Raw genomic sequence first — 144,179 nt, 5'->3', positions numbered from 1 at the left:
GAAGCTCTTAAGATTTTGTTTTTCATTTTACTGAAGATGTATCAATATAAAATGAATTGTAGACTAACTGAAATCTCTTGTAACAGTGAAAATTAATATATCTATGTGAAACGGGCTTTAAATACATATCGATATATTGTAGAACAATCGTATTCAAATATATGTAGTGAAGATATATTTAAGAAAGTTTGTATATGAGAGGCCCGGTTTGGAGGGAGACGGCTCCTTCACAATGTGTTTGCCTGGAGACAATATGACTCTTGATGTATATGGTAGTGTGCCTCACAGGTAAACGAAGGTAGCCTTTCATGTGATAAACAATAGCTTTACATGACTTGACAATTCAATCTAACTATTGTAAACTGTATTGCATATCCTTTGAAACACATTCATAATTAAAATATAATTGATGTAAAAATATATTTCCTCCTTTAGGATAAAATTGTATTATATATTGCATTGCAAATTAATTAATGTATTATATATATTTGGATATTTAGAATGTTGTTGATGTAAAGGAATAGTGTTGATGAATGATTAATATATTTGTTGATATTATATTAAATAAAATTTAAAAAGACTAATGATACACCGAACAACTATTTAACAGTGACCCAATAGTGGAGGTCATTGGAATTTTTGGAATCGGAATATAAATGAAAATAACTATTTTTTTTATAGATAAAACGCCGTTGACATATTTAAGAGAAGCTGTCAGTAATCATGGAGAATTTTTTGGAAAGTGCAAAAAAAAAATATTGAAAAATTCTACAATTTTATGCAGCGTTATTGATAAAATCATTCAAAACACATGTGTGAGTCACTTAAACTCAATAACACAGACTTATTGATCACGTTGTTGTTACCATGGTAACAAGGACAAAGTCGTTGAAAAAACAGTGAAATATACCTCTTTAAAGTCCAAAACAAATACAATTAAGAATATAAGATGCATATTTTTTTTTTAGTTTAAGGTAAATGAAAAAGGCTTATATAAAATTTTGTTGAACAAGAAATTTAAATATCTCAGCTAAAAATGGCTTCATGGCAACCAACATACCTTGCATTGTATACAGTCAAAAATTCAATAAAATAATGAATTATTGAGCTAACTTTTTTCAGAAACGCAACACAATCATGAAAGGTTTTTCATATAGAAAGAAATAACAAATGTTAAATTTTTATTCAAAAAAAATAAAAACAGTTAAACAACTTTTCTTTTTCTTTTTTACTGACCTTACCAAAACACCAATTTTTTTCATGTTCAGCTACATTTTCGAAAATCTATCTAATTACTAGGCTAATGATCTAATTTAGGTGAAGAACATTTGCCTTTTGGGTGCATCAATTACGTTCTAATGACATGCTAAATTCTATTGAACCTTGTAAATGACATTGTCCTACAATATCAAGGTCACATACATTAACTAATGACCTTCATATTTAATCAGTTGACCTAAACTGCATTTGGATTTAAATTAAACTTTTATATATCTTTATCTACTAACGAACCTGTGTAGTTTTTTTTTAAAATCAGATATTGCTGTGGTTTATATATTCTATAGTTTATATATGATTGCGCCCATGACAAAAGGTCCTTATGGCATATTCAAGAGAACAAAGAAATAACGTCACAAAGATTTGACGACACGTAGGCCTAGTGCCATACGTAAAGATGAATATCCCTATATGTACACGCACGTGATTCAAAACCACGTGTTAGATTAGGTCTGGGTAACATATTTATAGAATTTATGACATTTACAGTCATTGGTCTAAATTTGAGACTTTCTGACACATATTTGGCCTATAATTTTACAGGGGGGGGGGGGGGGGGGCAGCTGATGAAGGGGATGTTCGGGATTAAAATAAATTAAAAAAACCCAGAGGAATTTCGAATAATTCTTGACAAGCAATCAAAATAAAAAAAAAATATTAAAAAAACACCCACCCCAAATGCATGGCTATAAGAATTGAAACCTAAATAGTGTTATCATTCCCTAACTTTGAATGCAAAATCTAGGGAAGGGGGGGTAAGTAAAAAAAAAATAACATATCAAAAATAGGACACCTCCCCCTCCCCACCGCTATCCTGGTTCTACGAGCCTGGTTTTAAGAGACATTGATTACTCACTGAAAATAGAGAAATTGATTTTTTGATACAATTGTGCTCCTTTGTTAGCTGACCTGCTTTTATATTCATATGAAGCAGAATTTATTCAAAAACTTCTACATGAGAAGAAAAAATCTCTCGCTGTGACATTAAATTGGACTTTTAGATATATCGATGACGTTTTGTCTATTAACAATGAAAGCATTCATTCATATGTCAATTTGATATATCCTTGTGAGCTCAACATAAAGGACACCACAGAGTCGTCCATTTCTGCTTCATACTTAGATATTTATTGATAGTAGACATTAACGGCAAACTAACAACTCAACTGTATGACAAACAGGATGATATCAGCTTCTCCATCGTCAACTTCCCATATTTATGTAGCAATATTCCATTATCACCTGCATATGATGTTTATATATCTCAACTGATTCGATATGCAAGAGCTTGTTCTGAGTATAGTCAGTTTTTAAATCGAGGTAAGCTACTGACAAACAAGTTAATGGTACAGGGATTTTAACAGTCTCGATTGAAGTCAGCATTTCGCAAATTCTATGGTCGTTATAACGATCTAGTTCGTCAATACAACATCGCATTGGGTCAAATGCTGTCTGACGTGTTTCATACCGATTGTTAAGCCGTTCTTGGCACATTGATTTTGACTGCGGATAAATCCGTTTACCTGATCAGGATATGGGGCTCACGACGGGTGTGACCGGTCAACAGGGGATGCTTACTCCTCCTAGGCCCCTGATCCCACATCTGGTGTGTCCAGGGGTCCGTGTTTGCCCAACTATCTATTCCGTATTGCTTGTAGGAGTTATGGGATTGATCACTGTTTGTTATCTTCATCTTGCATACATGTAAGATGTTGGAATAAGTAGGCCTCAAGTATTTCTATATCGAAATATCTATGAAGTGTTTTGTTTTATTACATTTAAAATATTGATGCGATATAAAATACATGAATTACATAATTTGTAGTTGGAAAACGTGTGTGCAATACCCATAGCGTAATGATATAGGAATGGGATATTTGTTAGAGGATCTACCAACAAAATACCCCCCTTCCCCTTCTCATCAGAACAATAATCCATATCGTTACGTGTACAATATTTTGAAATATGAATTGCATTATAATAGAAATTACATTGACCATTTGATAGAAGATGAATTATCTCAGTGAGATTGAAATACCTTGAATACACAAAAAGTGCATCACAATGCATGTTGAGTATGACGCAATATGAGGTGAATGTGTGACGTCAGTATTGATACTGATTTAGTGTAGAAAATGATTTAGATATTCTTTGATTTTTTTAAAAAGAGAAACAAGTGTTCTACAATAGACATACTTGGAATCTTATTTACTAGTGTTTACTAATAATTTACTAGATCTATCTGTCATTGGGACAGTTTGTATGAATTTGGAATGATTAAATGAATTCTAACTTCACCATTAACTAACATATCAAATTTAATTTACAGAAAAATAGGCTAATCTCTACACCACCGTTCAAGTTTCCTGTTAAATGAGTTCCTTACTGGCCATCCAGAATTTGTTATGTTGTCTGCAAAGTGATATTCATCCATGTCTTCCTTTAATTCTAGAGTTAACACCAAGGGGAGTAATAATTGTGTAAAATAGTAGGCCCTAGTGTAGAGTTTTGAGGTTTTTTTACAAAAAAGGGTAAATTTGTTAACTGTGTTTATTTACTATATTGGTAGTATAAATAAATGTCTTAAAAACGGCATGTAGAATTAATGTCAACCCTGCTGCGTTGCATAGAAAATAGTGTCTGAAAAAAGTCATAAATGCTCTTTTTTACCATAATTTATGACTTATTTTTAAGAATAAGCAAGAAAATACACATTTTTAAATGACAAGTACAATAATCCAAGTGCTTTCTTAAATTTCCATTCACTGTACATTGCTGGGAAAGTGCTTTATTAGAAATATTTGTGAAAAGATTAAAAATTCAACATCTCATGATTTAACTGTGAGTGCGGTCCGTTGCCATGGTATCACGATGCATGGTTCCTGTAATTTTCACTTTTTTAACATTGATTATCACCATACACAAAAGTGTGAGAGTTTCATTCAGATTTGTGATTTTTACACTTTACACCTTTTTAAGAAAATTCTCAATGATTACTGACAGCTTCTCTTAAATGTAAATAGTACGACCACGATAACATATATTTTCAATGTACGAATTAATCAATTGAATGTTTCTCTTCAGAATACCAACCTAATAAAAGATCACATGTTACACCGTGGGAAATACAAGAGAATGTTGAAAGACCATATTATCAAATACTACGAACATATTGTCAATGAGGGATTGCAGCTTCTTTTTCATGTCAACATCAGAGTACGCGTGCGTACAATCAAAGGGGTGTTGTACAAAGTTATTTTTGAATGACTGATCACTTAATGCATACAATTCATTTAACTATTTTTGTTGAAGAAGCAACTGTTCCTGATGATAGACAAGTATACTCATTAAGTGTGGCCGAGGCCTTGAAAAGTCATTAGCTTTGATGTTGTTGACTAGAAATTATTTTTTGAATTCCAATTTTCTAAAGGTTATTCACAATATTTTAGGATTCACAGTTGATTTCATATTTTTCTGTTGTATGTTGTAGCACAACAGGATTCAACTTATTCTATCACAGCTCCTAATAGTTTCGTGAGGAGCAAAGATAGGTGTTGGATAAAACATACACTGGATCCAGCAAGGTACTTTTGTAAGGGTTTGTGAAGTTTGCGAGCAAAGCATAGGTACGATACCTGTGTTGTTTCAATTCGTCGCATTCTCTTGCTTATGAAATACATTTAAAATCGAATCATGGTTTTAGAAACTCGTCTTTTGAAAGGTAAGGGGTGTAAATAGGATTATCAGATGTGAAATCAATGGCAAGTTAGTTTAAATTTCAGTTGTAATAAAGAGCCCTATCAACATTTTTTTAGCTGGAACTAAAACATTTTTCTCATTTAATCTATATGATTTTTTTCACTTCTAATTTAGTAAACACAGACGAATAGATGGCAACAACTTTTGATTCCTTTCGTCTAAAATCTTATTTAGATATTCCTTTGATATGTTTTATCAACCTATTTCATTTCGATGAAAGTTCTTCCCTTTCATAGTTAACCCATAGCCTGAGCATAATGTTTAACCGAATTCATAATATGCATGCAATTATTTTCCAGTTGAAAGAACGATGTTTTCTTAATTGATGGGCTATCATAGTACGTGATTTTAGGTCTTTATTCGAAATAATATCAACATCACCAGTTATGACAAGCCCTATAGTTTAAAGAACACGAATATAAAAGTATTTAGGTTGTTTATGTATATATATGTCTATATCTAGACTTCATAAAGTTGGTTTGTAATTAAAATGTCTGAGTACAATAACGGGAATATATTTGGAAATGCAGGGAAATATCAAACTCTGTTGAAATACAATGCTGGGAATTCCGATGACGAGGGATGTTATTAATGTATAAGGATGTTATATAATTATGGTGTATATTTGGTTTATGCGCCACCAAATCCCCGTAAGTCAAAATATGCGCAAAATGCGTTCATTTCGATTAGAGGTTTGTGCGATGAAAAGAAAAGTTAAAAAACTGATAGAAATATAGGTAACTTATATCTAATATTAATTTTCCTATCTTCATTGCTCAAGGTTTTTATCTTTATTGCAAAGTCAAAATAGGATGTCACACTATTTTATTGTTTATATATTTACATAGATAGGGGATCATTACTCCTCCTACACACCAGATCTCATCTCTGGTATACCCAGGGTCCCGTGTATGCCGAACTCTCCATTTTGTATTGCTTAAGGGGGTATGGGATATATCACTTATTCGTTATAGGAGACCAGATGCCTACGAGGAGTAAGCATTCCCTGCCAACCGGTCACCCTCACCGTGAGCCCTATATCTTGATCATATACATGACATCAGCTGTAGTCAAAATCAGTGTGATATTATTTATGTACATGAGGGACATTTTAAACACATCAGTCATTCAGATTGGGGGCGATTTCAAGGTCACAATATAATATGAATATCACCTTCGTGCATACTATATATTAAAAGTGGAAAATGATTTTATATCATAAAGGAATAATACATATAATCATTTGACAAGAAATGTTTTCACATATACAGCTTATCACTTGATAACAATAGTAAATAACGACAAAATATTATGACACTTTCCCCGCGATACAGCTATCAGAAAAAATACGCTGTGACGTACTTTTACATTGTGACGTCATATGGTGCGAAGTGCACAGAGGTACATTTATAACAGCACTGTGGTTTTTCTCGAATAGCCTTTACTGAGCTGCGTACTAATCTGACTGGCCGTGTTTAAAAATAAATGAATTCAAATTCAGATTGTTTCAGTGTGTATTTTATTCTTAACCAGAGAATAAGTGGAAGGTATTTGCGAACAGATGTAAAACGCGTGATGACACAGTATGTATTCTTAGATGTAATCAATAAGTCGCAGTCGGAAGTGATGTTTACGACATATACTCGTTGTTAATTAATGTCAAAAAGTGTGTAAACTTTTGTCTGGTTTAGATATATGAGAGGTAAATTTGAACTCATTTTAATTGAACACGGTTTATTTCTATTTATTACAAGAGAGTTTGATGAAATTTAGAAACTACGTCTTACAGCTGTTTTTTTTTTTCTATTTAAATACGGATTTGTGTCCGCATAGAAATATGTCCCAAGATAAGAGAAGAAAACGTATGGAAGAAACAAAACAAATTGATGAAATAGAAAGAAATGAAATGGTCGAGGTCGTCGTATTCTTAATGGACTGGAGATTGTCCGTGTCGGGTATAATCTAAAGATTCCGAAAAAATCATGTTTTGAAATTAAAACATCAATTATGAGACTTTGTCTATGATGAAATACGTTTTAGTTCAAACGTAAAGTTTGTCAATATGTTTTTTGATAGTTTTTCAGGGTTAGTGAATGTAAGGTCAGGTCTAGTAAACATAGTTTAATTCGATTGGTTTAGTACTGAAAGAGTAAATGTCAAACCCTGTAAGAATGTCTTTATTTTAAATTCCTACAAGTCAATAACATGAACGTTAAGTTGTTGAGACAACTGTTACATATATCGCGGGATCTGAAATGTATAATGATAGGATAACATACAGAGAAATAAAATAGTCAGTTTGTGATTGATACATCACTAGCTTCTGGGATTATACAAATTACTTGAATCTTTCATTCCACGTATATTCATGTTGAACTAATTTACACGTTTCTTTTGTGAACGTTAACATTGATATTGTATTTTGTTTTCAGATTTTATATATTTTAACACTGAGGAACATACTTTGGGTAGAATGCTGCCTGATGTGTTCCATACAAATTGTTTAACCGTTTTTACATACTAATTTTGACAAGGAAGTAGCCCGTTTGCCTATTTGAGATATCTATTTCAAGGGGACGAATTAATGTTACTGGTCTCCATAAAAAAGTGCTAAAAACAGTACGCCGAAAGACGTTTTTATTTGAAAAAGAAGAGTTTCTGACCCCAAAAAGTCTTTGACATTTTTTTTTTTCATCTTCAGAATAGTATTTAACTTTAATATTAAATACGATCAGTAACCAATGCTACATGATTTATCAAAATATCACCCGTTGTAAATTCCGCACGCTCAGATTCTGCGCAAAGTGAATACGTACGACTTTCACAATTCAGCATGTGTTCAATGTAAACAAGTATGCCAACGGAATTTAAAACAGTGTAATTAATTGTTTGATACAAGTTTGTCTTATTCTGAATCTTCTTGGCTGTATTTGCACGGCTAGTCATGTCCTAAATCATAGTGTATTGGTTATGCAAGAAAATTCGTTTGCAGTGTTTCCGGTTATGGAAGAGAAGGAGGTTGAATTTTGAATAGTCCTTACGATTTTCGATTGTCAAGGTCAATAACAACTTTCCACTTAATTATAACCAATCTATTAAATCACAACGTATCCCGTAGAGCGTTCCCTGACCCGTTTGGATGCAAGGTGAAGATAAAGAACAGTGATCAATTTCATAACTCATATACACAATACAAAATAGATAGTTCGGCAAACACGGACCCCTGGACAAACCAGAGAATGAATCAGGTGCCTGTGGGGAGGGTGGTAAGCATTCCCTGTTGACCGGTCACACCCGCCGTGAACACTATATCCTGTTCAGATAAACGGAGCAATCCGCAGTCAAAATCAGTGTGCCAAGAACGGCTTAACAATCGGTATGAAACACGTCAGACAGCATTTGACCCAATGATAGGTTGTATTGACGAGCTAGATCGTCATAACGACCATATAATTTGTGAAATGCTGACTTCAATCGAGACTGTTGAAACCCCTGTATCATTAACGTGTTTGTCAGTAGCTTACCTCGATTTAAAAACTGACTACACGCAGAACAAACTCTTGCATATCGAATCAGTTGAGATATATAAACACCATATGCTGGTGATGATGTGTGTGTGGACAACAGCATAATATCCACCCGTGTTTTGATGGCGTTTGAAAACTGCATGGAGTAGTGACATCGATGTATAATCCATTACAAGAGTGTTGCTCATTATGTATGCAGAATAAAGGTACTTACAGCACTGTTGTATTCTTTGGGATGTCCGTCGGAATGTCTTTTAATCCCCTCCCAGAGCAGAATACCACGGTACCTGTACAGCTACATACATCACATGCTCTGTCTGACGTCACAGCAATCACAGTGCCATAAAACACTAATAATTGTATCATTAACATCGTGTAGAATGTCAAAACGATGGTAAATTAAAACCTCAGAAAAAAAAATATCACTTTGAATGGCAAATACAGCAGCTATAGTGAACAAAAACTAATGTGTCGCTATTCTTCTTCCGTCTTGTCTTCTTATCACATACAATTCTCAATGTCATTATAGCATCGGAAAGCAAACTATTAATGTTTAATTCAGATGAGTTTTTAAATTGATTTTGAAATTAGATAGCAATGATTAGTTCTAGTTCGTCCCATCAAAGGGACAGGATAAGGACAGATATGGTCCTCCGTAATTATAGAAAGTTGGCAAAATTAGGAATATCATTACAAGAAAATGTGAATGTGAAAGAAAAATGATGCGGGTATATTAATTCGAAATAATTGCGGTACAAAAGAGTTATTTGATAATTCGTACCATTGTGGAATGGAAATGATGATCAATGCCGACAGCTACAATTAATAGTGATGTTACAGTAAGAGCAAGATTTAACTACAAGATAAATGCAACCAATTAACAAACAAATTAATATGTCACTAAAATCACCTACCACAATATTAATATGTGAAAATAATAGAAAGTTGTACTAGTTTTCAAGGTCAAAACATTTTTTCTATTTTTTTTTTTCCATTTCGAAGAAAAAATAATTAAAGCCTAATTGTAAGACTAAGCTATGAAAACAGGGAGCTACATGAATCCACACTTATAGCTATTTCAATTATGATTTAAATCAAATTAAAAGTATACACAGGCAAATGTGCCTCACGTGAATTTCACGTGAAATTCACATGAATTTCACGTGAAAATTTCTACGTGAAATTCACGTTAAAAGAGCATCAAATGTGAATTCACACGAAAAAAAATCACGTGAAATTCACATGAATTTCACGTGAAATTCACATAAAATTCACGTGAATTTCACGTGAAATCTTTAACATGAATTTCACATAAAATTCACGTGAATTTCACATAAACTTTATAACGTTAAATCATACATGGATATTTTGATAATCTGAATCTCGGGTTCAGATGAACACAAAAAGGAGTACAAATCTGCTTTCAATCTGCTGATAATTTAACTGATTGAATTTGTTTTTACATGGTTGTCTTCATTGTCTTTTTTTCTTTCTTTTAATCTCTGAAAAAGAAATATTTATGTATTAGAAGGACTGTTCAATATACAAAAGGAGTCATATTAAGCCTTATGTACACATACTGTACTATGAATGTAATTGCATGTAGATGTAGCAGAAACGAAGAAGAAAAAGTTGCAAAATTATCAATAATTTGTGTTTGAAAGAAACATAACCTTTTATATATCATCATACATAATATAATATAATTATTATATAAGATACAGAAGGAAGTCATGGAATATGTTTTCAAATTGTCATGTTCTAACCCAGAGGCGATTTGAAAATGATTTTGCATTCCTCATTATCTAGATTAAATCTATATAAATGCATTGCTCAAAATGAAACGATTGATATTGATAGAGCTTTCAAGCTTACATTCTTCTCATTTAAAACTATAGTTAAATGGGGGAGCAACCAATATACATTTAATTGGCATTACGATATATATAACAATCGATGAACATTGTTACACATCACCCCCCCCCCCCTTTCAACGTGCCTGATTTCGATGATGCCTCTATGAAGGTAATATAGAACGTTACTTAGCACCCCTAATCAATATCTAAATCGATTAAATTATAAAAAAATATGTTCTGAATTACGATTACCATGTTCTCTGATGAATAAGGAAAGATTAACAAACCGTGTAGAGTTATGCGATTCTGCGACACGTCCCCGAAGTGACTTCCGTATTTTCGCTGTCGTGCCTATTCGTTGACGTACCCCGTCTAAAGTAATTCTCATCAGTCTGAAATAAGCGGTTGCATTAGGAACTTTAGATCACATACATGTAATAAGCCTAATGGCTTGAATTTACACTGAACATTTATAAATTACAATGCTCAATCTCATCTTACCTGTAGAGTTTCTATGTACTTTCACATTCGCTGTCTTGCATACGTCAGACGCGTCAGACGGCTTACTCGAGTGTGACGTCACAGTCTTGTAACTATTACCGGAATCTGACTGTTACAGTGTAAAGCTTTATAGATATTTTTTAAAAGTTATCTAAATATACATGGACAGTAGTGTTAAGGATTGTTTATGTTATTCGCTTTCTTCCGAGTGCTAGAAATCTGTGTTTTCCTTTTGATTGACGATCTACAAATTCGGGATAGTGAATACGGCTGATAGAAAATGTTTCATTTCTACATGCGTGTATCAGCAATTTCCAGTAGGTCTAACTTTATGCATACACCAGCTTCCAAGGTATCACACCGGTAATTATTCTCGATGTATCTAATAAGGAGGGGGGGGGGTAATTAAAATTGATGCCAAACTACCGACAGCGGAAAACAATATCATGGCATTTTTTCCCACCTGCACAATACTACCCTCAAATCACATGTATGTAAACAGCCCAAGTGCACCCCGACAAGTAGCCTGTTACTAACATCATAAAGCAGCGAGATAAAAAAATTAACTCATCTTCAGTAGTTTTACAAAACTGACAAAAACAACAATCTTTTGGAATGCATTGTTTTGAGTATTCACCAGTTTCAATTTCTAAAGGATGGGCAAATATTCTTAGCTATTTAAAACGTACTACTCTCACAAATGGAAATTTCAAATGGTTTTGTTAGTTTTAATTCATAGTTCTTTCTGATTTTACTGTAAAATAGTAATTTTCCATGTTTAGAAAATTTCGTGGTTTTGAAGTTGCATATGCTAACTCTATCAATATAGTGATTCTTCAAGTAGTTGGAAAATATGCTTTCATTAATATCTATGATGAAGGGAGATTTAATTTATATTTTAATTCTTAAGAGAAAAAATAATGGGAAATGACAGAAATCAGGTGTGGAAAGTACATGTAATCATACTGCGTACAGAACTACAATGCAAGTTAATAATTTCGCAAATAAACGAGGAGAGGGAGGCGTGAGCAGGATCTACTTTATTGGTCGTTTGCCTACATTTTATAAATGTACTCTAACTTTTGAATTGCCTAATCTCCATATCGTTTTATATTTTACCTTAATTGTATTTATTTTTTCGCTTGAATATATTACGAAGTGTGAATATTTCACTTTAATCGCTTTTCTTGTGAAATGTGTAACGTGAATAGCTTTTCACGTGAAAATCGTGTGAAATTGTTCGTGTGAATTTCACATGAAGAAATTTCACGTGAAATTCGTGTGAATCTTTTCACGTGAAATTCACGTGAATCAACGTTCACACTATTTCCTTGCGAAAATCAAATCACATTAAAATTTTCGCAAGGAACTAATGTGAAAAGTGATATAATGCTTTTCACGTGAAATTCATGTGAAAAATTTAACGTGAATTTCATGTGAATTGCTGTTCACGTGAAATTCATGTGAATAGTTTAACGTGAATTTCACGTGAAAAGCGATTCACATGAAATTCATGTGGACATATTAACGTGAATTTCACGTGAATCACTTTTCACGTGAAATTCACATGAAATTTACGTGAATTTCACGTGAAAGGTTCATGTGAATTTCACGTGAACAGCATTTCACGTGAAATTCACGTGAGGCACATTTGCCTGTGTAAAAAATATATGATACACGAGTTTTCGTGGTTAGTACATCATTTTCTTTATTTTCCTTTTCAAGGTAAAACAAAATAGACTCGGAACATTGATATCAAAACATTAAAGAGTAAGAGTTCAGTTAACCGTACTAATAATTATTCTAGGAATGTTTGAATAGTATTTAGAAATTTGCAAAATTATGATTATTGTTTGACTTTCCAAATCTTTAAATTAAGCTTAGATTTGAAGTTTAGTTAGTTTCTGGCATAATGTTATGGGTTATCAGTAAGTTACTTAATGTAATTCTGCTTTAACGAGAAAGGAAATCTAAAGAGATATGTCTTTGTGTTGCTTTCATTAATGCTATTTCATTGACGAGTCACGCGTTTAGCTGAGGAACACACGTTCTGCAGTTCATTTTTTAACAGTGTGCTGTGATTTATTTTAACTTCACTGCAATAATCAGCACCGCCGAACACAAAATTCGCTTCATTGTACTTCCACTTGATTTTCAAGTAGGTCAAGTGTGGTCTCGATGAATTTACAAACGTAATCCATATGTCAATCATGCTGAAAGAATTCATCAATACAAACACCTAACAATTATTTTTATTTTCAACTAAAACATATTGTATTTTTTTCGCCAAAGGAATATGTGTTAAATATTGGTTTGTCTAACGTAGGCTTCTTTTGTTCTGTATTAATGGTTGTATAGTTTGATTTGTCGGTGCTCAGAATCGTTTTCTTCTGTAGATAATGTCGGAATTCAAAGTTATTTCGATGTTACGTACATTAATGTAAGATAAGTGCAGAGTTTTCTTCGTTTGTAGACATATCGATATTAGAACAATTAACACATAAAAGGGGTGTATACAGGTTAAGAGCGACCTAAAAATAGGTCTTTGTGGTATCTTTGTTGTGATTGGTGTGGCGTTAGAAGAACACGTGGAAGCTTAACACTTCGGGATCTGTCATTTAGATACGACTGAAACAACTGTATTCTGTGTGAATCAAAACCCTAGTATTCTTCTTAGTAGGATATTATGAGTAAATCAAGTATAATACTGAACCCAGAACATTATGGCAATGATACCTCATTGGTTATATACATGTAACCTGCTGCCAGTAACTTTGGTTAATCATGTTTGACAAGAGTGGAATTCTCTAAACCCAGATTCTGAGCTTGTAATAAACCAAACGCACCAATTAATTCAATTGCTTGATTACCTTAATAAAATTGATACTAGTCGTAGTTACTTCGGTCATTTTATCTTTCTATCTGTGTATAGGGATGACTTCAGCTTGTATCAGATATGAAGGAAAATGCCATTAGTGATGTTAGCATTACTAAAATAGGTTAAGGGTTTAGAAAAAAATTTCGCACTAGAATATAATAGTCATGATATAATATCATATACATCAGTTTATTTATGCATGTCAAGTGCGCACACTATTGTTGAGTCTTCGTTTTGGCAAATAGCACATATTCTAACACTTTTTTCCTCACCTAAATTAGGCTTGCTTAATTGGTCTAACCAATGAGAATTAAAGCCAACGGAAGGTTAATATTATGAACTGTGATCAATCCCATAACTCCTATAAGCAATAGAAAATAGAGAATTGATCAAACACGGACCCCATGATATATAAGACGCCAAGTTTGTAGGAGGAGTAAGTATACCCTGTCAATCGGTAATTTGTGACATGAGACGGATTCATTGTTCTGCGTATGACCAGTTTTAAAAGATCCAGACACACTACTGGAAAACAAATTAATGGCGCAGTGGTCTCAACAATCTAATTTAAAGTTAGTATTTCGCTAATTCTATGGTCGTCATAACCATCTAATTTGCCAGTACAACCTAGCAATGAGTCAAATGCTGCCTGGCGCGTTTCATACCAATCATTTTGATGTTCTTTGAACACTGATTTTCACTACGTTTAACTCTGCTTAGTTGACAAACATATAGAGCTCATGACGGGTGTGAAGGATGGACAGGGGATGCTTACTCCTAGGCATGTCATCCTATATATGATAAATCCAGGGTTCTCGGCTCAAATTTTTCTTCTATTACTGTTAGGAGTTATGAGACTGATCACTGTTCGTTATCTTTACCTTTCATGACTTAAATTAAAATGTTCGGTATACAAGCTCTTTTGATACCCCAAATCCATAGTACAATGGTAAGCATCCAACTGTTGTGTCAGTGTTTTTGTTTATTTTGCATATCCTATGTTGAACGCTTCGCAAGTGGGACATTTGTCGATCTTAATTTTAAGAACTAAATATATGTGTTGCTATTTAGAACATGCACAATGTTTGTTAATGTTTCATTTGACATTTTGTCGATCTGATGTGGCCAGGGGTCCGCGTTTGCCCAACTATCTATTTCGCATTGCTTGTAGAAGTTATGATATTGATCGATGTTCGTTATTTTCACCTTTCGTACACAATGATCACATTAAATTATGTACACATCTCTTGGAGATAAATATTGTTTTGCATACTAAGGGAGATGCTTTTGGTATGTTTGGCATATCTTTCCATCTCAACATTTTAATATGGATAAAACTTGTCCTTGTGATCAGGTACCCCACATTATCAACATTCTACTTTGATAACATATCTACAATTCCGAGATAAATTACCTTGTTCTCCAGAATAGTAACGACATGTAGACATCTTGGACGCGGGGGAATCGTGAATATGGCGTTGTTGGAGAATGTAAATCAATTGACTTGTTTACGTTCTTGTTTTGAACTATTTACCTTTGCCTTTATGTCTTTCGTCATTCTACAGTGACGTCACACAGTATACACGTCCTAAGAAATCACTATCTCACAATGCCTAACTGGAATAATTTGGTTTGTGATCAAACGAATTGTGGTGGAAGTTTGTAGTAAGATAGAAAATGCTGCAGCTAAAGTGTCATTAATTTAATATATCATTGGCGCTAATCACCATGCCATTGGGAACATTTCAACGTACAACACCTACATCCAGAGCGATACAGAATATCCGTTTTAAGATCTCAACTGCAAGACCCATGACTCTCAATTGTGAATGTCGAACACGTGATGAAGGGTTAAAACTGTATGTATACGTCTGAGGTTTGAAACAACGAGCTCATTCTAGTCAAGAAGCCACCGGCCCGCGACCTGTGGAAATCATGAAGTGTAGTGTAGTGATGGACTTCTGCCTGAGATAAATCAGCTACAGTCTGGGGAAGGATGTTTTATGTAAATAAGTTTGAAAATCAAGTATCATTCATATTTTCTTAATTCGAATTGGCAAGCAATGTTGACGCGACGACATAGGAGTAGTGAAGACTGAGGACATATTGGAAAATCAGCTATACCTTCACCATTTCATTTAAACGTTGAATTGTTCTTTACATAATGTAATGGAATATTGAATACACAAGGTTGTTTCATTAAAGGATGTAAAACGTATACGATACCAATTTTGATGCACCAGATGCGCATTTCGACAATTAATGTATATTCAATGATGCTCAACCGAAATGTTTGAAATCCAAAATAACTGTGAGGTTTTGGAGCTAAATATAGCCAAAAACAGGGTGCCAAAAAAGTGGAGCCAAATTCGTCCAAGGATAAGAGCTATGCATGAGGGAGATAATCCTTAATTTTGAAATGAAATTCTAAATTTTATAACAGCAATTAAATATACATCCGTATTTTCAAGCTAGTAACGAAGTACTTAGCTACTGGGCTGTAGAGACCCCCGGGGACTAACAGTCCACCAGCAGAGGCCTCAACCCAGGGGTCATAATGTTATATATTAGTCGCAAATAGAGTGAACGATGGACAAAAACTCAAATGTGTATATCATTTGATTGTTGGCTGTGATGAACAGAACCTTTAATGTATATACCATTCCATTGTGATGTAACAGTTATCCATGTCATCCTATTATTTTCTGTATTTGATCAGACTTAACCTTATCCCCTTTATAGTACACCGGTTTTAGACTCTGACTTCTGAAGTAGTAATTCCACGTACACAAATGCTATATTTTTTTTTTACTAACTACTGGCATTCGACAATCATGTGGAAGCGCAAACACGAGTGACGTTTTTCTTCTTCTTTTCTTGTTAAATATTCTGCTTACATGTTCCGAGTATTTTTACAAAGAAACTACTGTTTCGCCCAGATCCGTTCATCAGTCACCCCATGTTTGTTTACATTATAGGAAGTGTGTATGGCGCTGTGAAAAGAGATAGCAGAGACAGAATTGGGATACACAGAAGATATTGTTTTGATCGTCACGTCGGACTGTTTATAACAAAACAATTTTGTCAAGCTGTCAGAAAATCTAATTTCCAGATATTTTAATGATTGGTCGAATCATATAACATCAACCACAATTGATTGGCATTAACCCACACATCGATAAGCTTTTACTAAATGCATATGTATGTCTTCTTTCAACTGTATTATCTGAAGCCATTAAAGATTTGCATCTATAAATTGTAAATTCCGAGGTTCACATTTTAAATGCATAATTGTGTATGCTCAGAGTCAATGTTGTAATATAACAAAAGGCATGTTTGTAACCCGTGTATACACTTTCTTACCAGAAATCATGACAATGGATGATATATATTACCGTTACATTGCTTACAGTAACACAGTCATTTATTTCTTTAAATGTTTTAAGTTCCACGCGACTGTCAAGAATAACAGCTCATATCCTCTATCATGAGAAATGATATATGAATAAATATAAATTCGATAGATTAAATGTCGATGCGGTGCAAAAGAATTGCCGTTCATTTAAGAATAAAAAAAAAACTTCAGTTGCATCAGTTTACATCGAAATTCCTCAGTGCACTGAGGGAAACAATAAAAATTGGTCTATATTACAATGTAAATATTGTAGGAATAGATTAACATAGCTCTTAATTAACTCTCTGTATATTAAATATCCTTAATCACCATTCTTATAGTTGTATAAGTATAACATTTAAGAAATATTCCCTGACTTATGATTACCAACTGATAATTGAAGAAAGTTTTGCAAATTAATAAATACACCCTGTCTTTTCTGTATGCATTCTGTGTGCATTTTCGTCACTTCATATATGTTTCAAATATCGCAGGGAGATTTTGATTTAGCAGAAGGAAACAGATAAAACTAACTCGGGCAGAAAAAAAATGCACGACATTATGAAATGGACAGTATTCCTTTAAACACCAATCAGCCTATCCAGCGACAAAGACTCACCATGCTATGAAGTTCACACAGCATGGAGTGGTCAGACAGAGGACACTGATCGGTGGTACTTAATTGTACAGCATGAAGTGGTCAGACAGAGGAAACTGATCGGTGGTACTTAATTGTACAGCATGAAGTGGTCAGACAGATCAAACTGATCAGTGGTGCACAATTCACGTAGACCACTAGGAACAAAATAACACATAACGCTTAAACTGGCTGTGTAAGCGCCGGCGTGCAGTCTGTTTTTATACCTTCACCCAAATAGCAAACCACAACCGGAGCCATATGTAGAATTCTGAAGAGTAAATTCTCACTCAATGGTAACGACACGGGTAGTGTGATGACTTCCGTATGAAGGATTTGAGTATCTACGTCAATGTGAATTATACAGTACTGCTTCTGAAGATATGAGTAAATGAACAGAAAGAAAATCAATATATTCGATGCGTTAAATCCAATCACTATACGATGTCATTCATTAGTTATATAAATTATTTACATGCAGATTCACACTTTTATATAGTGTGTATGGTAAAGTTTAAGAACTGAATAGAAAATATATTACCTATTTGGATGTACACATGCGATTCATGCTTTTTATATGATAAAACTGCCAAACGAGAGAAGGGTTTAGATTTCCAAACACGTTATTGCAATTGATAAATGCTATTTGATTCTTAGAATTTTGTTATTACCATAATGAATGGGAAAGGGCGAGCGCCACAAACAAGATATAGTGTAAGGAAATGAGAGTACAGTCTCACTCTTACTACCCCCCCCCCCCCCCAAAAAAAACCCAATATACCCGGTACTGTATTTGGTATTGCACCCTTCATAAAAAATAGACATTCTACTCTGAACAAGCCAATGCAAATATATATAATTTGTATGACTACACGAACCATCACTCTCCAAGTTTTGCTAAGACAGTAAACGCTTTGTAAAGCTACTGGTGTGTCCAGGGGTCCTTGTTTGCCCAACTATCTATTTTGTATTGCTTATAAGAGTTATGAGATTGATCACTGTTCGTTGTCTTCACCTTGCATGTTTCAATTTTTTTAAGGATCGGTGCATATTATTTAGTAGAAGGAAGCAGATAAAAGGAGTCAGGCGGAAAACTTTGCAGGATATCATGAACTGGACAGCATTCCTTTAAACACCTATCAAATGAGTCAAACACCTATCAAATATTGTCTGCACTCTGTAGTCCGTACAGCATGAAGTAGTGAGGCAGATGAAACTGATCAGTGCTACTTAATTAAAGTAGACACCTAGGAACGCTAAAATACAACATAAACCGCTTAAACTGGCTGTGTAAGCTCCAGAGTACTGTCTATTTATATCCCTTCACCGCAATAACAAAGAACAACATACACCACATGTAGAACTCTGAACATTGAATTATCACTCCGTGATAACGACAAGTGTAGTGTGACGACTTCTACATGAAGTTTTGAGCATCTACATCAATGTGAATTATACAGTACTGCTTCTGAAGAGATGAGAAATTGAACGGAAAGAAAACCAGTCTATTCGATTCGTTAAATTTAATCACTGTAAGATACCATGCATTAGGTATATAAATTATTGATGTTCCGATTCATATTCTTATATAATATGTATGGTAATATTTAAAAACTGAACAGAAAAAGATGATGTCTATCTGGATGTACACTAGTGATTTATGATCATTATACGATAAACAACAATACTATTTAACAAGCGGGGGGTTTATATTTTCAAACATGCTATTGTTATAGATAAATGCTACTTGATTCTTTGTATTTTGTATTTTGTTATTACCTTATGATAGGGAGAGGTCGAGCACAACAAGATATAGTGTACGGAAATGGAAGTACAGTCTCGCGTTTCTGGGTTTACTACCCTAAAACAATATATCCAGTATTGTATCTGGTATCGTGCCCTTCAGAAAAACAAACATTTTACTCAGGACAAACCAATGCAAATATATATAATCTGTATAACTACACGAACCATAACTCTCCAAGTTTTGCTGAGACAGTAAACGTTTTGTAAATATATGTTACGTTCTCTGGTATAGCTACCATCTATATAGCATAGTTTCAAGTTACACATTTTCCAAAATATTTAAAAAAAATTTCTATGCATTTCTTAGAGAGCGTATGCTATCTATATGAGATCAAACCAATGAACGGTGATCAATCCCATCAATTACATAAGGAATGCAAAATCGAGAGAAGGATAATCACGGGTTCTAGGAAAGATCAGGGTGGAGTCCGGGGGTATATATTTCTCTGTGTAAACCTGTCATGCTTACCAATAGAGTGTCTTAATATCATCCAACAGGTGATAATATGCTGTACACCGGCATGCGTGTGGGGTTACAGAGGAACGTACAGGAAACGTTAAGACAATTTTACATTCATTTCATTGTATTGACGATTTCAATGAATGTTTATGTAACGTATGTAAAAGTCAGATGTGTGTTAGTTGATGATAAGTGTAGGTATGACGCATTTGGTTGATTATAGCATTTTCACTACTCACTGTGATGGACAGAGACTTGATTGTGTGTACTATTTTATCATCCTCTGTTTTAGACAGAGACTTCTTTTTCTATGTCATTTGATTATTCGCTGTCATTGACACAAACTTAATTATCTATATGATTTATTTTCATTCTCGTATGTGATGAATAATGACTTTATTTGTCATACTTTATTTTTGTACACCGGACCGGGTGTAGGTTCTGAGGGATGGAGTAGTATTTCCACAAACAGAAGTTCTAAATAGTATCATCACACCTGACATCTGACAAATAAGTTGGAATACAAAAAAACATACTTGATGTGCTTTTTTTTCTTAAAAATGGTGTCTTACTTGCCCAATATACCTTCACAAAGAAACACTTGTGTCGCCCATACTCACTGTTTACATGATAGTAAGTGCGTGCAAAACTGCGAACAAAGAGATAACAGTTGGAATTTTTTTTCTAGTAACATTAAATTGGTTTAAAAGTTTTTCTCAAACTTTAGGAAAATAAAGTCCCATATTCAAAATAACTGACCAAATCACATAACTTCAACCGCAATAGCTTATCATTAACCCACATATTCATAACGTGTGATAGAATTGTAAATTATGTTAGTACACACACCCTGGATTATGTTTACAGTTACTGTTGTGATATAACAAATGATACCTATGTAATTATACCAGTCACTCCACCGTGAGCCCTACAGTTCAAATGTTGAGGCAAGTTACAACTAGGGGTAGCAATTATTTCCATTTGCACGCTTACACTAACACACGACGTTCAGGTTATTAAATTTTAAATTACACGCGGCAGTCACGGACATTATAACATGAAATATATTGGTTTATGTCTGCAATTGTGAGGGGGGGGGGGGGTAAAGACATCAAAATATAAATTCCATCGTTTAGAAATAAATGATGTAGATCATGCACACAGTTGTCCTGAGTTTTCTTGGTACACTGAAAAAGACAATGAACAATTATTTACATGGTGCTGTAGTATTATATCACAAACAATTCCTGATACGCACAGAGTCCCTAATTTACTTCCTGTATATCAAGTGATACAAATATCACTTCTTAATTATTATTCTTGCATAGTTACATAGGGGTGCACAATAAATCAAGAATTAAAATTAACACCTGGTGATTGAAAAAGAGGGTTTTGTAAATTAATCAAGGTATCACCCCATTTTATATGTGGTAGTCTGTGTACGGTTTCATCACTTCCTATGCGTTTAATATCTTTTTGTGAATGAGTGAATATAAATTATCACAAGTATGCAGGAGAAGGAGACATATCAGAAGATTGTGTCAATATTCCTCTAAATACCAATAACTAGATTATTTCATGTATATATCATAGAAACGTTTAAGGAAAAAACGTCTTACAAATTCAACTTGTGTTTTTATTTTATGATAACATGAAACAATCTTAAGAACATACTGGAATGAAAAAAAAACAAAAACAAAATAAAAATAACTGAAAATAAAATAAAAGTAAGTGAAAAAGGAATGCAAATCGTGACATATTTTATATGTTTTTAGCTTGTAAATCAATTGTATATGCTATTATAAAATATGATAGTGTATTTTGTTTTGAAACGGTGTGTTTAAAGACACCGACCCTTTGCGAGTATGGATCAAAATACAAAAACACACACAAATACGTAGACATAAGTAGCCATTCCCCACCGTTAAGTGCCCCAATGAAGCCACTGATATTTGTAATATGAAAACAATGAACAGTCATTTGTAAAACTCAGAATACTTTACACCTCTATATATGTCTTGAACTATAACTGCTGAAATGTCAATAGGAACGAAGGAATCCCTAAAATGAAAAGAACGGATGCTATAGCATTTTCTATTAAGTATGACATCGTGAAACTTAAACTTTAGAATTCAATAAACAACTATGTCAGCTAACTACAATCATGTTTTTATGACAGATGTATAACATTCATTGAAGTGCAATGTTTCCTTTTACTAATCTGATTAAAATCCCAAGAAATGATTATCCAAATTATGAAGATTGTACAACATCAGGTGGTCAAGAAGCCAAAAACAATACGGGTGTTGTTTTATTATAATGACCAGCGCAACAGAACTAGAAAACAAACATCCCTTAGTATACAACACTTACAGTGGCTGTGTAAGCATATTGCTCTAGAGTGCACCCTACTTATGCCCATTCATGAAAATAAGAAAGAACAACCGGAACTAGATGTAGTAATATGAGGAGTATAGTATCACTCCATTGTAGCTGTACGTGTAGTGTGATCACTCCCGTGTAAAGTGTTTTGAAGTATCTAGGTCATTGTTAATTTTTCACCGCTGCTTCTGAAGAAATGAATTAATGGAGGGAATCATCATTCGATGCCTGAAATTAAGCTCTGCATGATCCTAATGACAGATCATTAATGTGCAGATTCAATTTATTTTGAATTGATGTCTTTTTTTTTCTTTTTACATTTTTGCTAAAATTTAAGGAACACATTGCATTAATTCAAATATATTGATGTGCACATTTCCTTTTTATAAGTATATATGATAACCGAGAAGACTATCTAACGAGCTGACGGATTAAATTAGTAAACAATATATTGCTATTGAATAATGGTATATATATAAAGCATCGATATTTTACTTGAGTTAATCAATGTAAACATGTATAATCCCAATAGCTGAAAGAACAACAACTCTTAATTTTTTGCTGAAGGCAAGACCGTACTTTTTGTAAAGTTACCTTATCTTGTCCGGTATAGTGACGGTTTATACAAACTAGTTTCCTGGTAAAGATTGCTTTTACATATATAAATTTGAACTTTTTTCTGAATGTGTTTGATAGGGAGTGTATTAGATAATAGGTAAATGAAACGAAATAGGAAATATGTCGCATTCCATCAGGAAAATAAAAGTACGGATAGAGCAGTCGCTGGTTCCTGGAAACATCAGGGATGAAAATAGATACCTAAGAGGAGTAAGCATTTCCGGCTAGTCGGTCACAACATTGAAGTTCCAGGGTTAGAAATGTTTGTGTGGACCTGACATTTTTACCATTATAGTGTTTTAATGTCATATATCACATAAAATCCGCTATGCACAGTATGTTTTTATTGTGAGATCACAAAGGTACTTACAGGAAGCTTGATAGTTAAATGAAAAGATGAATACATGTTAACTGTATCAGATGAACTTTAGGGATATTGAGGTGTTCTTGTTTGTGATGTAATAGGTATGTGCACAATTGCATAGAACATTAGTAAAAATAATAACAACATTCTGAAATTCAATCTACATTTAAGTCAGTCTTTAAAAAAAGCATATTAATTTACCTGATCACAACACATACAACTCAATGCGGATATAACCTGTCAACGCGGGGTGCTTATTCCGACTAAGCACTTCATCCCACCTCTGGTGTATCCAGGTTTTGCCTATCTTTCTATTTTGAATTATTTGCAGGAGGTATGAGACTGATCATTGTTCGCTATTTTCAACATTCTGATCAATGTGGTAATATAAGCAATTCTATGCGATATGGGCTTTCTAATCAATGGAATGTTAATCACAAGGAGGCAAATGAACATGGATGTTAAACACCAAACCATAAATAATGGCAGGTTCCAGTACAGAATACTGCAATAATTTATAATAAGTTAACACAGGTTTTAAGACGAGCTATTGAATGGTCTTGTGCATGGAATGAAGTCATTCAAATTGTTGAAAATTTATTGAAATAGTAGATGTAACACAATGATGATTAACATGTGACAGCATGGGTATAGAACAGAAACTGAATGGTCACTGAACGAAACTGGTTGATGCCTGAAAGGTAACTGGATATTCACTAAAATGCAACGAAATGGTTACTGAAAGGCGACTGAATGGTGTCCGAAATTCGACTGAATATTTATTTTAAGGTGATTGAAAGGTAGTTCAATGACAATTAAAATCTGACTGAATGGATATTTCAAATTAATAAAAGATTACTTTTTCTATTCATCTAAATACCTATCACTAAAGCCAGTTTATGTATATATCATATCAATGTTGAACACAAGCACTTCTTACCAATATACCGTGTGTTTTATGTGACACCAACAAAGCAATGTGATTTTTTCAATAATTCAGTGTATCAATAACAATAACAACGAAAATAGAAAATAAATACACGAAAGAAGAAAGCAAATTGTGTAACGCTTTACTGGTGTTTGACTTTTAAAAGATTTGTTTCTGCTTTTATATGATATTTTATTTTCATAAAAAAGATTGTATGTATATTTTGCGATCATGAAGTAAAATTTAAAAAAAACACGTATTCATAGGTAGTCATTTTACCACGATATGATTCAGGTAAAGTTATTGTTATTTGCAATATGAAAACAAAGGGATATTAAACTCCCCAATTTGATAAGTAGATATATCAGCTAATTGAACTAAAACAAAATCAAGTTATTCGTTGTGTTAAAACTAATCCCTGGATATTACCATTCATTGTTTATATAAATGATTACTGTGCAGATTCACATTATATTGAATTGTATTTAACATTGATGCTAGTGTCTAAGGGATGCATTGCATTTTAGATACATCGATTGCTACATGTGTTTTTATACCTATATATATGATAACCAGGAATATTCACTAAGGGGAGAGGGTTTGAATTTGCAAACAGTGTATTGCTATTTGATGCTTAAAACAAATATGGGGATTAGACGAGGGATGGAGTGAGGAAATGGGAATACAGAATCCCGTGTCTTGGTTTCTTATTCTACAACAGTATCTACAGTAATGTATTTGATGCTTACCCTTCACAAAAAACCTAAATAGTTTACTTGAGGTAAATCAATATAAACATGGGTAACATCAGTAGCTTAAATAAGAATAACCCTAGATTACCTTATACTCCCCTTATATCTGTTTTGTTTTATTTACATTGTCATATGTGACTTAGGATTTGTATCAATAACATTGTAAATTCTGTAAGTACACGCTTTATTCCACCCTAGAGTATACCAGCGGTTATTGTTGTACTGTGGTGCGTTTGTTTACCATATACCATTTCCATATGCGAGTTAGGGTTTATATCAATAGCATTGTTAATTCTATAGGAACAGGTATAGTTTCTGTTGTAACATGGCGTACATGTGTAGTTATATCGGTCACTCGTGAGCACTACATTTCACATATTAATACAAGTCATAGCTATGGGTGATACACAGTTCCATCCCAACACTTACAGTAAAACACGACTTGCAGGTACAATTAACTGGGTTATGTCCACCATTGTTGGGGGTATAGATATCTAAATATAGATTCCATCGCTTGGATATAAATGGTGTAAAAAATACATTGTCGTCAATTTAAAAGCATAAATGTTAATTGTGTAATGTGCACAGAGGTTATGAATTTTCTTGGCGCTCTGGAAACGACAATAAACAATTATTTTACATGAAATGTAGTATTTATATATTATAAAAAAAATCTTAGCATGCACATAGTCCTTAATTTACTTCATATATATTAAGTGATACAAGTATCATGTGTTCTCAATTATTGTTCTTACATAGCTACATAATGGTGCGAAATAAATCAGCAATTGAATTTACACCTGCTGTTTGAAAAAAAAAAAAGGTTTTGTAAATTAATCAAGGTACCCCCCCCCCTTTATATGTGATTGTCTTTGTGCAGTTTCATCTCTTCCTAGACGTGTCATATTCTATGGTGAATGAGTGAATGTTAATTATTACAAGTATACACGGGAAGAAGAAATAATAGGATATTGACAATATTCCTATCAATACCTATCTCTACAGTGTTTATGTATATGTTGTCTGAATGTTCTAGGCAAAACACCTTCCAAATTTAACTTGTGTTTATATGTAATAATAATGTGAAATATTCTCATCGACATACTACAATAATAACAACAAAATACAAATCGAAAATAAGTGAAAGATAAATGCAAAGAGTGAAATGTTATATAGGTTTTTAGCTTTTAAATCAATTGTATACGTCATTATATAATATAATATTGTATTCTGTTTTGAAACAGTGTGTTCGAAGACACCCACCCTTTTACGATTATGGATTAAAATGCGAAAACAGAACAAGAAAAAAAAAAACCACACACGTATAAATAGGTAACCATTCCCCCATCGTTAAGTACTCCGGTAAAGCCACTGATATTTGCAATATGAAAACAATGAACAGTCATTTGTAAAACGCAGAATGCTTTACACCGCTATATATGTCGTGAACTATAACTCCTGAAATATCAATAAGAATGAAAAATTCCCTAAAATGAAACGAACATATGCGTTAGCATTTTCTATTAAATATGACATCGTGAAACTTAAACATTTGAATTCAATAAACATCTATGTCTGCTAACTACAATCTTATTTTTATGATATACACGTGACCTTCATTGAAGTACAATGTTCATTTTTACTAATCTGATTTTAATCGAAAGAAATGATTATCCAAATTGTTAAGATTGTACAACATAAGGCGGTCAACAGCCAAAAAACATAATGAGTGTTGTTTTATTATAATGACCAGCGTTACAGAACTAGAAAACTAACATCCCTTATTATACAACACGCAAAGTGACTGTATAAGCATATTACTCTAGAGTACATCCTACCATTCATGAAAATAAGAAACAACAACCGGATCTAGATGTAGTAATCTGATAAGTATAGTACCCCCATTGTAGCTGTCCGTGTAGTATGATCACTTCCGTGTAAAGTGATTTGGAGTATCTAGATCATTGTAAATTTCTCACAACTCCTTCTGAAGAAATGAATGAATGGAGGGAAACATAATGAAGTAACTCGATGCCTGAAATTAAGCTCTGCAGGATCCCAATAGCAGATTATTAATGTGCCAATTCAAATTATATTGAATTGATGTTGTTTTTTTCTTTTTACATTTTTGCTAATATTTAAGGAACATATTGCATTATTTCAAATATATTGATGTGTACATTTTCTTTTTATAAGTACATATGATATCCAAGAAGACTATCTAACGAGGGGATGGATTAAATTAGTAAACGAAATTCTGCTATTGAATAAGGTATAAATATAAAATCATCGATATTTTACTTGTGTCAGTCAATGTAAACATGTATAATCTCAATAGCTGAAAGAACAACAACTCTTAAAGTTTTGCTAAAGGCAAGACCGTACTTTTTGTAAAGTTACCTTATCTTGTCCGGTGTAGTGACGTTTTATACAAACTGGTTTCCTGGTAAAGACTGATTTTACAGATATATATTTAAACTTTTCTGTGAATGTGTTTGATAGGGAGTGTATTCAATGATAGGTAAATATAACGAAATAGGAAATATCTCGCATTCCATTAGGAAAATAAAAGTGCAGATAGAGCAGTCGCTGGTTCCTGGAAACATCAGGGATGAAAATAGATACGTAAGAGGTTTAAGTATTCCCGACTAGCCGGTCACAACGGTGAAGTTCCAGGGTTAGAAATGTTTGTGTGGACCTGACATGTTTAGCATTATATTATTTTAGTGGCATACACCATATCAAACATTCTGTACACAGTGTGCTTTTATAGTGGGATTACCAAGGTACTTACAGGAAGCTTGCTAATTAAATGAGAAGGTGAATACATGTTAAGTGTATCATATGGACTTTATGGCTATTGAGGTGTTCTTGGTTGTGATGCAATAGGTATGTGGACAGTTACATAGGACATTAGTAAAAATAATAATAAAATTCTGAAATACAATCTAACTGTCAGTCTTTGCAAAGGGCATATTAATTCACCTGATCACAACATATATGGCTCACAGCGGGTATGACCTGTCAACATGGGATGCTTATTCCGGCTAAGCAATTCATCCCACCTCGAGTGTATCCAGGTTTGTCTATCATTCTATTTTGAATTCTGTATAGGATTGATGAGATTGATCATTGTTCGTTATTTTTACCATTCTTATCACAAATGGTAACATAAGCAATTCTAGGCGGTATGGGCTTTCTTAATGATCGATGAAATGTTAATCACAAGGAGGCAAATGAACATGGATATTAAACACCAAACCATGAATAACGGCGGGGTGTTGTACAAATTAATGTAATAATTTATAAAATGTAAAAAGTGTCAAGATAAGCTACCGAATGATCTTGTACATGGAATGAGGTCATTCAAATTGTTGAATATTTATTGAAATAGTAGAGATAACAAAATGATCATTAAGGCGTGACGGTATGAGTATAGAGCAGAAACTGAATTTCCATTAAACGAAACTGGTGGAAGCCTAAACGGTTACTGAATATTCACTAAAATGCAGTGAAATTGTTATTGAAAGGCGACTGAATGGTGTCTGAAATTAGACCGAGATGTTACTTTACAGTGATTGCAAGGCATTTCGATGGTAAATGAATCGGGGCTGAATGGATATTTAAAATTAATTGAAAGATTACTCATTATTCATCTAATCACTTTTCACTAAAGCCTTTTTGTAGATATGTTATCTAAATGTTGAACAGAAGAACTTTGAACAATTAACCGTGTGTTTTATTCCACATTAACACAGCAATATGTTTTTTTTCTTCAGAAACTCATTGTAACAACAACAACAACAATAGAAATAAATAAATGAAAGAAGAAAGCAAATTATGTAAAGCTTTATTGGTGTTTGACTTTTATATCACTTGTTTGTGCTTTTATATGATATCTCATTCTTTTTATGAAATATTGTGTGCAGAGATACCCATATCTTGCGATTATGGAGTGAAATAAAGAAAATGCGTAGAAATGGGTAGTCATTTTACCAATATATGACTCAAGTAAAGTCAATGTTATTTGCAATATGAAAACAAAGGGCAATTAAACTTTCCCCAATTTAATAAGAAGATATATCAACTATCTATAGTCATACTTTAATGAAAGTCACACGGTCTTTATTGGAATATATTGTGTTTTTATTGATCTGATTAAAAATCAAATAATGTACTGTCCGCACTGTGAAAATTGCAGAACACGATGCGGTCAAGCAGTCAAGAATGTGTTGAGTGTTGCTTTATTATGATGAGCTGGGCAACACTTATATATTTGAATCTACGCCAATAGAATATCAATATCACTAAACATGCTATACTTAAACTGGCTGTAAACGTATAATGGTTTAGAATGCATTTTACGTATGTTCATTCGTACAAATAAGAAAGAACAACCGGAACAAGGTGTAGTAGTCTGAAGAGATTGTTTAACTCAATTGTAGTTACACACGCAGTGTGATGACTTCCGTATGAAGTGCTTTTAAGTGTCTACCTCATTGGGAATTCCCATTACTGCTTCAGAGTATATGGCTAATTGAACTAAAACAAAATCAAGTTACTCGATGTGTTAAAATTAATTACAATATAATCACATTGATTGGTTATATAATGATTAATGCGCATATTCACAAATGTTTGAATTGATTTTATTTAATATTTATGCTAATATCTAGGAAATTAATTGCTTTTTTTTTTACATATACATCGATATACATATTTGTGTTTTATATACACGATAAACATGAAGACTGTGAAACAAGGAAAAGGTTTGAATTTACAAACACTCTATTACTATGGAGAAATGTTATGTATTTTGGTATTACTTTAATAATTAAAAGAAATGTAGATTAGATAAGGGCTGGAGTAAGGATATGATAATACAGTCTCACCTTTCTGGGTTTCTTATCCTACAATATATCCGGTAATGTATTAAATGCTTATCCTTCACAAAAAGCACAAATAGTTTACTCGAGGTAAATCAATGTAAACATGGATTATCTCAGTAGCTCAACGAACAACAACTCGTCACGTTTTGCTGAAGATAAGACCGTATTGATTGTAAAGTTACGTTACCTTGTCTGATATAGCTAAGATCTACAGGACTAAGCTCTTTATAGATATTTCAACTTTTCTGTGTATGTGTTTGATGTAAAACTTATACGGTTCCAATGTTGATGCACCAGATGCGCATTTAGACAAATACTGTCTCTTCAGTGATGCTCAAGCCGAAATGTTTGAAATTCGAAATAATAATAAATTTGTAAGAGCTAAAAAGAAAACGAGGCAAATTACTACAAAAATCAAAAACAAAACCATAAAAAATCCGTAGGTATATCGTACAAACATCAACAATATATTCTAAAATATCAAACGTTTACGAAAAAGGAAATATTCATATCTAATGATCATTCAGCTCCGCATGGGGACGGTCAGGGTTTAAATCCTGGTTGCGACAGACCTAAGTCGTTAAAGCAGGTAGTGACAGTTCCATCGTCAAACCGTCGGAATCAAGAGTGAATACCATGTCTCCTCGGAGATGACATTTAAAATGGATGTCCCGTGTTACGGTAGGTGTGGCATGCTAAAAACCCTCACTGCTCAATGGCTGTAAGCGCCGAACATAGGCCTACATTCGAAGTCCTTTGCCGGTGTTGGTGACGTCTCTATATGGTTAAAAAAATCGAAATTCACGTCAAACAATACGCAATCAATCAATCAATCCAATAGTATTACTTTTTTATAAACACCACTCTGATTCTACGCACACGTACCCTGGCGCTTTAATAAAAACATGCTGTAATAGTTCCTGAGCGACAATATCTTCGTAGTCTTTCGTGATTATATCTTCCAACAGCATGTAGGAATTACCACAGGCACGAATTGTACTCCTTTCTTACATATGGAGCTGATTTTTTTATATTCTTATCGTATAAGGTTTGCTCAAATGTTTTTACATTAGAAGAAAATATCTTTCCTTGTATTGTTCAACTCTAATCAAAGACTCACAATATGGAGTATATTATTACAAGAGTATGATATTGATATCAAACATATCAAAGACAGAGATAATGTTGTAGCAGATGTTCTATCAAGTGTGTCATGAGTATGTTTTCTTGTATTTTTCTTTTTTGCTTTCATTGATATACATTACATATTTGAGTTTTCATTGTCTTTCAAACATTTTAAGTGTTGTGTATATCACTAATTGCACTGAGTTAACATAGAGTGTTCTAGAGAAGTTATGTTTACATGTAAAACGTATACGGTACCAATTTTTATGCACCAGATGCGCATGTTATGGTTACATGCGACTGATATTGTTAGACTCATATTATTTTTAGTAGAACGATTACGTAATGGTTGCTTCATCGTCTTTCGAGGTTGTACTAGAAAATTAATTCCTATTATGAACGGTGAAGATGACGAAGAGTGGTCAATCTCATAACTCCTACAATCAATACAAAATAGATAGCTGGGCAAACACAGACTTATGTGCAAAGATGTGCTCAATGCTCAGTGTGTGGTTACACGGGTAATCATTTTTTTTGCTAGGTTAGGATCCAGGTTAGAATAGGTCCTCAGTATATCTTGGTTGTCCTAGAAGACGACTAGATGGGGCGGTCCTTCGGATGAGACCGCAAAAAAACGAGGCGCCGTGTCACAGCAGGTGTGGCATGATACAAATTCCTCCCTGCGCAAAGGCCATAGGCGCCGACTATACGCCAAAATGTTGCTGCCCTTCACCTGCAGTTGAAGTTATGAGTAAAATATTCTCGAGAGGGACGTTAAATAATATCCAATCAATCAATATTAACAAGTGTGTGGCCTTGTATCTGTTGACTGTCTAGAGTAATAAACTTGCATAATCTGCATATTTGGCCCTATTTGGGGTAAGTTTATAGTATTTGCAATAATGTGACACACGTGTGTTATAATGTAAAACGTATAGGGTACCAATTTTGATGCAACAGATGCGCATTTCGACAAGTAATGTCTCTTCAGTGATGTTCAACCGAAATGTTTGAAATCCAAAATAGCTATGAAGTTTTGGAGCTAAATATAGCCAAAAACAGCGTGCCAAAAAGTGGAGCCAAATTCGTCCAAGGATAAGAGCTATGCACGAGAGAGATATTCCTTAATTTTGAAATTAATTTCTAAATTTTATAACAGCAATTAAATATACATCCATATTTTCAAGCTAGTAACCAAGTACTAAGCTACTGTGCTGTAGAGACCCTCGGGGACTAACAGTCCACCAGCAGAGGCCTCGACCCAGGGGTCATAATGTAAACGTATATATAAATGTTAATTACATTGGTACATAGAGTGGTGATAATATTTAGTTTATAAGCAAATATTTATCAAGGTCAGTCATTTGTATATCTTGACTTTGTGTAATGATCTGTGCAATTATTTCCATGATTATCCATATGTTATTTGAATCTCATTTTTGTACATGTAACTTAAACTAATTTTCTTTCCTCGTGGTTTAGTGTACAGCACACTGCTATTTTTGTCATAGTATACTCACACCTATTTGAAACTACATTTGAAACTTGACTTTAATAAATTGATAACTTGGTCATCACATATATATATGTCATGCAGAAATGTCGTGTATATTTGTGGTTAACGGTGGGAGGGGGGCTATCAATCCGGCACTCACACATCAACAGACTCTATACTACAATAGTAATGACTCTCAATTGCAAAAAGCACTTGTTATATGTAGCTAAAGTTTGCGACATACATCCAATTTGTTCTCATCATTATCCATTAATACCGTGCATATTTGAGATTACGTAACGTCATCCACTTCATGTTAACACTTTAAAGAGTCAGCGTCACCGATCTCCATGTCGAATATTTTATCAACCCCCGATTTATGACGTCACATTACGTGCAACTTTTGTAATTATGTTATGAATATGCATCATGACAAAAGACATTTACAGTGGGTTTTTGTTGTTGTTATTTTTTTTTTTTTTTTTTTTTGATTTGTATGAAATTTACCTGATCAGGATATGGGGCTCACGGCGGGTGTGACCGGTCAACAGGGGATGCTTACTCCTCCTATTCACATGATCCCACCTCTGGTGTGTCCAGGGGTCCGTGTTTGCCCAACTATCTCTTTTATATTGCTTATAGGAGTTATGAGATTGATCACTGTTCGTTATCTTCAACTTACACTGTACAGAGACGGCATTTACTGTGGGTTTTTTTTTGGGGAGGGGGGGGGCGGTCTGTATGAAATTTATTGTACAGAAGGACGGTGGAGTCGTTGTACGACTCGATTGGCATGCCCCTCTGTACACTAAATTTCATACAAACGATAAAAAAGTTCTGTAAATATGAAATACGTCTTAAGGCGTGACCGTGTTTGAAGGCGAAGCAAAAGGTATTGCAATTTCATTATAGAATAAAAATATTCCAAACTTAGCGCCTAAAGTATGAGGACAGAGATCCACCAAAGTACCCTAGCTTGTTACGCGACTTTAGATATTTGATCCGCCTATTCATTGAACGCGGGAAATATAACGCAATTGATCCAAACAGTGTATCGTGACGTCATATTCATCGTCGACGTTCAGCAAATTTACAATCATAGGATACATGGTACAATACTTCGTATCCATGCCGCAGCCATTTTGAAACGAATTCGAGGCTCTCAGTCGGTGTCTAGGGACGCTCAATCATCATAGAAACCAATCAGAAATTGGATATGAAAGCAGCTATAAATCAATGGAGTCAAAGTCTTAGACTTTTGCCACTAATTTCACAAAACATGATCGATAGTTGAGCAAATAGAGTTGTTAGAATTCCTAGAGCAACGCAAACAAAGAGTTATGCAACTTTTGTTTAGGGATACATACTCGAGTAGAAGGTATATGAAAACATAGCCGTTACAATGTATTATCTGTATTGCGCTAATTGAGAATAGCGATATCATTCATGCTAATAAAACTGTTTGTTAAAAATCATTTTGAATTATAAACAAAAGTATTTGAATGACAATATCGCGTCATGTATACAGGTAAACGTGATTCATGACAATTGTATGATTTTGATATGAACATTTGGGTCAGAAATGTCGATAGTATTAATTCTCTAGCTGATTTTTTCACCGTTTTCATGTTATGATGTTTGTGGGAATCAGACCCCAAGAGAAAAATATCGAATTTGAAATATAGTCCAGGATGTTGGAAAGATGATGTTGATAAGATGCAAAGCATATCCCTCAAGGATAAAAAAATGATCCACCCTATGTTGAAATGGTTTGATGTTGAAGTTGTGATTATGATTTTTATTTCATGGTTTGTTGAATTTGCTTATTGTTATAGTAAAGTTTATATACATACATGAAGTTTATAAATGGATACAGCAAACTGTAAAAAGAATTAATTAGTATTAAAACCTGATTGAATTCTAAACTAATTTAAGTTGAATTAAAGAGGTTCACACCTGACATTTGGAGTTATGTCAATTTTTAGGGAAGTGTATTTTTGAGTTCTACATTGAAGGGAAATTGGAAAATTAAAAAGAAAAACTGGGGTCGTAACGCTTGTTATTGAGCTATAATGTTCTAAATATAACCTTTCTGCACTTAAAATTTATGTAATCAAACTTGATTTTTATGTTAGTGTCAACACCACATGTGCAACACAAATCAAGCATTGCATAAAATAGATGCATACCCATGTCCTCTAACACTACAGATGAAAAAAGAAATTAATACTAGAAAAGGAAATAAATAATGACTTTTTTGCACTTGATATACAAACAACTTCATGATATCAAAATTTAGAATTTAAAAGGACATATTAGGAGTAATGTCAATTTCTAAAATTTTACATAATTCCCAAGGTCTGGTCTTCCAATTAAAAATGCAACTATAAAACGTTAGTGTTGGAGATCATTTTTTTAATTATTGGCGAAAATACTGAATTTTTATACAAAATTTTGTGTAAATTCATTATAGCTTTTTTAAGAATCGGTGTTCTGTTTGGATAACATATATCAACCAAGTTAATAAATTATAACATTTGAACTAGTTCTAAGTCTCAACTACCTGTATCATGAATTATAAAACTGAAATGCACGTATAGGAGTATACAAATTGACGATACATTGGATGAAATAGAAACTGTAATATCATGCAGAACTAGAACTTTTTGGTTAGTGAATCCTTCCACCACAAAATATACTTCCTGTCGAACCCTTTCAAAATTTGAATTGACACAAAAATGTTCAACTGGATAGGGTTCAGCAATAGATGTGTAATATGTTTGCACCAATGAGATTAATATTGACCCAGTGAATACTTAGTTGTAGCATCCTGCGCAGTTTTACTCAAAAGCTCAGGTGCTAACTTCCTTAAGCAACATTTGTTTGATCAAATCAGTGGTGTTAAATATGATTTTGTTATCAAAGATAAGCTTTGGAAGTTAAGTGCATGATGGTTATAAACATTGAAACACATTTCAGCAGACAACATTATATTGCTGGGAATTTAACGCAATAATTTCAAAAATGTAATTCACAACTGAATTGTCGATTTGAAGGTCCCACAGAGAATGTTGAATCGAATTTATTTGAAATATGGCCATCACTGAAGAGACATTATTTGTTGAAATGCGCATCTGGTGCATCAATATTGGTACCGTATAAGTTTTACAATAGAAACGGAAAAGAATGTTCTGTGAAAATAACATATATATTAAGGGGTGACCGTGTTTGAAGGCGAAGGAAAGGGTATTGCAATTTGATTGTTGGGTACACATATCACATACTAAGCGCCAAACCTATGAAGACCGAGCTTTACCAAAGTACCCTAGCTTGTTACACAAATTTAGATTATATTTGTCCGCCTATTGATTGAATGCGGGAATTATAACGCAATTGATACCCACAGTGTATTGTTACTTCATATTAACTCTCGATGTTTAACAAATCTACAAATATAGTAGACATGGTACAATACGCGTTATTCACGCCGAGGCCATTTGGAAACGAAATCGAGGCTCTCAGCCGGTGTCCAGGGACCCTCAATCATCAAGGAAGCCATTAAGGAATTTGATGTGAAAACAGATATATAGTAATGGAGTCAAAGTCTTAGACTTTTGCCACCAATTTCACAAAACATGAGCGATAGTTGGACAAATAGCGTTGCTAGAATTCTTAAAGCAAAGCAGATAAAGTGTTATTCAAGTTTTGTTTAGGGGCACATGCTCGACGTAGAAGGTACATGAAACATAACAGTTAGTATGTCTATTAGGCTAATTGAGATTATCAGTATTATCCATGTTGATAAATCCCTTTCTTAGAAATAATTATGAATTATAAACAAAGGTATTTTAATGAAACTCGCATCATATATACGACTATACATTATTCAAGACAATGTATGACTTTGATATGAATATTTAGGTCAGAAATATTGATATACACATGGGCTTTTTATACCTATATAGACTTGATAGGCAGGGCAATTATCTAAGAAGGAAAGGGTTACATTTATGAACACTCAATTGCTATTAATATATGCTACGTACCTTTAGTATTTTGATATTATTTTAATGCTTAAAACAAATGATATGAGAATAAGATAAGATTGATTAAGGAAATGGGAATACAGTTTACGTTTTCTGGGTTAAAATAACATTTCCAGTAATTTATCTGATGCTTACCCTTCACAACAAGCATAAATACATTACTCGAGGTAAACCAACATAAACATGGATAATCTCAGCTGCTCAAAGAACAACAACCCTTCACGTTTTGCAGAGAATAAGACCGCACTGATTTTACAGTTATGTTCCTTGTCTGATGTAGCTCCGATTTACTCAAACTAGTTTGCATGAATACGCTGTTGATATATTTTTTAAAAACTTTTCTGTGTATATATATGATAGTGATGTAATGGCTAAAAGGTTACCACAACGAAAAATGCTTAATATCACACATTCCGTTATGAAATATAATACTAAGGTTAGAGCAGTCGCATGCCCTGGAAACATCAGGAATAAAAACAGATACCTAGGGGAAGTAAAAATTCCCAGTTACACCGTCATAATCTAGATTGAAGTAATTATATAAAAATGTATATCCATTTACTCATTAAGCATACAGGACTCACGGCAGGTGCGAACTGTCAAAAAGGGATGCGTATCCGTCTTAAGCACTTGATCCCGCCTCTGGTATATCCGGTGTTGACTTAATATATATTTTATATTTCTGATAGGAGATACGGTATTGATCACACTTCGTTATACCCACTGTTTGTATCAAAGTGGAAGTATAAGCGATTCCATACGACGACATACGATTACATGGATTGATGGTAATACTCGAGGAAATGTTAATCACAGGGTGACAAATGGTTACATAAACTAAAAAAAACAACATATAAATTTGTTTGGTGTCGTACAGACCTCTACAATTATTTCTAAAATGTAAAACGTTGACAAGACAGGGTACTGAATGATCATATGCACGGAAATAAAGTCATCGAAATTGTTAAATATATATTCAAACAAGAGATATAGCGAATTGGTCGTTAAGATATGACAACATGAATATAGAACTGAATGTTCCATAGATTAAACTCATCGATGTCTAAAAGGTAACTAGATATTCACTCAAATGTGACAAAATTGTTACTGATGATATCCGAAATGAGACTGATTTATTGCTAATTAAATTGTGACTGAATAACTACTGAAAGATGATTGAAAAGTAGTTCAATAGTGAATTTGACTGAATGGACATTTAAAAGTACCTGTAATTAGAAGATGACTCACTTTATTCATCTATCCACCCATCACAATAGCGTTCTATGCCTATATTATCTTAATGTTTAACGTAATAACTTCTTACTTTGTGTGTTCTGTGCGACAGTAGTAAAACAACATGTTTTTATAAACTCACTGCAACAATAGGTAAAAAAAAATAATAAAAAAAGGAATGAATGAAGGAAAAATAAAAATAGCGAGGCGCTTTATTGGTGTTTGAGTGTTAAGTCAAATGTTTGCTTTGTTTAGGATATTGCATTGCATTCTTTCTTTAAAAATGCGTGTGCAGATATACTCATTATTCGCAATTAGGGAGTGAAATAGAAAAAAAAAATACGTGAGAAATGGGTATTCATTCTACCACCAATAAGTATTCAGGTAAAGTCACTGATATTTGCAACTTAAGTACCATAATATTTCTATGACAGACACACGATCTTCATTTGAGAACGTTTATTTTTATTAATAAGATTTAAAAAAAACAACAAAGAACCAATGTCCACATTGTGAAATTTTACAGCATAAGGCGGTCAATCAGCCACAGTACGCATCAGTGTTGGATTAGTGTGCTGAATATCACAACACCCAAACATAACGCAATATCCCTAACCATTCAACAATGAAAGTGGCTGTATAAGGTTTTTCCTTTAAAATACATCCTACTTATACCCATTCATCAAAATAAGAACGAACAACCGGAACCACGTGTAGTAATCTGAATGGATTATTTAAACACTTATAAACAAGCGTGTAGTGTGATGACTTCCGAATAAAGTGCGTTTGAGTATGTACGTCAATTTGGATTCCCTGTAGTGCTATTGGAGACATGGTTAATTGAAAAGGAGCACAATATAGTTACTCGATGTGTTAGAATTAATCACTGCATGATCCCTTTAATTAGTTATATATACCTAGATAATTAATGTAACGATTCACATTATTTTGAATTGATGCTAATAAGCATTTATGTTAATGTCTAAGGGATTGATTGTATATTATAGATATATAGATACGCACATGCACTCGTTATAGATCTTTATGATGGGCTGGAGAGTATCTAAAAAGTGAATGTTTAAATTTGTTAACACTTTATTCCGATTGAAAAAAAATATTATGAATTGTTGAATTTCGGTCTTACTATATTGATTGAAACAAATGCTAATAAACGCAGATAGCGGATGGAATAAGGAAATTAAAATACAGCCTCGTCTTTCTGGATTTGCTATTCTAAACGAATATATTTGATAATGCATTTAATACTGTACCCTTCATAAAAAACATATCATGTTTACTCGAGGCAAATCAATGTAAACATGTACAATCGCTATAACTCAAAGAACAACAACTCTTCAAGTGTTGATTAAGATAAGATCGCACTAAAGTTACATTACCTTGTCTGATGTAGCTACGATTTATACACACTGGTTTCTAGATACTGTAGCAGCTGCTTTTAAATATTTAAACTGTTATATGTGTGTTTGAATGGGGATGTTATCGATAGAAGGTACACTCATCTAAAAACAATTATAAGTCTCAACATTCAAACTTAAAGAAGATTCACTTGCAATATTCCTTTAGACAAATATCACCAATGCACGTGTGTATATACAATATATATGTTGAACGCAACAAGTCTTCATCAAACTAACTTGTATTTTAATATATCTATGTATTTGTGGATGTATCTTGGTTTAACGTTCCTCTCGACAATGTCACTCATACGGAGATGTCAACAAGACCGGTGAAGGGTTTCAGATTTAAGCCTTTGCTCAGCACTTAGAGCCAATGAGCAGTGCGGGTCATCTGGTGTGTCATGCCTACTGTAACACGTGACATCCGTTTTACGATTCTAGCTGAGGATCCGATACTGCACATCTGATGCGAAACGTTTGGTGATGAATTTGTGAATACGTGTCTGAACAATTTAAGTATTCATGTGTCATAAACCAACTACAGCAAACTAGCAACCCTAATTATACCCGAAAACTTAGAACTTTCCACCCTTCACAGTTTAAAAACAGGTAATAGTGTTTAAGTTAAATGTGTAGCCCCATTGGCCTGGAATATAAAGTTGTAATCCACTATCCTTAATATCATAAACTAAGAATTTATTTCTTAAAATCTAATCAACTTTAACGACTTTAATACTCTTAATGCCCTTGACCTGCAACCTTGAACGAAATTCGGAGATCAATAACTTATAAGTAAAAACTGAAAATCTCGCCGATTCTCTTTGATAATATGAAAAACAATAATGCTGAAACATTATAAAGGATCACCAATGAGGGTAAATGTGTCAGAACGATATACAAGGTTCGTATCAAGTTAAATATGATCAATGGTACCAGGGATATTATATCAGACATTTGAAATGAATAAAATGTTTCCATGATGACATATACTTTTGACCTTACCCCCAATTTGAAAATCAAGGATTATGCAGGTTAATTCGAGTGGTTTCATGCCCTATCTAACTCTAACTCTGACGTCACAATCAATTAAAGGGTATTCCGCCGTCTGCGGTTTTAATAAAACAAAATAATGCTTAATGGATGTTAGAAAGTCTAAAAAATGATGCAAAATAGCAGGTAAAGAAATCGTGGCTTTCTTTTAACCTCGCAAGCTTGGAATTTCTATTTCAAAACTCAGAAATAACATTGAAATGATTCATGTTCTTGACTTCGAATGATGTACTTACTCCTCCTACTCCTCCCACCTCTGGTATATTCAGGGATCCGTGTTTGTCCTACTTTATATTTTGTATTGCTTATAGGAGTTATGAGATTGGTCACTGCTCGTTAACTTCACCTCTCCTCTTACCCACACTTAAACGCTCCAACGGTCGCTTTCTCACAACCGTTGTCGACGTCATAAAGGAATACTAGGGTGAAAGAAATAACGCCTCCTTACGATATCTGTATTGGGCTCATGTAATGTCGCCAAGGAAAATATGTTCAAGATCAAAACTACGGATAATGTATGTTTATCATCGTCAAAACTGGTTCCATTTCATTATCTGCGCTTTTAGACTCCGGTACTGCAATATATTTACTATACTTTTCCCTTTATGGCAGTTTTGGTACCAAATCAAAATCAGTTATTCATTCTTCTATCAGTCCAAAAATTCAGTCAACACATGATAAACACATTCGTATTATAGGTATCGCCAGGATCAAAGTGCAAATCTTAGAGACGGAACTATCTGTGTATATTTATGTATACCTGCTTAAGGAATCATCTCATCCGTTTATTCTTGGCTCGCATTTGTTTGTGTTGATAGGTATTGTGTCGAATTCTAAATATATGTCCCTGTCTATGGATTTCGGTTCTATGTGTAATGAAAGAAGTACATATTGTTTTACCTTACCACCAATGTATAATGTAATTAATAAGGCAAAGACGCCTGAAAAAAAAACTGTTCATCCCTAGGGTATCTGTTTACCTAATAATGAGAGACAGATATATTGTTGCAGCGAAATGACTTGTTTGTGTACACAATGGTCACTACGTTCCTTTGTAGCTTTTTAATTTGTCGGACAAATGGGTCAATATTGGTATGGATAACATAGAGGCAGATTTTGAAGTAATGTTTGCCCACGTAATATTCAATGTTGATGACAAATAATGTCTAAATTGAGATATTGTATGTAGTAAACACATGTTTACTTCGAGTAGTTACCACACATAAGGGAATGATTTACTCTACAGCTTTCCTGTCGAAGATTATGCCAGACGATGGGCTGAATATGAAAAAGAAGAACTCCATACATTGTCAGAATGGGTTAAAAGCATCAGAGGGATATTAAAATCTCGCATTAGACAAATGAAAACAAAAGTACGTACCATTTATAATTCTGTGTTTTGTAAACCAGAAGTGATAAAAGAATTAGATAGGTTGCATGAGGAATATGTTTTGGTTCCAGCTGACAAAGCTAGTAACAATATCGTCTTTCTTTGTAAGGCTCAATATTACAACTGTATTTTAAACAAACTTGGCATTAATTCCACTTTTGGTAATCATACTTATACTCCGACTGCCCTTTCAAAAGACGAAATTCTTCAAAACCATGCTTCAGTTTTAGACACATTTAATATTCCAGTCAATGGGTCGAATGAATATGAGTTACCGTACCTATACTAGTAAACTTAAAATCACAGAATTTTTTCCAAATCAATAGCATTAAAACCTATGACTTTTCAACACTATACACGACCATTCCTCACGATAAATTAAAGACTAGACTTATTGGCATCATAGACAGTTGCTTCTTCAACAAAAACGGAAAACGGAAATACTCATATCTAGTGATCAGTCATTCAAAAACTTACTTTGTTAAACACCACTCTGATTCCACGCACAAATACTCTGCAGTTGAAATAAAAAAAATATGCTAGAGTTCCTCATTGACAACATCTTCGTGGTCTTTGGTGATCAGGTCTTCCAACAGTCTGTTGGAATCTCCATGGGCACGAATTGTGCTGCTTTGTTAACTGACCTGTTTTTATATTCATATGAAGCAGAATTTATTCAAAAACTTCTACGTGAGAAGAAAAAATATCTCGCTGTGACCTTCAATTCGACTTTTATATATATCGATGACGTTTTGTCTATTAACAATGATAGCTTTCATTCATATGTCGATTTGATATATCCCTGTGAGATCGAAATAAAGGACACCACAGAGTCGTCCACTTCTGCTTCATACTTAGATAATTTATTGAAAGTAGACATTAACAGCAAACTGACAACTCAACTGTATGACAAACGGGATGCTTTCAGCTTCTACATCGTCAACTTCCCACATTTATGTAGCAATATTCCATTCTCACCTGCATATGGTGTTTATATATCTCAACTAAATCGATATGCAAGAGCTTGTTCTGGATATAGTCGGTTTTTAAATCGAGGTAAGCTACTGACAAACAAGTTGATGGTACAGGGATTTCAACAGTCTCGATTGTACTCAGCATTTCGCAAATTCTATGGTCGTTATAACGATCTAGTTCGTCAATACCACCTCGCATTGGGTCTAATGCTGTCTGACGTGTTTCATACCGATTGTTAAGCCGTTGTTGGCACACTGATTTTGACTGCAGATAACTCCGTTGACCTGATCAGGATATGGGGCTCACGGCGGGTGTGGTCGGTCAACAGGGGATGCTTGCTCATCCTAGGCACCTGATCCCACCTTTGGTGTGTCCAGAGGTCCGTGTTTGCCCAACTATCTATTTTGTATTACTTGTAGGAGTTATGAGATTGATCACTGTTCGTTATCTTCACCTTGCTGTAGCCTGGAATTGAAATATGGTGGCCTTAAAACCGTTCAAAATATTTTGAAAAGTAACAAAGATGTGTTTGTTACTAACGACAATCCTGATACTGGTGTAACCAAGGTGACGCAATACACAAATCACGTGAAACTAAACGTATCATCAAATCATCATAAACCACGTCATCTCCCACCTCAAAAACGTGACATATTGCGCCATTAGTTTGATTGATTATTTTGACAAGACATTGCTGTACCGGTAGATGAAAATAAAAGTTTATATATTACAAGCCCGATAGTTGCAATTCCGTGAAACAAACTGTTAGAAATCAAAAGGTAAATATTTCCGGAACGATGAAAAAGAACATGTATTCAGAGAATCAAAGCGTCTGCTATTGGGAATATCTCTTTTGACATTTTCTCGTCATGACATTGAGTTCGTCTTCTCGTAGATACTTCCAGTAAAGGAATCGCGTAACTGTTTTACCGATAACACTCTGCTGGAGCATCTCATGTCGTACGGTTTGGATCCGAGGGATTGCCAAAATGGCATATATCTTATGGTCCGACAAAATTACAACTTCTTGGCATGTTTACTGGTATTATTGATTGCTCTTACTATTTAGATGGAAAACATTCTAGCTTTGAGTGTGATCAACAAGCATTAAACCGTTATTTTAAAAGCAATTGCGAATTGCAAGTTATGAGGAATGGCTTGCACTTTTACAACGATACGACTTTTCAATTGAATACAAGTCAGCCGCTCAATTGATTGTTGCAGATGTTGTGTCGCGGGACCCAGAAGTTCTGAAAATGTTATTGGATAATCCAGATGAAGAGGACCGATTCTTCCCCTATGTCGATGAATCTCTAAGTTCTATTACATGATCAAATGGGCAACACTTCCGTATGTTTTAAATGACAAAAGACTTTGTACAAATTTCATAGATGTTCGTGATATATATGATGAGGAAACAGCGGCTAACATTGACTTCCCTGTCGTTGCTAATGAAGCACCTCATACACAATGAACCCCGAACAACAAGAATATCTGAGTTCCATATAGCACACCGCCGATTAAACAAACACTAATATACTGTCATTTCGATCAATCACGAACCAATGATGAAATAACCGTGCGAACAGATTATACTGATAATGAGCTTTTACATCCTTCATTGTTGAGTACCCAGGGTCATTAAGACGAAATTCTCTCTTCTGAGCTTGTATATAACAACGAGTCTAATAAAGGATATATAGACGTCGTTTCTCGTCTTGTAACAATTGTCAGAAACGGAAGCTTAAACAGAAAGTAACAAAGACACAGAATACTGCACATTTCACTCCTTCTGAAACTCTTGAAGTGTTGGAAATTGATTTATACAAAAAATTACAACCACCCTATGAGTGGATTATCACATGTGTTTACCGCTGTATCTATGCTTTCAAAATAACTATGCACACTTCCAATTGGAAGAAGGACGCTTTGACAGTGGCTAATGCACTTTTTTTTCAATTGTTTACAGCATCTGGTGTTTGTAGCTCGTTGATTAGTGATTAAGTTAATTCATTGCAATGTTACACAATAATTTGCAAAACTTTACATGTGACTTAAAAATTTACGTCAAGATCCGTTCATCTTTGTTTAGGGGCATATGAGCCGACACATTTAACTTTAGCACATAAAATAACGCCTAATGTATCAGATGACCAAAACTCATAAATCTCATAAGCAATATTAAATAGATAGTTGGGCAAACACGGAGTCCTGCATATAAGACGCGATATCTCAAAAGGTATGTTCACTGGCATGGTGATGTTGGATCTGCCAAAAGTATTTAACACCATCAATCATAAAATTTAATGCGAAAAACTAGAGGTTTAAGAAATTGTATCCACTGGGTGTCAAATATATATGATAGGCAGTAGCACGTTTATTTCATTACTGTAGCATGCGATTTCAATCCAATGGAATGTCGCGTGCCTGGGTGGGAATTATGGGCCTTTTCTAATCTCAATCATGCCAATGATATGTCTACAAGAATTAACAGAGACTGCAACATGATTTTATATACCGATGGTTGTGTAACATGTCATGTAAATAAAATGACATCACACATACACTAGGAAATTTTCTAGAAATTGTTCCCCGTTTCTTAGATATAAAACACTGTCTCCTCATCTTGGCAAACCGACACAATTTTATCAGAATCATTCCGAAAACTGATACAAATGCCACGAGTTATTCAAGGTTTTGCAATGATCATGAAATCATCAGACATACACGTGCTATATATCAAATTATATAGATTGATAAGTTTCCCTCACGTAAATATATATTTTTTTAAAGAAAGTAATGATTTAAGCAGCATTTGAAAGGTACACACTAGGCTCAATTTTCCATACAGAAATGCATATTCCCTATTTTTAAGACAGGAAACACTCCATGTTGTGTTATAATACACTACTATTGTAATTCACCGTGTTAGTCAAGGGGTAAAGGTACTGGCGTGTTCAACAAAACATGTTTGTCAAATTCATTTTTAATATAGTCCCTATAGGCATAATGTCTGTTGACATTTTAGATTGTTTGAATGTGGTAAGAGTGAATGACACAGCTACTGAATAAAGATTGAACCATGTTTTAACATATTGTATGGTAACGCACCAAATTATCGCTGTGCTCAATTCGTACTAAAAATAAGAATACTAGAAGTGCTACCAATAAGTGGAATTCCCCAATATGTACGTATCTTTGTTTAGGGTAGTGGTATTTTTTTGTAGTGCTATGTAGCAGCCTACTTTGTAGTATGCTTAAGGCAATGCCATTATGATTGAAGATTGATCTGACCAGGGATTGGTCCGAATCTTGCAAACGATTTTCTATTACACGACATCAACATAATATGAGGCATTATTTATCATCTAACACCTTTGCTATTACACGATATTAACACACTATAGGGCGTTATGTAACATCTGACACCTTTTCTATTAAACGATGTTCACATAATATGGGACATTATTTATCATCTAACACCTTTGTCCAGTTGATGCAACTCTACTGAGACGTGCTACTAAACTAATAGAAACAATGCATAAGTTATAACTTAAAATTGAATGTGAGGAAAAGAAACAATATCTTTGTCTATTGACAGGGGTCGCTTACTAGTTCATGGTGTCGACGTAAATAATTGGGTTACTCTGAGTTTTGCATTTTTAATAGGGGATATGGGATCACTTCTACTTTTGGTTATCATACTTCTAGCCCATCTGCCTGTTCAAAGGGTAACATTCTTCAAAAACATGGTTCAGTTTTATAAACATTTAATATATTGGTGGCTTTGTTGATCAGATCGTCCAACAAAATGTTGAAATTCCTAGGAACATGAATTGATTTCCTTTGTTAGCTGACCTGTTTTTATATTCATGTGAAGCGGAATTTATTCAAACACTTTTACGTGAGGAGAAAAATATGCTGATGTGGCCTTCAATTCAACATTTACATATATAGTTCGTCAATGCAACCTATCATTGGGTTAAATGCTGTCTGACGTGTTTCATACCGATTGTTAAGCCATTCTTGGCACTCTGATTTTGACTGCGTATAACTCCGTTTACCTGATCAGGTCGTAGGGCTCACGGCGGGTGTGACCGGTCAACCGGGGATGCTTACTCCTCCTGGGCACCTGATCCCACCTCTGGTGTGTCCAGGGGTCCATGTCTGTCCAGCTATCTATTGTGTATTGCTTATGTGAGTTTTGAGATTGATCGCTGTTCATTATCTTCGCCTTGCATTGACGAGCCTTTATCTATTAAAATAATAACTGCCATTAATGTGTTGATTCAATATATTTCTGTAAACTCTTGATAAAATACACCACGGAGTTGTCCTTTTCTGCTTCATACTTGGATATTTTATTGAAAAACATATAAACGGCAAACTAACGACCCAAACGTGATGATTGCAATTTCCCATATTCTTGTACCACCATCTGTATTTAGTGTTTATATAGATCCAGTGATTCGATGAGCAAGAGCTTGTTCTGCTTACGGTCGTTTTGTAAATCGAAGTAGGCTACTGATAAACAAATTGATGGCGCATGAATTTCAACAATATCGTTTAAAGTCAGCAATCTGCTAATTATTTGGTTGTAATAACGATCTAGTTTGTCAAAACAGCCTATCATTGGGTTAAATCCTGTCTGGCGTGTTTCATAACAATTGTGAAATCGTGCTTGGCAGACTAATTTTGACTACGGATAGCTCTGTTACCTGATAAAAGTACACTTGTAATGCTCATGACGGGTTTGACCGATCGACATGGGATGCTTACTCCTCAGAGGCAACTGATCTCACATTTGGTATATCAAGAGGTTCATCTTTCCTCAGCTCTCTAGTTTGCATTGCTTATAGGAGTTATGGAATTGATCAGTGTTCGCTATATCCACATTTTCCAAATGTACAGCCATTTAAGATATTCCTGTAGTATCTTATCAACCTTGCATTATCAATTCACGATCATTTCAAACTGTCTTAATTTGCTGTCTCAAAACAGATATCATACATAATCATACCGATCAGTTATTTTTTTTAAAACAATTATATTGAAATCGAAGTCCCTATTACAAGGTGAAGATAACGAACGGTGATCAATCTCATAACTCCTACAAGCAATACAAAATAGATAGTTGGGCAAACACGGACCCCTGGACACACCAGATACAACGCTTTATTTGCCCCAATAGTGCACATACGATAAGTATAAGTCATTTACCTATCAACGGCTGCACATTTTAGTGAAATTATCATGGTGTCATTAAGGACGCGTGGGATATCAACGCAGGACACTTAAGGTAACGAATGAACTCGGTATGATAATGAGATCATAATGAGCTGATACGTCATGACAGTTGCTCCGCCTTAATCAATCCATATTTGGATACACATACACAAACTCTAATTTTAGGATCATATAAAAATATATCGGAATATTGCCTTTATTCTACGCTTAAAATAAGTCAAATTTCCCTGATTTTACAACACATCATAAGTCATTATGATGAGAAATACCCCTGTGAAGTTTGTCGTATGGTTGGAATCAGCGTCTAAAATGCGCTTACTAGGCACATGCCAAAGACGACGCGACGTTCAGAAGATGTCAGCTGTACAACTTTGAAATCGGAAAAATCAAGGTAAATTCTTGTAATTGAAAAAATGATGTATGAATACCTGAAACCAAAGTTGTCAACTATGAAAGTAGACAACATTTACTGTGTTTTATACATTGACTCAATACTTTAGAGGTAGTATATACATAGTTTGATGTTCTTTGTTTACATACTGAACACGTCACACGTAGTCGATGTGTAGCAAATTAGGTGCACACACGCAAAATACGCCTATATGTTAGAGAACTGATGCTCAAATGATACCAGTTGTTGTTTGTTTATATAAACATGATTTACATGAGTACAGGCGGGTATCTAGGCAGTAAAATCCACAGGCACCTAAAGTATGGATATTACAATCATGTACTTACCCCCCCCCCCCCGTCCCTCCTCTTTCTTTTGATTTTTTCCTTGCTATAATTTCTCTGAAATAAATAAATTTCCTATCTACTTCATCCTTCTTTCGATTCAAGTAATCCTTTCACGCTTTTTGTAAGCTTCTACCGGTAGGATTTAATTTATTTATTGATCCACCAAGCATGTTGGCATACAATCATTTTACACAATGATGAAATATGTATAATGATGACAAACTAAATACTAACAGTTCATATGCATATATGTAAAAACGTGTATATATATTTGGCATGTACATATGACATCTAACTGTATATATAATTTAGTATTGCATGTATAACATTAGCAACCTATAATTTATTACAAAATTTGTGCTCATTTTTTTCTTATACCCGGACAAGGCCAATCTCTAAAGCTTACAAAGTACTTTAAAAATCAAAAGAAATTAGTTAGACCGGGAATCAACACATTTCAGATTTATCGCTGCAAAAAATATTTTCAAAAATGGGGGTGGGGGTGGGGGGGGGTGGCGTTAGTATCAGTGCATCAGGTATCTGTGGTAAAATCTTGTACAAATGCATGTGTAATTACATTAATTGTGATGCTCTAGATTTACAGTCACATTTAATTTTATAGTGACATACGAGAAAAAAAATAAACTTGGGATATTTTCGTTTACATTACAGTTTGAATAAATGGAAGAAAAATAAAAGACCCTGAATGCATACTGATTGCCCACATTTTTTATGTGTATTTGAGACCCTTCTTTAATACATTGAATGTTTGCGACATATGTATTTATAATATGAGATAATGCTATTTACAGATGTGCATGATACCAACAAGAATGTGAACTTTTCAAAGAGCATGATATTTCCAATTTTCCACATCTCTAGGTAATTTTTACAAACTTTAAATAATCCAATCAGGCACTGGATATACATAAATATAGGTATTATTTACATCTAGTCAATATTAATTTCTTCAAAATGACAAATAAGAGAAAATTCATATGAAGCATGTTTTGATATTGCTGTATGGTATGAAATTTGAATGTTTTTATGTTATAATGCACATCTAAACTTGAACACTTAGACCTACATTATTGTGTTTAAATATTTGTGACTGGCAACTTTCATCTTTTTTTTTCCATTTAGTACCCACAGATGACAGCCATATTGACTCCAGTAGATAATATTCATCTCCAACAGCTGGTTACTGCTGTATGTAGTGGTCAAACCAGGATATCCACTAATTGGATTCAGTGATGTGAATTGTCATCTACATTTGTGCTTATGGACTTTAGTAAACTGTGAAGTTTTAATATGAAGAAAATGACTGCTGAAAAAGCATCTAATCTTGTGTTCTATGAATGTTTTCAATTAAACACAAAAGAAAATGAGAAATAGTTTTATTGAAACTTAATTGAAATTCACTTTGAATTACTTTGCATTGACTGAGTACTTCAAATTTTAATATTTCTACATTTTCATGGTCAAGTGATAAAAAGTATTTGAGAGTGAAGTGGGGAGGGGGTCATATGAAGTAAAAAGATTGACACTCATTTGATAAACTAGATATTTTACACACTGCAGTCACTTGTCTTTATTTTCAATAATGAATTAAGAATATTTTTAAAAACTGGGGAAATATACCCCTCCCCAATTAGTGGAGGAGTATGTGTCACTTCTGGTTTTCCAGTAGCTTGTATGATGGCTGTATTCTAGATACATATTTTGTTGAAAGCAATTTTGATTTTCAAGTTGTCACCTTAAACTATTTCTAAAAGAAATCCAACTCGAGTCATTAAGTATGCCCACGGATTTTTTTTTTTATATACATAGTGATATAATACAAATATTCATTGTAGAACAAGATACATATACCCCCCCCCCCCCACCTCATTATGTATGTTTCATTGCAAGAGCAGATGCTGCATGAGTCCAGACTCCTACCCAAACCCACTCAATTTGAAAAGTAATAACTCCATGACATTTTAATCGTTTTTTTTTAAACTATCAAATTAAGTTATCCCCTTCCCTAAACTGTGTTTCATTGCAAGAGCAGCATGGGTCCAGATATAGACAACCACCCTTCATCAGTGTTTCATGAAAACATACATGTAGTGTATCATATTTTTGTATATATTCTACATCTATTTAGTAGATACTGCATGTTTGTAACCTTGTTTAGACACCCCCACCCCCAATGCAGGGATTGACACCCGAGACTATATTGCTGTATCAGCGCATGATTTGCACCGCGAATCGTCAGTTACAAATTACGCACTGAGTTCGACCTGTTATTAAGCTCAGAAATATAAGAACTGGCTGTACTAATGGCCATCACGTATGATGTGTTCGATGTAATGCAGATAATTCAACACCGCACCGATCTCTGTGAAATTAAATGCATACTTCTTTGCATCAGATTAATTTTCAAAAAAAATATACAGATACTGGTGTGTTGTATTCATACCAAAGGGAAGAAATATTATTTGAATATATGTAGTACATATATTACACACTTGTTTGTTTAACACATTCACATTCAAGGAATTATTTCGTTTTAGGCCTAGATCGAAGGTAGATACTGCATGTATATTTATGTGTGTAGTCTGATTAAAACCAGCTCCCTTCTAATGGTCCCTAACGACGATAGGGAAAAAAAGGGGGGGGGGAATCAGACTGTCATTCATTTATGGGGTTTAAGATTGGAATTTAAATAATCTGATTGTAAACAGATATTTTATCCGCTTCGTTATCATTATGTCGTTACAAACGTACAATGTTTGAATACAAACTAGAGTTTAAAATGTCTCTGAAATTAGTTGTTAAATATAACTGTCTTGGTTAATGGGAATACAAGACCAACAGTCCGGTACAATACATTTATTACCAGACTGTTAACAGGCACTGTCTCTTGGTGTCCCCTGTAATCAAGTCAACGATTCATACTTTCTTCACTGAACACTTCATACAATTAATTGTTTTCATTTATATATCAATCATTCTATTCTAACCTCTCTGCATTAGCATAAAACATTCAGAACTGGATCCTACATGTACATGTGTTTTATACTTAAATACTGTACTTACTAAACTATAATAATACTGATTTGATTACAATTTTATATGTATTCACACAACACACTTGGACCTATCCACTGTCTCGGAAACTGATGTGTGAGGCAGTTGGGTTATTTTATTGTATATATCATGTTGTTAATTTAAATCTTGTCTGCAATCAGTATTTCATATATAGTTATAGACATGTTCAGTGCAGAAGTGTCAACTCTGATAGTATTAGTAATTCTGAATGATTGTTTTCTTATTTTCATTACTGTACACCCCCCCCCCTTCCCAAGGAACCTTGATTGGCGATAAAAAATATAGAGAGAGAGTTAAAAGATTAAAACTAAAGTAAATGTTTCTTGGTTAAAATACATTGGTTGTCCTGCGTACATGTGTCATGTATACATTTACTTAATAAATTGTAATTTTCCCCCGTGTTACTTCCCTTTCCAGTATCTAATTTTGGATCAATATTCTACATCAGTGCTGCGTTTGAATATTAATTAGATAGCGTGTTTACATGCATATTGAGGATAAAACTGGACGGCAGTAAGAGGAAAATAAATGTATTCTGATACCATGAGATTATTTGAAAGCTTTGAACAAGGCTTTATCTAGAAATCACTGTCCAAATCTTGAAATATTCTTGAACAATACACTGAACTCGAGAAAAAACACAAATAAACAAAGTGCAGGGGTAGGTTTTCATCTTGCGGGTCATTTTTAACTTATTTGCAAGCGGATGATCCAATTTGGACAGTGAATACTCGATTCTGTGAAACTTATTCTTTTCTATCATGTCATGTTTTTATTGATTTATGTACTGCTGGCTGTGCGCCGTGTCCATTTATGATCATCTATTTGCGTCTTGTATAATCTGGTCAAATGACGTCATATGACCCTTGACATCTTAAGTAAATATGCGAAGTGAAAGTACAGGAGGCGTATATATGTTGTGGTACTTGAAAAGTGTCTTTAGTTTTTTAATATTAATAAATGACCTACACCCAAAACAATAGGATATTAAGCTTCATTTTTTTTTAATAATTCTTAAACATGACCTTAAGTCACACGCGAAGAATGATATGGTCGATTGAACTTGATATGAAGCACCAAGTAAATAAAACAGGGTAGACTATTTCCCCACGGAGGTTCAGTTTCAGGATATGCATTTTAGAGAAATTAGCGCGGAAACTTGCCTTGCATACACAATGTTATTCTCCTCGCGAAAAAAAAGGAATGTTCATAACCACCACCATCATCAGAAGATTATGATTTCTACACATGTACAAGTGAGTTAAGAGACAATTGACCAACTTCAATGCATTCTTAAGAGAATATGTAGCAAATTTAGGGTAGGCTTTATACGGAAATTTAAAGCATTGGGTGACACAAATTTAGATTCCTACAATGTTTGTTGAAGGTGCTAGACTTGTGATAAATCATGGCACAGTGAAGAGGGTAGACCTTGTTTGTTGCAACACATCGTCATGTTTCAAGACTGGAGAAATATCAGTAATTCCTTACGAAGTGTTTAAAGTAAAACAAGTATGTGCCTAACAAGCAAAGGAGAGGTACCTTTTTAAGATTTAAACATATCATGTTAAATGTAACTAATTTGCAAATTTGCCAAATGATAATATCTACATGAGTGAACGCAAACTATCTTCCAATTGGTTTGATAGAGGTCGGGTGTCCGGGTATCATAGTGGTTAATACACTCGCTTCTCACCACTGGAACCCTAGCTTGATAGTCAGTATCGACAGTGGTTATATGGCATAGGGTATTGTGACCGATCATTTTTGATCCATGGGTTTCTACCGAGTACTCACGTTTCCCCCACACCAACAGCTTAGAGCTTTTACAAAAACGTTATGATATGTCTCATTAATGCAAGGTGAAGATAACGAACAATGATCAATCTCATAACCAATAACCCAACACATTAATCTTCATGGAATGAAGCTTATTGTTAATCAATTTCCCATTAACCTTTGGTATAGTGTTTCTATCTACCAGCTGATACCATATGCACCATATTCTACGTTATGATTATTGTTTTTGTAAATCGAGTCAGGCTACCGACATAAAAGGTAATGCTGCAGTCCCTGAAACGGTATGATTGCCTACTTGAACGAAGAACGCACCCAGAGCAAAACAATGAACACACAGAGATCAAATTGTGAGCGCAGTTTGGTGAGCAGTGAGCGCACGATTAACGCAATGCGATTGGTGAGCACACGGTAAATGCAAAATGGTCTATTCAGTCGGTATATTTCGGATGTTTTCCTTGGATTGTACTTACTTTATAATCAGGTAGATAATATATATACATAAATGCATCTGATTGTTAATGTTTGTGCAAGTACATATGTTTTTCATACTATAATATAAAGAATTCTTTACTTTTTCATAAATCATGAATATTGATGCGTCATCTCTGTATACTGTATACTGCATGCATTTTATATTTTGACTTAAGATACATATTATTTAATTTCTTATCACATGAGTATAAACGATGCATGTACAATAAAGATAGTCTAGTAATTAGCGCCAGGAACTTACAGGTGCACAAACACGACTTCAAAATGTATCAGTGATGTCGTTTGAATTACACGCAATTAAAACAAAAAATCATGTCAGAAAAGAGTCAATATAAATACAGTAAACAATCTACACGGTAGAACAGGTACCTCGAAGTAACATCCGAACGCTTCTAAATAGTGTGGAATGTTTCTTCCCATGTAGATTTTTCGTAATTCACTTTATTGGAACTATATGTATAAAACATCGACCTGAGGAAATAATTTTGGAATCAATGTGCGTACGATGAAAATGGTGTAACCACAAATTTACATTTAGATTGTGCAATACATATTTTAAATGCAGAAATTAAATTGTTTGTTGTAATGAACTATTCATGTACATAAATCAAATGTGGGGCAGAAATGTACGAGAACAATTGCATCTTTATATTAGAGACAAACGATACCAAGATATATAATTTGGGGAGAGGAATAACTACATTCATTGACAATACATGCCATCAATATAGGCACACAATAATCAGAAATACTTGTCAAATCAATTTGACATTCGGACACGAATGTGCACTGGGATATAGCATCGTTTTTTAAGTAAAACAGAAATGGGAGTGGAGCTTAAGGGAATCAACTGACTTACATACAATTCTTGTCAAGTGAGACCAACACATATATAGTAAATTGTTCGTTTGCCCAAACTTTAAAATGTTAAAATGATAATTTGTGGGGGGGGGGGGGTATATTAATGAATCTGTCTCATTATGTTCCTCGTACCAGTGATCGTTGCTCGTTCTTATCTACCTGTATTTGAATAAGGGTTGTATTCATTACTACAGGCTCTTACATTTTTCTATTATTTAGAAATACTCCCACTCTTTAATTAAATTATACTGGTGTTTGTTTAATGCTAATAACAATAATTTATTATATTCTTTGATATTGATGACCGATCTGTAGTCTTCCTTCACTTTTCGCAGCTGATAATCCGATATTTGTACTTTATATATTAAATTTCTGATATAATAAGAACGTTTACTTTCAATCTTACCCATGCGTTCCTTTTTCATGCTTGCTTTGCTACGAAAATAAATAATTGCACTTTTAAATCCCGAATGGCAGTAAACAGTGAATGCGTTATGAACGTTGAACGCACGGTGAGTTCAAACCTGTAAATATATAACACACGGTGAATGCACGGAGAGCGGATAGTGAACACACGGAGAACGCACCGTAAAGGTCGGGTGAGCGAATAGAACTAATGGTAAAGTAGAACGTCTCCGGGACTATACAGGGGTTTCAAGAGTTGTACATGAAATAAGCATTTCGGAAGATTTGCGGTTGTCATAATGATATAGTTTGGAAAGACAACCTATCACTGGCTAAATTGCTCTTTCGTGGTTAATACCAACTGTTACGTTGTTTTGTGTGTTGATTTGCACTAGATAACGGATAAATGCGGATAACTCTATTTACCTAGTCAATATATAGGGCTCACGGTGGGTATGATCGGTCGACAGGGGACACCTACAACTCCTAGGCCTCTGGTTCAACCTCTTGTGTATCCATGTTCTGCGTTTGTTCAGCTCTGCATTTTGCATTTAGTATAAGAGTTATGATATTGATCACTGTTCTGTATCTTCCTCTTTGTATTCAAAGTACTTCAAAACAAAACAATAAGAATCGCCTTAAACCTGAACCCCAGAACTAGTATAAATTGTGATATTTTAGATTCAATAAACACACTCTGTGTAGAAGATCGTATTAAACAATTAAGATTCAACCATGCCTTTAACATAAGCCATGGTTTTGCACCAAATCATTTACATGAGAAATTTGACAGGAATCATAATGCTACTAGGGGAGCCTCCAATTTTAATTATCGTGTCCCTAGAGTTAGCGCCTACAGTAGTTCAAATATCATCATGTCATTTTAAACTGGAATTATCTTCCTTTGAAAGTAAAACATATAGCTAATAGAGCTAGTTTTAAATCTGCTGTCAAGTTGCGTATTGCAGAAGCTTGTAGGAGGGAAGAACGCATTTTATAAATAAGTTTTTTTATGGGGTATAATGATACATTTTCAAAAACATTTTGTATCAATACATAATCAAACAATGCACATAACTTTACTTAATTTTGTCGAGGAAAATCATCTAATGCTCAATCTTATTTTTGTCTACGCTGCCTTAGTCATACATAATCTATTGTTAACTTATACCATCTTAGGACCCCATTGGAAATAAGCAATATTTTTAAATTGCTTTCATGGGTTATCCTATACAAAGATTTATTTAAAGTATATACTTTATATTGTCTCGGATAAGACCTGATACTGTAATAACCATGTATTTTTTGATAATGATGTTGTTGGTGGTTAAAGCTGTGATAATATATGGAGCCCTATTGCGTACAAATGATAACAATGTGCCAACAATTCATTTGTGATCCCTAATTGACATTATTAATGTATTTTGCAATATATATGATTAAGGTTTGTATTTTATCTTATGTTTTGCCTGAATAAACATAATAATAATATAATATACATATTTTGTAACGAAGCTTATTGTTACTCACTTCATGCATATATCTGGTTATGTTGGTAAAACTCTGTACAGAAATTATAGTATGTCGGGATATTTGTATATGTACGTTTAAATTTTCTTTTGTCTTAGATACGATTCAGCTCGGTGATTCCTCGAATGAGATGAAGAAAAGTCATTATTAAAAACACGGAAATAAAATGTAATATATAAACCCCTCATTCATCTAATTAAAAGGTTAGTGACCATAGTTATTACACGCAAGTGCTTGGGGGGACCCGGTAGGCTTGTATATACGAAAAAAAAATACTTGCAAGCCTTTTCATTTGCCTCAAACACGTTGCTCATTTATCCAAGTTAAGTTAAGAAATCAGCACTGTGATGTTATTAACAAAGGAGTATTTTTTTCCATAAACTGATTGTAACAATAAGAACGACAACAACAATAGAAATAAATAAATGAAAGAAGAAAGCAAACTATGTAAAACTTTTTTGATGTTTGAGTTTTATATCATTTGTTTGTGCTTTTATATGATATTTCATTCTTTTATGAAATATTGTGTGCAGAGATACCCACAACTTGCGATTATGGAGTGAAATAAAATAAAAACGCGTAGAAATGGGTAGTCATTTTACCAATATATGACTCAAGTAAAGTCATTGTTATTTGCAATATGAAAACAAAGGGAAATTAAACTCCCCCAAATTGATAAATATATATATATCAACTATCTATAGTCATACTTTTATGAAAGCCACACGATCTTGATTGGAATAGATTGTGTTTTTTATTGATCTGATTAAAAACCAACGAACGTACTGTCCGCACTGTGAAAATTACAGAACACGATGCGGTCAGACAGTCAAAAAGTGTTGAGGGTTACTTTATTATGATGAGCTGGGCAACACTTAAATATTTGAATCTACGCCACTAGATTATCAATATCACTAAACATGCTATACTTAAACTGGCTGTAAACGTATAATGATTTAGAATGCATTTTACGTATGTTCACTCGTCGAAATAAGAAAGAACCGGAACAAGGTGTAGTATTCTGAAGAGATTGTTTAACTCAATTATAGTTATGCGCGCAGTGTGATGACTTCCGGAAGAAGTTGTTTTAAGTATGTACATCATTGTGAATTACCATTACTGCTTCATAATATATGGCTAATTGAACTAAAACGAAATCAATTACTCTATATGTTAAAATTAATTACAATATAATCCCAATTATTGGTTATATAAATGATTAATGCGCATATTCACATGTGCTTGAATTGATTTTATTTAACATGTATGCTAATATCTAGGAAATTATTTTATTTTTTTTTTACATATGTAAGGTGAAGATAACGAACAGTGATCAATCTGATAACTCCTACAAACAATACAAAATCGATATACATATGTGTGTTTTATATACACGATCAACATGAAGACTGTCAAACAGGGAAAAGGTTTGAATTTACAAGCACGCTATTGCTATGGATAAATGTTATGCATTTTGGTATTACTTTAATAATTAAAACAAATGTAGATTAGATAAGGGGTGGAGTAAGGATATGATAATACAGTCTCACTTTTCTGGGTGTCTTATCCTACAATATATCCGGTAATGTATTCAATGCTTATCCTTCACAAAAAGCACAACTAGTTTACTCGAGGTAAATCAATGTAAACATGGATGATATCAGTAGCTCAAAGAAGAACACGTTTTGCTGAAGATAAGACCGTATTGATTGTAAAGTTACGTTACCTTGTCTGATATAGCTAAGATCTACAGGACTAAGTTCTTCATAGATATTTCAACTTTTCTGTGTATGTGTTTGATGTAAAACTTATACGGTTCCACTTTTGATGCACCAGATGCGCATTTAGACAAATACTGTTTCTTCAGTGATGCTTAAGCCGAAGTGTTTGACATTCGAAATAACAATAAACTTCTAAGAGCTAAAAAGAAAACGAGGCAAAGTACTACAAAAATCAAAAACAAAACCGTAGGTATATCGTGCAAACATTTACAATATATTCTAAAATGTCAAACGTTTACGAAAAAGGAAATATTCATATCTAATGATCATCCAGCTCCGCATGGGAACGTTCAGGGCTTAAATCCTGGTTGCGACAGACCTAAGTCGTTAAAAGAGGTAGTGACAGTTTCATCGTGAAACCCTCGGAATAAAGAGTGAATACCATGTCTCTTCGGATATGACATTTAAAATGGATGTCCCGTGTTACGGTACGTGTGGTATGCTAAAAACTCTCACTGCTTAATGACTCTAAGCGCCGAACATAGGCCTAAATTCGAAGTCCTTCGCCGGTGTTGGTGACGTCTCTATATGGTAAAAAAATCGAAATTCACGTCAAACAATATGCAATCAATCAATCAATCAATCCAATATTATTACTTTTTATAAACACCACTCTGATTCCACACACACGTACCCTGACGCTTTGATAAAAACATTCTGGAATAGTTCCTGAGCGACAGTATCTTCGTAGTCCTTCGTGATCATATCTTCAAACAGCATGTAGGAATTATCACAGGCACAAATTGTACTCCTTTGTTACATATGGAGCTGATTCTTTTATATTCTTATCGTATAAGGTTTATTCAAATGTTTTTACATTAGAAGAAAGCATCTTTCCTTGTATCGTTCAACTCTAATCAAAGACTCACAATATGAGGTATAGCATTACAAGAGTATGATATTGATATCAAACATATCAAAGTCAGAGATAATGTTGTAGCAGATGTTCTATCAAGTGTGTCATGAGTATGTTTTGTTGTATATTTTTTGTTGTTGCTTTGATTGATGTACATTGCATATTTGAGTTTTCATTGTCTTTCAAACATTTTAAGGGGGAGGTGTTGTGTATAGTACTAATTGTACTGAGTTAACCTGGGGTGTTCTAGAGAAGTTATGTTTACATGCTGTGCACACCTGTGACTGATATTGTTAGACTCATGTTATTTTTAGTAGAAATAATACGTAATAATGCGTAATGGTTGCATCATCGTCTTTCAAGGTTCTACTAGAAAATTAATTCCTATTATGAAAGGTGAAGATAACGAACAGTGATCAATCTGATAACTCTTATATGCAATACAAAATAGATAATTGGGCAAACACGGACTTATGTGCAAATATGTGCTTAATGCTCAGTGTGTGGTTACACAGGTAGTCAATTTCTTGCTAGCTTATATACAAGTGATCCCGTTAGGATCTGGGTTAAAATAGGTCCTCAGTACATTTTGCTTGTCGTAAAAGGCGACTAGATGGGGCGGTCATTCGGATGAGACCGCAAAAAAACTGAGGCCCCGTGTCACAGCAGGTGTGGCACGATAAAGATTCCTCCCTGTTCAAAGGCCATATGCGCCGAACATAAGCTGGAATTTTGCAGTCCTACATCGGCAGTGGTGACATCTCCATATGAGTTAAATATCCCCGAGAGAGACGTTAAACAATATCCAATCAATCAATATATACAAGCGTGTGGCCCTGTATCTGTTGACAGTCTAGAGTACTAGAATTGCATAGTTTGCATATTTGGTCCTATTTGGGGTAAGTTTATATTATTTGCAATAATGTGACACACATGTGCTATGAATGTTAATTACATTGGTACATAGGGTGGTGATAATCTTTAGTTTATAAGTAAAGATTGATCAAGGTCAGTCAGTTGTATACCTTGACCATGTGTAATGATATGTGCAATTATGTCCATGATTATTCACATGTTATTTGAATATAATTTTTGTACATGTATCTTAAACTTATTTTCTTTCCTCGTTTTTTAGTGTACAACACACTGCTATTTTTGTCATAGTATACTCACACCAATTTGAAACTAAATTTGAAACTATACTTTGATAAATTGATAACTTGGTTATCACATCTATATATGCCATGCAGAAATGTCGTGTATGTTTGTGGTGAACGGTGGGAGGGGGGCTCACAATCCGGCACTCACACATCAACAGACTCTATACTACAATAGCAATGGCTTTCAATTGCAAAAAGCACGTGTTATATGTAGCTAAAGTTTGCGACATACATTTACGTATTGTGTCCAATCCCTCATCCACTTTGTTTTCATCATTATCCACTAATACCGTGCATATTTGAGATTACGTAACGTCATCCAATTCATTTTGACACTTTAAGACTGATTCTATGTAACTATCAAAATTCAGTGGCAACGGTATGTCACAGATTTTGTTGAAACTTTGTGTGTAACACTATAATGATAGTTATAAAACAAAAAGGACATGTAAAAAACCGACTTAGCAACGGTTGCTATGGAAACCGATCCTCTAACAACAGCTGGACAAGATATGTACATGTATGTTATATCTTGAATAATAAAAAGTAAACGCTATTGTTTATAAAAACAACAATTGTAAAAAATTATTTTGAGGTAGGTTTTTGCTTTTAGAATTTTTTTTTGTATTTATTTAATTCTTGAAAACAATAGAAATATTTATTTTTATGATGTATAAGGGTTGGATATATGTAACTTTTAGAGAGGGATACAATATCTTTGCCCAGTCATTTGGTGTAAACTCACATGCTAGTAAAATGTATTGAATTTTACTTTTAAAAAGTACAGAAACACATTTGTGGAGAAACCAAAGATGAACACATAAACCAGTAGTTTCCTCTGGTGCGCAAATCAAAATACACCAGAAAGAGTTATTGCCCTTTGTAACACTCTCTTGTATTGGATATATAAACAGCCTTCATTTGTTTTCAGTATGGCAGGAGGTGGGACTTGAGTTTTTATTCAATTTTTTCTTCAGAAGTTTATCAATATCAGATGATCTTTGTTCACTTAATTCACTACCACGATCGTTATCTTCAATTGTGCTAAAGGATTTCGGTTTATTTCGTGGAATACAAATCCGTTTGATCTTTGCCATAGTCACCAGAATCTAGCATCCAATCGTCTACGTATTCGTAGAAAAAGTAAATGTTGTGCAATTTAACGCTTTATTGCATCACATCCGACTAAAAAAATGACCAGGGAAACAGAAAGCTGACAGACATATTCATAGAAAATATGAAAAAGCCCTGTCTGTTGCCGTGTTGGAACTGGTATTGACGTAAGTATTCTATTTGATATAGAATCCAAATTCTAAAGTAAAGGCTGAATAAAATGTATCTGAAAATTTGGCTTTTAGTAAACATATGAGAACCCCAATTTATTTTATACTGCCGGCCAGGCTAGTCAGTTATAGTGGTATACATGTAGACTGAACATTGTAAGTAGTCCTGTCATTTACTGCATGGGTGTACAATATAGAATACTCGTTAAGTATGTCCCCTACCTAACATTCACTCAGGGAGTTTCCTATCACATTTACACAGAGTTCAGGATCTGCAAAAATTGGGGAATACTTATAAAATCATGTTTCATGTGGAAACTTTCAAAAGGACTAGGCTTAATTTATGTAATCCTAAGTGATGACCTGTATCTCTCTCTCTCTCTCTCTCTCTCTCTCTCTCTCTCTCTCTCTCTCTCTCTCTCTCTCTCTCTCTCTCTCTCTGACTGCCAAGTTTTCAATAAAAACAAACATGTGAATGTCCTGTGTGCATTCTAGATACAGATTGTTAAAATCATATATATTGGTGAGCCAGGCTACCTTCAAGTTTGTTTACCAGTGGTAACCGGGTTATCCCCACTAACATGTGATGGTTCTAATCTACAGAAGAAATCACACAAATACTATAATGATTTAAAGTTTTCTTAACTCTGTAATTATGAAATTTAGGACACATGGTTTGGAAAAAATAAATGATGAAAAATTGATGATTTTGAATTGGGCCCTGTAACTGGGACCTCAAATTTTAATACATGTAGGTCCTGTCAACTGAAGTAAATAAAAATATTAAATCTAAATTGTAAATATTCAAAGACTTTTGAATTCTTACTTTTTCATCCAATAATCACATATTTTGGCAAAAGTACATGACCACTATTTTATGTAATTAATGTGTGCTTTTCTGTGTTTCAGCTGTATGACCATCATACTGTGCAAATCCCCTAAAGATGAAGTTGACCAAGTTGCTGACATTGAGGAGGTATATATTCAGCATTAATACATACACATTGGATATATAATTTGAAATTCAAATTTGAATCCCAGTTTTATACATTCTAAGACAAATTAATAGATGTGGGACATGTGGTACATTAGGTGTAGTTCTTGGTTATAGAACTTGCATGGAAACTGAATTCTCTAGAATAATCACATGAGACCAACCATGTTTTATGCGACATGATGACTTAAAACGTTTTCATCACAACTTCCTAAAAAATGTATTACTTCACTTAATCAGCATACTCCATAAAACTAGTTGTTTTGTTGCAAATGACACAAATATATATGTACACATGTGTATGAGCTCAGTATCATTTGTAAAAATGATTAATTCTAATTAGATCAATGTTGAGAATCACTCAAGTGGCCTACATGTTGCTATTTGTCTACGTCAGTCATCATAAGACGTTAATTTGAACATTAATATTCTTCTTGATAACCACCCTTCCAATTCTTTTGAAATTTCTGTTAAGCATCTTTGGGACAAGGGGCATTAACATAGATTGTAAATATTAGGACTCTGGCTTGACGGTACTTTTGAAAATGCTCTATACCAAAATTGAGAATTTTGTTTTAGAACCAGGGTTTGATTGCTTCAATTTTATGGAGAAAACTTTTTTAAGATACATGTATATATACACTTCGTCAAATTGTAGAGTTGGGGAGGGGGAGGGGGGTTATAAGTGTATTTGACATTTATTTATGTCCAAATTATGCAATTAATACTGATGATTTCAGTAGTAGTCTGTTTTTTAAAACAACAGACACCAAGAATTAAGAGCACAATGAAAGCATACATGTGATAAGAAGGGGAGGTGTGACTTCATAATATTGCCTGAAAATTCTTTAGAAATATTTTTTTTTATCCAAAGCTGAAGAAGGAAGGTGGCAATGGTTGATCTTTCATTTATATTCATCTGTTAACTTTTAACATTCATGACAATGCTTTTTTTTTTTTTTTAAAAGATGGGGGAACAGCCTATCTATAGAACTGCATGTAACCAACTTTGTAATAATATAAAAGGGGCAGCTCCATTGTTCAAATGTTGTTATGTGCCTGCTGATTGTTGTTGTGCTCATTTGAGTAATTTAAGTGCAAGAAGAGCTGTAAGTTGATGTACACAAAATTTAACTTGCAAAACAGAGATTTAAACAAATATTTTACACTAGAGGTACCAATTCCAGATAATTAACATGCTTTGTTTATTGGCATCTGGTGTACATTTAGCAACAAGTAGTGTTGTCCATTGTTAAACGATAAATTGATAATGTACATATATGCGTTGGTTGTACATGTATGTGTTTTAGGCATATTTCATTGCATGTTTTGTTGTATATGGTTGTCGAAAATATTGATAAAAATTAATAATGAAGAATTACTGATATACTAAGGACATCATGATTCTGATCTAAAGAAATTGAGGACTAGTTAATATTTACATACTTTGTTACATCATGACCATACATTGCTTGCAAGAAAAACACACAAGGGCCACATACATGAAATCAGTGACTAAGACATTTTGTTCAGTTATACTTTTTTTCAAGTCATTACACTTAATTCTTAGAAAAATTCCTTAACTGGCAATTGATTGCAATCAGAAATTGCAAATTTTCTATTTATTCCTTACTTTACACCATCGAATTAGGACAGCAATGTGTTGCGCGCTCCCTGTAATCAGGGGGAAATAACTCGTATAGCATTGTGAAAAATGTATTTCATTGATTATGCATATGCATTTGAAATACTTTATGGTTATACAAGATTTTTTACAATAACTATTGAAAAAGACTCGAACACAATTTATGTTCATGTTATGCATAAATCTTATTAAATCATTGACTCCGCAAAATCTTATGAAGTCACAGGAGGGTGGAACTACCTTAAATAAAGCTGAATGCTTATGAAGGAAAAACAGAAAGGGGTACCATAATTGCGAATTTCGAAATCACAGGGTTGTGAATGTGGGTCCAAAAGAGTCATATAGTGTATAACATGGATTTTGTAGCCCTTAGAGCTATAGTGATACTTAGCATAACCACATGTATACAAACTGTATCAAAACATAACATCCTTTAGGCCAATTCAACTTAATTAGTAAGATTATCATCCAGGGTCACCAAAACGTATGGGACAGACTGTGGGAAGATTTTATTTTTTTATTTTTATTTTCTGAGAAATATATTAATGACAAACGAGTTTTTGTCAACAGAAGTGCATAATTTAATGCCAGATATATAAATATATGCTTATTTCACAGATGATTTTTTTAGGGGCGGGCATGATAATATATGAATTAAGTAATTAAGTGGTAAAATGACTATTCTAGCATCATGAATGATCTTGTACATGTACATTTAGTTTAATCAAATTGAATTAGGTGTGTACTGTATGGAAATGTGAAAAATAAGATGAACTTTTTAATATTTGTTCAACACATTTTTTAGAACTTGAAGAGCAGAAGATGCATTCCATGACTCTTACATGATATAGAAGACAAAGAAGAGGTCTTGAGAATGGAAAAAAAAAAACCTGCGAGTTTTACAGTCAATGAACACTCCTCACAACAAAAGTCCATCCTGACTCAGTAAACTGGTAGTCTATTCCTCTAAGGAAACACCATGACTTAGTTAAGATCAAGTTTGGTGTCAGAAGACTAATGTAACTAAACCATTGCAAAATTAACCTGCAAGTGTCTTATGTGAGGCTACTGAATACGGATTCATTACTGAACAGTTGAAGGAAAATCACTATTATAATGATTTAAAAAAAAAGATCATTGTGTTGTTTGTAATAACATTGTGATCCATGTTTGTTGAATAAACAACTTTGCAAAAATGAGGTGTTCTGTGCTAATATTATAAATTTACTAATTACTGGTATGTCAACATAGATTACAGTAACACTGATCAAACTTCAATAAATTATAAAGTTTAATGCAGTTTTTGCACTACAAAATTTATTGATATCTACCCAATATCTTGAGAAGACTTTTTAGCTCACCTGAACCGAAAATTCAAGTGATCTTTTCTGATCGCTTTTTGTCCGTCCTCTGTCTGTCTGTCTGTCCGTCCGTCTGTATGTCTGTCCATCTGTCTGTTTAACCTTTCACGTTTTCGACTTCTTCTCCAGAACCACTATGCCAATTTTAACCAAACATGGCCAAAAGCATCATTGGGCGAAGGGCTTTCAAGTTTTTTTTTCTTCAAATGAAGGGCCTTGCCCCTTTCAAAGGGGAGATAATCACAATAATGCAAAAGTAGGGTGGGGTCATTTAAAAATCTTCTCAAGAACCACTTGGCCAGAAGAGCTGAAATTTACCTGGACCCAGTTGCTCAAAACCTTGGTGAAAATTATGTTGCTCAAAGTGAGTTTAGCCCTAGGACTTACTAACCAACGGTTTACTACTTTAACCAGTGGTTAGTATCCCACAATGCAACATATGTCGTCTGTATATGTAAAAAATAATGGCTACCAACACAAACAAGAAACGAAGTGAGAATTTCTCACCAGAGGAGACACTATTTCTAGTGAAACTAGTTGAAGAACATTTACGTTTGCTCAAGTCTTAAGAGACAAAACAGGTTACTAATGCTAAAAAAGCTGCTGTGTGGCGACATATTACGGACGCTGTCAATTCCAGGGGTCGGGGGTAGTGCGTTCCATAGACTAGGTAAAGGAAAAATATAGAAAGGCCTGCTCAAAGGCAACAGGGGAGAAACACCTCCAGAAGACTCACCGTGTCAAAACCGGGGGCAGTCCGCCTCCTCAGCCAATTGATCCGGTGTCGCAAAAAATCTTAGATATCCACCACGATTCCCCCAACTTTATTGGGATCGGGGGAGGACTTGAGGTCGGGGGGCTCATAATCCAAGGTAAGATCATTATATTTATATCACCATTGATCTTGTTAAAAATGTTATATGCTAAAATAAAATTGTTGTAAACATATTACATTACCTTCAAAGGTGACTGTCTCTTCATTGGTGGTTTGAAAACCTAGATTGTATGAAATTAATTAAAAAAATATTATTACCAGCATAAAGAAAATTTTACATCATCAATTCATTATATTAAATTATTAAACATAATTACAAATTAATAATATTTATATAGTAATTAGCAATATCTGAAATTCATAGGCCAAGGTAGTACAGAGACAATTCTTCAACTCCCAGAAAATGTGGAAGGTAAGTTTAACAATGATAAATATGTAAGCTCATATGACATACATAATACTTAATACATGAATGTAGTGCATAATACCAGATCTATAATTACTTTTCTGTAAGAATGGAGGTTAAAGATTTATAGCACTGGGTCAATTGGGAGAGGTCCCTAAGGGCGCTCTCAAATGTGCATCTATTGCAAAGCAAGGGTTATAACTGTCAAATAATTCAGTATTTAAAATTGAATTTTATTTTAGGGACATCTGTAACATGATGTTACATTATCAAGTTCTGGGACCTTGATCAGCTCAAAGAATAATGAAACAATATTTTATATAAAGCAATGTCTAATGTTAAAGACATCAATAGTGCGAGTCTAACACTACTTACAAAAAATGGTTCACTGTATCCCAAAATTATTTTATAGTGAAAAATTGCAAATCAACTTGTCTCACTGCAAAGAATTAAGTGAAAACTAATTTGATTTATACAATAATAAAAAACTATATAATGTAATAAGTATATTTAAGAAAAAAGAACTTTGGAAACTCAAAAACATATTTCAAATATAAACATTTAAGTATACTATTGGATTGATGTATATTGATTTTTTTAGGTAAAACAAAGAAGAGGAAAATTGATCAGGAGAGTCTGCAAGATCTTCAGAAAAGTATATTGAGAGAGGATAGGGAGAGGATCTTACTAATGAAAGAACTTATTAAAATGCAGAAAGAAAAAGTTGCATTAGAAATTAAAAAAACTACAGATGGAATTACCATCTAAGCCAACAGAAAATGAGATGTAGTATATTAACTTGCTCAATACACAGTAAAATTCACCTGTAGTAAGCTATTCTGATCATGTTGTCTGTCATCTGTTTGTCTGTAAAGTGTCCACATGTATATATATATATATATATATATATATATATATATATATATATATGTTAGTCATATTGGTGTTGCTGGATCTCTTTGTTATGTGAATTCATTTTCAGTTATGTTGTGATCCTTTGGAGCTAGGTTAAGGGCACAATATGGGGGTAAACATGTTATGGGAATAAATATTGATGAAAAGGTTTCTTGAAAATCACAACAGGTAAACAATGACAGGTTGAAGGTGAATCAGGTGAGCATTGAGGCCCATGGGATACCTCACTTGGGGGTGGAGTTAAAGATAGCAATTATACTGACTATAATTAAAAATAATTTTGAACAATGAACTGTCTGACATTGTTGTTTCTTGGTTCCACTACAATATAATCTGGAACATGTGGCTCATCTGCATGTCCACACTCCAAATCATCCATACAATCGTTCCTCTCTAAAGCAATGTTGTGCAGCACAAGCTACAATTATTTTTGCAGCACGATCCGGTTTACACTAGAAAAGAGAACACATGAAAATCTAACATGTAAAAATGCACAATTTCATAATACAATGTAAATTAATTTAAAACATTGACCTTTCAACTTTTAAATAAATTCCAAATTAAATGCAGTTCCAAATAGTTTGTGAAGCAAGCATTTGGAAAAAATAATAAATTTTATTTACAATTTGATTTATCATTGAAGAGTTGTCAAACAAATAAAGTACATAGCATGTGTATATCGAAATACCCTAATTTCTCCATGAAGGACCATAAATCGTCGTTTCAGCAACCCGAAACTTCGCTCAATCACCGTCCTTGTGTGTGTATGTGCATCATTTATTTCATCTGAGACCTACATAATACATTTGACGACAATTACAACTTTTCTGGTGAGGTAATTGTATTGAAATATGAAATCGATAATTTGAATTCAGGAATTGACTCCATAACATTTCCTCTATTGAATTAGGAGATCTCAGCATCTGGTTTTGGTTTGGTCTTAAATTAACCCCCTCCCCGGAACTTGAATCACTTACTCAGTCGTGGGTCGTAGAAAGGGAGTCACCAGATATTTGCTGCATGCATATCCACTGTCACCAATCAGTAGTCCATCCACATCGATCCCTTTATGATGCGCTTCGAAATATGTTCCAATATTTGATTCTCGAAAAATAAAAGAATCATGGTTGGACCCTGGCCACTTGGCAACAATGTTGATAAATCGGCCTGTAAGTAAGGAAAAGGAGTAAAGGTGGGGCTTGCATGAAGTTTCATTATTTTACTACCAGCAGGACAGAAAGTTGGGTTTTGTTGTTGTTGTTTTGGTGTTTTTTTTAAATATATTTATGTAATTATGATATATATTCATAAAATTAAGTCAAGTGCAAGCCAAAATTTTCAGCCAATTTGGGTGTCCAAAGGGGTAAGGGAGACTGCATGGCTCCTCTCAAAATCTGCCACCACTGATAATGACCGTATGTGTTTTTTCATATGTAAACAAAGGTATATTGGGTGGCCCACTATTTTTTTATAGTTGCTAGTAGGTATGAATGAGAACAAGAATATATGCTTGAAAGTTCTGAATTGTAATGTCAGTACTGAAGGAGCCCACCCACCCCCCAAAAAAATTTGACAGTATAAGTTTATGCAATATTCACCCCCACCCCCTAGATTTTATAAGGCTTCAAATATGTCTCCTAATTAGTCATTTGTACTATTTTCTATCATTTCTGATAAGGTGAGGTTAATAAAATGACGCAGATTTTAAGGGGTCTTTTTGGAAAAAAATTAAGTTCTCCCAATGAAGTAATTCAAGAAATCAAAAGATTTTGTCCCGCCCCCTTAAATCCGCCACTGGTTTAGACACGTTAACATTCCTCATACGATGCTACTACGTGCCGAAAATACAAGTAATGCAATTATTCAGTGATGATACTATCGCCAACTATATAGTACACGTGTGACAAATTATGTATTTACATACATAAGTAAGTGAAGAAAAGTGGGGGGGGGGATTTACAGTTGGAATGAAAGCTCATTTTTTACCGGAAGTTGGAAACACTATTCTCTCTTTCATAGGTCTACAAGTTGTCGACACGGACATACTGTGTTTCTCCACTGCTAACAGTTTATGTGAGTCATTGTGTATTTTTGAATATTATGTTGGTGAATATGAATTTTTATATCAATGTTTAGTGGTGATATACCGGTATATTAACTTCAAAAGTTATTATGAGTGACATAATTGGTATTCAAATTCAATATCATGAAGTGTATCATCTGTCTTTATTATCTCATGATCATTGAATTATTTATTTTAGGAATACTAAATACAATATATTGAAGAAAGATAAAAACTTGGATAAAGTATAATCACCTTCATGATTACATATGGCCTGTGTGTTTATTGAATGGAAGCCTTTCCGGTTCACATTCACGGGCTCGTGCTCACTGGGGCCCATGATGCGGACGTGGGTACCATCGATAGCACCAATCACACCAGGAAATTTGGCAATGGCATAAAAGCCCTTCTTGATGTTGGACTTCTCTCCTTCTGTGGATGACCACTTTATAAAACGTGAGACCAAATCGGTCAGGGCTTGGGATGCATCGTGGATACTTCGAGAAACACTTGACTTGTGGAAAGCCAGTGTATCGCCTATAGTTTTCATGTTATCACCTGTAGCGTAATATCGTAGAGCCATCTCGACCTGACTGAGAGCTGACAAGGAATATGAGCGCAATGTTGGACGGCACAACTCGGGTTCTAGTAGATCAGTGATGCAATTAACTGACTCTTTACTAAACCTATACCTTTCTTTGTATTCACTGTCATTGAAATCGTGATTAAAATGTCTGTAAACTCTTGTTTTCTTATGTCGTATGCCAAGGTCAACATCAAACAGCAAGCGGGCAGCCATGTTTAACCACTGGTTAAAAGACTTAACCCACCTCTGCAGAATGGCTAACTTTGGACAAAACTTAACCACTGGTTAGGCAATTTAACCACTGGCTAACTTTTGAGCAACATAATTTAACCATTGGCTAAAAGTTAACCGGTGGAAAAGGGATTTAACCACTGGTTAAGCTTAACCAAGGTTTTGAGCAACCCAGTCCCGAAAGCTTCATGTTTACATACAAATATATAGGGAAAAATCTTTAAAAATCTTCTTCTCAAGAACCACTAAGCCAGAAAAGCTGATTTTTACATGAAAACTTTCTGACATAGTGTAGATTCAAGTTTGTTCAAATCATGGCCCCCGGGGATAGGATGGGGCCACAAGGGGGGATCAAAGTTTTGCACAAAAATATATAAGGAAAAACTTTAAAAATCTTCTTCTCAAGAACCACTAAGTCAGAAAAGCTGAGATATACATGAAAGCTTCCTGGCATAATGCAGATTCAAGTTTGTTCAAATCATGGGCCCCGGGGTTGGATGGGGCCACAATAGGGGATCAAAGTTTTACATACAAATATATAGTTAAAATCTTTTTCTCAATAACCACTGAGCCAGAAAAGCAGATTTTTACAAGAAAACTTTCTGACATAGTGCAGATTCAAGTTTGTTCAAATCATAGCCCCCGGGGTGTAGGATGGGGCCACAAGTGGGGGTTTCAAAATTTTACATACAAATATAGGAAAAAGCTTTAAAAATCTTCTTCTCAAGAAGTTGACATTTACATGAAAGCTTTCTGACATAGTGTAGATTCAAGTTTGCAAAAGGTAGTTTGGGCCATAATAGGGACTAAGGTTTTACATGCAAATATATATGGAAAGTCTTCAGATATGGGCCAAGGTGACTCAGGTGAGCGATGTGGCCAATGGGCCTCTTGTTTTTATAGTCATTGATAATAGTTTACATGGCAATACAGTACATGTAATATAGCTCGTTTATGGAAATGATTGCAAAATATACTTGGTGTTTGGGGAGGTAGGGGGGTGTATTACTGGATTACAGTATGTTAACATGCTTTTTTTAATCACTCTAAGTAATTTTTATTAATATGTTAAACTTCTCCATGTTTATTTTTGAAATATCAATTGCTCATATTGTTTTTTTTTAAACTGAAAATGGTGTAGGTTGTATTATTTGTCATTAGTATGAATTTTTGGCAAAATGCCCAAATCTACGGTTTTCGTACTACAATATATCAATTGTACTACGTTTCACCATTAATCTTTTTACATATATTAAAAGTCTTTGATATGGACATCCTTTGATGACAGTTGATTATGCTGTATGTATTTTCCAAATTATCTAAATCCATCAATGAAATCCAACACAAAATCACTTTTTGGGAAAGTGCCAAATTATAATACATTGGTACAGCGGTCAGTAACACACTCTTTACCATAGGTGGATATATATATCATTGATAAGGAAGGAATTTTATGGGGAATCGACATTTATGGAGAAAATTAATTGTCTTTTTTTAAATTTTTTATATACCACAAGGACAAAACATGGGCAAAACGGGCTGAATTTTGCAGTTCAATTAGCCCTCATAGACTGCTGTCGGTTTCCATGGCAACGGATGGTAGAAATTTGGTGATGGGGTTGAAATTGTGTAAGATGGTGCAAGTAAAGTTAATACTGCGGAAATCAAAAACAATCTGTGACATTGAGTGGCCAGACCCTATCTGATTTCTTTGATGTTTACATAGAATTGATCTTAAAGAGTCAGTGTCGCCGATCTCCATATCGAATATTTTATTAACCCAAGATTGATGAAGTCACATTGCGTGCAATGTTTGTTATGATGTTGGAAATAATCATCATGACAAAAAACATTTACATTGTTTTTTTTTTCTTTTTCTATTGTATTTTTTTTTTTTTTTTGTGGATTTGTATGAAATTTATTGTACAGAGGGGACATTTACTGTGGGTTTTTTTTTTGGCCTGTATGGAATTTATTTTACAGAAAGGCGTGACAGTCGCTGCAGGACTCGATTGCCACGCCCCTCTGTACAATAAATTTCATACAAACGATAAAAAATTCTATAAATATAAAATACGTCTTCAGGCGTGACCGTGTTTGTAGGCGAAGCAAAAGGTATTGCAATTTGATTATATAATAAAAATATTCCAAACTTAGCGCCTAAAGTATGAGGACAGAACTCTACCAAAGTACCCTAGGTTGTTACGCGAATTTAGACATTTGATCCGCCTATTCATTGAACGCGGGAACTATAACGCAATTGATCCAAACAGTGTATTGTGACGTCATATTCAGCGTCGACAATCATAGGACACATTGTACAATACTTCTTATTCACACCGCGGCCATTTTGAAACGAAATCGAGGCTCTCAGCCGGTATCTAGGGACGCTCAGTCATCATAGAAACCAATCAGAAATTGGATGTGAAAGCAGCTATAAATCAATGTAGTCAAAGTCTTAAAACTTTTGCCACTAATTTCACAAAATATGATCGATAGTTGTGCAAAGAGCGTTGTTAGAATTCCTAGAGCAACGCAAAGAAAGTGTTATGAAACTTTTGTTTAGGGATGCGTACTCGACGAAGAAGGTATGTGAAAACATAGCAGTTACAATGTAGTATCTGTATTACGCTAATTGAGAATAACGATATCATTCATGTTAATAAAACTGTTTGAATTATAAACAAAAGTATTTCAATGACAATATCGCGTCATATATACAGGTAAACATGATCCATGAAAATTGTATGATTTTGATACGAACATGTGGGTCAGATATATCGATAGTATTAATTCTCTAGCTGATTTTTTCATCGCTTTTATTTATGATGTTAGTGGGAATCAGACCGCAAGAGAAAATATCGAATTTGAAATATGGTCCACGATCTTGCAAAGTTGATGTTGATAAGATCCAAAGCATATCCCTCAAGGATAAGAAATGATCCACCCTATGTTGAAATGGTTTGATGATGATGAAGTTGTGATTATGATTTTTATTTCATGGTTTGTTGAATTTGATTATTGCTATAGTAGAGTTTATATACATACATGAAGTTTATAAATGAATACAGCAAACTGTAAAAAAAAAAAAATAATTAGAATTAAAATCCGATTAAATTTCAAATTAATTTAAGTTGAATTAAAGAGGTTCGCACCTGACATTTGGTGTAATGTCAATTTTTTGGGAAGTGCATTTTTTATTTCTACATTGAAGGAGAATTGGTAAATTAAAAAGAAAAAATGGGGTTGCAACGCTTGTTATTGAGCTATAGTGTTCTAAATATAACCTTTCTGCACTTAACATTTATTCAATCAAACTTGATTTATCTGTTAGTGCCAACACCGCATGTGTAACACAAATCAAGCATTACATAAAATAGATACATAATCATGTCCTCTAACACTGCAGACGAAAAAAGAAATGAATACTAGAAAAGGAAATAAATAATGACCTTTTTGCACTTGGTATACGAAACACTTCATGATATCAAAATTGAAAGTTTTAAAACACATATTAGGAGTAATGCCAATTTCTAAAAGTTTACATAATTCCCAAGGTCTGGTCTTCCAATTTAAAATGCAACTAAAAAGAACATGGGGGTTGGAAATAAATTTTTTGAATTATCGGCTACAATACTGAATTTTTATACAAAATTTTGAGTAAATTAATTAGAACTTTTTTTAAGAATCGGTGTTCTGTTTGGACAAAATATATCAACCAAGTTACTAAATTACAATATTTGAACTAGTTCTAAGTCTCAACGACCTGTATCATGAATTATAAAACTGAAATACACGTATAGAGGTATAAAAATAGACGATACATTGGATGAAACAGAAACTGTAATATCATGCAGAATTAGAACTTTTTGGTTAGTGAATCCTTCCGTCACAAGATATAGTTCCTGTCAAACCCTTTCAAAATTTGAATTGACAGAAAATTTTTCAACTGGATAGGGTTCATCAATAGATGTGTAATATGTTGGCACCAATGAGATTACTATTGACCCAGTGAATACTTAGTTGTAGCATCCTGCACAGTTATACTCAAAAGCTTAGGTGCTAACTTCCTTAAGTAACATTTGTTTGATCAAATCAGTAGTGTTAAATATAACTTTGTAATCAAATATAAGCTTTGAAAGTTAAGTGCATGATGGTTATAAACGTTGAAACACATTTCAGCAGACAACATTATATTGCTGGGATTTTAACGCAATAATTTCAAAAATGTAATTCACAACTGAATTGTCGTTTTGAATGTCCCACAGAGAATGTTGAATCGAATTTATTTGAAATATGGGCATCACTGAAGAGACATTATTTGTCGAAATGCGCATCTGGTGCATCAATATTGGTACCATATAAGTTTTACAATGCAAACGGAAAAAATGTTCTGTGAAAATAACATATATGTTAAGGGGAGACCGTGTTTGAAGGCGAAGGAGAGGGTATTGCAATTTGATTATTGGGTACACATATTACATACTAAGCGCCAAACCTATGAGGACCGATCTCTACCAAAGTGCCCTAGCTTGTTACACAACTTTAGATTATATTTCATCCGCCTATTCATTGAATGCGGGAAATATAACGCAATTGATACCCACAGTGTATTGTTACTTCATATTAACTCTCGATGTTTAACAAATCTACAAATATAGTAGACATAGTACCATACGCGTTATTCACGCCGAGGCCATTTGGAAACGAAATCGAGGCTCTCAGCCGGTGTCCATGGACCCTCAATCATCAAGGAAGCCATTAAGAAATTTGATTTGAAAGCATATATATATATATATATATATATATATATTTATATATATATATATATATATATATATATATATATATATTAATGGAGTCAAAGTCTTAGACTTTTGCCACCAATTTCACAAAACATGAGCGATAGTTGGACAAATAGCGTTGCTAGAATTCTTAGAGCAAAGCAGATAAAGTGTTATTCAAGTTTTCCTTAGGGGCACATGCTCGACGTAGAAGGTGCATGAAACATAACAGTTAGTATGTCTATTAGGCTAATTGAGATTATGAGTATTATCCATGTTAATAAATTCCTTTCTTAGAAATAATTATGAATTATAAACAAAAGTATTTTTAATGAAACTCGCATCATATATACGAGTATACATTATTCAAGACAATTATATGCCTTTGATATGAACATTTAGGTCAGAAATATTGATATAAACATGGGCTTTTTCTACCTATATAGACATGATAGGCAGGGAAATTATCTATGAAGGAAAGGGTTACATTTATGAACACTCAATTGCTATTAATATATGTTACGTACCCTTAGTATTTTGATATCACTTTAATGCTTAAAACAAATGATATGAGAATAATATGAGATTGATTAAGGGAATGGGAATACAGTTTACGTTTTCTGGGTTAAAATAACATTTCCAGTAATTTATCTGATGCTTACCCTTCACAACAAGCATAAATAGATTACTCGAGGTAAATCAATATAAACATGGATAACCTCAGCTGCTCAAAGAACAACAACCTTTCACGTTTTGTAGAGGATAATACCGCACTTATTGTAAATTTATGTTACCTTGTCTGATGTAGCTTCGATTTACTCAAACTAGTAATCATGAATACGCTGTTGATAAATATTTAAACTTTTCTGTGTGTATCTTTGATAGTGATGTAATGGCTAACAGGTTACCACAACGAAAAATGCTTAATATCATACATTCCGTTAAGAATATAATACTAAGGTTAGAACAGTCGCATACCCTGGAAACATCAGGAATAAAAACAGATACCTAGGGGAAGTAAGAAGTTCCGGTTACACCGTCATAATCTAGATTGGAGTAATTATATAAAAATGTATATCCGTTTACTCATTCAGCATACATGACTCACGTCAGGTGCGAACTGTCAAAATGGGGTGCGTATCCGTCTTAAGCACTTAATCCCACTTCTGGCATATCCGGTGTTGACTTAATATACATTTTACATTACTGATAGGAGGTACGGTATTGATCACACTTCGTTATATCCACTGTTTATATCAAAATGGAAGTATAAGCGATTCCATACAGTATGGCTTGCTGGTAATACTCACAGGGAGACAAACGGTTACATAAAATAAAACCCAAACCATAAACATGTGTTTGGTGTCGCACAAACCTCTACAATAATTTCTAAAATGTGAAACATTGAGAAGACAGGGTACTGAATGATCTTTTGCACGGAAATAAAGTCATCGACATTGTTGAATAGATATTTAAAAAAAAGAAATATAGCGAATTGGTCTTTAAAATATGACAACATGAATATAGAACTGAATGTTCCATAAATTAAACTCATCGATGTCTGAAAGGTAGCTAGATATTCACTCAAATGTGACATAATTGTTACTGAATGGTGACTGAATGATATCCGGAATGAGACTGATTTATTGTTAATTAAATTGTGACTGAATAACTACGGAAAGATGATTGAAAGGTAGTTCAATAGTAAATGTGACTGAATGGACATTTTCATGTACAGTATAATTTGTCCAAACAGGTCTCTGAGTACTCCGGCGCTCTGTCAATTCCGGCCACAAAATATAGTCCCTAACATTTCTTTAACAAATCCTTTATTAATAATTCCCTGTACTCCGGATACTGCGTATTCTGTATATCGGCCGGCTTACACAGTCCCAACTGCTATCAATTAACTTTAATTATCCTGTGTAAACCGGCCCCTCGATGATACACCACCCTAATTGTTGCGGTCAATTGTATTCGCTGTACACAAGGTCCCAACTGCTCGTAATTAGCTCTAATTATCGCATTTAAACCAGCCACCCCACGATGACCAACCTGTTGGTATTCGGCCAATCACACGCGGTGTACACAAAGGGTGTCTCAAGGGAAGCCACAGGTAAGTAAAAGAGTGCAACTGGCGATGAGTCGCGATCAGTTTAAAATAAAACCTGATTTTTAGGGGTGCATTTTTCAATTATGACAGCACCACGCACGAGGTAATGGCGCCCTCCCCCTAACGACAGAGACGAGAACTGACATTAAAAGACAAAGTTCAATTAATCTATGAATTGGATACATTGGAATGAAACAAAATCGGCAACAATCCCGTTATGTTTTCCAAAAGCAGGGTCTCCCCTCGTGGACTTCTCGGAGCTCTACGGCGAATCAGACAGTGATGATATACAGTTAGGTAGCACAACTCGCCATGTCCAGTCGATCACTCAGCATTACATTAGTTTCCGTTTCACAAATTGACACAGTTGAAAGCGATACATTTACAATGAAAGCTGGGAAAGACAAATTTTAAACGAACACAACACAAACTTGACGAACGTACATAATGTAGCACTTGATAACGGCGATGATGTAGACGAAATCGAGAATTTACCAACAGAAAATTGCGCGAATAATTCCCAGATTTTACAGCATAAGGCGGTCAATCAGCCACAGTACGCATCAGTGTTGGATTAGTGTGATGAATATCACAACACCCTGATATAACGCAATATCCCTAACCATTCAACAATGAAAGTGGCTGTATAAGGTTTTTCCTCTAAAATACATCCTACTTATACCCATTCATCAAAATAAGAACGAAGAACGGGAACCACATGTAATAATCTGAATGAATTATTTAAACACTTATAAACAAGTGTGTAGTGTGATGACTTCCGAATAAAGTGCGTTTGAGTATGTACGTCAACTTGGATTCCCTGTAGTGCTATTGGAGACATGGCTAATTGAAAAGAAGCACACTATAGTTACTCGATGTGTTAGAATTAATAGCTGCATGATCCGTTTAATTAGTTATATATACACCTAGATAATTAATGTAACGATTTACATTACTTTAAATTGATGCTAATAAGCATTTATGTTAATGTCTAAGGGATTGATTGCATATTTTAGATATATAGATACGCCCATGTACTCGTTATAAATCTATATGATGGACTGGGAGATTATCTAAAATGGGAAGGTTTAAATTTGTAAACACTTTATTCCGATTGAAAAATATTATGAATTGTTGAATTTCGGTCTTAATATATTGATTGAAACAAATGATAATAACGCAGCTTGCGGATGAAATAAGGAAATTAAAATACAGCGTCGTCTTTCTGGATTTCCTATCCTAAACAAATATATCTGATAATGTATTTGATTCTGTACCCTTCATAAAAAAACATATCATGTTTACTCGAGGCAAATCGATGTAAACATGTACAATCGCTATAACTCAAAGAACAACAACTCTTCAAGTGTTGATTAAGATAAGATCGCACTAAAGTTACGTTACCTTGTCTGATGTAGCTACGATTATACACACTGGTTTCTAGATACTTTAGCAGCTGCTTTTAAATATCTAAACTGTTATATGTGTGTTTGAATGGGGATGTTATGGATAAAATGTAAAATCATCTGAAAAATTACAAGTCTCAAAATTCAAACTGAAAGAGGGTTCACTTGCAATATTACTTTAGACAACTATCACCAATGCACGTATGTATATGCAGACTATATATTGAACGCAACAAATCTTCATCAAACTAACTTGTTATTTTATATATTTATGTATTTGTGCATGTATCTTGTTTTAACGTTCCTCTCGACAATGTCACTCATACGGAGATGTCACCAAGACCGGTGAAGGGTTTCAGATTTAAGCCTTTGCTCAGCGCTTACGGTCAATGAGTAGTGAGGGTCCTCTGGCTTGTCATGCCTACTGTAACACGTGGCATCCGTTTTACGATTCTAGCTGAGGATCAGATACTGCAGATTTGATGTCAAACGTTTGGTGATGAGACTGTGACTACGTGTCTGAACAATTTAAGTCTTCATGTGTCATAAACCAACTACAGCAAACTAGTAACCCTAATTATACGCGAAAACCTCCACAGTTTAAAAAAAACAGGTAAGAATGTTTAAGTTAAATGGGTAAACCCATTGACCTGAAACATAAAGTTGTAATTCACTATCTCTAATATCATAAACTAAGGATTTATTTCTTAAAATGTAATCAACTTTAACAACTTCATGCCCTTGACCTGTAACCTTGAACGAAATTCGGAGATCAATGACTTAAAAGTAAAAACTGAGGTTCTCACCGATTCTCTTTGATAATATGAAAAACAATAATGCTGAAACATTATAAAGGATCACCAATGATGGTAAATGTGTCAGAACGATATACGCGGTTCGTATCAAGTTAGATATGATCAATGCTACCAGGAATATTTTATCAGACATTTAAAATGAATAACATGTGTCCATGGTCACTTGGACGTTTGACCTTATCCCCAATTTGAAAATCAAGGATTATGCAGGTAAATTCGAGTGGTTCCATGTCCTATCTAACTCTAACCCTGGCGTCACAATCAATTAAAGGGTATTCCGCCCTCTACGGGTTTAATAAAACAAAATAATGCTTAATTGATGTTAGAAACTCTAAAAAAAAAAATTATGCAAAATAGCAGGTAAAGAAAACGTGGCTTTCTTTCAACCTCGCACGCTTGGATTTCTATTTCAAAACTCAGAAATAGCATTAAAATGATTCATGTTCTTGACTTCGGAGGATGTTCTTACTCCTCCTAGGCACCTGATCCCACCTCTGGTGTATCCAGGGATCCGTGTTTGTCCTACTTTCTATTTTGTATTGCTTATAGGAGTTATGAGATTGGTCACTGCTCGTTATCTTCACCTGTCCTCTTACCCACACTTAAACGCTCCAACTGTCGCTTTCTCACAACCGGTGTCGACGTCATCAAGGAATAATAATGTGAAAGAAAAAACGCCTCCTTACGGTATCTGTATTGAGCCCATGTAATGTTGCCAAGGAAAATATGTTCAAGATCAAAACCACGGATAATGTATGTTTATCATCGTCAAAACTGGTTCCATTTCATTATCTGCGCTTTTAGACTGCGGTACTGCAATATATTTACTATATTTTTCCCTTTATGGTAGTTTTCGTACCAAATCAAAATCAGTTATTCATTATTCTATCAGTCCAAAAATTCAGTCAACACATGATAAACAAATTCGTATTATAGGTATCGCCAGGATCAAAGTGCAAATCTTAGAGACGGAACTATATGTGTATATTTATGTATACCTGCTTAAGGAATCATCTCATCCGTTTATTCTTGGCTCGCATTTGTTTGTGTTGATAGGTATTGTGTCGAATTCTAAATATATGTCCCTGTCTATGGATTTCGGTTCTACGTGTAATGTAAGAAATACATATTGTTTTACCTTACCACCAATGTCTAATGTAATTAATAAGGCATAAGACACCTTAAAAAAATACACCTGTTCATATCTACGGTATCTGTTTTCCTAATAACATTATGAGAAACAAATATATTGTTGCAGCGAAATGACTTATTTGTGTACACAATGGTCACTACGCTCCTTTGAAGCTTTTTAATTTGTCGGACATATGGGTCAATATTGGTATGAATAACATAGAGGCATATTTTGAAGTAATGTTTGCTCACGTAATATTCATTGTTGATGGCAAATAATGTCTAAATTGAGATATTGTATGTAGTAAACAAATGTTTACTTCGAGTAGTTACCAGACATAAGGGAATGATTTACTCGACAGCTTTCCTGTCGAAGATTATGCCAGACGATGGGCTAAATATGGAAAATAAGAACTTGATACATTGTCAGAATGCGTTAAAAACATAAGAGGGATATTAAAATCCCGCATTAGACAAATGAAAACAAAAGTACGTACCATTTATAATTCTGTGTTTATTAAACCATAAGTGATAAAAGAATTAGATAGATTACATGAGGAATACGTTTTGGTTCCAGCTGACAAAGCTAGTAACAATATTGTCTTTGTTTGTAAGGCTCATTATTACAACTGTATTTTAAACGAACTTGGCATTAATTCCATACTTATACTCCGACTGTCCTTTCAAAAGACGACATTCTTCAAAACCATGCTTCGGTTTTAGACACATTTAATATTCCAGTCAATGGGTCGAATGAATATGAGTTACCATACCTATACTGGATTCCTAAACTACATAAAAACCCTTAGAAACAAAGATACATTGTGGGATCCAGTAAGTTCTCTACCAAGCCCATATCTTTGCTTCTCACGAAAATGTTAACAACGGTGAAGGAGAAACTTCAAACTTACTGTGCAACTACATATGCCAGAAGTGGTGTTAAATCAAATGTGGATTCTAAAAAATTCTAAAGAACTTTTAGTAAACTTAAAATCAGAGAATTTTTCCCAAATCAATAGCATTAAAACCTATGACTTTTCAACACTATACACGACCATTCCTCACGATAAATTAAAGACTAGACTTGTTGACATCGTATTGTTGTCATATTTGAGAGGGAATCCAGCCAGGAAAGACAGATACACTAGGGACTTCTTCACAAATGGATAAGTTGTCCAGAAAAAGCGAGAACATTCAAATAATCAGGTTAGTGACTCGAATTTTCTCAGAGATCTCGTATCTTTGTAAAGTCAGTCAGCTGTCCGTAGTGACATAGAGAGTGATACATGTTGATAACGTTTAAGTGTACGTACATCTTCAGTGAAATACTACAGGCACAGATTGAATATTGACTATCGAATATATTTTTAAAAACCTAATTTCGTTTTTTAAAAAAATCTTGAAATTGTTTCCAAAATCAAAGTGGTTGAAGAATCGCTAATATCAATCACTAGATCTATATCGCATTACTTTGGTTATAGGTAATTCAAATGTATATCAATAAATCTGTTGATCTATGCAAACAAAGTTTTTTATGAGAAGTGTCTCCTCTCCCACCCCCTCCCCCAAATTAACATTGTGGAGATGCACTTTCAAAAATTATTTTTCAAATAAATATTGTGTCATGCTTATTCCCTGTGTCATGCTGTTGAACATGGTGAACATATATATCTGATACAGGATTTTAAAGGCATATGAGTGTATCAATGACCATGATATGGTCTAGATTAAATCATACATATATAACTTTGTACACCTTACTAGATCCACACCTTGTGTTTACACACTAATACAGACAGTTAGTGTCTCAAGAAAGAAAATACAAAGAAAACAAATTCATATGCAGTGTAACTTAATTAAAACACCTGTCTGATATGGATATCAGTTTAATACCTGCCATTTTGTTAATGAAATTAACAATCCAGTATTAAGATAAATTGTAAGAGAGATATAAGGTCTATGACTAATGTATTCATGAAATAATTTCAATGATAGATAACTGTTGGGATTTATATTATGACAGGACCCGAAGTTATCATACAGAGCAAGGGATAAATATACTCTCACCACTGAAATTGCATCACTAAACATGTGAAATTTCTATGATGAGACAGTTGGACAGGATGTACATATATCTGTACAAATTATTCACTAAGTGTTCATACATTATGCTAAATGTTTGTCACTGAACGTCCATGATGTAATAAATATGAATCATTACATATTTATGAAATTAAAGTCAACCAATGGAAATTCAGCTAAGAAATTTTTCCTCTTTCAGATGTAAACATCATATTTGTATACATCATCATGTAATTTGTTACAGATTGTTTTCGGATTAAATTTATATTAATGCAGTTTTGCAACATTGAACCACACATTTTTATTTAAATTCGATCATAAATGTCTAAAATATGAGCATATGAATAAGACATGGTTTATATATTTTTTTTTTAGAAATTATATCATCACAATTGCAAACCATGATTTTGTGTTCACACCAGCTTCCACAATCTTACAGAGGAGAGCATTTATGGGAATCATCCATGGGTAACCGACGACGAGGAATTACAATATGTGAAGGATTTCCACCAGTTTGAATGAAACGAATTGGAATGAGCTACTAGTACTCGTCTTTAATACATATAAATGTTTGATTTAAATTGAGAACAGTAAAAAATCATGATTGTTGATTTTTGAAGGTAAATATTTAATACTGAGGAATGTCTATGCATGCCAACATCTACAGCATTAATAGTGAGAGTAGTAATATATACTTAAGTTTTAGAATTTATTATTGCAGCAAGGTAACTTAAAATTTGTGTATCACAGGTCATTGCTTTTCACTGTCATCACTTCTATATACATATTTATTGAATTTTGAGTTGTCTGAATTTCTGAAACATTTGAACATAACAAATACTTTTCTTCATTTCAGTTCCTGACATATGAACAAATTGCCATTTTTTGCCTGTTTCCAAATATGTGCAAGAAGTATACAGGGATTGAAAGCTGAGAAAGAGACAAAAATCCCTTTCCATTGTTACATATTATATGACAGTGAGGCTATCAATAGTGTAATAATGATAAACATGTGAAGTGTTTGCTAATAAAACATGATAAATTTTCTGAAAGTGTCATTAGATATGTTTGACAGATACCTGTAGTTCTCATACAGTACATATTGAAAAAAATCCTCATGGGGCAAATTTAATGTTGGTATACCTGTAGCAGGGGCACATGTTCAAAGTAAGCTTTTCACATATTTTTTTATTTATAAAGGGGGATCTTGGACCCCTTCCAAGGAGAAATAAATGCAAAATAGAATGGGTCATTCTGAATTTCAAATCTGCTATAGATCAACAGGAACAGAAATGACAAAACTGTGTGAATATTGTTGTATAGGGTTTTAAAGCATGGTTCTTGATGACATGATGGGACCATATAAGGGCTCATTTTATTAAATTTTATGAATTTTACTGAAGGACACAAAATACATATGTAATATACACGAACAAATTGATTACAATATAACAAATTATACATGTACTGTAAGGGTGTTGATTTTGATTTGTTCAAACAGTGGGGTATTTTGGTGTTGGGTGATAGTTTACAGGGGACTTAAAAATAATTCGATATAAAATTCATATGAATCATAAGATACTTTTTTTTCTCATATAAACACAAGTATTTTTTTCTAATCAAATTGTCATCAACGTAGTATATGTGAGACACCGTTGATAAACTTACATTTAGAAATTTGTGCACAGCAATATAAAGAAATGTACGTATATACCCGTTGCACATTTATGAAAATGGGCATATAGGAGGAGGGGGGGGGGTATACATCTTTTCCACTTTTTATGACAAATATGCCTTCCATGTAAAATAATGCAATGTACAATATAATTTAAAAATATCATAAAATCAATACACTAAGTTGCTTCATGCCAACAAGAGTAACAATGTGGGTAGTTTTTTTCTCTTCTTCATTTTTGCTTGTTGACCCCCCCCCCTTTTTTTTTAAAGAAGCAAAGCTATATGTATGAACCTGTACTTATATAATATGTCTCAAATGCAACCTGCAAAGAAACGCTGATTTGTTTTAGAATATAGATAATGATGACTGCAATTTTTGCTTGTTTAATGATGTTGAGTAAATTCACCCCCCCCCCTCCTATATCCCCATTTTCATAAATGTGCACCGGATATATACTTAAATTTCTTTATATTGCTGTGCACACATTTCTAAATGTAAGTTTATCAACGGCACCTCACATATACTACGTCGATGACGCTCCGCTCACATAATTATTTATGGATCCATGACGTCAAAAGATGAAAATGTAAACTATGATTTCAAAAATCCACCGGGCATCGTGTACAGCTACAAGGAATAGGCCTGCAAATTATTTTAAGATGAATACGAATGGATGTTTTCTTATCTGATTCTAGCGAAATTGCATTTATCTGAATCAAATAATTTGACTCTACATTTTTACTTATTTTAGTTTAACTTACCTTCTCTTTCATTGATTTATATAGTACGTTATTAAAAACGGTCTATGAATATTTATTTGAAGAAATTTGAAAGAAAATGATAATCTAATCTATTAGATGCAAGGAAACTGATGTCGATAATATGGAACCACTACGTGCAGAATGATCGCGTAAACGTACGTTTTGCTGTGGATGTCATAATCTTTTCCCAAACATCAGCTTTATAACTTACCGCGCTTTTGCAACTGTGACGTCATGCCGTCAACGGTGCATATCTGAAAGCCTGTGGCAGCGATGATATTGGAGTTGTAGCGTAACGGGATATACTGAGCTGACCGGAGCTTGTGGTGAGCGAATAAAACTAATGGTAAAGTAGAACGTGTCCGGGACTGTACAGGGGTTTCAACAGTTTTATATGAAATAAGCATTTCGGAAGCTCTATGGTTATCATAATGATATAGTTTTCAATGAAATATCTGCATCTAAAGTTTATGAACAGTTGATTGTCCATAAACAATGGAATGACTACACACGTGTAATAGAGTGGAATTTTACAAGTATTGCATATTAAACTCTTTGAAGAGATTGGTGTATGCGTATCCCACAACCTAATTCGAAAGCGGCGGAAAGAACTTGGTTGGAAGGCCGTTGTTTCCAAGACTTGTCAGCTCATCAGACACAAAAAAGAACCTGACACTTTCTATATTTAACCCACTGTATTGTTCTTTTTAGCTTTTTTGAATTCTTTATAATGTAGAATTACTAATTTTATACATTCATCTATATCATGTGCGGATCCAGTTGTGTCTCAAAGCTCTGAAGGACGGGGATAAATTTTAGAAATGTTGTGTTTGTGAACGAGACCACCGTTGGAACATCAGAAAACGACATACTTTTTGTTCACCAGGATACATTAAAGATCCAAAAGAAGTGTGTTAGGTAGCTTAAGCATTCATACAAATGATCGATAAAATGAGACGTTTTAGCTATTTTACAATTTAATTTCAGAATTTTTATTATACATGGTAACTAAAGTACCAACAATATGAACAGATATTGGTTGGATGTATTTTTTTTTATTACTGGGAAAGAATAACACACTGTTCAAATAACAGGTGCATGTTTGGGCCGGCATTTCATATATAGGACGAACAAACATATGCATTTTTAATGGAGTGATGGACTCATTTATCTACCAACGAATCCTGGAATAAAACTGTCTATCTTTTGTTGGAAGGATATTCCTCAATGGATATCGGCTATACTAGGTATTAATATAATTCTTAGAAATGTTTTGTTTGTCAGTTACTGCATGTACATTTAAGGAGGTATTCTATATCATCATAATGGCTGATGTCCTCTTAAAACATGTATGGAAATATAAATAGCAGCTATATTTGTCTATTCATTTAAAATAATGTCGCCTGACTGAGTAGTCCAGTAGGTTAACACCTCTGCTACTGAACTATATATGCATGTTTAGATCCAGCAGGGTTTTAACATTTTTTTCAGCTTGCATTCTACTTAAACTGAGTTTCTGGACTAAATTAAGTACATGTAAATTTGAATGTTTTCAATTTCAAAATTTTGTTATACATATCATCCACTTGACGTTCATTTCAAATATTCATTTCAAATATTTCTCTGGTGTACCATAACTCCTTAAATTTAAACAGGTCGTATCTCTCACATGGATATCAGTGAAACGTATCAATAGCAGTAAGGACTAAATCATTTATGGATGTTTAGAATACCTGAACAGGTAACCTATTCCTATTAAATATCTACTTAATTTCAATAGTATTTAAGGTATTTTATTGGATTGTTTTTCATATAAACGCTATAGGTCAATTTAGGCAGTCCCCAGGAGTCAAAATATCTGCTCTAGGAATTATGAAATTAAAATTGTGGTAGAGGCCTTCCAACCGGTCAACAGGGGATGCTTACTCCTCCTAGGCACCTGATCCCACCTCTGGTGTGTCCAGAGGTCCGTGTTTGCCCAACTATCTATTTTGTATTGCTTGTAGGAGTTATGAGATTGATCACTGTTCGTTATCTTCACCTTGCATGGATATGAATTTAAAATTCCTTGCATATATGCGATTGTAGAGAGAATCGCTCAATTTCTGGTAGTTTTCACCTGTCCCTAAGGGCACTCAGTTGTAGGAGTCCTGAACGTTACAGTTACAATAGCTAGTTTGATATCCTACCTTTCTTGTAATTCATTTTATAGGATAATGACAACAAACATGCATGTAAATCTACCACATAGTTTATGGCAGACAATGGTATGACCGACATAATAACGGAAATCCTTGCCTCTAAAGTCAATTGAAAATGTGTGGGCTTCAATGACGATTTATCTACAGACTGTAACAAAACCTAGAACAAAGGATCAGCATGTCCAAGGCATCACGCGTTTCAAGGAGTCCTTCACCAAAGATAGTGTGCTCACTACATCGACCATATACACAAGGTAATACCCTACATTGTCTTAAATGACGGAAAAAACATCAGGATTCTGATTTTCATCATCATGTTTGTATTCATAACTGACAACATCCAACTTGAGAATGGCATGTACAGTATTCAAGTACAATATTGTATACTGGATATGCATATTCTGTATAGATGGTAATTAAATATGTTACCTGTTCACCATTTGTAAATACATACAAGTATGATTAGATGATCCATGTGAATATCTATCCAATTTGTGGAGTACAAAGCATATCACTCTCTCTATATATTAAATAAGTGTCTGCATTTTGATATGGTTTGCACTAAAAATAAGCGGATTCCCTTTATTTGTTAATGATGTAGTAATAAGCGAAGCAATCATGAAGTTACTCTATTTCATTTTAAGTATCATGGGTTGGTAACTTTTGGGGTTAATGCTGTGAAAACATGAGTATAGCTATTCAAAATTTCAAGTAAATAATTACAGTCTTCTATTTTCTTTTTCGCAAAATATCAGAATGGACAATCGAAGTATTCTGAAGAATACGTCACCAAAGATAGCAATTTAAAAGAGATAAATCCAGTAAGTCAGGATACTTGGTATATCAATAATACATATCAAACAGTCATACGTAATACAACATGAATTCGGGATTAGGGGGTACATATGTACTCTACAGCATCACAATGGCTGACTTCCTTTTGAACCATGGGTGGACATATAAATATCAGCAATTTGATATTTGTTTCTTTCTTCTTTTCTTTTTAGATTAGACGAGTATCTCAGCAGTTTAGCACGTCGACCGCTGATCTGTACAGTACGGTTTAGAATCTGGCAGGAGGTTTGCTTTTTTGTAGATCACGTTTTACTAAAACTGCATTTTTGACTAAATAAAAGTGAATTTAAACGTTTTCGATTTGAAAATATCGTTGCACACATCTTTTTAGTATTGCCACGTAAATAACAAAATGTTATACAACACAGTACACAGAACAAAGTTCAGCTGTTAGGTTGATATTTTCCCTGGTTCCTCACATGGACACAACTGTAATAAGCCACAACCCATTTGTATAATATAAATTCTTGAGCATGTTGAGTCTACATATGCGTGAATCCTGAAGTAGGCAAAATAAGGGTAGACTGACTATAAGACACACCACTGAACACCATGTTTTACAATTTTAAGTTAGTTTCGCCAATGATTGAAGGTTTCTATTCTACTAATATGGTGGATTTAAGCAAATTATTTGGATTAATTGTTTTAGAGCCCTAAGCTGTGAAGAACTTAAATACAATCACCATTTTAGTTATTCATATAAACCTACTTGTCTACTGTTGTACAATATTATTAATGACTTCTTTTAAACTAGAAGAAGGCTACACATAACTGCAAATACAGAGTGAAAGTCATGTTTTCCCAAATAAAGGATGTATACAATATACACCAATGCAATAAGGTCATATTTACCAAGTGCCCTGCATGTCAATTAGTCACTGTAACATTTAGCATACAAGAACTCAGGAATAATGCATATGTGTGATTTTCAAAATGGACACGTCGGCTGTTCATGGACCATGTATTTATTTCAACGTTCAAGAAATCGGATCCCATTGTTTATGCTGTTTACAGGTTTGGTGAATTCCCTGTAGTTCGTTTCATGTAAACATGATCAGGACATTTTTTCCTGTGTAGATATAGTGCATTCCCTCCTTTCATTCCAAAGAAATTCTTCCAATCACGTTATAATCTAGATAAAGTTTTCTGGTTAAAATTCACATGACATTTTTCAAATATAATTAATGAAAACCATACTGCTTTTAAAAAGAACGCTATATTGGGGGATATGCGAGACCACTAATATATATTTTTGCATATTGTGAAACTGAAAATTTGAAAGGAATATTACAATTATTAGATTTTGAAAAAGCATTCGATTCTGTGGAATGGAATTGTATTTTAAAGTGTTGAATAAATTCAATTTAGGAAATAATCTTATCAAATGAACTTAAATTTTATTTACAGAACCAATCTTTAAAATGAAAAAAAATGGATGATTTTTTAAATTATGCTCGATGACAAGGGAATTAGACAAGACTGTCCCCTATCAGCCCTCCTTTTTCTTTTAGTAGCAGAAATCTTAGCGATTAGAAAAAAAAAACCCACCAAATAACAGCATTAACGGTGTTGTGATAAATAATTCTGAAATAAAGAGTATACAGCACGCAGACGATTTAACAGTTGCGGTAAATAATGAAAGAACAAGGGGTGTTATTGGCTATATACCGCCGATTTTTTTTTTCTTCATTTTTTTCAACTTCCATACTATGCTTAATTATTCTTTTTATTTACCCACCTAGAATGTTCTTCTAATCCCAATTAAATGAAAATGGCATAATATGTAATTATAACGTCTGGAATATACGCTAAAGATGAGTTGCTTAGCGGAAGATGTTGATTTGAAATAAATTATGAATAAACTTGAGCGAAAACAAATACTTTTGCATGCAACATCCAGATTTATATTTTGCATGTTCAATTATCCATTGATAATATTCTTTCATTATCAATATGGTGTTGGGTGTTAGCTGCAAACAATATGGATTTTTGAAAAGAATGAGTGCGGAAATCGGATGTTTTCGATACGCAAAGTCAATATGTTGCATGCATAGAACTGAAACAAACTGTTCCACCATTTAACCTTATAAACCTGTACTTACTTTGCGATTTAATAAGTATGTCCAGTCAAACAATCAATTCTTTACCTATTTTGCCATAAAAATATGCACATAATAAATGCAGTTGGTGTCTGCCTTTCGAGTCATGGAGGCGGATCAAAAATCCACCGCATGGTGAATTGAAATCATTCTATTTTCGTTTTTAAAAGTCACAGGAATATGTTTGGACGTTGTGTCTTTCCAAAATAAAACTATTTATGAATAAATTGAATTTAAAAAATCAAATCAAAGACACGCATGGACCTTTAATAACTCGAATTCATTTTTTTTTTTTACAAAATTCTAGAGCTAGATAGTTGGAATATCTCTGACTTTTTTCGCGAAATTTTCAGCTATCTATACAAGTACCTATACCAAATATAATGCATACAACTGATTGCTAACAACATTAACGTATTTATACGATTTTTTTTTTATTCAGTTATCTTACATATAAAACGTATACGGTACCAATTTTGATGCACCAGATGCGCATTTCGACAAATAATGTCTCTTCAGTGATGATCAACCGAAATGTTTGAAATCCGAAATAACTATGAAGTTTTAGAGCCAAATATAGCCAAAAACAGCGTGCCAAAAAAGTGGACCAAATTCGTCCAAGGTTAGGAGCTATGCATGAGGGAGATAATCCTTAATTTTGAATGAATTTCTAAATTCTATAACAGCAATTAAATATACATCCGTATTTTCAAGCTAGTAACGAAGTACTTAGCTACTGGGTTGTCAATTTTAACGTACGTACATACATGTATGTATATGGTGCATGTTGAAATTAAATATTACTACATTAGTAATTAGATATTAATTACAACAGTTCTTTTTAAAAACCTTTGATATTAAAAATAAAATAACAGGAAATAATTATTTATGTCTTCCAGCGAGATATATTTTCGTTAAAACGTGGAGCACCTGTATCTGTGATCGATTCGACATTTCGACCATTGTTGTGGCAGATTTTTTTCTATATCACATGTGTAATAGATGAACATTTACAGGTACTAGGGAACAACTTGACTAGCCTAATGACACCCCAACTCTTACCAATCTGATAAAATTATATAATATATGTGTCGTGAAGAGTGTTACTAAAAGTTTATATTAGTATTGACGTCTACGTTCTCTCCATGATTAGTAGAGTCGTGGTAACCGTAAGGTGATGTAGTCATTTAACTCTCTCTCTCTCTCTCTCTCTCTCTCTCTCTCTCTCTCTCTCTCTCTCTCTCTCTGGCTGGCTGGTTGAGGTGAAGTTTGGGGTACTTAGCCACATAAAGTACTGTGGGGGACAAAATAAAAAAGATACCCACACTAAAAACAAGATCACAAAAAATATATACTTCATCTCTTGAATCTGTACATGTATTGTGGGTGTTCAAAACTGATTAGTTTTTCAGATGAGAGAAGTTTGATGGGGGACATCTAGCGACTATGTGTCCACCTGCTCACTTGAAAATGGAGATATCAGTAGAGTCTGCTCTAAACAACTAAATGAAACAAAGCTACTTTTAAAAATTATATACACAGCCATCGCAGTCTTTTACAAAAATAATAAAAGATTGTGATAATTAAAAAGTACACTTTTAAAAGTGTGCACGAAGAGAGAAGAAAACAAGGGGGATGCGATAAAATATTCGTCCCCCACATTTGCGGGACTATAATAAAGTACTGTCCTTCTACTTTAAAAACTCAACAAAACAAAAATTTCTTGCACATACATGTTAATACCCTTCTTCTGAGCTATTGAATCATCCTAAATTGTCCAAACATCACTCTTAGAAAATCAGCCGGAAGAGAGAACAATTTATGGGGGACGTAGGAAACTTTTGGTCCTCTATAATCGCGGGACTCTGAAAAAGAACTTTGTTTCAACTGTGAAAGAATTCTTTACAAACCAAAGAAATAGGGTTTGATTAACAATGAACTCCATTTGTTTGTCCTTATGATTTAACATTAAATTGCCAAACCAATCACTTCTACAAATCAGCTTGAAGGGAGAAAACCATATGAGGGACGCGAGAATCGTTTCGTCCTTCATACTCGCGGGGGTATAAAGATATACTGTGTTTCAACTTTAAAAAAACTTAACAAACCAAAAACGTCACTTTACTGTAATTCGTTCGTTTATTCTATTGAGTTATCAAAATATAATACACTTATCAATTAAACAAACCAGCTTGAAGACAGAGGGGAAAAAACACGGGATACGCAAGAAATGTTTGGTCCCTCATACTCACGGGACTTTGAAAAAATTATGTTTCAACTTTTAGAAAAGTAACAAACAAATGATTTGCACAAAAATGTATTTCGGTCTTTTGTTCTATCAATAATCACAAAATGTCCAAAACGTATCGCTTTAGAAACAAGCCAGCTTTAAGAGAGAAAATAAAATATGGGGAAAATGAGAAGCGTTTGGTCCCCACACATGTGAGGCAATGAATAGGTACCGAGTTTCAATTTAAAAACTTTGAAACCAATAATGGTTTGCATAGAATGAATATAGATGCTTTTTGTCGATTTTTTTTTACACAAGTTCTTCAAAGTGAGGACATATTAAACAAAGTGGTATTCGTCCTCCAATTTATTTTTGCAAAATTCACATACTCTATATTTTCCCTAAGTGCATTGTTGTAACGTCCTCTCTCGATTTCAAGATTGTGAGAAAATAGTCAAATACGACTAATTTGCTTTTTGTACATAATAGGTATAGGCTTACAAAGGTAATATACACAGGAAAGGTGATCAATAACATGCTTATAAACAATATATTTCGAGGAACAGGTAGTTTGCTCTACTAAACTAATCTTTGTTTTATAACTGGAAAAAGCATTACAACTACCACCGTCTTGTTCACACCAGATATATCCTAGACCCGTAACATACGATTTTTGTTTAATACAATCAGCCAATTTTTTTTTTTTTTTTTTACAGTTTTTCGTTTTATCACATTTAACATATAATTCATCATAACAATTTATTATTATACAGTTTTCACTACCTAACACTTTAAACCAAAATTTGAACACCCTAAAAAAGCGAATAATTTTCATAGGTAGCCTCCCAGTTTCAAAATACACCGTGACCACCTTAAACTTAACCATAGTTCAGAATACTTGCTACATATGAATCAAAAAGTGAAAGCAGTGTTTCTGTGTTCAAACACATATTTCTAATCTGATATGTCATTAAAAAACTTGGCTTTTCTGCTTTGACAGGCTAATTGTTTTAGAGTACAATTGAAGTTACCATTAAAGTTAAGTAAAATACAAAGATATACAAATATGTCAACAATCTCGAGTGGCTGACCATTCAGATTCCATTTTCTGTAGGTTTAATTTTAGCTCCAGTCCTAAAAATAACTACTTTTGTTTTCTATACATTAATAAAAGGAGTAAACATCCCCTGTTGACCAGTCACACCCGCCGTGAGCCCTATATCCTGATCAGGTAAATGGAGTTATCCGCAGTCACAATCAGTGTGCCAAGAACGGCTGAACAATCGGTATGAAATACATCATACAGCATTTGACCCAATGCGAGGTTGTATTGACGAACTAGGTCGTTATAACGACCATAAAATTTCCGAAATGCTGTCTTCAATCGAGAATGTTGAAACCCCTGTACCATCAACTTGTTTGTCAGTAGCTTACCTCGATTTAAAAACTGACTATACCCAGAACAAGCTCTTGCATATCGAATCAGTTGAGATATATAAACACCATATGCAAGTGATAATGGAATATTGCTGCATAAATATGGAAAGTTGACGATAGAAAAGCTAAAATCATCCCGTTTGTCATACACTAGAGTTGTCAGTTTGCTGTTAATGTCTACTTTCAATAAAATATCTAAGTATGAAGCAGAAGTGGACGACTCTGTGGTGATCTTTCTTCCGAGCTTGCAGGGATATATCAAATCGACATATGAATGAAAGCTATTATTGTTAATAGACAAAACATCATCGATATATCTAAATGTCGAATTGAAGGCCACAGCGAGATATATTTTTTTTTCTTCTCGCGTAGAAGTTTTTAAATAAATTCTGCTTCGTATGAATATAGAAACAGGTCACCTAACAAAGGAACACAATTCGTGCCCATGGGAATTCCAACATATTGTTGGAAGACCTGATAACCAAAGACCACGAAGATATTGTCAATGAGGAACTCTAGCATATTTTTTATTTCAACTTCAGAGTACTTGTGCGTGGAATCAGAGTGTTGTTTAATAAAGTAAGTTTTTCAATGACTAATCACTAGATATGAATATTTCCGTTTTCCATTTTTGTTGAAGAAGCAACTGTCTATGATGTCAAAAAGTCTAGTCTTTAATTTATCGTGAGGAATGGTCGTGTGTAATGTTGAAAAGTCATATATTTTAATGTTATTGACTTGGGAGAAATTCTGCGATTTCAAGTTTACCAAAAGTTCTTATGTTTTTAGAATCCACATTTGAATAGCACCACTTCTGGTATATGTATTCACCCAATAAGTTTGAAGTTTCTCCTTCACAGCTGTTAATATTTTTGTGAGGAGCAAAGATAGGGGCTTGGTAGAGCACTTACTGGATCCAGCAATGTATCTTTGTTTTTAAGGGTTTTTATGTAGTTTAGGAATTCAGTATAGGTACGGTAACTCATATTCATTCGACCCATTGACTGGGATATTGAATGTGTCTAAAACTGAAGCATGGTTTTGAAGATTTTCATCTTTTGAAAGGGCAGTTGGGGTATAAGTATGATTACTAAAAGTGGAATTAATGCCAAGTTCGTTTAAAATACAGTTGTAATAATGAGCCTTAGAAACAAAGACAATGTTGTTACTAGCTTTGTCAGCTGGAACCAAAACATGTTCCTCATGTAACCATGATTATCTAGCTTCCTTTCAAACATTATTTAAAAACGGTTTCGTGATGCTTTTAAAACATGTGAAATAATACGTTTTTCTCTAAGTTACTTTTGTAAATAAATGGTTAAAAATTTTCTTTGAAACTAAAAAAGAAAAGCAATTTCCTTGTTGTACATAAAACTTTTTTAAATGATGTCAATTAAATTACAGTATTATTTTAATCAGATGTGAGGATTATTTTTTAAAATAATAATTAAATGATTAAAAAAAAATTCCAAACGTTACAAACAAAATCCAAAAGCATATGAACGTGTCCACTCTCCCCCCTCCCAAAAAAAACATGTTCAACAATATTAATTGTTGTGTGCATTCATTACAAATAAATACACCCAGAGCTGCAATATCTGGACTTTCAATGTATTAATGGAATGACACAGCGGGATGTTATGGCTAAGTTAGAGCAGTCCATCCTAGTTATACAATTTCCAAGTGATTTGATATCTTATGTGGGTCAGTGTTGGAAAAACAACATTCTTGAAAGACAAAGAGCTGAGGCACATACGATCATCATATTTTAAGTATTGATTTGTATTTATACCGATATTTATTATTATTTCAATTTGACTTTTCATGATTAACAAAACATGTCCAAGTGATATTTCATATTAAAGAAATGTAGAGTCCCGATTGGTGATAAAAATGACTGCACAAATATAGAAGTTTTAAATAAAATAAGGAAATTATGTCGTTCGCCTGAGATATTATGTCGTGCAAACGACATAATATGTCGTGTGAACGAGAAAATATGTCGTGCGAACGAGAAAATATGTCGTTCTAACGAGAAAATAAGTCGTGCAAACGAGATAATTAACTCGTGCGAACGAGGTAATTTAAAAGTCGTGCAGACGAGATATTATGTCGTGCGAACGAGGTACTAATGGGAACAAAATGGTGTTCAAAAATTGTTTTTCTCTAAAAAAAAAAAAAAAACCTAGTTCCCAGATTTCATACATTTGGTTCCCTGTTTTACCTACAAGCCAACTAATCTTTTGGAAGATAATTGGCGGTGTCATATAAATGTGCAATAAAGTTTCAAAATTTTCGTTTTCACCCTGGGATCAATTGGGGTTTTCATTTTATTAAAAGCCAAATCATCTTTTGGGAGATGAGTGGTGGTGCCCTTTAGATGAGCAATTAGTTTTCAAAATTGTTTTCCACCTTGAGGGGCAAATGCGGTGGGTGCAAAACGACGAACAGAAACATGGTGATCATTGCATTGCGTCATCTGCAACAAGAATGTATATTTGTGGTGATAGTATAGGGACTTCTTTAAAAACAGATATATTCCTTCCAAAACTCTTTTCAAACATAATTTATTATCTATTACGTTATCAATTTAATGTTTATTAGGTTATGAATTAATTATATGAAATACTAAAATAAAATATATATCTGTCAAACTGTCTGTTTATCTATCTGTACTACTAAGTCTGTTTAGCTGTTTCAGGAGACTTGCAAGAAACAGCTCCCAATAGTTTCATTGATTGGTATGCAAAAAAGTACGCTATGGTTCCATCCGTTTCCGCACAATTCTAGGACATATCAGATATTTGTATCTCGAAAATGCACGAGACCATCAAACATAAACGTACTCCTTACACGATTTCAACACAGTACGATAATTAGGGTGAAGTAATTGTATTTTCTGTTTGTCATCTCCATAGGACCAGGAGAGGAAAAATGGTGGCCCGATACATATTCAAATATTCTTGATACGAGAGATGTTGAGACGCCGAATCGTGAGAAGATTACACCTTAGTTACTGATTTAATTTTTCATTCAATATTGGTCTTTTAAAAGTTACATTTTAGCTAGAATGGACTGAAACTGTCGAGTTTAAAACTTCCTTAAGACGCATAGAGAGTTATCTTTTTATAATTCAAATTATTTAATTCCTTTTACGGAAACTTGACACATTCATGCTAAAGTTAAATAACAAAAAATCTCAAACATTAAAGTAAAATGGGAAAGATTAATGGAAATCGGATAATATTAAAAAATGCATCGTGTGACCGCACTTTTGAAGGGATTTGGAACTCCATGGCTAGTAGATATTTTGTGGGGGAGGGTAATGATTTAAAAAAAGTTTTTACCGAAATAATTTGCTTCACCAGTCTGTCAGAAGGTCAACACTTCATGTCAAGTGCATTATCCTTGCCTAATTATTAACAGTTAAGGCTACAGGACCGTGTCACAACGACCCACATCCCCCCTTCAACGTCATTAAAACAAAATACATGTATTGATTATTCTACATATTTTCTTCCATTTACGTTTAGATTCATAATTCCTGGTTCAGATCCCAGGAAAAGGATATTTGGCGTATGTAGTGAACATGCACTTCAAATTTTTAAATACCGTTTATAATTATGGACATGTACCACATAAGTAACCCGCATCATAACTTGGCATATATCCAGTGTATTAAAACGATCTATTCTGTTCATTTCTTATTAGATAATTATGTAGTCACGTAGAACTAGGAGAGTCATGAGAAATGTTTGACCCCCTCCCCCCATTTTTTGACAATGTTCATTTTCCGTTAGTTTTACAGACAAAGTTAGCAATTTTCAAATGCAAGGGAAGGTAGTTAGGTATCCCCCTCCAAAAACATATCCACCGTATTTTATAGTAGCATTGCTTGGAATTTCGAATTCTACGACAAGCGCTATTTTCCCGCACGATTTCAGAAATCAAGATTTGGTGACTTCTCAGATCTTTAATTAGTTCTAACCCCTTTAAGGAATTTGAGGATCAGACATAACGTGATGAATTATAAGCTTTGTGTATTTGCTTGTCAAGAATTTTAGGTTATAGTGAAGTCGACATTTCCTCCGGTTGCGCCCCGCGCTGAGAAAAAACGATGCTACGTGCATCATATGATACATTAAACATTTCGAAGCAATTTTTAAAAAAATCTAAATACAAGGTGCCTTATACGCACCCCAAATAGATCCGATACTTCAATAAAAATCTATAAAGAGTACATGTTTGATTAAATACTCCTCTTAAAATCAATCAATGAGCAAATATATGTATCACGCTTTCCACATTGCAATAGTAAATTTAAAGGTTTAAATGACATTTGATGCATTAATATTTTCTTTCAAAATCATATATTCAGGTCTTCTTTATGACAGTGTTAACGTGTTTAAAAGATATCAGTGTCTTTCCCTATTTGTTTAGAGTGCTAAAAATGTTAGCGACCGAATTGTTGCTTGCATTGAAATTCTGTTTTAGTTTTTGCAATTATGTATATCATGTATCTGTTTGATTCAGCTAAATAAAAATCAGAAAGAAAACTGAAGAAACATAATATATGATCATGCAATTTTGTTCAATGACACAAAATGCGTTAAACCTAAACATGTACTGTGTGGTTCATTTTTCAAATTAACGTTTACCAACGTAGGAAAACGAACTAGAGTTAATATTCCAGTTGAAATTGACCCTAACTACGTTAAAATTGGATCCAGCTTTGTTCCTGGTTGAACCCTGACTTCTGACAACATTTCATGAAATTAAACAATGAAGTTACATTGTATTATAGTGTTAAGTGCCAAAACAATCATATCAGAGAAGCAAAGTGGACTAATTGAGATCTTCCTCTTGAAAAAATGAATCTGGTCCAATTTTGGTAAGGGAAAGAATGAGGACGTACACGGCGAGAAGGATTCCACGCTCTGTTGACAATAAATTATATATCGGTACATCTCAATTTCTCCAGAGTCCATAGGAAAGTGATATTCTGTTAGTGAAGCATCTCCTTTATTCTGTTGAACGTTTTACTGATTTAGTGTAAATTGGGTCAACAATAGCCATGACAATTGATTGATGAATTAATAAAATTTTCATTCTACATTAATTCTATATGAAAGACAAACTTTTCTAAGGAAAAAAAAATATGCTTGAGCAAACTCTTATTCAAGGTACTGTGACTGGGTGTAAATATACATTGTATATGGTTAAGACGTTTATTTTTTTCGCCAACTTGTGAGCTGCGGATGATTCGAAACTTTAGAGTTTTTTTTTATTTACATATCTTTTATATAACGATAATATTTATTATTTTGGTTGGCTTTTTTCTTCAGTTTGATGTAACATGGTTTTATCCTACTTCATCATAATAACTTCTAAACGTGTATACATATGCAGGTTATATCATAGGTTATATTATGTTTTTCCAAACTAAACTTGTTTTAACTGTAAGCGCATATCATGTCGGCAAATGTGCTTAATTCTTTAATTAAGCACAATTGTATCCCACAATCAGTACACATAACACCTGAACAAGACATATTCTTAAATACATAAGAATAGTATGCTTCCTTTTTTCAATGTTTCAGAAAAATATTCTTGTGAATGAAGTCAAAAAATGACCACAGTCAAAGTAATTTTTATAAAACTATCCACATGTTAAGGGGATATAAAGAAGAGGCTTGAAGCAAAGAACAAATTACATTCCCATGTTGATAGAATCTTGAGAATGGATTTGGCATATGGAAATATCCAACAATAGATATGTATAAGAAATCTATTCTGAGTATATTTTCTATATTATGTTGAAAATACTTAATCATTTACATGTCTTTGCAACTAATCCTCAAAAACTGATGGATGCTTGATTCATTCTGGATGATATCAGTGTGTATCTATATTACTTGGATTCCAAAACATTTCAGCATCATTGTAGGCTTTCTGTCCATTTCAAAACCTCTGTATTGTTACTGAAAGCCATTACTTCACACATGCACATGTTTTGCTTTAATTTTTCCTTTTAAAAAACTTGACAAGTTTCCTACTGTACCCCTATACATTTCAGGATGCTTGTATAGTAATATCACAAATTGTAGTTCTGATAGATTTTGTAGGACACCCATCCTGTTAAAAAGTCTCTTTCATAGGACCACCTTTACTGTTCCAAGTTTGATTGAAATTGGCTCAGTGGTTCTCAATGAGGGTGTAACAATACGTTGATATTTTGTGATGCAGATGGGTTCAATTTGATACATCAATGCACATGTACATTTACTAAAGTATCGATTGTTTAATACTTTCTGGAAGCATATAATGTTCAGAAATTAAAGTATTTGCAAAAAAAGTATATGACAGGATTCATCAAACATTCAAAAGAAAAGTCAATTTTTTTTTTCTAGCAATTATAAAGAAAAAAGTCAAAATCTTTAATTTTGCTTTAATCTTACGTTTAAAAAAAATGAAATCTACATTTTCTTTCCTCAAAATAAAACAAAATAAATTATAAAGAAACCAGCAAACGTTAAAACCCAATATATCATGATATCTATTTATGTCTCATACTATTTCCTTTTCAAGAGGATAGCTCACCTAAGCTTGTTTTTACTTTAAAAATCAACACTGTAAAAGTGTATGAGAATGAAATATGTCATTTATTTTAGACAACAAATGACGAAGATAAAGGTTTATACAAAGAAGGGGGGAAATCAGCGATCCACGAACACTGTCATAATCTTGCACAATATATCAACCCATCATTTCTGATTACCCCCATATAGATAATTTCACAAATAAATATGGTACTGACCAGTTCAACCAGGGGAAAATCAGGACAGATGTGTTGAAATCCTATGTTATTACATTGTATGTATCTACTGATTTTCCCCATACATGATTATCACAAATAACAAACAATGACTAGTTAAAATACAGACCTTGGAAACTTGTTCCAAAGTGTACAACAAGCAAAAAGATGGCGAACAAAAAGGGCTACAATAAGATGACGAATAATTAAGCTACATTTTTATATATATAGGTGGAATTTAAGATGGGGAGGTGGTGGGTTACTGGATTTCTCAAATTTCAACACGCTTTCTACAAGTCCAAACAATCAAAACTTTCTAACAGAAGTAGACACGTGATCTATACACAAGTTTTCATTGGTTCAGATACAAACTGTGCTAATGTTGAATAGGGGTTCCCGACGGGGTTTAATGTTCAGAGGTACAATGCGAGTTACCCGGTACTAACTAATATAAATAATATAAGGAAAAAGTTTCGCCATAAATGTTATTATATACATACTATATATTTTATGTCTCATACTATTTCCTTTTCAAGAGGACAGCTCACCGAAGCTTGTTTTTGCTTTAAAAATCAACACTGTAAAACTGTATGAGAATGAAATATGTCATTTATTTTAGACAACAAATGACGAAGATAAAGGTTAATACAAAGAAGGGGGGACATCAGCGATCCACAGACACTGTCATAATCTTGCACAATATATAAACCCATCATTTCTGATTTCTCCCATATAGATAATTTCACAGATAAATATGGTACTGACCAGTTCAACCAGGGGAAAATCAGTAGATACATACAATGTAATTACATAGGATTTCAACACATCTGTCCTGATTTTCCCCATACATGATTATCACAAATAACAAACAATGACTAGTTAAAATACAGACCTTGGAAACTTGTTCCAAAGTGTACAACAAGCAAAAAGATGGCGAACAAAAAGGGCCAAAGATATGATTAACAAATCATATTCAGAGCCATCCAAGGTGAGCTGTCTTGTAAATTGTGTAACAAATTCAAACATTTATATACATAAGTTGTGAAAAACTTAACTACAATTCAACCATAACGGAGGTAATTAATGGTTGGACCCTGTTGGTGAGTCAGCACGCAAATATGCCTAAAACAGGTACTTTAAAGTGGGAAGGGAAATGGATTGGGGTTTTTTCCACAGCAGTTAAAAACTGACCTGCATGGTAGCCCCCGTTGTTACAGCAGTTAAACATTGACCTGCATGGTGACCCCATTGTTGCAGCAGTTAAATACTGACCTGCATGGTGACCCCATTCTTGCAGCAGTTAAACACTGACCTGCATGGTAACCCCCGTTGTTGCAGCGGTTAAACACTGACCTGCATAATGACCTCATAATTGCGACACTTAAACACTGACGTGCATGGTAAACCCCATTTTTTGGGTAGTAGGACACTGGCATTTTTGGTAAAAGTTATATATGGTGAAAAATGGGCCTGTATAGAAAGAAACCGGGTACAGGCAATGAGTGAAATGAGCCAACAACTTGATGCAGCAGTTAAACACGGACCTGCATAAAATATTTGAACTTCACCAACGAATGGGCTGATTCAGGAGAGGTGAAGTGATCAAAGAGAAAGTGTAGGTATGCGAATATAGCGTTTCAAGGCATTATTGTTCCAGCGACCTAATTGTTGGATATAATTCTCCGAGTACCTTTTTTGTGCTGCATATGTTGCTGCCCCAATGCGAAAACTGTGACCTTTGTATAGTGCAGGATTGAGACTCACATACTTAATGATGTTTGAAAGTTCTTTGGAAACATAATTGTACGTAATCGGAGAACCATCTCTATATTGAAAAAGTGGACCAGATGTATGACCTGAATGCGACAGATAACGGTGTAATGATTTGACGGGGCAATGGTCCAGTGTGGGGAAGCCCTCTACACAAATTGTGACAGGCTTATTCATTTTTTGGGTTTTGAAATAGCGCAATACTAATTGCACTCTGGAGGGAATGGAACCATTGTATTGAAACTCTACATCTTGAAGGTGAATGACTTTATCTGATGTAATGCCTTGTTTTACTGTGACCTCACCAATCTAAGGAAAGCATGAAAACAAATAGAGAAAAGGGCTTCTAACATGATACGATAATCCAAAACAGAAATGGTGTGGGGTATAGCCTTGATAATCTGAAGCAAGATATATCTGGCAATTGGCAGGCGTGAATCCACTGTGGGAGACAACCTGTGATAACCCCTTAGTATCTTTTTCACAATAAACAGCTGTGTAGGGTCCGGTAATGCAAGTATCTTGTGTACATAACCTATGGCAGAAAAATGGGAAGAAACTGTACTTGCACTAAAATGGGATGAATGCAAGTGGAGTATAAAGTTGGATATGTCAACCACACGCAAGGGTAAAGCTATCTGACCTTGAAATGTTTGCAAGAGTTGCCATGATCGCCGGTACGCTAATTGAGTTGATAATGCCAAGGATGCTGATAAGTGTCCGTGCTCCATGTGCTAAATGTGTAGAAGAGAGTGTGGGATGAGTATCTGACATTCCTCCAGATCCGGTGCTAGCTGCCAAGCTGCCTGGAATTGAAAACGAGATAGCTTGTCTGCAATTACATTCAATTTCCCCCTAATATGTTTGGCTTTGAAGTGAATATTGTTGTAAAGGCCAACAAGCACTAGCCTCTTGATAAGTATCATGATAGTTTTGTCTTTGCTAGATTGTTTGTTAATGATTTGTACTATTGACATGTTGTCGGTTAGAAAAAGAATCCTTCTATTTTGTAGTTGTCCTCCCCATATTTCTAAAGCCAAGACAATGGGAAAGAGTTCCTTAATTGCAATCTGGAAATGATCAAGTTCTTTCGACCAAGACTGCGCAAACCAGTGAGATCCCAACACTGCCGCAAATCCAATTGACCCTGACGCATCCGTGTACAGACTTATGTAATCAGAGGAGTCACATTGTTAAGGGAGGGAAACTGATTTTCCATTGAAGTGCGAGATGAACTGGAACCACATACTTAGGTCAACACGTGCCTCTTTGGTGAGATAAACAAAATGGAAGGGGTTTGAGATATTACAAGTTAAATCGATAAGGCGTTGCAAGAAAGCCCTACCTGTGCCAGGTACAAGCAAAATTTAACAAGCCTATAAGGGATTGTAATTCACATAGGTGTACATTCTTCCGATGACAGAAATCACTGAGCTTGATGCTAATTTTTTATAATTTTCTCCTGGGCAACCTACATTCCATGACGAGAGAATCAACTTCGATGCCATATATAATTAACTGTGTTGTAGGGGCAACAGTTTTGGCCATATTGATAGGTATATTAACCTGGTTACACAAAAAAGGAACCGTGATAAGTCCTCCCGACATTTTTCGACACTGGATGAAATGAAAAAGAAATCATCAAGGATATGGGATATCCCCGATGCATGATATCTGTTGAGTATGATCCAAACCAGAGCCTGACTAAACTCCTCAAATATTTTGCATGAGCTACTGGCTCCCATGGGGAGGCAGCGGTCATAATAATATTTACTTTTCCAGGTAAACCCAAGATGATAGTCTGATGGATGTATGGGCACTATGCGGAAAGCATCCTTAATGTCAGATTTTGCCATAAAAGCCCCCCGCCCAAAATATTGTACTAGTGAAATAACTTTGTCTATTGTATCATATTGAACTTTGGAATTTTCACGAGGAATGTATGTATTAACTGACTGACCTTCGGGGAATGATAAGTCATGAATTACTCTATATTTACCTACTTCTGATTTGGGAACAATGCCTAATGGTGATGTAACAAAATTTGTTAAAGGCGGATCATCAAAGGGGCCTGCTATTCGTTGTGCTTGTATTTCTTTCAATATGTACTCATTAATGGCCTCCACATGGTCCCTAGTTGACTTATGATTCTGTGGTGAAGATCCCAAGCGCGGTTGAGTTAAGTCTTTCCCCATAAATTGTTTAATACCAGTGCTGTACATAAATATACTTTACCGCACTGGCATATTGCACGACGTCACAATGAAAAATACGTCACGACGAAGGTCATGACGTACATATCTACAGTCCTTTTGTGTTTGGAAATGTCAAAATATTGTTTCGTTATTTACCACCTCTGTCAAATGGTAAACTGCAATCGCGTAAAAGTTTCTGTCAAATGGGTTATATTAATTCTCTTTGATATTGAAAAAGTTTCAATTTCTTCTTTATATAGCATACATGCTAAAGTAATATCCATATTATATTGTGATCTTGATATCGCCCCTAATCTACACGTATAGTTACTTTCACAATAGACTCATTTGCATAAACAGGGTTTCCGTACATAAAAATTTCATTATTGGCACGACACCCCGAGGTTTTTAAGTGAAAGATGTTTGATTTATGTGACATGTGAACTTCAGTGCCAGAACAAAGTTAGGGGACCAAGTTCTGGCTTCAACAGAAAATATGTTTTTCAGGCTAGATTCAACTTCGTATGTCTAAAAATCGCTGCATCTTGCATATTCAATACAAAAATTAGACATGTTACAAGTCACAATAAACTTGCTCTCAGCACTTTTCAAATTAAGAAATTGATATGCTTTGAAGTTATATTAACTTCAACTTGCATTGATATCTGGATATCGTGCCAATTTAACGATTTATACATACACGATACGTTTTTATCTTGATGATTGATCACGTGATACAGAGTTGATGTAGAGACTGTCGGTCTGGTGAAAAATGTATAAGAGGTCAATATGCACTTAATGATATATACATATTGTTTTTGTATAAAAGGGCTGTGTTTACAGAATTTGTCACAAATTGATCTGTTTATTGACGCTTTTTTCCTGACATATTTATATGGCCCTACTTAACACAACTGCGAGGGTGCGCCTACACAACCTAACCTAAACCCTCTACAAAATCCCTCAACTAAGTATTGTGATTTATTTGAATCATAACCTAGTAGCTCCTTACGTAGTATTGCTGGTTTTACTGGGATTGGAAGAGGTACGGAATGGTTGGTGTGGCTGGGGCTTGGGTTTAGCAAAACACTTTGTTCTGGGATGTCTATTGCCACATTCTGACACACATGGACATATTTACATGGGAAGACTGAACATGTATCACCCCGGTTGTAGGCGAAACACACCTTTTGGGGACGAAAATTAGACTTCTTAGCATATGGGAGATGGGACTTATCTGAGAATTTTGGTCCCATGGCAGCAACCCGCAACCTCAGTTCCGGTACTGGCTGCTGCCATGGAAGTAAGGAGGTCTCTCTTAACTTGCGAAAAGTTTCATCATATCCCCGCCATGCCTCGTCAACATGCAATCTGTTAATCTCCCTGATGTATGCACAGTACTTTAGGAGACTGCATGCCTCCGCTGGATATCTCTGAAGGTATATGGACATAAATGTTATAAAAGCATCATTCCACTGGTTGATGGAGAGCGGATACTTTTGTTTTTGGCTCTGCTCTACATCAATTTTCCCTGCCTGTATGGTGATTGAAAGGGGATCATCTGTATAATTGGGCAGTAGTGTTCTGAGGTCAATAAATTCATTGGCCCAGATTTTGCACTTGGTTTTCATAGGGACTGTAGCCCCTAAGGGTATGTTATCACTGATTGTAATGGGTGTGAGATTGCGTGCTGACTCACCCTGAAATACTGCGTCAAGGATGGTGGTGACATTGTCACTCGAAATGGCTTGGTTGGAAGTGGTGGGTATGTCCTAGCAAGTCCCATCCATTTGGTGCCGTGAATTGGGAGACGTCTGTTCTGAGGGAACGTTTGCATTTTGGGCCCGTGCTTGCTCCTGGACGATGTGTCTCGCCAGTTTTTCATAGTCTATGGTGGGTGTCAACTCTGCAGGCTCTTGTTCCACAGACGGGTTGTGTGGTGCTACACTGTGACGACTGGACTTCTTTGGAGCGGGCCGGGGTGAAGCTGGTCGCTTCCTTGAAGTGGCTTTGCCCTTTGGCATGTTTGCTAAAACATAATTAACAACAGTAAATATGGGCATCAAGGAAAAAGGGGCATGTCAACTTCCAACAAACTTGATGAGTGAGACAGTTGGCAAACTAATACTACTGTAAACACCAAACAGTATACCACATGACATCCAGCATAGATATAAACAGTTCGCCTGTATAATAAAATGGACTTGTACATCGCAACAAGGGCTATGATAACTGAATTTGACAGAAATTCAATAACCCAAAGAACATCTCTAGGCACAATAATATATAGATAATATAATATAACTTGATAGAAAGAAACTAAATGTCAAATCTGGAGGCTGTTTTTAGTTATCAAAGAATATAAATATAGTACCATAAGTAGGTGTCAGGGAAATATGTAGTAATAGTAGCGTCATACCGTTAACCTTTCCCTAATTTTAAATCATACTTATGTTGATTGATAACAATGGAATATCATACTAAAATGCCTCTCAGTGTAATAGACATTGCATTTTATATATCTCTATAGCACAGGCCTTGCACTCTGCCCTGTTGCTACTTTAAAATATAGACAGATATATAGTTTATATCTATATAACTCTGCAACCACACTCTAAATGTTTCCGTGCAATAATGACACATTATACTGAATGCTTCCTGGTAATTATGTAAACATTATACTGAATGTGTCTGGGTAAGTATGTAAACATTATACTGAATGTTTCCTTGCAATAATGAACCATTATACTGAATGCTTCCTGGTAATTATGCAAACATTATACTGAATGCTTCTTGGTAATTATGTAAACATTATACTGAATGTTTCCTTGCAATAATGAAACATTATACTGAATGCTTCTTGGTAATTATGTAAACATTATACTGAATGTTTCCTTGCAATAATGAAACATTATATTGAATGCTTCCTGATAATTATGTAAACCTTATACTGAATGCTTCTTGGTAATTCTGAAAACATTATACTGAATGTTTTCTTGCAATAATGAAACATTATACTGAATGCTTCTTGGTAATATGTAAACATTATACTGAATGTTGCTACTAATAATGAAACAGTATACCGACTGCTTCTTTGTAATTATTTAAATAAACATTATACCCAATGTTTCTTTGAAGATATTGAAGAATGCTTTTTTAAAGTGTTTCAAACACCAATAACAACCATGGCCTACATAGGCAAGGCCTAAAATAACTCAAGTTTGCATTTAATTTTTGATGTGTTTATACTGACCTGAGATATTTGGCGTTAATAATTATAGCGTTGCTTATACTCCACAGAAACTTCCTCATGGACTGATCATTGGCTTGAGTACATAGCAGGTGTACTCCATCTGGGCAGATGTATGACAGTGACTCCCAGAATCCACGGTGTGGCCAAAACACAATCCCTTGTACGTCCGATAACTTTTCTTTCAGCAAGTGGTTCACTGACTGTACCATCTCGTTAAACCGTGGACAGGACGCATATGGCAGCCGACGCAACAACTGGCAAACGATAACTTGTTTTACGCCAACTCCGTCGCGCAGATAACAAGTCTGCGAAAAAATGTCCTCTGAAATTTTCCCTGGTTCGCTACGGGGCGATATGTCATTTTCACCGATATGCATGAAACATATATCGGGGGTTGTGTCAAAGTGCAGAATTTTTGCATTGAAACGAATATGTCTAAGACATAAACCTCCCTTTCCCCGTAATGAAACTTGGAATTTTTCGTTGTCCAAACGTAAGTTCATTATGTTGTGACGTTGCAAATAAACATCCAAACGGCGCACATATGAATGTCCTATCACTATCGCCTTGCACGTTTAATCCGCCATCGTCACTGACGCGACGCGTCTGCTGAACGAGTGCACAAAGTTTCTGTACCAATGATTCAACCCACGAGGATGTTAACATGTACTAGTTAACAAAACAAAACTGCAAGTCACTTACACTTAGTGCAAATCTCCAATGCACAAACTATAAAAATTACTGGATTTCTCAAATTTCAACACGCTTTCTACAAGTCCAAACAATCAAAACTTTCTAACAGAAGTAGACACGTGATCTATACACAAGTTTTCATTGGTTCAGATACAAACTGTGCTAATGTTGAATAGGGGTTCCCGACGGGGTTTAATGTTCAGAGGTACAATACGGGTTACCCGGTACTAACTAATATAAATAATATAAGGAAAAAGTTTCGCCATCAATGTTATTATATACATAATAGATATTTTTTGTCGAAATATATCGACAATATCTTTTCCCTCACAATTTACAGATCTAATTCTTTAATTAATTAAAAAGATAAAATCTGGAAAAAAAATTGACAACTAAGACAAATATTAAACGTTATTAATATTAAGCTAAGCCTTTGTTGAGCCTCAACCTCAGTCAAGGTAAAAAAAAAAAATATGTTAGTACACCAAAATATCTGAAACCAACATGATTTATGTATTTTCCTCATTTTGACAAATTTCAATCTCTGTTTTAATATAATCATTTATTTGAATATTCATAAAACTTGTATTATGGATAGTATTTTGGTGAATTTTCATAAAACTTCATTCTACCACTTTTGAGAGATCTTTAAGTTTGATATATTAATGTATCTGTAATTCATATATATTCTTAAATATATATGATTTATTTTTTAGTAACACATACAAATGGGTAACCTTCATAATAGCATCCCAATTATTTGTAATATATCTTGATCTGTATATCAACATTTTTTACACAATGCACATTCTAATAACAAATATCTCATTTCCCCGTCTTCTTGCAGGGGTTTGATGAAACTATGTGGGCCAAATTGTGAGAGTAGATTTTATTCATAATGTATACAAAAGAAGTTCTGAGTCCAAGATAAACTATTGGTGTGCATGAAAAGTTATGTATATATATAGCTAAGCAGATAACCCTAACAATCTTTCAGTAGGTGATGCAAGCATGAAATTTGGTATGAAACATCCTTAGACACTATTTTATCAAAAAAGCACGTTAGCCACCAAATATCTAGAAATCGCGGTCATAATTTTTCAAGATGGCGGCCATACCGTATTCGTGAATTGGAAATACTGAAGGTGCAACTGAAAATCGCACATTTGATGTAAAAATGCGTACAACTGGACATCAAAACTACAAACAGGCAGTACTAAATATCCTATATACAATTACACCTTACTCTCCTTGCAGAGACTGTAGGTAAAGCAAACAGTCTGCCTCTCGAAAAGAACGAATCAGCAAAAATATAGCCAACTCCATACAAAGGATCAAATTCCAAAACTGAAACTGTGGACTTTCCGCTTCACGTTTCTTCACCCAGTCTTCTTTGGAAAGACTGCTCTCATTTCCCTCTGGTATAATTTTCATAGGCCTCATTTATTATAAGTTTATATAAACAGCATGATGTTACCTGGTGTATTTGGCGTGTTCGAGTAACACTGGAAGCAGATAAAAATGATTCAGCTGTACCAGGCGTTGTTACCCCAGACTCTACAAGAGCACCAGTCCAACCACTATCCTGCAAGAGTGAATGGCTTGATTTAAAAGCTGACATCTCAATATGCAACCCTCCAAACATCATGATAAACTTGTCTTCACCATAACGTTCTGGCCTGTGTCATTGAATTTATTTGGCTGTTGCATAGATAGGCTGATCAGCAGCAATCACTGGGACCTGACCAGGATTCAAAATAGCAACAGTATCACTAATTGTATCCATTACATGTCTGATTGTTGCAACTGAGTGTGCTTGGTCCCGGAGTAATGGTAACAAAGATGTTATACTAACTTCAAAAGGTGGGCTTCTACCTTAAGATGCAAAATGTGATAACCATGTTACATTGATCTCATGCTCGTTTACGGATTCAATGAGACTGACCTTTTGTAACCATTCATATTCTGGCTGAAGCTTTAAACTTGGAACTGAAACAGGACTATCAACTCTCGAAGGCTTAGGGTGTTTATCAGAGAAAAAAACTGATTGTATGTTGGTAAATGAGTCCGGTAGTTCTGGAACCATTTTAGATTTCGAATTTACTGGTAATTTCTCCCGCACCTCACCTTTGTTATCCGATGTTAGATGCTGAAAGATGGATATACTAGTTCCATGAAATGATGTTGATGCAGACGTTGAAGATGGATTGTGGTCAATATTATCCATAGCAGCAGTAGTGAACATATTCTTTCTAAGATTTGATGGACAAACAACACCTTCCGTATAAAATTGGGAGACCGCTGCATCCCTTAGTTGAGCAGATATTTCAAGCACCCTATCATAAGAGACGCTAAGACCGCGATCATGAAACATTTCATCTAATATCTTTTTCCTGGTTTTTGAATAAGTTGACATACCGATAAATACAGGAAATGGCGTCTCACGGTCTTTAGAATGCCTGAAAGGTTTTGACTCTTCTTTGTATTTTGCGTAGCAGTTGTACTGAAGCAGCTGTGCCATTGCTAAGTCCGTTTTCGAAGCACCAAATCTTAGCTGAGATTTTATATCAGCACCATGCTCAATCATGCAAACAAACTGTACAAAAAGATATGGCATTGAATCTTCAATACAACTGTCATGGAAAGATCCTTGAAAGGCATTTTCTGTTCCAGTATACGTTTACGCAATATCTTTGCTGCGTTCGCTAATATCAGTGCCTCCGAATAGTCCATCACCTGTGATAATGCTTCGCCGACGTCTTCCTTGTAGGCTAATAACATATCCCTACCTTTTTTGTGAGCTTCTAGTCCAGGGATCTCTTCCTACAACTTGTCTTTAAGTCTCGTGGATTTTATACGTGGCGCTTCTACTCCCGATTGTATCAAACCTTGATTATAGAGGCTCACAAGGTCAGCCAAGCGAAAAACCATCGGACCGTCAGTACCTATTTTCGACTCAACAATGTAGACAAGAAGCACTGAAAAGACGATAGGATGGGCCTCCTTCTCTCTTGTTGCCATTTTTTCCGCACTACTTTGACTTGCAAAACGAGCTCTCTCCCTGTTGTAAAAGGTTGTGAGACAAGAGCGATGATATTTTAGTTCTTGAGCAACTATATCCCCACCACTTAATCTGGTCATCAATCTAACGTTATTCAAATTTCTGGCACATTCATTTAATCGATGATATTTACCATCGTCATAGCATGACGAAATTAAGATTTTGGAGCATCTTTTTCACACAAGAAACATACTTTATCTTCAAGAGAGCTCCGTCTACTTTTTGTAGGTACACTATGGGCATCATCAGACATATTTGTAGCAGATCGTTTGCGTGCCCTTTCAAGCTTATTATTGCTAAATGAAAGTCTACAGCTTTGATGATATTTAGCATTGTTTTCCCTTAGTGTTTCCTCTATTCCACCACCTTGATCTAACCGATTCGGGTTTAGTTTGATTGGCATCTGATGAATCGCATGGAAGATAGGAATATTTCTTGCAATCATAACGAACCCATCATTATCTGTCCGTTTCGTAACGGGTTGAAGGAGATTTAAGATCTCCATCTTTATCAATCTGACAGAGACAACATTTACTCCAGTCTGTCTCCAAGTTTGATGACAATGGTCTCACATTTGCCATTTTTCAAACTAAAGGTCATAGATGTATCAGCGTATATATTGCAACTGACGTTTTATAATCTAGAAACTGACAATGTTTAAGGCCGAGGGCATATCCTTTTACCACCTTAAATTATCCAAAGCACATTGAAATATGGGATTCAACTAGGTTCATGGTAAATGTACCCCTACATCTAGTCCGATCGTTCATCCAGCATTGTTTAAGACCCGTAAGATATGTACACCATTCAGGTAACAATTGTCCCATTACCCTTGGCTCGGCTCTCCTGCGCTGGCACATCCTGTCTATTCAGGTGCGGCTATCTTACTAATACTATTTACTACCTTTATAAAAGAATACTTAATAGTAAAGCTAATGTTGGACCACATGCTGAGTTCCACAGCAGTGACGTCAGCAGAGTGCCCTGGTTGTGCTTCGACTGTCACTCTTTTAAATAAATATCTCTTGAAAATTAAAACCGTATAAAATACTCCTTCAATAATGAATAAGCGGTGTTTTACTCAATTAAAAACAATAGCACAAAACAAATTATTGGGTACTGAACACTTACATAATGCTTTGGCGCCATTTTGAAAAAAATGGCCGGCATTTCATTACGTAACGATTCACAAATGTCTCTCATCATGTTTGGAAGACAAAAAAAAGCACGAATTCCGAAAATAAAAAACACAATGTCACTTTTAACAAACAATAGAGGAAGGAATATGCAATATCTTAATGTAGGCCGCCGCCATCTTGAAAAATGGCCGCCATATTGTTTTTTCGGGTTGTTAACGTGCTTTTTTATTCAACTATGTTTGGTTAATATATGTACCAAATTTGATGCTTGCATCACCAACTGAACGATTTTTCCATATATAGACATAATCTGCTGGGCTAATATAGAACTTAACAAATATACACTTCTCCCTTCATATTGTCTAAGTTACTAACATCACTAACCTAAACGTTTAGTCCTTAAATTGTTATTTTCTTGTATAGAATTGAGAAACAAGTTCTTGATATCATTTCATATTCTCCTAGACAGTTCGTTCTTTTCCTCTATGCATTTACCACAGTTAAGCTTACCCAGAATTTAAAACAGCTGCCTACAACAGTACATGAAACACAGACAGACACACCAATTACCAATGTTCAATGTATGCAAATTGTACACAATTGTCATCCTGAACACACTGCCTGTCAGATTTTGCACATCCTCTTTTAAAATCATAGTCAACTCAATGAATGACACCCAATACATAAACACACTCAACTAAGCCAACAAACAAATCTGCAGCATCCTGTACTATTTTTTTAATTGAAAGTAGAATCGCATGCAAGGAAATCAAAACTACCCCACATTTCATATTCACCAGTTTTAATTCTACATAAGGCACTTTATCAATGAAGAATAACTACCATCATAAATCAATACAGAAATAAACAGCATTGAATCTATTTGAATTCCATGATAGCTAATGCTTGCATTATCCGCCATTTGATACTTGTAATTTTAACCTAATTCATATTGCCAAATGAAACTATACAACATCCACTGACTAGTCATACCCAAATTAACTCTAAATTGTTCTCTTTTCTTTTATTTATAAGTTTTGTTTACATTCAAGAATTGATTAAGGTAAAAGGTCACCAAAAACCAACACAAAGTGGAAATACCTCTGACTGTTCACAAACAATTAGAATTGCAAGTGTTCTATTTCGGGCCAAAATAAAAATAGTGTTTGTTTCCCTTTGCCCGACCGAGTCTTAGAAAGTCGCACCGACCCAAACGTTTTAATTCCGTCATTCTGGTGAAGTTTTTTTTTATCCATGGATTTCAGGGTTGTTTCAGGTACATATCAATATTTTATAATGACCAGTATTTTCTATATCTTCCTTTGTTTCGATCTAAAAAAGAATAGGAATAGAGGTGATCTGCTAGATTGAGATCGATAAATTGTTGTCTACACGATGAACAAAGAGACAAGAGACTTCGGGGTATACGGGTGTGCAAGCTGTGTTTTTCAGTAGGGGGAGTGTTGATATTTTGGACGGGTATGATATTTTCAACAGTCAATAAGTATTATATCCATGTATTCTCAATTCAAACTTATTTCCGAACTTGATACATTTACAAACTGGAAAACACATAATTATATGCGCATGTGTAGCCCATATCTGATTGTTTGATTTAAATACCTGACCTTGTAAAAGATGTCAGCATCAATTTTGTTTGATCGGCAAAATCAAGTCTTGCTGAAACGTTCTCTGGTAAAAGTTAGATCTACCGATAAGCCTACTATAAAACAATTCTAAACAAATTCGAAATCACTACCATATTTGAATTAACATAATGTGCAAAAACAAAAGCATACAATGTCACTGAACCACAAAATAAGCAGCAACCGAATTTACTAACTGTCTGAAGTTATAACACCATGCGTCGGAAATAACATCATTGTCCATAGTTACACCATTCTAATTGACTTCATTTAAGTGTTCATATGTGGCATAAATAGCAGAACAAATCCGATGAAACCTGAGTGTTCGTAGAATCAACCGTTATACATGTACAATATGTCTATGTTCAGTGGTTAGATAATGAATATTTCTCAATTACCTGGAGTACTGTCTGAAGTATCAACACCTTCCTCTAACTACTAAACGTGGCAATCAAAGCGGAACCTTACGCAAGGATCGACTTTACGAGTTTGACGATGAAACGTGGAATGATGTGTTTCATGACGTTTTGGTATCGGGCTTTGTTAATGGACATTGGGATTTCATACTAAATACAATTCTGCTGGCTAAAAAAAACCTTTTACCAACCTACCAACTCTCCTCTGAAATTTAGGGTCGGGAGAGGAGAAACAAACACTTTTAAATATGGTATCACCCCCTCCCCTTTCATTCAAGGACCCAACTACATGTACTAATACAAAAATGGATTTTCGGTTTATGTTATGATTTCAAAATATATTGTATATACCGACCGAAGGAATCGAACCCACTCCTTTTCCCATTCAAGAAATGGAAAATGTGCACCTTTACACCTGGTCAGTTGTAGATATCAAAATATTGAAAACAACGTTATACCGACTATGATGAATTGACAAAACTCTGACTTAACTGTCCTCTTTTAAGCATCTCTCTAAGGGACTATCCTTTAACTTACTGGCTTTGGAATTTTTTTTTTAGGTAAGATAAACAAAATTAATATACCATTACAAAGTTAACTATGTTAAAGTATATACTACCTGATAACTAAATATATATTCTAAATCGTGTCTTGTTTGCTTGTCCCCCCCAACCCCCCAACCCCCCCCCCCCAACAAAAAAACCACCAAACAAACCCAAACCAATTTAAACTTCAGTCAATCAAATTGCAGCACATGTGTATGTATGGTTTTTTTTTCAGAATATCTGTATATATCATATTGTATAACCTCATAATAAATACCTATAACTTAATATTTCAAATAATTTTCTTAAAAAAACAAGGAAAATATTAAAAGTTCTGTACCCCCAACTGAAAAGAACCATACTATCTTGTCTTGATTACTAATATTTGTTGAGTTTCAAAGAATTTCATAAATCAAAGGCCTGAAGTGCCTCAGAGTCGACTCGTCCACGATTTCCAACAAGGGAGGGTGTATACAGCACCATATTATGAGCTTTAATTAGTATGGTGAAACATGTACATGCAAGACTCAAAATTCAAGATCAAAGGTCACTATCCATGATATCCACATTTATCGGTACATGTCAAATATCAAAACCCTATCGCCAACGACAAAACAGTTACAGTCCAGAAACAATGTGTAACAGGTACCGATAGAAATTATTCTCTTGAAGTCTTCAAATATCTTGATCACATCTTCCTTCGTTTTGTTTACATGAAGTATTCCCGTGAAAATGTACCACGTGAATATGTAAATGAGGTTAGCTGGTTCGTTTTTTTATTCATTTACATTCTGTTAGAATATTACTTCAAGAATTGTCATATCAATTATTTTCACGGAGAGTTAAATGCAATATATCAAGTTGAAGTTGTTATTCATCTAACCCTAACACTCCTTATATTCAAGTGCAATTGAAAATATAATCATTTCGATAGACTTCTTAAGTCTTTCATTATTATTGTTTGGCTAAAACTTGAATATTTCATGCATAACTTTACTAATAATGTTAACAAATCTTAAACTCAATGAATGACACGCAGTGTCTGCTTTCATATCTGCAGTCTCATCTCCAAACTGTATTCAGTTGCACACCTGCTATCGGTGCTTGATTCTAAACTATTTGCACATTCTTTCACAAACAATGTGTGAATCCCATTGACAACATTAAGAATTGTATGTGCGCAGCAATAATTTCATTTAATAAATCAATTAATACACACTACCAGTCAAACTATATTCAGTTGCGTATGAGGGTGGTAGTGAACCGGTGATTCCACAGGACAGACCTCATGCCAAGGAGTAGCTCGCTATGCGAGGCGACTAACAAGCATGACAGTTAAAGCTATTTCAATTACATCAGTCATATAACTCATCGCAAGTGTACACAGGTCCATGTAAAATGACCCCTGTCCCTCATATTTAAACAACATGCCTGGCTAGTAACCCTAGTAAGAGGTCCATGGGCCACATCATTCACTTGAGTCACCTTGGTATATTGTTGTTCAGCTGTTGTGATTTTTAAACGATCTTTTTTAAATCTTTATTTCTATGAAAATGTTTTACCCATTTTGGTTCATCTCTATGAATGTTCTATTGAATCTTATACTTTCCAAATTAGAGTTTTGCTTTTAGTTGGATTAAATTTAACTGCCACTTGTGATACCATCTTCGCTAGGGAAGAGTGACGATATACAGTATTTATCTTTTCACCCCGAGAAACACCAAGTATAGTCACCCTTGGCTAGCAAAGATGATGTGATAAAAGTTATATCAAAATATAAATGGAGAAATGGAGATTTTTGTATTCATATGTTTTTAAAACAAAGGGGGATTTTGAAACCAATTTAATGAAACCTATTACTATCACTTAGTTTATAAATTTATACAAGGCATGATCATATTTCAGCTATTGGACTAGTTGTGTTTGTTGCGTCCAAGTGTCAATCATGGTCAATGCTTTCCATCAGATTTTTGCTGTAGTGATAAACACTCAAATGAGTTTGATTTTCGTATCTTTTTAGCTTTATTATTTTTATAAAAATAGCTGCGTGCCCAATCAAAAGATCAAAGGAATGTTTCAACATGTTTAAGCACTAAGCTTTTTAGAAGTCAACAAACTAAATAATTATAATACATATATTTTAGCTATAATATATAAATCTATAATATTTTACCTTAACCTGTTTATATTTATATGAAAAATCACAATTTTAGGTACAAAGATACATACCAGTGGTTTCCACTTTTATGATAATTATTTGCTAAATAAATAATAATAATATAAAACTCAGAGTTCCTCCCCAGTGGCATGTATTAATCAACTGTCAGATTTTTATCAACTACATGTATCATGTACATAATCTATATTCAAATTGTTAATATAATTGATTTTCAATATAGAGAGCTCCCTCAATATATTGCCAAACTTTTGTTCAAGACCAATGGGGGTGGCAATACAAAAAAAGACCCACAAGTCTTTAGTGACAGTTTTTTTGTATTTCTTGGTTTAAAGGTCCGCGGACCATAATTTCTGGGGAATCGAAAAAAAAAAATAAAATGCTCATTTCTACTTTTTTTTTATTCCGCCGATTCTACCCAACATGTCAAACTGAAAATAAAAATAAAATGCATTCAAAATTTACGAAGAAAATCGTGAAATGCAAACCTATTGATTTGTATTTGGTAATCACTTTTTGTTTTGCAAAATATCTTTAATTCATCTTTTTTAAAAACCATGTAAATAGATATGGCCACTGGTGAGAGTAACGATACTTATATTGTTCTTGTCGACGAAACAGATGGTATTTCATCACAGAAAAAAAGAATTCATAGAAATACATATTTATCATACAATTGACGATATTCTTGCTGCTAACATAGACACGAAATGCTGTGCTATTTGGGTGTCTAAGGATGAGGGGAAGGTACAGTTGTTAGCGCTTTACTACATAGGATGTTCTGTCGTTAAAGTGATAATGTCCCACTGACCCGGTTTAAGTGTGGCGAGGGCCTGTCCCAAGACACAGTTAGAGTATTCTAACTAGTGACTTTATATCACAACAGTACATGTCATAATGAATGTATTTGAATTAATATACGTACATCTCTGCCGTCAAAAATCCGAACAGGGAATATAACAGCATGGAGAATTGCCAGATGCTTTTGATATTTTAATGAACGCCCATAAAAAAATATGACTAATTCCCAGCAGAAAGGTATGCATATTTCTCGGAAATCAGTATACCTTGTGTAATGGTGGAAAGAATTTGAGTATCAAATAAAAGTGAACAACAAATAACACTTTTTCAAAAAGGGTGCTAGAGAATTTCAAGGGTATGTCTTTCTGGGGAAAATAGGGTTAAAATTATCTCATGGGGTATTTGCCTAACTATAAATTATATATTGCTTGTAGGAGTTGTGAAATTGATCACTGTTCGTTATCTTCACCTTTCATAATGAGTATTTTGCGCCAACCTAATGTATTTCGCATTTTTTGCAAAAACTCAAACACTTCTATTAATTTTAAATATGCAGATTAGCTGACCCCAAACAGTCCTATTGTGACGAAAATCGTTTAGTTTGCATGCAATATATGGAAATGCACGAGGCTGTGAGTTTATTGCTGCCTTCGTCATTCGGAACACTCGGGTTTGTTCATTTAACTGGACACAAAATTGACAAAAGAGATATCCGAAGGAATGGGGCACGACGTTTTGTTGCAGGGCAAACACGACGGTCACGTGACCTTCTCGGTCAATCAGATTCTGGTTTACTAGTGATTCTGTATATGAGGTATAATAATATAAATTGTGCACCTGCAATATTCTAAATGCACAATACTAAATTTGAACTATATTATCAACATAATATGTACAATTACGAATACAAAAGACAATGGGAATCTACAATTAACTGGCTCAGCTGCAATTCTGAGGCTCTGATTAGTAAAAGCAATACCTACACAATACCGAAAACTGTCAAGATAGAAGATATTTATTAGATGTCAATTTTTAGACAAGCGATACATTGCTTGTTACATATATTAAACATCCTATAATACAAACAGTGATTTTACACGTGTTGTCTATCAACAATGATAGTTTTCATTCATATGTCAATTTGATATATCCCTGTGAGCTCGAAATAAAGGACACCACAGAGTCGTCCACTTCTGCTTCATACTTGGATATTTTATTGAAAGTAGACGTTAACGGCAAACTGACAACTCAACTGTATGACAAACGGGATTATTTCAGCTTCTTCATCGTCAACTTCCCACATTTATGTAGCAATATTCCATTATCATCTGCCTATGGTGTTTACATATCTCAACTGATTCGATATGCAAGACCTTGTTCTGGGTATAGTCAGTTTTTAAATCGAGGTAAGCTACTGACAAACAAGTTGATGGTACAGGGATTTCAACAGTCTCGATTGAAGTCAGCATTTCGCAAATTATATGCTCGTTATAACGATCTAGTTCGTCAATACAACCTCGCATTGGGTCAAATGCTGTCTGACGTGTTTCATACCGATTGTTAAGTCGTTCTTGGCACACTGACTTGACTGCGGATATCTCCGTTTACCTGATCAGGGTATGGGGCTCACGGCGGGTGTGACCGGTCAACAGGGGATGCTTACTCCTCCTAGGCACTTGATCCCATATCTGGTGTGTCCAGGGGTCCGTGTTTGCCCAACTATCTATTTTGTATTGCTTGTGGGAGTTAGGAGATTGATCACTGTTCGTTAGCTTCACCTTGCATGGGGTACGTGAAGATTAATTTATCTCTGTGAAAGGTGAAGATAACGAACAGTGATCAATCTCATAACTCCTACAAGCAATTTAAAATAGATTGTTAGAGAAACAGGCACCCTTGGACAAACCAGAGGTGTCCCCCTTTAAATTTACTTTTCAAGATATAATATACTAATTTAATGTATCCAATCAATAATTCTCCTCAGTGAAATCAGTTGCCTTTGAAGTGAAATGCACAACCACCAAATATGCTAAAATGAAACGAATTTTTTTTTCAAATAAATCTAGTTGGCATGCATTTTTTCTTGGTTTTTTTTTTCTGATGAAAATGTGTCCGTTTGTGTCATCCTCGTCTGTGTCGTCGTCAGCGTTTTCGTTGTAATTGTTTTTCTTCACATTTTCATCTTCTTTAGAACCAATGGTTCAATTTCAAGCAAACCTAGCACAAAGTATCCATGGCTGAAAGGCTTCTAAGTTTGTTGAAATGTAAGTTCACCCCTTCAAAGAGGAGATAATAACAAAAATGCAAAATAGGGGTGGGTCATTTTAAATCTTCTCAAAAACCACTGGGCCAGGATGTCTGAGGTTTGCGTGAGAACTTCATTACATTGTGCAAATTCATGTTCGTTAAAACTATGTCCCTGGGGTAAAACATTCTTCTCAAAAACCACCCGACTAGAAAAGTATAAATTTACATAATAATATATAGAGAAAATCTATCAAAATCTACTCAAGAAGCATTTAGGATCAGAAGTTTACATTCACATGAAAGCTTTCCTGACATAGTGCTGATTCAACTCTGTGAAAATCATAGACCCCGTGGGTAGGTTGGGGCCGCAATAGGGACCAAACGTTTGCTTGCAAATATATATGGAAAATATTTTGCTATGGACCAGGGTGACGGATGTGAGCGATATGGCTCGTGAGCCTCTTGTTTATATGTCTATAAACGCTCTTAAGTAAATATAAATAAGTTATCAATAAAGGGCGAATATAACGAAATCTCATAAATCCCATAATAAATTAGGCTAACACGTATATCCGAAATTTCACAATAGTTGAAACTGCGGCCATATATAGAAAGCGGAACAGATCTTGGGGTTCAAACGATACCCTGACATTCAGCGAAAAAGTACCACTAGCTGTTGGGAGATTGACATCGAACATGATTATTCTTCAATATATTTATGTCACACCATCAGCTAGTGTCAAGTCCCGGTATCAACAACTTAAATTCAACAATGAACACTTCATGATCACGTTTGGAAGGCTATCTGGGAACTGAAGAAGTTTGCGAGTGAACTTGAAGTTGACCTGCAGAAACAATTGGTATCACTGAAGTAGCCCAAGTGGTATGTCTTTCAGCTATTCCAAATCTACGTGTTGTGTTTAATGGTATGTACACACGAGTCAAGGGGAATAAGAGTCAGATAATTATACTATTACAAATCTACGTGTTGTGTTTAATGATATGTACACGCGAGTCAAGGGGAATAATAGTCAGACAATTATAATATTATATATAATAGAGATATACATGTAGATAAATATATAGATGCTTACCGGTGTTTTTCAAGTTATCGTCACTTTTATTTTTGTTTTTACAAAAATGCTAGGTGTTTGGATATTGATATAAACAACATTCAAGCAATGTGTAGTTATATGTTATCATAGACTATGGAATTTTAAACCAAATAAAGAAGCATTAAGAATTAGATCGATGATCAATGTGTCTCTTTACATCCCATGCAGCGATGCCTACATTTCCACTCCAAATTTATTTGAAATTATTCTTTATAATGTGGCAATTACAGGACTTAAAAACAATCTATAGTTTCAAAGATAGCATCAGCATAACTATCACCCTACAAGCAAGTCTCAGAGTAATGGTGACCACACACAATGTACACAGGCATGACGACTTAGGGGTTGACGAGATTGATCAAATTATATTTATTTTCTCGGTAATGAGATATAAAGCTGTCCTTACAAATTAGCATATTAAAATATTAAATTATAATCGCTGTAGCTCAGCGGTTACTAGTTGGAGCTTTCACTTCGTAACAACGAAGCCGTGAGTTTGAGTCCTGCACATACAATGGATGCGTCAAACCTAGGACGGTAACAAAGAGGTTACGTGTCACAGCGGGTGTTGACACGTAAATGAGCCTCCGCTGCTAAAAGCCTTAAAGGGGCATGAGCACGATTTGAACCGAACATTTTCAAATTTTAGTTTTTCATTTTTGATATGTAGAATGCTTAACTAAAGTATATCTGATGGTCAGCAACACTTTGGATATAAGTTGTACATGAAAGATACAGCTCTCACAATTCTGACTATGTTATGTAAACAAGATTCGTACTATGTTTTTGTGTACATCTAGGTTAAATATACTAGTAAAAGTTCCATTTAGAGCAGTCTTTTTATTCAATTTACATGTCAGGTCTGAACACAGTTAAATAGATTCTAGTGTTGGTACATCTCATTTTCTTTAAATATATATTTCTATTAAGCGCTTTATATGTAAACCAAAATATGAACAAACATATGTCAGCATAATATCATTATACATACCGTATAAATATTACAAAGAATATTATTTCAACATCCACATACACTTATTATGAAATATATATTCGACCCCAACCCCAAATAATTCTGGATCTACCCAACTGACTATGCTTATATGTGTAAGACTCCAAATTACGATGTTCGCTACAATGCTTGATGGTATGTGCCAAAGTGCGATGGCTTGTTAACGATACGGACACCAAAGTGCGATGGTTACACCAAAGGCATATGGTGCTGAGTTCAGTAACGTGTGTGACGTCATGTCATTGTTCCATCAGTCTTAACTTCTTTCAAAATAAAACCGAAGGAATGCAACGCGTACGACAGTAACGGCAAGGTTTACAGTGTTGAGTATAGGGCGAACGGCAAAGTGCATTTGTTGTCCAATCTTCTATATCGCCCGAACAATTTTTAATTCATGATAATTTATTAATTTGACGTACAGGTATTAAATTCCTGGGGGGTTGTGATAATACAAAGCAATATATACGATTTTGAGTTGGAAAATTAGGTGTTTATTACACGACAACTAGATGATAGTGAAATATGTTCTTAATTTTTGGCATGGATTTTGCACTGATTACTTAGTGAAACAACACACAGTTGGTTCCCCTGTACCAAACCACTGTGTCATTAAAAATAATTGATTTCGACGTGTCACACCATCGCACTTTGGCGTGTCAGACCATCACATTTTAAATCTATAAGCGATGCCGCTTAACTGTATACCTATGGCGTGGATGAGTTACCTGACTGTGCTGAGTTTGTGGATATATTTCATTCTGAAACAAATGGGGAATACCAAGACACAATTTTAAAAGCTTTGCGTGATAATACCAGTACAAAGAAAATAGTGTTTTCCACAAGTCTCCCTGGCAAGGGGATTGGTATAGGAAAATGTCAAAGTGTTGTTGTATATGGTCCACCACATAATGTTGTTGATTTAGTTCTGGAAGTTGAAAGGGTTGGGCGTGATACACAATCATCAGTTATCACGATGCTGTACAATTCGTATCACCAGTTGTCATCATGCTGTACTATTCTTATCATCAGTTGTCGTCATGCTCTACAATTCTAATCATTTGAGAAATGTGGACATAGAAATAAAAATCTTGTTTAAATCAGATACTTGTAGGAGACAAGTATTTATGTTTAATTTTCTAGAAGAACCACAACTAACTAAACTCAAATATGAGTGTAATCTGCATACTTGTTGTGACGTTAGTGGTAATACATGTCTATGTCGAAAGTGTGAAAAACTGCTAGTACAAAAAATGTTGGAAAATATTGAGCGTCTTGAGAAATGGAGCTCACGTGATAGCAACGTAGTGAACCACAGTGAATTAGAAGTATGTGACGTAAACAGTGACTCCTTAACAAGTGATTGTGACGAAATGTTGGAAGCTAGTGATGATAGAAATGAAATATGTTGGCCAATATAAATTTTTGTATTTAATTTAAAATCTTCTGTACGTTTATTACAAATCACCAGTTTACTTTTATTTTGTATATAAATGCCCTTATGCAACACAAGTATTGTTATTTTGCTTTTACTTACATAAATATTAGCACTTGCTATCCTTTTCAAAATCATTTTAGAACATAAAGTTATGATATTTATTGAGAAAATTTCGCATACCTTTTTTAATTAAAAGAGGAATATTTTGTTGCACACCCATTTGGAAACAGGGTATATGTTACCAGAAACAGGGAAACCAATACCATATAAAGCATCAAACAAACAAAAAACATGTGTGGCTTTCATATTTATTTATAACTAGAATCGTGTATTACATAAACGTCCATATGGTAGCATCGGTTTATATCTCCGAATCATTGTTGACAACCCTTGTCAATAATTCAGAAATGGATTTCTGTCTGTGGAAAGCTGTGTGCAGTTTCCGATTAGATTTTTTCTCAAAGCTTCAATTTCTATGAGCTCTGGCTACCTTGTGAATATCAGCCTTGTATCCAGGCAATTTATATAAACCCTTTCCTGCTTTCAGCTCTGAGATAATGTCAAAACATTCTACATACTTAATTAAATGTGGATATTGCTTTGAGTGGGACATTATGCGTTATTTCGTTTGATTTCTCTCTGCAATGTCTTTAATTTCCCTATTGAGCAGCTCTAGGTATTCGTCCGATATAATGTTTTGGTTTGTTCCTCCTTGTATATTTACACACGGATTTAAAATAAGTCCTTCATGTTGCTTATCAGGAAGAATATCCTCAGTTAATGTTGTAAGATGGATGCATCCAATAACATACTTGGTTTTATGCGTTTTATGAAAGATTGGAACCACTTATTTACAAGATCGAACGGATCTATGACCGTCTGCCATGTCAACAGCTGTGTCTCGGTTCTTGAGTAAAACTGTTAGATTAAACATAAGACACATACCATTATACAACTCACCTTCTGTATTTTTAACTCTATGTTTCTTTTTCATTGGCTGGTTTGTATGTTGATGTTTCATTTCTCCATGTGATTTCAGGCTGCCTATATAGGAGAAAGATTTCTCAGAAAACATGACAGGGAAATCGACCATCATTTACATTGATCATATAGTGATTTTCTTCGTGATCCGGATTTTCAAATAGGACACGTACTTTTTGACAAAAATCATCACTGTCCTAAAAAAAAACATTTTAACAATAGTTTTACACACATCAATCAACTACCATACTTTATCCGAATCCCTTTTCTGGTGAAAATATGTTGGACACTCTACTTCTTCACTTAAATCATGCACGGCATATTCATTTAGGAATAAGATGTAGCATATTCCATTAAAAATGGAATCATATAAATGCGTTTACGCTCAAAATTATTTTTTAATTCTCCCTTCATATATCTGTGATTCAGCATGTCCCTGAAGTAGTGAACTGTACTTCTGTCGCTTTGTGAAGTTGTATCATATGTTAAATTACAGATAACACATCAAACAAAATGAGACTTCCATTATATCCATTCGTTTATGTAATTAAAACAAAAGGCTCATGGGCACACCACCTGTCTTAGTCACATTGGTCCATGGTTGAAGATGTTCTCTATATAAATGCATGTAAAACGTTGATGCCCTATTGTGGTTTTCTACACTATGTTATAAAACTTTAATTGGATTATTTTGCTGTTTTCCGCCACACTCAAGCTTTTTTTTAGTTATCTGGTGGCACATATGTTTTATTGGTGGAAAGAAGAACCGTGATGTAATGTACCTGGGAAGAGACCGCCGACCTTCCGAATGTAAACTGTGTAACTGTCGCACTTACCGGCGCGAGCAGAATTCAAACCGACCAGATGTGAGATGTCACATGATTTTGACCACTCAGCCACGGAGGATACATAAAGCTTTAATGTAAATTTGAACTGTTTTTGGTACAGCGGTTCCTGAGAATAACACATTTAAATGACACCACCCTACTATTGTATTTCATTTTAAGATACACGGCTCTTCATTTGAACAAACTTGATTCTCTTTCACCCAGGGGTGTTTGTTGTCATGCTGATTGAAATTGGCCCACTGGTTCAGGAGAAGTAGAAAATGTGGGGAAAAAAACTGCAGACAGATGGAGACGGACAGCGGGTGATCATAAGAGATCCCATATTCGCATGTGTCAGCGTAATGACCCAGACACAAAAAGCTAACAGACGGGTTAATACAAACATAATATCATTATAGGACCCACCTATATAGACGGACATATAACAAACATGTTACAGTTGTTACAACTATTGAATGTGCATTGTATTGATTGTAAAGAAACACTATGGTACATATATAGGATTTATGGTTGTTTGATTTGCATAAATAAAAAGGAAAATACTATTTTACGCATTTTCTTTGATAAATTTTTAAGTTGTACTAAACATTGTGCAATCGGATTTTTTTAATGATTATAGCAATTTGAATGAATAATCATGAAGAAATAATTTGAAAAAATTCCAATTTTACATTAAATCTTCTATGATTATATAAAAAAATCAGCAAGAGTCTTCTTGACAATTCCAGACATGTTACAAGTTGATCAATTCGATTTTTACCTCCATAAAATCCATCTTCCAATGTCAATCCTCAATCTTCGAAATAAGCCCCATAACACGTTGGATTTATGTTGCTGCATTCCACATAGCTTGCCGAGTCCCTTGAATTTTCTCTTCTGCCAGTCGGTCTCCTTAAGAAAAATAATTATTTAATTTGTGTTAAATAAATTGCAAATTACACTGTCAAATATTCACTGGGGCTGATCCAGAAATGTGTGAAGGGGATAGGAGGTTGGGGTTGGTGGGTGGGTTCCACAAGTAAATGTATCCCATAGGGAGGATGTCCATCCTCAAAATGCATTATTGATAACTTTTACCAAAATGTCTGATGGGAGGTCGCCTAAGAATGCATTATTTATAACTTTTACTAAATTATCTGATGGGGCAACCCTCCGACACCAACCCGCTCTTGATTCGCCACTGGTTTTGATCCCACCAACGTTGGTCAATCACTCGTTCAGAAGCACATACCTCAATAAAAAAAACCTCCTCCACCATTTGTCCGTCCTGTACTGAAACACATCTCTCAGGCAGGTATTTCAAGATTCTGATGACTTCTGCAGTTTTTGTCTTGCTACAATCAAATATCCCAATAGTAAACTGAAAGAATGTACAACATAATTTAAACAGTGATAATGATAATGCAAGTACAAAATGGGAAACAGGCAACACAGCTTGGTATTCACATGACGGTACCAACAAATATCAATGTAAAACGTATACGGTACCAATTTTGATGCACGGGATGCGCATTTCGACAAAAAATGTATCTTCAGTGATACTCAAGCCGACATGTTCGAAATGTGAAATGAAAATAAAAAGTAAGAGCTAAAATGAAATCTAAAGTGACAAAAACTGGAGCCAAATTCGTACAAGGATAAGAGCTATGCATAAGATATACACATGTAATCCTTAATTTTGAAATGAATTTCTAAATTTTACCCCAGTAATTAAATATACATCCGTATTTTCAAGTAAGTAACGACATATTTAGCTACTTGGTTGTAGACACCCTCGGGACTAACAGTCCACCAGCAGAGGCCTCGATCCAGGGATCGTTATGCAAAACTCATGACGTATTAATTTTGATGCACCAGATGCGCATTTCGACAAATAATATTTCTTCAGTTATGTTCAAGCCGAAATGTTCTAAATTTGAAAAGACAATAAATTTGTAAGAGCTTAAAGGAAAACTAAAGTGCCAAAAACATGATATGTTAAATTAATGTGAAATATCCACATGATGTTCAAAAATTCCATGTAAAGACACGTGTAAATTTGTAAATATTTTTTATGCGGCACTATTGGCTGTATATAATAACATTTAAGCTCATACAAATTCAGTACAAAAAAGTAAACTATTGGTTCCTTGTTTTATCTCCAGCTTAATTACTGTACTTGCGCTGTAAGAGTTTGGGATATAGTGCTTCAAACACTTCCTGCAGTTCATCCAAGTTACTGATTAAAGATGTTTACACAACCAATACAAGTTCCTATGAATGTAATTATTGCTCTTGTGTTGATGATATGGAGTCATCTGATTCTAAATGTATGTAATTGTCATATAGATGTATCAGTGGTGTGATTTTATTCACCATCACTATAGCATTAAAGAGATGCAAAGAAATCATCTTATTGTGAGTCGTTCTGTACGATGGAAGAATGTTGTTGTCCCAATCATCACCTATAATTTAATATTTCACAGGCTTGTCTTCAATCCATCCCATTTTATATCTAGGGTTCCCAAATCAAGGACATCAATCCAGGATGATAGGTTAAACTGAACGCATCGCTCAGATGTACAAAGACCAATTTTTGAAAGTATCTTAATATCCTAAAAATAGATTAAGATAGCAGGGTTCAGTTACATATTAATCCCATGACAAGATTTCTGGAAGAACATAAATATAACTCCTTAAAATAGATATGTATTTGTCTGTCCTTGTACCTACATGAATGTAAATTAAAAGCGAAAAGTTATTTGTTTTAAAAGTTTGTGTTATCATAATTCTGATATGATATCATGTACCTCTTTTACATCCTCCAAGTGTAAAGATTATCCCGATCTGGCAGTGTAGTGAGGGCATCTCAACATGTCTGCTTTGTAAAAGGATTGTCACTGAATGCATGGAATACAGGGCTTTCTTTTGTTCTGATATTACTGTAATATCACTGATTGTAGAAGATATAATCTTTTATGCATTTGGTGGCTTTATGTGTACCTCGTCATACAACTTGTGAAACTAAATATGCCGTCATCTGATTTTTCCCGTCAAACAGAACCAGAAGCATGTTGCAGAGATCTTTACATTCCGTTGATACAATATCAGTTGCACCAGATATAGCTTGTTCTGGGTGTGATTTGCAAATGACAGTAACTATGCACTTCTCCACATTCTTGTTCCTTTGGATTATCTTACAAATCTACTGATGGCTATCCCTTAGTGGGTACCTATAAAGTGCGAAACCAAATCGAAACAAAAAGAAACGAAATATACCGAAACAAAACGAAATATACCGAAACGAAACGAAACCCACCTAAAGGAAACGAAACCTATCATAACAAAAGAAAACATTGTATAACTGAATTCTTTTAATTATTATAATTTAAAATGGTATATTAAGCCTCTGTGAGAGTTGCCACATATAACGAAAATTCGCATTCCCTTTGATGTAGGCTTTCGGCTTGACTGATACAAAGTTTTAAAAGTCGGAAGGGGGGGGGGTGAAATAGCTCAAATTACATATATTAAGTTGATTAAATACCATGTGCAATTAGTTTCCGATCCATCAATTTCAGAACGGAGAAATACAGTCTCACAGGTCAGAGGTCTGGGGAAACACACTAAAGGAGGGGCGGGGTCGTCGGCGTTGAACCCGCCTTTGGGCATACATACATGTTTCAGTATATTTTGCTCTAAAGACAAATTTATGTATACATGTGGATATTGTGTATTTGTAGGTAGTATTGATTCTGAGTATGACCCCCACCCCCGTTCTCTTAGTAAGTGCTGCTTCCCTTGTCCATAAACCTTTTGATTTTACAAAATGCTGACCTCAGTCACCTCCTCCTGATATCATTGCATAAAACTAATCCGTTTTCCGTCCCATTGTCAAGTTCCCGTCTTAGCAACACCCCAAATGTATGGAATTATCTTTAGACTCACTATATATCAATATTAATTTCGAATAATTGCATTCCTATAATATGGTATACTATTCAATGTTTTCCATCATTGAAAGTACTCGCACCTCAGCAGTTAGATGCAAGGTGAAGATAACGAACAGTGATCAATCTCATAACTCCTACAAGCAGTACAAAATAGATAGATGGGCAAACACGGACCCCTGGACACACCAGAGGTGGGATCAGGTGCCTAGGAAGAGTAAGCATCCCCTGTTGTTATAATATAAGAGGTTTGAAACTATTCTTGCTTTCAAATTTCTCAGACACCACCTTCTTCAAGCAATGCATCTATGACTAAATGCGGATCCAACGCCAGCGACCCCGCCCCTCAATTAATGTATTTCTCAAAACATTTGGGACTGTGACCCTCCATTCTGAAATGCATGGACCCGAAACTAATTGCACATGGTATTTTATCAACTTCGGATATGTACTTTGTGCTTACTCACCCCCTCCCCTCCTTTCCAACTTTTAAAACTTTGTATCAGTCAAGCCGAAAGCCTAAATCAATGGGGTGGCGAATTTTATTTATGTGTGGTAACTTTCACAGAGGCCCAAGATACAAGTTCTAATCATTATAATTAAAAGAGTTCGCTTATAGAATATTTCGTTTTGTTTCGGTAGGTTTCATTTCAAGGGGAGGCGAATTTTAGTTATATGTGGTAACTTTCACAGAGGCCTAAGATACAAATTCTAATCATTATAATTAAAAGAGTTCGCTTACATAATATTTCGTTTTGTTTCGGTGGGTTTCGTTTCGTTTGGGTGGGTTTCGTCTCGTTTCGGTATAGTTCGTTTCGGTAGACTTCGTTTCGTTTCGTTTAGATTTCCTTTCGCACTTTACAGGTACCCATCCTTTGGTATAAAGTTGTGTTTCGCTGCGACGATAAACTGAAACGTATAGATATAAAATAGTTCTGAATTTACATACATAGTTCAAAATACAAGATGTAGTACAGACGATGTTTGATGCAGTGTAGGGTTATATCCAGCGTCCTGCATCCTATCCTTACCCTATTCTGCACATTTTAATGTTTTATTTTTTGTGAAACAAAATTGTCACCTCTTCAAAAACACACATGAACAAGATGAAGAAAATGGGATCAGAACAAAGTTCCCACAGTGTCTCTAAACAATTTATAATACATGTATCTTGCAAGGGAAAATAAACATGTCAGTAAAACATATACCTTTCAATTTCAACCTTTTCGATTAATATATATAGGTCCATGGGCCACAATGCTCAGCTGAATCACCTGGTTGCTGAATAATTTGATACAACATACAATGGTAAACATTCATTCCACTTTACAGGCTTCAAAATAATTTAATTATATCCCTTGAATTTGACCAAGTATTTTTTTTTGGTTGCAACATGTAAAAAGTTTCATGCAAAATATCTCAACATCCTGCTTAGTACTTTCACATAACTTCTTGATTACCCTGTTTAATTTTGACCCACTCCTTTATTGTCCCTTGAGTCTACACATCAATTTCCTTTGAACAACTTGATTTCCGTTGCTGTAAGAAATTTTCATGCAAAATATTAAGTCGGTCTGCTATATATTTTAAGCAGAGCAGACCAGATTTTCTGATACAAGTATGTCAAACTTTGAACGGCCCATAATGGGTCCCTAGATGTACAAATCAATTTCACTTATAATACAGACTTGAATATTGTGGTCTCAAAAAGGTCCAATATCAAATTATTAGCTCTACTATCTTCTGAGACGAAGATGTTTCTTTCAAAGAAATTATACATTTCCCCTATTTTGGAACCCTTAGTACAGAAACCTGGGGGCCAGAGTAAGCAACTGAAGAAACCTAAATTTCCATCTTATAATGACAATAATGACCACATAAGATTGAAATTGACTTAAGAGTAGTAAACAATGTTGTCAAATGTACAGACAGACAGAAAAATAACCCCCCAAAAAATGATTAGACTATTTATAATCGCATGAGCTTCCATGTGTGCTTAAAAAAACTCTAAATAGTAATATAATTAGTGATAATAACTGAATAGTGATGGCAACTGGAAACATTGCTTTTAAATTGTAATTTTGGTTTTATGTAAATAGTCGCTTTTTCAAAAAACAAAGTTACTATGTGTACCTCAGTTTAACATTATGTAAGGTGAAGAAAACGAACAGTGATCAATCTCATAGCTCCTATAAGCAATACAAAATAAAAAGATTGGCAAACACGGAATTATTTCATGACGTCCATTTTTATGTAGTTATTTATTTTCGTTTTTGTTTTATTTTACATGTTAAGCATTTTAGGGTAATTATTCTATTATATAAGGCGCTACATGTATAAACACAGTATACTAATAATATTATTACCCGATCTTTGAGTAACCATGGTAAATAAATGTATCAGCTATGTTTACTAATGTAAAAGTTATACGGTACCACTTTTGATGCACAAGATGCACATTTCGACAAACAATGTCTCTTCAGTGATGCTCAAGCCCACATTTTGGAAATTCGAAATGACAACAAACTTATAAGAGCTAAAAGGAAAACTAGAGTGCCAAACAATGGAGCCAAATTCGTCCAAGGATTAGAGCTATGCGTGAGGGATATATCATCCTTAGTTTTGAAATCAATTTCTAAATTTTTACATTGCAATTAAATATACATCCAACTGTATAGAAGCAGAATGACAAAACGTGAAGTAAGAACATATGTAGATCTATGCATGATTGTTTTATTTTTATGTCTGAAGTAGGAATATAAATATGCGATACATGTAAACATAATTCATCATCTGGGTCGAGGCCTCTGCTGGTGGACTGTTAGTCCCCGAGGGTCTCTACAGCCCAGTAGCTAAGTACTTCGTTACTAGCTTGAAAATACGGATGTATATTTAATTGCTGTTATAAAATTTAGAAATCCATTTCAAAATTAAGGATTATATCTCTCATGCATAGCTCTTATCCTTGGACGAATTTGGCTCCACTTTGGGCACGCTGTTTTGGCTATATTTAGCTCTAAAACTACATAGTTATTTCGGATTTCAAACATTTCGGTTGAGCATCACTGAAGAGACATTATTTGTCGAAATGCGCATCTGGTGCATCAAAATTGGCACCGTATAAGTTTTACCAATACATATAAGAGCCTCTACCCCTAACACCTTTTCAAAGGTGTTGGTAACCTTACCCCACTTTTCAATTGCTTATTATGGCATACTACACTATTACATACTATTATATCTGATCAGTTACGTACTTTGCATTACTGACAATTATGTAACAGTTGGTACCAAAAATACTTGCCCACATGGTTGACAAACTGGTAATTGAATTTGTGCATTTTGTAAAGGAAGTATCCGAATTGGGGACTTCATAACTACTGTCGTTTGAAATTGTTTAACTTGCTTAGGTGGCTGAGAAATACTTAGCGATCTAAGCAGCCTTTTTTTGAGAAAACGATCTCTTATTTGGAGATGGCAAAGTTAAAAAAAACGTGTTCCGTTTTTTAATGTGGTTATATCAGTTCCTTTTTCAGTTTACGCTTGTCTTCCTGTAAATGGAGAATCATGTCAATATTGTTGAAACACTGAAGGAATATACCATTTCGTTCATCGCGAGCACTGTCTAATACAAGTTTAATTTTATTTACCATTTCGTCAGTTAGCGAGCACTGTCTAGTACAACTTTAATTGTATTTACTCTTTCGTCAGTTAGCGAGCACTGTCTAGTACAATTTTAATTGTATTAACCCTTTCGTCAGTTAGCGAGCATTGTATAGTACAAGTTTAATTTCATTATCCCTTTCGTCAGTTAGCTTCAATTTCTTCTTCAAAAATTTCGTTTCCATGCGTTCACCAGTCGAAGTTATTTCCGTCTGAATGAATGAAAAACAACATAAAACACATATATTTGACAAACAATAGAGTCGTTTAGGCGTTCCAACTTCACATGCTGCCATTTCATCTGTCAATTTCTCAAAAGAAAACGTTTCAGGCAGCTGTTAGGAACATGTTTATACATCAGTCGTAGTAAACATTTGTCTACTAGGGGCATGCCATATTGATTTTTTCTGTATTTTTTAACACGCGGAAATGGTCGAATATATTCGAAAGCAGTCCACATATTATCGTGTCGATTCCTTAATTGGTTGAATAGGAAGAACTCGAAAAGTGTGAAGCCTTACATGAACATCTGTAACATCTAGATGTCACTACTGTGATATTTTCTAGGTAATAGCATTTCCTTTTCTTTACTTACATTTTGTATCAAAAATGATAGGTCAATATTCATAGAACATTCTTAAGAACTAAATGTAACAACTGAAATCTTAATGGAAAACTGTACTTTGGTATCCCACGTTGCATTTAAATACACGAACGTTTAGAGAATATAGGAAGAGAAAGGACCATATGTATTCAATCAAAATTTGGTAAACTTTGACATTCAAACATATGGCTAGCCGACGCTCTATTAACGTCTATATGGCCTGATAGGTTTCGACGAAGCAAACAAAACGTAAAATAGTAATGTATTGCAAGTGAGAATAAAAATGTAGCTTTCCATTTATCTTACAAGCAAATAAAAATTATTCGCTCTCTTCACACCTAGATCTGCTGTTTCAAATAGCATTATTCCTCATTGTCTCAAATCTTAATTTCCACATATGCTTCAAAGGGTATATTTCACTATTGAATTCACCCGGATTACCCACGAATTACAAAAACATCTCTATCACGAATAAACACGCTACATCATCTTGTTCATACAAGTTGGTAGCATCAACAAATTTAAGCTTACGTTATGATACACTTCACATTAATTTGTCCTGTACTTTGCACCATATGGACAGAGATTTTTAAAAAAGCGTAGAGAGCAAATCAAATTCCTTTGTTCGGTCCATTTTCAAAATGCGTGTATTCCCGTGGTGACCCGGGTTATAATACATCATCAGAACCCCTTGCTTGTCGTAAAAGGCTACTAAATTGGCGCGGTCTTTTTAATGAGACTGCAAAAATCGAGGTCCCGTGTCACAACAGGTGTGATGCGGTAAAGATCCCTCCCTGATAAACGCGGAACATAGGCCTAAATGTTGCAGACCTTCACCGATAGTGGTAACGTCTCCATATGAGTTAATATTCTCGAGAGGAACGTTACACACTGATCAATCAAGTAATCAAAATACCTGGATATTTCATTTTGAGATTCCAGATAGATGAATACAACATGTTATGATATGGTTTACCCATATACCGTTTTCTTATGTATTACATTTTTATTTGGAGGTATACGTACTTGGTGAAGAGTCGCAAACCATTTCGAAATAACTTAATTTTATTTGTTTCAGTTTTCACGTCATGTATCCTAAAGGTAATAAGCTGCTTGCATTCCGTTTGAATGATTTTATCTTTCCATTTATTTCATGTTTGAAATTATTATTTCTGATTAGTATTATTATTTCTGATTAGTTTGAAGTCATACCAAAGTAAAACCTGGAAACCAACGACATAACGTTAGAACTGAAGAATATGCCAGGAGTGAATAGCAGTGGAGTCTCGAACAAAGTTATACACTTAAGGAAATGAAAAGATCACCAGAGCGCTATGAGATTGGACGAGTACATATTTTAGTTGATCAGTTTCGACCGTGGTGTTGTCGTCTGCAGTACAGTCATACATGGAATGTGTTTATTGAAGTAAAAAACGACTGGTGTTGTCATAAACAATATTAAATAACAGGGGTGCCGTGTATAGATCTGCTTAACACCATCAATTTATACAAGAGACATGGTCATAACTTATATTGTTTCTAAATTCTCCTCATGACAAAATAAAATGGTAATATGATTAATGGAATAGTTAATGATTGTATTTAGAGCCTGGACACAAATCAAACTTGCCTCGATTGATAACTCTGATATCAGCGATATTTCCTGCGGGAGCTCCCTCTTTGACAAATGTATTGATTTAAACATTTAAAGTAGGTAAATACGTAATAGCAACATTTCGGAGCCTCTAAGATGTGTTTCATGAAAGGCGAAGATGGCGAACAGTGATCACCCATACAGCTCCTAAAAGCTTAGGCCTACATTTTGCAGCTCATCATCGGCAATGGTTACTTCTTGATATGAGTGAAGAATTCTCGAGAGGTATGCTGCACAATGTAAAACCTTATACGGTACAAATTTTGATGCACAACATGTACTTAATACCAGTGGTCCGTGTTTGCCCAACTATCTATTTTGTATTGCTTGTAGGAGTTATGAGATTGATCATTGTTCGTTATCTTCACTTTGCATTCTATGTATTTTCTATTGTTACATTATTTCCCAGGAAAAGATAATCTGAATATAGATATAATCTGCTTTGAAGGTGACAGAATGTCAATATAATGGAGAGAAAAGCCATGCTGAATCTTGGAATAGTACAAAGTTGGTCTTTGTCACTATGGTAATGATAACACGCAGTAGTTAACCACATAAGTTAATGCAAATTGTTAGAAATTTTGATTTAGAAATTGCATTCAAATTCACTATAGATCACAAAAATTTCCAGGGAATGCATTATTTTCTGTTTCAGTTCTTTACTTCTACAAGTACATCGAAAACAATATGACATCCCTTCCAGTAAGAAGCAGTACATCGTCTCTATCGCCAGTACCATGGGGCATCAAGTTTGAAGTTTATAGAATTATCGTTAGTCTACCTTGCAGTATCAATGAGCATCTTCTTGCGCATCTTCTGGTTTTTTTTTCTCTGTTCCACCAGCACTCGGACTCTAGCTGGTAGATGTAAATTCATTACCCTGGAAATAATAAAGATGAACATCTGTCAACATTTCATTTTACGCTTGCATTAATTGTACACACGATTTGACCACGATTTACGCATTTGGAGCTAGAAATAAATATATGGGATCACAACATGCACATCTTTGAATGCTGGGCTCATTGTATCGTCAGGCCACTAATTAGTGTAATTCCTAAAGGATCCTAGGATATGCTGATACATGATATGTTAGTATTTGTCGATTACACAGCGATTACATCAGCAGGCTACCCGACACTCCTTCGTTTCACGTGTGCATATTTCAATTTCCATCATACTGTATCCAGAATACTCAGTGACACTCGTGATGTGAATATCCATGTCAAGCGTTTCACCATATTATATTAGATAGTATGTACGGTCTGTGATGACACTGAAAAGTAACTTACTATACCCACTCTCTGTCCAAGTAGTCTCAGATCGCGTTCACAATTTTAAATCAGGTGGTGAAACGACTCGTTCAACTGGATCCACACATGGAAAGTAAATAAAGCACTTTTTTCATGAATACCGCAAGTGTCAAATACGATTTGTCTGGTTAATCTATTTAATCATAGTCATCCATGTTATGTTCTATAAAAGCAGGAATCCGCACACTTGTATGTAGTAGATGTTTCCTTCGATGAAATAATTGATATAATCCTCAAACTTTACACATATTGAGATATGACGTTTTCCCCCACCTATGCCTTAATTTTCTGATATCCTTCAAATATTCATATCCTTAGGCTGAACTTAATCATGCTATATATGTCATATGGCAGTCTAATCGCCCGATTAAATGTATTAATAAAGGTTGTAGAACATGTTTTAGTCGTGGCAAACTATAACATAGTTTAAATCATGCTTATTATTTTGCTACGGTTCCTAGATCTTCATCACTAATTTGTAATTACATTTCAGAATAGAATTTCGTTCCTTAAATTCAATAATGCAGTTAAAACAAAAATACGTTACACATTTTATTGTTGTATATTTTGTTTGAATCCAATGATCTGAAACACAGGTGACAACTTTTAGAGGTACGTGTGTTTAAAGGGAAGACGATGGAAGTGATGAAGGAGTCGTCTTTATTCCGTGCAATGATCGTTTCTAAATAAGATGGTTGTGTAATAAAACAGGCAACATAAATCCAAGACATCAAGAGATAAATATGACATTTTATCATAGGTTGTGTTGATGAAAGTTGGAAATGATGAAAAGGTTCTTGACATACCATCTTTAATTCACCTTTTCTGAAACTAAAAGTGAGAAATCGCCTTTTAGATAATAAAATAATATGGGGAGATGGAAGTCCACCTCTTGTCACTAATTTATTTTACTGAAAAAAGTGATGAAAGGAGATATGTGTGCAGTTGTGCTGTCTACAGATTATGATAACTGTTTGGAAAACAGGAAATAGTGTTAATGCCCAGGAACTGACCTATGAGGGAAACAAAAGAAAGAAGGCGCTCAGTGGCTTTGGAAGAAATAATAAATGTGGGTATACTATAGATATGTGACACAACAAATCTGATTACGGATTAGTCTGTGTACCTAATCAGGACACAAGGCTCACGATGGGTGTAACCTGTTGACAGAGGGTGCTTACTCATCCTAGGCATCAGGTCCGCCTATTGTATGTCCAGGAATCCGTGTTTCCTATATTGTTTTATAGTATATTGCTTATAGGAGTTATGAGATTGATCACAGTTAGTTACCTTCACATTTAATGGGGATCTGAACACAAACCTTTTCACGGATTATAAATGCATTCCATAAAGTATACTGATGTAAAGTAGTAATAGCTAACACATCTCATAAAGTATACTGATGTAAAGTAGTAATAGTTAACGCATCCCATAAAGTATACTGATGTAAAGTAGTAATAGTTAACGCATCCCATAAAGTATACTGATGTAAAGTAGTAATAACTAACACATATCATAAAGTATACTGATGTAAAGTAGTAATAGCTAACGCATCTCATAAAGTATACTGATGTAAAGTAGTAATAGTTAACACATCACATAAAATATACTGATGTAAAGTAGTAATAGCTAACACATCCCATAAAGTATACTGATGTAAAGTAGTAATAGCTAACGCATCTCATAAAGTATACTGATGTAAAGTAGTAATAGTTAACACATCTCATAAAGTATACTAATGTAAAATAGTAATAGTTAACACATCTCATAAAGTATACTGATGTAAAGTAGTAATAGTTAACACATCCCATAAAGTATACTGATGTAAAGTAGTAATAACTAACACATCTCATAAAGTATACTGATGTAAAGTAGTAATAGCTAACACACCCCATAAAGTATACTGATGTAAAGTAGTAATATTTAACACATCCCATAAAGTATACTGATGTAAAGTAGTAATAGCTAACGCATCCCATAAAGTATACTGATGTAAAGTAGTAATAACTAACACATCTCATAAAGTATACTGATGTAAAGTAGTAATAGTTAACACACCCCATAAAGTATACTGATGTAAAGTAGTAATAGTTAACACACCCCATAAAGTATAATGATGTAAAATAGTAATAGCTAACGCATCTCATAAAGTATACTGATGTAAAGTAGTAATAGCTAACGCATCTCATAAAGTATACTATGTAAAGTAGCAATTGTTAACGCATCCCATAAAGTATACTGATGTAAAGTAGTAATAGTTAACACACCCCATAAAGTATACTGATGTAAAGTAGTAATAGTTAACACACCCTATAAAGTATAGTGATGTAAAGTAGTAATAGTTAACACACCCCATAAAGTATAATGATGTAAAATAGTAATAGCTAACGCATCTCATAAAGTATACTATGTAAAGTAGCAATTGTTAACGCATCCCATAAAGTATACTGATGTAAAGTAGTAATAGCTAACGCATCTCATAAAGTATACTGATGTAAAGTAGTAATAGTTAACGCATCTCATAAAGTATACTGATGTAAAGTAGTAATAACTAACACATCTCATAAAGTATACTGATGTAAAGTAGTAATAGCTAGCACACCCCATAAAGTATACTGATGTAAAGTAGTAATAGCTAACGCATCTCATAAAGTATACTATGTAAAGTAGCAATTGTTAACGCATCCCATAAAGTATACTGATGTAAAGTAGTGCAGTCCGTGTCAGTGTGTATTGTTAAAACAATATTCACAAATTAAGTGTCCGTCTTTTCTATAAAGTTTCTGTACGTGAATTAAATACATAAAAAAAACTTTAACATATGTGCAAATGTGTGAATAAACATCACAATATGTTTCAGTCATTGTGTTATTGTGGTTTTTTTTTGTTTGTTATCAAATCCCTATTTCTATTCTGAATAAAAAAGATAAAAAACACTTGAAATTGAAACGTAGAAACATGAGTCACAATTGAAAATGTGCACGTGTTTGAAAGTGCAGGTATTGCATGAGTAATTTAAATTATACAGCTGACAAAAATATAAACACACCTAAAGTAGGATTATATAATCGAAAATATATATACCGCTTTCAAAATGGGGTCTTTCTTCGGGAATCACAATCATTTACCGTAAATTTTCACGTATATGGTTATTAATTTGTGAGAGAGAGAGAGAGAGAGAGAGAGAGAGAGAGAGAGAGAGAGAGAGAGAGAGAGAGAGAGAGAGAGAGAGAGAGAGAGAGAGAACATGATAAACTAATATAAAATTATTGTCAAGTGAGACAACATAAAATGAAATCAGTTGAGCCTCTGTCCATACTTGAAAATATCAAACCGATAATTCGGGTGGGGGCAAGATATTTATTCAGTGAAACTACCTCCTTTTCGTACACGTAACATCTTTCGTTACTCGTTCTCATTTTAGTATATGTAACAGCGTTCGTTACTCGTTCTCATTTCCGTACACGTAACAGTTTTCGTTACTAGTTTTTCGCTATATGCACAGTGATAAGGGTTAAATTCATTCATGAAGGCTCTTGCATTTTTCTCTCATTTAGAACGTCTCCCACTGTTCACCCAAATATTACTTGTGTTTTACAATGATAATAACAATGATTTATTCTATTCTTTGATATTGATGAGTGATCAACAGTTGTGTTTTGTAATGATGATAACAATGATTTAATCTATTCTTTGATATTGATGAGTGATCCACAGTTGTGTTTTGTAATGATGATAACAATGATGTATTATATGCTTTGATATTGATGAGTGATCCACAGTTGTGTTTTGTAATGATGATAACAATGATGTATTCTATGCTTTGATATTGATGAGTGATCCACAGTTGTGTTTTGTAATGATGATAACACTGATGTATTCTATTCTTTGATATTGATGAGTGATCCACAGTTGTGTTTTGTAATGATGATAACAATGATGTATTCTATTCTTTGATATTGATGAGTGATCCACAGTTGTGTTTTGTAATGATGATAACACTGATGTATTCTATGCTTTGATATTGATGAGTGATCCACAGTTGTGTTTTGTAATGATGATAACAATGATGTATTCTAGTCTTTGATATTGATGAGTGATCCACAGTTGTGTTTTGTAATGATGATAACAATGATGTAATTCTATGCTTTGATATTGATGAGTGATCCACAGTTGTGTTTTGTAATGATGATAACACTGATGTATTCTATGCTTTGATATTGATGAGTGATCCACAGTTGTGTTTTGTAATGATGATAACAATGATGCATTCTATGCTTTGATATTGATAAGTGATCCACACTTGTGTTTTGTAATGATGATAACAATGATGTATTCTATGCTTTGATATTGATGAGTGATCCACAGTTGTGTTTTGTAATGATGATAACACTGATGTATTCTATTCTTTGATATTGATGAGTGATCCACAGTTGTGTTTTGTAATGATGATAACAATGATGTATTCTATTCTTTGATATTGATGAGTGATCCACAGTTGTGTTTTGTAATGATGATAACACTGATGTATTCTATGCTTTGATATTGATGAGTGATCCACAGTTGTGTTTTGTAATGATGATAACAATGATGTATTCTAGTCTTTGATATTGATGAGTGATCCACAGTTGTGTTTTGTAATGATGATAACAATGATGTAATTCTATGCTTTGATATTGATGAGTGATCCACAGTTGTGTTTTGTAATGATGATAACACTGATGTATTCTATTCTTTGATATTGATGAGTGATCCACAGTTGTGTTTTGTAATGATGATAACAATGATGCATTCTATGCTTTGATATTGATAAGTGATCCACAGTTGTGTTTTGTAATGATGATAACAATGATTCATTCTATGCTTTGATATTGATGAGTGATCCACAGTTGTGTTTTGTAATGATGATAACACTGATGTATTCTATTCTTTGATATTGATGAGTGATCCACAGTTGTGTTTTGTAATGATGATAACACTGCTGTATTATATTCTTTGATATTGATGAGTGATCCACAGTTGTGTTTTGTAATGATGATAACAATAATGTATTCTAGTCTTTGATATTGATGAGTGATCCACAGTTGTGTTTCGTAATGATGATAAAAATGATGTATTCTAGTCTTTGATATTGATGAGTGATCCACAGTTGTGTTTTGTAATGATGATAACACTGATGTATTCTTTGTCAGTTGTTAATCCTGATATCTGTACTGTATAAATTAATTTTCTGACATAATAAGAAATTTACTTTCACTCTTATACACAAAGTCATTTTTCCTTTTCTGTCTTGCTATTAAAATCAATCCTTTCGCGGGTATGTTAAGGCAGCTCATGGTGGATTTATGCACGTGAACTGCATAGTTTTTAAAGAACTGTCCTACACAGAGAGAGAGAGCTACTAACTTTTAAAGAATTATTTTGGTTGTTTACATGAGAACATGTTGCAATATAACAAAATGACAAACATGCGCTTTCGTATGACGTAATTACATGACTGTTATAAATAGATCATGGATGTACCTTAATATAAAATGGAAAAGTAACACATTACCCCAGGATTTAAATATTATTCTAACTGGTGACAATGGCGGTAAAACACCCATATTTTATCAGAATGACTGATAGAATCCTACCACTTTCAGTAAGAAATAATTATTAAACAATTAATCACGAAACCATCTAGCCATTTTTTACATTTTGCACTGATGCTATTCAGTTTTCGTTAAAAGTGTTCTTAACAGACGATTATATCAGTAAGTACCGTGTACATTAGTGTATGACTTTTCACAAGGTCTATAAAACGTCTCTAAAAGTATGCAGAGTAGTATCCTACATTTGCAGTTTTATTTCAGTGTGTGACAGAGGAAAATCGGATCGACATGCTAAATGAATTTTTTCCTCGTTAAACAAGGCTGTCAATGAATGGAATCAACATACCTTCATAATATCAATACATTCTCAGTGTTTCAGATATATATCCCATATATCACACGTCATATATCTCAAATATTCCACATTTTGTTGATATTTACACGGCACACTTAAATAATTTTTCAAATGTGTCAACGTCAATCGATGTATAGTTATGACGGCATCAGTTTACTTTCATATTGACCAGACACAAATTACACGACAGCAGCATAACATTCCATATTTCTTTGGATCTTAGTAGCTGTATGGTTTATTTCATGCATAAATAAAACTTACATAAAAATAATATCGGAATTTTATATATACTTAGTGATATACTTATTTCAATTATGACGCCATGTTATTCCGTGGATTCTAT

At 34.2% G+C, this 144,179-nt stretch overlaps 1 protein-coding gene and 3 long non-coding RNA genes across 7 annotated transcripts; 2 read left to right on the top strand and 2 right to left on the bottom strand.

The window, feature by feature from the left end:
• Positions 1–9,985: 9,985 nt before the first annotated feature.
• On the bottom strand, positions 9,986–11,475 carry LOC125667115 (uncharacterized). The gene is made up of 3 exons (XR_008797782.1): positions 10,922–11,475; positions 10,708–10,812; positions 9,986–10,066 (listed from the first exon to the last, which is right to left on the bottom strand). It is a non-coding gene; the product is annotated as an uncharacterized LOC125667115 (long non-coding RNA).
• Positions 11,476–30,046: 18,571 nt separating this feature from the next.
• Positions 30,047–109,573, bottom strand: LOC130046339 (uncharacterized). Of its 4 annotated transcripts, XR_008797781.1 has the most exons (4): positions 108,610–109,573; positions 107,056–107,385; positions 103,805–103,967; positions 30,047–30,806 (listed from the first exon to the last, which is right to left on the bottom strand). XR_008797781.1 is itself a non-coding variant. In XM_056146701.1 (2 exons), the coding sequence occupies exons 1-2, from the start codon at positions 109,110–109,112 to the stop codon at positions 107,238–107,240; spliced, it is 651 nt and encodes a 216-aa protein (XP_056002676.1). In that variant the 5' UTR covers positions 109,113–109,573; the 3' UTR covers positions 106,707–107,237. The 4 variants fall into 4 exon arrangements, 1 of the variants encoding a protein (XP_056002676.1); XR_008797780.1 differs by lacking the exons at positions 30,047–30,806; positions 103,805–103,967 and adding an exon at positions 33,792–33,965; XR_007360389.2 differs by lacking the exon at positions 30,047–30,806 and having other exon boundaries at positions 101,011–103,967.
• LOC130049279 (uncharacterized) lies at positions 70,040–71,690 on the top strand. Its single transcript, XR_008797784.1, has 2 exons — positions 70,040–70,179; positions 70,368–71,690. It is a non-coding gene; the product is annotated as an uncharacterized LOC130049279 (long non-coding RNA).
• On the top strand, positions 82,228–84,363 carry LOC125674730 (uncharacterized). Its single transcript, XR_008797785.1, has 3 exons — positions 82,228–82,440; positions 83,692–83,860; positions 84,173–84,363. It is a non-coding gene; the product is annotated as an uncharacterized LOC125674730 (long non-coding RNA).
• Positions 109,574–144,179: the final 34,606 nt, after the last annotated feature.

Source organism: Ostrea edulis, chromosome 8 (assembly GCF_947568905.1).
Source record: "Ostrea edulis chromosome 8, xbOstEdul1.1, whole genome shotgun sequence".
In the NCBI taxonomy this organism is placed as follows: Eukaryota; Metazoa; Mollusca; class Bivalvia; order Ostreida; family Ostreidae; genus Ostrea; species Ostrea edulis.
Note: the sequence above shows the minus strand (reverse complement) of the source record. Positions and strands in the feature narration are given on the sequence as shown.

Coding starts and splice junctions, on each gene's coding strand:
- LOC130046339 (XM_056146701.1), bottom strand. CDS start 109,112: ATGAACTTACGTTTGGACAACGAAAAATTCCAAGTTTCATTACGGGGA. Junction 107,386..108,609: donor ATTAACGCCAAATATCTCAG/GTCAGTATAAAC, acceptor ATTATGTTTTAG/CAAACATGCCAAAGGGCAAA.